The following is a 144,179-nucleotide window of genomic DNA, read 5'->3' as shown; positions in this document are numbered from 1 at the left end:
GTAGTAAGCGATGATATCAAATATGTCTGCCACACTAAGTTCCCGAAGAAAGTCCTTTTGGCGGACCTGGCCTCGGCCAGAAATCACTAGAGAAGATAGATCGATTGAAGATAAACGTTGTACCAAATACCGTTAGACCTATCAACTCCCCTTCTGCTACGACCGATAGAAAATTTCTGAGCGAACCTCAAACGAAGGACCTGTTCCAATAATTTTTTAACCAAAACGGAGAAGCAACTGACCACGAAGGCAACGAAAGAGAAAACTCCTAGTGTTCATTAGTGTGATCTACTCTACACAACATCAAGCATGTTTACTACTGGTTTACCGTGGATTCGTTTGCTGATCCCTTCTTCTTTTGCTTTGGAGTCGCCCTATGCAGCTCACTCCTTTTGAGGAGCGTTGCCAACTTCTTCAGCTCGATGAGCTTCAGTTTGGCTACGACGTCTTCGACACCATGACTGCTAAATAAATTTTAGTTACTTACTTACTTCTTACTTCTACCTGTAGAGAGCCGGGGTGGCTCTTGTCGTATCTAAAATTCCACTCCACTGTACTCGGTCCTGAGCTACTCGTCACTAATTCGTTAAGCGTCTCTACACTTTAACCTTGTCAATTTATCTAGTACGTTGGGCCCCTTTACTACTGGTCCTGGCGGGGTTTTGAAGAGAATGGACTTCACTGCACAGTCATCCGGCATCCTTGCGACGTGGCCGGCCTATGTTGTAGTGCCTACAACTAGTGGCCACTCTCCACTATCCGTTTGTACTCCATTAAAAAAGATATTTTAGTTGCTCGCACCGATTGTCCAGATACCGTCCACAAGCCCTAAAGAAGCTACGGACGATCCCCCGTTTTAATTGACATAACAAACAAACAGTCTATAGGGCTCCTCCGGGATTTCCTCTGCCGCTTTTTTCGTTAGTATCTATATAAAAGTTAAACTCAAATTCATATATGGAATCTCAGTTATTTAAAAGATGCAAATTATAATTGTATTGAAGGTTTTGTTAAATATAGCCTGATAGTTTGAAAATCTCCACTAAAGAACCATGCTCATCGACTTTTTTGCACCACAATTCACTGCTCTTACTATGGAATAGCTGTGATTTTAACAAGACGATGCGACATGCCATACCACGCGTGCTATTTTTTTTCCTGTATGGACTCATCACTGCGACCAATAACATTTGATCTATTATGATATCGCCCGGGTGTTTGCTGTATAACCCGCACTGCATTTATTTTTGATATAATCGCTATTGATTGAGCGATATGCTATTGAATTTTTTATGCGTGCTTGTGTGTAATTGGGTCTCATTTTTGTACTGTCAATAGGTCATATCGGGATAATATAGAATTCAGCATGAAGGAAGGGTGATGAGGAGTCTGAGAATAAACCCATGGTTGGTTGGTCACTTTGACATCGAATGGGCTGATTCTACCAAGATTCGAATCCATGACCATTCGCTTGTCAAAGCAGACTCGGTAACCTTGCGGCTACAGAGCCCCCTTACGAGCGTGCCCTTAACGCGTGCCATAGTTAATTAATAGAAATAAATGTTCAGCATACAAATAATTTCACGCAACGAATCCATGACTTTCCCCATGCACACCGTTGGACTATTTGCGTAGAGCTATGTGAAGTCTCCGGTCTACACCGATAAGCCGCAGGCTCGAAAATTGTATTTCCTCGGAGCCAGTCAGTTAGCACTTACTTAGAAAACCCAAATGTTTCCCATAGATCAGCGGTTCCCAAATGGGGGTTCGCCAAAACTTTAGTTCGCTGCAGAACAGTATAGGGAAATTCGTCAGGGGGTACGCGAACCGTAAAAAGGTTGGGAACCGCTGCCATAGATGGATCGATAATTCTCACATTCAACCCAAGTAATTAGAACGTTCAATAAACATTAGACTAAAATTAAAAAAGAAGAAAACTTAAACTTTCATATTCTACTAAGACGCTCCAAAAACTTCAGTCAACATTAGACTACCAAGAGGAAGGACGGTAACGACAGGAAGCCACGGTACAACAGACCCGGGGACTGCCAGTTTGGTAGTTATCGATTCAAGCGCAATTCAACATTTCGGGTCAAGATGCAAAAAAGAAACAGCTAAACCAAAAAGAAAACAGTCTAGTCCATGTCATACAATACATCCCATCTTCCACTAAGGAGAAACCTAATCTGGTTAATTCTAAAGTACGAAAATAAGTCTATCTATTCTTTTCATACCCCGCGCGTGCCAAAGTGACAGAGGAACGCTATACTGGTCGTCGGACCGCATCCGTTACTCCAGCCACCCAGAAGAACGCATGGGGCAAAGACCACTAAAGAGCTACGCTACCCAGGAACCGGAGCGGCGTCCATCGCGAGGTGTCCTGAACCAACGGGACTGGTGGACAAGGTGAGTCTGACCCATTCTGCGAACCGAGCCTCTACCTTTGCGGAAGGTGTGAAAGGTGGCCGAATACACCCATTAGGGGTGCGTTATTGGATGAACATAATTTCACCGATGCACCTGTTGTCTTGTTACAGCCCCCCTAACCTCATAGCTCTACCGACGCCGTTTTTTGTTAAACAAAAGAGGGGCGTTTTACAATAGACCCTGAAAAAAAACTTTCTGGTCTTAAACGTTGTTTTATTCCCGTAAGCGGGCCAATTCACAAAAAATCCAGTTACAACCGAACTTCCAAATGTTTCTTCCTATTGCTTCCGGCCTTGCGAGGTTCGCGTAAATTATTGATCTCTAAAACTGAATCACTAAAAATTATGCAATGCGACTTATAGCCACTTACCTTCCTCGTTCATTTCAATTCAGTTCACCCAGTAAACAGTTTTCTTGTGCAATAGCTGATCAAGTGCTTGTTTTCCGTATAGGGTAATTAGCTACTATTCAAATAAAACGTTTGTCAGGCAGTTTCGCTGGATCTAATCAATCACTGAATAGCGATCATTGATTTGCATAGCCAGTTAAGCTAATTTTTATTACCTGCAATAATTATCATTACGTTAGTACATAATTAGTCAACAAATGTTTTGGTTAGTAAACATTAATGCATTTCTTTGTTATCCTATTTAAGAGCGCTGTAAATGTAAACATTTCTTTTCGTAATTGCTCGCTTTCTTGCGAATTGCACCAACTGACTAATTAGTATTACGTTTACATAAAAAATATATTTCAACGAGAAAGTCAAAAAAAACTTTAATCGAATTAAACATTTTTATCACTTCCTCGTTGACTCGAGAATTTTAATAAGACACTGAAAAATATTTTTTTTATTTGTTCGGAAACAATATTTTGTTTTTCACTGGATTTTTAACTACCGACAAAAACTTCAAACAAACGTACTTTCTCTCAGTAACGTATTCTTAAAAGTTCGGACAAGCCTTAGTACACCAATCACGTATTAATAAATAACAATTAGCTAGGTGGGCATCCACACCAAATTAGCACTATTTACTGGTTAAGTGGAAACATCATCAACGATTTTCTTTCTGACGATGACCATTAATGAACTTACCGATGCAAATGATTGTTCAGGACCGTATTAAGGTTAATGTTTTTAGTGATTTCAATATGGAACTTGGAAATTGTTCAATAATTTACGCTCTTTTTCAATAAATTTCCAAAACAAGATGAAGAACGTTTCGTTCGCGTCACAAATGCTGATTCCTACAGATAATAAATTTAATAGAATCCCGTAAATTGTATATAATATATGACAAAATTATAATTATTTCAAGATAAATCTTTTTTATTTTTGAGAAAACCCAAGTGAGATATTATAAATATTATCGTTCGATATCTTGAAACTTTCTTTAAACATAACAAAATGTCTTACAAATTATTAGCTTCACAGAGCATCGGAATCAAAATTGTTCCTGCTGTCCCTGAGAGGCATTTAATTAAACCAGCTGATGCACAATTGCGCCTGCTCTTTGATCCGACCCTGGCGGACACCAGCCGGCCGTTCGTTGGGTGGTACCATGCAGAGAGTAAAGATCAACCACCACTGCACTGTGCACTCCATCGAAAAAAAGGTAATGGGCGGTGTAATTGAGGCCCCAGATAGAAAAAAACAGCGACGAATAGAAAAGAGGAAGAGAAAAGAGCGAATCAAATTGGACCCCAAACACGGCACACAGCACCGGCGACCACAAGAAGAAGACGTATGAGGCCAGCGAAATTAAAGTTTAAACTTTCCAGCAGTCGCAGACTCGGTTATTCGTCCGTCAGACCGCCGAAAGTGTGCATCGTTCCACGGATTGAAGCGGGCTTAGTCCAAAAAACTCGTGCTTTCGACCTAGTCTAGATCTAAGTAGGATTATCGTTTCAATTCCTGACGAAGACAGTTTGATTCGTGCCTAGGACAGCTATATTTTTCATGGTGTGGTTCTGACTAGTTTACAAACAATGAATGACAATGTTCTTTTTTGAATGCTTTCTTTGAACCTGTGCCATGGAACTTATACCGAGTGCAGGCATTTTTGAATAGCAAGGACACAGCTTATCTATCCAATGCAGTGTTCTTTCGTACATATAACTAGAGATCCGTTATGTGAATAGTGTAACAATTAGAGACTGTTTTATACAAGAGGAAAAACAAGTGCAAACCTTCAATTAGGAAGTTAAATCTAACCGCTTAATTTTTTTTTTTGTTACAGTACGAAAACCAGTGCGACAAAATTGTAAGACTATGGTGAATGAAGCAAACAGAAAATCACGGAAGTGAAACAACCATTTAAAGCTTTGAAGCAGATCGAAGATAGAATATATTCAGTTGCGCATAGGGCTTGCAGCAAGTGCATAGTGAAAAGTGGAAAAATCAGAAACAAAACAAAATTGTACACAAACCAAGTGACATTGTTTACCAGTTGAAGAAAGTTACAACTAGAAAGATCGACTGTTTATTAAAACTAAAAGATCAGAAGGATGTCGTCATTTTTGTTTGTAATTTTGTTAGCAGGTATGTACGGTTTTCTTGTTAGTTTAAGACAAACGTACTGTTGTATTTACCATGCCATGGACCGGAGTGTTTAACTGTTCTGCATTTAATATTAAATGACTATTGAATTTGTACCATCAAGAATTTTATCCTTAAACAAGTGACTGTTTTTAATATTCCACCTTATATGATGTATCCAGTTAGTTCGGAATTCGAATGTTTTAGTGATGTGCAGTAGTTTTTAATTTTATTTTCACTCCTTATTTTTACGATTTTGCTATGATAAAATTATATTATTATGACAATTTTCGATTTTCTTGGACATCGCTTATTGCAAAAGTGTATAACTTTTGAACCAATCATCGTAGAACAACATTTGTTTTATGAAAACACAACGAAATTTTCTAAACAATCTAGGGAATCCGTAGGAAGCGTTCCGAACCCGAACCGAACTGAGCATTCCTGTAAAAGTCCGGACCACTTTTGATAACAAAACAAACTACAGTAGAAACTATCACTAGGACTTGCTTTAAATGATAATTTCTTTTAATTTCCTCAGCTTTGAGGAAAGGTTACAATTTCGGTTTTAAGGCTTTTTAAGGGTTTATATTCAGCTTTGAGGAAAGGTTACAATTTCGGTTTTAAGGTTTTCAAGGGTTTATATTCAGTCCCTAAAAAGTCGCATTTCCTAGAATTTTTTCAAAGAAAACCTTTTAATTGAATGAAGTGAAAGTCGGTATATTTGTTACGGTAACTTTCGACTATATTTTAAACTATTTTTTTTGTAAAAATAGCTTTTGAAATAGCTGCTATAGTTAATCTCCAGGGATACTTCTAAAATAAGGCATCTTGCGGTGTGCACGACATCTAAGGACCGAACCGTCTAGAACCAAAACATAAAAAAAAATCGGTAATGCGATCTGTTATCTATAAATTGATCGAAGGAATTAACGACATAATACTTTTTGACAAAAACGCGGTTTGTCAAACAAACAAAATCAGTTTTTGTCATAAATTTTGCTCTAAAATTGACCATAAAATGGAAAATATTGATCGGTTAGGAAAAACCTTCGATCAATTTCTAGAAAATATTCTTAAAAAACTGGTGCCAGAATTTGAAGTGGACCAGTTCAGCTGTTTTCGAGAAATCTTGCTCACCAACTTGGAAAACACAGTTTTGAGAAACATGCGTTCAAAGGTTTGCGTTCCTTCTTCAATCGCTTTGACACGGTCTTACAAATAACTTTGTAAATATTTGACGGATTGGTATGAAAGTTTCTGTGTAGATACTTAAATAAAGTACACTACGATAATGAAATAAAAAGAAATTTGATTTTTCGAAAATTCCAGCTGTATGTAACCCCTTAAGGCTTCCAAACAAGTGATGCAACTCGAGCAGGAGCGAAGAGCAAAATAATATCAAAACTATATCAAACTAAGGTATAATACTATATCTTGTTATTAAATAGATATGGAGATACATTGATAACATATTTTGTTATTGAGTAGATATTTAAAACATTGTAAGATGAGTTTAATAACTGATTTTGTTATCATATCTTATTGTGATCTTAAAATAAAATTTTTTTTTATTGATTAAAGGAATTTTAAATTATAAATATTTTATAAAACAATTTTTTAGTATGTCATATGCTTCTACATTTGTTATTCAATACCTTAATAATACTAAAATATATTATTCCAAACTCTGAATACAGTCATGTTATTGCTTTGTTATTCAAATAACACAAGTAGTTATTCTTTTGGCCTTAAAGGAACAAAATTTTGGTGTTATTTTTTGTTATTTTACCAACTATGTCAGCGAAAACAAGAACAAATTTTGATATGAGTTATTCGACTTCTATAACACTTTTTGAAATTAATTTGATCTTCGCTCCTGCTCGGGAACCGATGCAAATATCTGTGTGTCTTACTTTAAAACAAGACTTAATCTTACTTTAAAACAAGACACTTCTCAGCTGGAGCATTTTGATCGTTTATTTTAAAGAGCTCACTTTGAAAGTTATGTAACCGATTTTTACGCTTATGATCTCATTTGAAAGATAGCATAGTCTCATTGGATTGGATTTTTCAAAGTTATCGAATGGGGTTGGACCGAATAGTCTACGAATTTCATTTAATTTATCATATGAGCATGAGGACTTCTTTATGAAAACAATATTTTGAAAACTCAAGGTTGACTTTTTTCCCAGAAAGCTATAAAATTTTTCAATTTTCGGAGGCATCGCTTATTTCAAAACATTAGAATAACATTTTTTAGACTGTCGCAGTGGTTTTTAATCCACTGTCCTTCTGGCATACAAAAAAAAACGTTTTTTTATAAAAACACAACGAAATTTTGTCAACAATCTAGGAAAAATATCAGTTGAAACTAGATTTTCACAAAAATTTTCACGACGCTGGAAACCAGTTCTAACTTTTCAGATATTTTCTCTTATTTCATAATTAATTATTTTTTAGTGATAATAATCTCACTACAGCGTTTTTGTTATTCTAGAGTAATTTTTCTGGATAGCTCAGACATGACAAGACAATGAATGAAATCAATTAGAAAATGGATGGAGAATGGATTAAAAAATGGGGTTTTCGACTTTAATTTAGAATTTATCACCGTCGTGGAAAATTTTGTGGAAAATCAGAGGCGTTGTGTACAAAACACGACTGCATCGATGACGTAGGACTACGTAAGTCTCTTAGGATGCAGCATGCGTTGTAATATTTATCATTTATCATTAGCATTTATCAAAGTAGTTTTATTTATACGTTCAATCCTAAAAAGATTTAAAAATTATTTTTATATGCTTTTGGAAACCATTTAACAAAATCAAGAACACAAACTATTGTCTTTCTATTCCCTTACAGAAATTAAAAAGTTTTTATTACCAATCGTTCCCCCACGTTGAAGGGATTTTACCAATTCGATCCCATTTTATCAACAACATATCTTTTCACTACCCTTCCAATGAAACGGATAACATGCGCATCCATACAGAATTATATTAAACCCAAACCAAACTTTTCCAGCACAGATATCAAATTCGCCTAGGTTAAATCGTTTCGTAGTAAAGAGTTTGCGATCAGTTGTGGTAACTTCTGTCATGTTTTCTGTCACGGTTCCCTAGCACAGACATTAAATAGGACTAGGTTCAATTCTGTTCGTATAAATTTTGTTGGAACTTGGAACGAGCGGGCTTTGTCATTCTTTCTGGCGTACTTCCCAAGCAAAAACATCAAATTGGTCTAGATTTAATCGAAATCTGGTTGAGATGAGGAGACTACCATTTGTTCTGGTTTACTTCCCAAGCACAGATATCAAAACGGTCTAGGTTCAATCGTCGCAAAGAATTTTCGACCTGTTGGGACGAGGAGATTTTGTTACTTTTTTTACATGTTGAAACTTTGATAGTATCTTTTCCAATCAATCACGAAGCGAGGATTTCTAAGTGGACAATACTCTATTATTTACATTTTTCAATAGTGTGCACTTAAAAATCAATAGTTTTCTTTACTCGTGTGGATGCGCAGAAGATTTTCCGATCGATTGGCACAAAATTTTTTAAAATCGATCTGGAAACTGCTGAGCTATTAACTAGTGTTCGACATCGGAACGAAAATTGAAGTCCGGATTCCGGTCTGGTCCTGGTTAAAAGGCGGCACGAACTTTGTTATTCCGACTATAAAGACTAATAATCCGGTCCGATTTGGCTCTGTTCAGGTTCCGGAACGGGAACAAAGCCAAATAGGACCGAAATAAAGTCGGAATAAGAAAATTCGAGCCGATTTTTACCGGACTGGACCGGAACCCGACCTCAATTTTCGTTCCGATGTCGAACACTACTATTAACGCTCAACATCATTCATTTTTTCGTGATGCTCGCATTTGTTGATTTTTTGGAATGACATCCTATCCCAAACCTTGCCGTAAGACGTAGTACTACGTCAAAATTATGTCCAACTGATATTTTTCCTACATTGCTGAGAAAAAGTTGTTCCATTTTTATAGAAAAAATTAGTTTTACAACGTTCATGAGTTCTAAACTTTTGAAATAAGTGATTCCTAGAATACCGAAAAATTTACTTCAAAGTTTTCTGGGATAATAGAAAACCGCAAATTTTTAAAATTTAGTTTCTTTAATAAACTCATAAACTTTACTCGTATGTGAAATTTCATCTAATCGTTCAAATCAAATTTCATGAAATGTTCCTTGATATAAGGGAATCATCACGGGGGGGTTAACAAAACGGGGGGGTGGGGGGTGGGGGGTGTCCATAATACGGGGAAGAAGGTCCAAAAAAGTAAAAGAGGTTGCGTTTCTCTTGAATTTAGACCTATCCCTGTTGCGAAAGTGGCTGAGAGACAAAAAGGCGGGGAGTTAATGTATTATGCTTTGTTTCTCTACTAGTGATGTCCGTTAATCTTTCGAATTCAACTAATCGAATAACACAAGAAATATTCGAATAATGTTTAATCGAATGCTGCCAGTACGAGTAGTTGAATTAATCGACTAGTCCAATGAGCACGAATAATACCCGAATAAAGCTCGTACATCGTTCATAATCGTTCGATTAATCAAATTAATCAAAGAAATATTCGAATATTTTTAATCGAACATCACTAGCACGAATAGTTGAATTAATCGATTAGTGCAGACAACGCTCACCGATTAATCGGTAATCGAATAATTGAAAATTTCGGACATCACTATTCTATGCCATTAAAGGGAGTGGGCAAATAAATGCATTATTGGCAATGTGACAGGAAGGGTGCCAAAAGGGGAAGGATGAGAGACGTGAGTATGTATGTATAGAATGTATGTGCCGCTATATTGTCACTACTCCGGAACATCTGGACGGTTCTTCAATACCACACATCCAAAAAGAATAAGCGCAGAGAAGTTCACAAAAAGGGAGCAGCATCTTACAAGAGGTGGTGGAAGGTTCAAAAAAGTAAAGGGATGCAGTTCTCTTGTATTTGTGGTAATTGTGCAGGGGGCTGGATGACAACAGGTGGTTTTCGAAAGGTGGGATAGGGTGGCCATATATAAATGGAACTGTAATGCGAGTAGCGGCAGTACAGGGTTTACTGAAATTACAACTACAGTCTTACAAGTGGCTAATGAATAACAAGATACTGACAAAGGCTGTATTTATTCAAATGAAGAAAAAGGGTTTTGTTTCTTGCATTATGAGAATTTTGTGTATTATGAGAAGTGGTTGAGAGACAAAGGGGACTCAAGTAGGATCGGGCTATCAGCTTGCTCAACCCCTCTACGGCCTATATCATTTTTATCATCACAAAATTCTCCAAAATGGCCGTAAATTTTTGTATGGTGAATGGCTGGGTAATGCGTAATACAGACACCATAGTGATCCATAGCCTGTTATCTCCTATCCCTATCTCCCCGTGCTACAGCGCGAGGTGATCGACAGGTGGAAGCAGTTCTTCAATGGACGCCTTAAAGGCAAAATAGCAAAAAGAGTTGAAGCGGAAATTAGCCTAGGAGTGCCCATGGAAGATAGTAATGTCCCACCACTCCAAGAAGTCAAGCAAGAAATCAGGTTGCTCAAGATGAACAAAGCCACTTATAAGAACCGTCTACCGACAGAGCTTTATAAATACGGCCGGGGAACGTTAGTTATGACTCTACACTCTACATTGGGTAATTTTCAAAATTTGGGAGGAGGAGAAGCTTCCGGAGAAATGGATGAAAGGAGCGGTTTGTCCCATCTACAGAAAAGGGATCGGGGCTCAACTGCTACAACTATCGCAGCAAAACGCTAGTAAACGCATCATATAAGGCACTCTCCTGGATCCTGTTACACTAGCTGTCTCCGATAGCACAATTTCGAGTCCCCTCGAGACGCGGAGAGACTTGAGACAAGGTGACGGCCTGACTTGCATGGTGTTCAACATCGCTGTAGAGTTGGTAATCCGAGAAGCAGGCTTCGTAACGAGAGACATGATTTTCATCAACGGTAGCCAAATCCGAAGCTTTGCAGATGATATCATTGCCGGGAACCTTGCGATGGCGGAGACTATCTACCGGAGTCTAGGAGGATTGAGTCAACAATAAAGGCGTCGAAGATCAAATGCATGAAAAGAAGAGACTCAAAGGAAACAAACGAATGCCTCCAACAAATGATAACCGTTGGCAATGACAAGCTAGAAGCGATAGATAAGTTTGTGTATTTGGAATCGCTGGTTAATGCGGACAAAAACACTCGTAAGCATATCCAGCGGCGCATCCAAGCTCAAATTTGAGCCTACTGTGCGCTTCGCAAAACGCTATGATCAAAAAGCATACCCCGCCGTGTGAAGCCAACGAGGTAAAAAACCCTTATTGGACCAGAAGTTCTTTATGGACTTGAATCCGTGTTGCTGCTCACGGAGGACATACGCCCCCTTGCCGTGTTCGAGCGGGAAGTGCTGCGGACGATATTTGGCCGAGTGCAAACTGAAAGCAGAGAGTGGCAGAGGCGTATGAATCACGAGCTACATGCATTGCTTGTATTCCCATCGTACATCTGGCGAAGTCAGTATGCTACGGTGGGCCAGGCATGTCGTAAGACTGCCGGTCAACAGTGCGCGAAAACAGTTCTCTTCAACAATCCTACCGGCACCAGGAACTGCGGGGCTCAACGTGCAAGATGGCTCGACCAGGTCGAAAGTGATTTGCAATTTCTGAAACGAAAATGGAAAATGCTAAATTGGCGATTGGTGGTCCAAGATCGAGTGGAATGGAAACAACATGAGCCACCCCGGCTGTAGGCTACTGACGACGATGACCCTATATCAAATGTTCCAAAGATCACCATTTCAATGTTTCCATGTTATATCGACTGTTTTAAGGTTAATTTGTTATTTACTTGGGTACTTCATCTGACTTAAATTGTCTACCGGTATAAAATTTGACGACAGATTTGATTAATAAATTACATCCTCTTATTTTCTGCGAGGATAAATGTGAAGGTACACCGGAGTCAAACAGTTCTTCAACTTTAAGAAATATTCTAATGCATTCTGTGATTGGTTCCAAACGCGGTCCGGTGAAACGGCATTTGCAGCAAACCAGTTGAACGGAATGTCCTCAGCGATACCCGGAAATTAAGAATAGACAGTAGTTTTAGAAAATCTATTTCGCCGTTGATGAGTTTAGCCACGCAGGGCACCGGTTATCATGATGCCGCCATGAAGGTGTCGTAAAGTTAGTTGAATAAATCTTCGCTGCACACGTTCAATACGTAGATTCCAAGAAAGATGACTGAGGAACCTAATTAAATAACAGTTCTCCACTAGTGGACGAACTAAATGATTTCAGGCAGTAAACATCTCTAAAGGCCAATCTTAGCAATAAATCCTGGGAAACGTGAAGCCTTAGAAATAATTGACTCACGGTGTAATTGAATGCCACTTTAGTGTCCAACAAGACATCAAGGGCGCTGACATGATCCACTCTACGTAGTTCAATGCCGTCGATAGTATAATTGAAGCAAGTTGGGTTTTTAACTCGATGAAAGCTCATAATTTGACACTTTGCTATGCTTGTAATAAGCCAATTCTGTCTACACCATTCAACAAATATATTAAGCAAATTTTGTAAGCACCGGCAAATTCATTAACTATCGTAGTAAATAGTTTCAGCTCATAGACGTAAACTAATGTAAATGTAAAATGCATAATTACGTTATATAACAGCCAAATGAACTCACATAAAACAACGTTTGTGGCCATCTTACAACTGCAAAGTAAAGGACTCGGCGGTTTTTCTTGCAGATTTAAGGTAGCATTCCGCCATGACAACGACACAACTAATGGGCATCATAATTTTCCAATTTTATGCAATCTCCCCTCATGGAGCACACCGCACCGTTTACAGCTGGTTGAACTTTCACTATTTTCACCTGCCAGAAATTTTAGTCCGCTAAGCCGTTGTCCTCACGTTTAAAACCCTTCGTGTGTCTGATACATCACGCTGCTGGAGCAAACCGCACCAGATTCCGAGTCCGGGGATTACCCAGCAAATAAATAGCCGGCATCCGGCGTAGCCGTCTTCATCATTTGCCGTCGTCATCCGAACCGACGAAGTGAAAATCTTGCGAGGTGAAAATCCTTGGTCAATGAACAAAACAAGAGCGAAACATCTGAGACCACTCTAGACAAATAAATTTTCATGATGCTATTCGGTTTGCTGGCAGATCCTCTAAGTGATTTGAATTATTCCAGCAATATAGTAGTTAGAGTCAGCCAAGCCGAATTAGTTTGTCACGAAGAATTGTGTTACACATCTCGTCAAACCTTCAATTAAATCAATTAAAAACATTCCATTAAAGTAAATAATAATCTAAAAAGCACAACGTTTTTCGCCTAAAACAGGTATCTGAACAATCACATGTTTTAAGAAATTGACCAACTTACAGGAAAAGTAAGGATTTCCGTAAGCGGAAATCGGTAAAATCCAATTAGATGTTAGAATTGCTCCGATTCGTGCACGTGTTTTCAATGCAGATCAATCACTTTATTTTCGATTCAGTTCAGTTGCATGAATATAAAATTTGTGCATTAAGCGGATGAAAAGCAAAAGCTTGGCGCTACGTTCAATAGAATCCGCAACCAACTGTTAGTGCACACTTGCACAGGACAATTATGATAAAGGAGTTAAAGACCGGTTAACTTCAAATTATCGCTCCACTCAAGATTCGAACATATCTTAAACTGTCCTTTCCAGATTGCTTTCTAACATTTAATGGTCATCTAGCAATATTAATAGGCGATAATTTTTACGAACTTCTCAACCATTTTCATGTTTGGAAGTATATTTTCTGGGTTTCTCCAATTTAGATTGAATGATCACTCCCTTTTATAGCCTAAACTGGTTTGCAAAGAGTGGCATTGATAATTGCTGAGATAATGGATAGTCAATTTGATGATTGAAGCGCCGCAGTTTTATTGGAATTCAACACCAATTGATCGATCGGTTTCCACTGCACATTGCATTTGCCTACGCTAATTTCGTGCCTTTGATTGAAGTATTGTCAGTATCATCTGTATCATTATCTCACATTGCGAGCAACACAGAAACACATAAAATTTGGAATATCAGAAATGCAATCACGTGCTTCGAAGGTATTGCATGTGGGGTCAGGTGGTATTTCCTGATGAGTTATGCATATAAAGCTCATTAAATGGAAATCAGTTTTGCTGATTGGCCAGTTTTCTTGCATGTTCGGTAACCTCTGCTGATGCTTCCTCTGCATTTACAGATATTTTTAAGTTGCAGTTATTTTGGGTTTTGAATGTATTTCTAATTAGGACTTCAATCAGCGTTATTAGTATTGTTCAACCAACGGACTCGGTAGAGCCCAACGATTATCATAGCTAGTCAAGTGAATAATATATTAAAATGTTAAAAGAAACGATTTGAAAACGAACCCACTTGCAGTTTACTACTCCTAAAAAACTGTCAAATCTTCTGCAAATTTTGCAGACGAAAATCGGATAACGAAAACACCTGATTAAAAATGCGCTTGTAGACCACCAAGCGTTGCACTACCATTCATACTGTAATTAGTGCGGTGAACTGGTAGTCTCAACATTGCACAATTCTACCGTATAGGCAATCCGCAATAAACAAAGTTCTGGGAAGATGAAACGGGTTTCTCCATGGTAGTTTTCGCAAAGCGAGGATATCGACGTTGCAAACTGAATCAGAACTTTCAGCCCTATTGTTGCAGTTGGGATTCCAAGTGAACGAGCAGTATTCCAGAACGGACCACACCCAAAATCAATACAGCGATTTAAGGCAGTGTTGGCATTTATTTGGCATTCTTGAAGGTGAAGCCTTAAAACGTTACGAGATATGCTGGTTGTACGTTGACTGCGAATCAAAGTTAAGTCCCAAATTCTTAATATGCACAACACGTTCAACGAATCATCGAGCTTATGATGAAACATTACGGTTTTTTTCGGGAACAAGTGTGCAATGTTGCGGTTTACCCTGCGTCAGTTACTAGACAATTTCCGGGAGTACAACTTGCGGACTCATCATCCGTTTGTGGACTTTAAGGCGACGCTTGATTCGGTGAAACGAAATGAGCTGTGGCACAGAATGCGAGAACATGATTTTACGACAAAATTAATTTTGCTGATTTGTGCGACGCTGGATGGCTCCAAATGATGCGCAGGAAAGCGGGTGAGACTTCAGCCGCTGACGTGAATTTCTGCGATCAATACTTGGTGGCAAAATGGAAAACGGAGTATGAAGCAGATGCATGAACCACGAGCCATATCACGTATAAGTTTGTTAAATCACTGGTAAAACCTAACCTAGAGCATAAAAATTACATCTGGAGTCGTTTTAGGCAGTTGTTTTGTTTACGTTTACATTTGGTAACACCTGTCAAAGTTAAGCCTAATTTTTTTTACGTTAATAATGGTGTAAGAAGATAACGAAGAAGTTGAGAATAATGTGAAAGCAGAGAAATTGGTACTTTCCGAGATAAAGCACCTGTCCATTTTACCCCAGGTGTCCAAATCACCACAAACGACTAATATGTAGACAGTTATTCTCTTATATCCGTTGTTTCTTATAATCCACGACGGACTGCTATCAGTACACCAGTAGATTTGCGATCATTTTTGTGGCTACGATCACAACGTAAAACGTCGTAATCGGCTCCAATAATTGGAATGGAAATCCTTCGAGAATTGTGTCATGTTCTACATAGGACAGTGGTGCCCAGGCATAGGCATGGTGCGGGCCAAATCAGATCGCCCATGCATGCCCAGGGCCGCAATAATCTCTGACCATTCCTGTGCATAACACAATGTAAAATATGCCACAACAAAAACCATTTTAAACCGGAAAGCATTCAGATTCACAACATGCACAAGACATTACAACTAAACTGAGTGACTACTATATAATCAAAAAATTTTCTCATTCTCAGTCCGCGGGCCGCACAAATCATCTCGAAGGGCCACATGCGGCCCGCGGGCCGCAGTTTCAAGTCATTCAATATGTCCTGCCGTCGGTCGTCGTCCACAGCATAACGTCGGGGTGGTTCGTACTGTTTTAAACAATCATCGCCATACAATTTGATCTTGAGTCTCTCGTCGCCAGTTTCCCAGGCGTCTTAGAAGTCTCAAACTGCTTTCGACCTGGTCGAGCTATCTGGCACGTATGTCCCCCTGTCGATGTCCCCACGTACGGCATGCTCGTAGACGACGTGTCAGGCTCATCGTAGCCTACCGACTTTCGTCAAATGTACGAACAATCCTTATCCTTTAGCAATAACTCATCATTTATACGCATCCGCCACTCTCCCCGCCACTCTCCGCTTTCACTTTGTACTCCACCAAATATTGTCCGCAGCACATGCCTCAAACACGGCAAGGGCGCGTAAGTCCTCCGTGAGCAGCATCACAGTTTTAAGTTCATGAAGAACTACTAGTCTTATAAAGGGTTTGTAACTCACTACCACTTCTAGTTCGACGCCATACCGAGCATGCGAGTCGCGAACTTGTCAGTTTGAGCCCTTTTTATGTATTTGCCCTTCGATGCATTTATTTTTAACCAAAAATCCTTGTTTTCAGTCCAGGGTAGATTACCTTTGCCGTCCCGCATTCGTTCAAAAAAATCTGGTCACTTTACCATAGTACCGTGGGGAGAATTCGACTCCGGGAAGGAATCAAGTCGTATCGAGCTAGCAAACAGCCAAACCGAACCATAAAACAGAATAGTGTGACCAAAATCCATGCACAAAATCTATACGACCGGATGCTAACCAAGTTCGACGGGTGTCGTCTGATGGACGATGAAACCTATGTCAAGGCTGACTTCGGGCAAATGCCAGGTCAAAAATTTTACTTGGCAACGGTTCGGGAGGATGTTGCAAACAAATTTAAATTGGTTTTTGCCGAGAAATTTGCACGGAAATCAATGATTTGGCAGGGCGTTTGTGTAGCTGTGGCAGAAAAACTAAAGTTTTCGTTTCAATTAAGACAATGACGTCGGAACTGCACCAAAAGGAGTGTCTCTAAAAACGAATTTTGCCGTTCATTCGTTCCCACCACCATCTCGTGTTTGGACAGCTGGACAAGCTGTCATTACAGCAAAGTCGTTCAAGAATGGTATGCAGAAAAAGGGGTCCAGTTCGTTCCGAAAGACCTTAACCCGCCCAATTGCCCCCAGTTCCGCTCTATTGAGAAATACTGGGCAATCATGGAGACAATCACGAGGAGACTCAAGGTAAAGGGAAAAGTTGTCATAGACATTAATCAGATGAAGACCTAGTGGAGTAAGATAGCCAGATCGATGGATCAAGAAAGTGTGCGCCGCCTAGTGAGCCATATTACAGGAAAAGTTCGATAATTCCTTCCAAACCGCGACGAATAATTTTATCCGTATTTTTCTTAAAAGTACGAAGAAAATGCTACCTTTGTATAAGAAAAGATCTTAAATTCAATGATAAATAACTGAAATACACGCAATTGTTTTTGTCCCAATACTATCTAAAGCAAGCTTTAGTCGGCACTATTCAACATCAGAACTCATGCCACTGGCATTGTGATATGATAGAAGATAATGACATTTGCATTTCGGCCTGGGATCGAACGACCATTTTCCTTAAAATTTACGTCAGATGGATACTGTCGATTTACGACTCTGAATAAAATGAAAAGACTGGTAAGGGACCATAGCAATCGAGAATTTTTAACAGTCAGTTTTCTGTTTAATTGGTTTTCTGTCCTGAGACAGAGTTCGACAAACGAAACTTGGGTTGCGGGCTGTCACTCTCCAATTCCTTCGACACTGTGTACTCGCTGCCAGATACCGCTCGTCCAAGTTTACCCATCTTGTTTGCTATTCTCGTCCTACTCGTGTTGTTCATACCGGATTTGAGACAAACACAATCTTCGCTACATAATCTTGACCTCCGGTATTAATTAATTTTTTTGACAGTAGTCTTCCCAATAGACGGGGGAAATGGTAGGAGAAAGTCATGAAATCGAGTAGTTTGTAGTATCCAAACAGAGCGCGATAAGACGTGAAGGAGAAAGAGCGAAAAATTAGATGAGGGAGAGTCACTAACCACTGGGGTATCCGCGGATTATAACCGGGCAAAAGCAACGGTAGGTCCGATTTCACGCTTGAACGCGACGCTGGATCTCCTATTTGGTGTTGTCGTCCGCGGTCTCCAGCGATTCCAAATACGCGAACTCATTTACCACCTCTAATTCGTCGCCGTCAACGGTTACTGTCCGTGGAAGGTACGCGTGTTTCCTTTGAACCTCTTCCTTCCTTGATTTGGTCTTCAACGCATTTATTTTAGCCCAATCCTAGATTTCGTAGGCTGCCTCAGCCGTCGCAAAATTTCTCTGAAATCATCTGAAAAGCTGGCTATCCTTGGTGAATCGTGCCTCTCGTTTCGGTACCCGCTCGTCGGATTACCCCCTCAATAGCGATGTTAAATAGCATGCAGGATAAACCCTCACCTTGTCTCAACTCTCGTCAAGTCTCAAAGAAACTCGAGAGTGTCCCGAGATGTGGCCGAAATACCTCACACGATCCAATGTAGCTCTGATCAGCCGCGTCAGTTTATCCGGAAGAACGTGTTCGTGCATTATGTGTCATAGCTGGTCACGATCGACTGTATCGTATGCTGCTTTGAAATCATTGAAAATGTGATGCTTGGGTACGTTGTATTCCCGATATTTCTGCAAGATCCGTCAGATGATAAAAATATGATTCGTAGTGGCAAGAGCTCTCATGAAGCCTGCTTGGCAAATCCCTACGAAGCCATTTGCTATCGGTGACAGCCAGCCGAACATGATCTGTGAGAATACCTTGTAGGCAGCGTTTATCAGCGTTATGCCGTGATAGTTGCAGCAGTCGACCCAATCACTCTTTCTGTAGATGGGACAAATGTACAAATCACTCCTTCCATTTCCGGAAGCTTCTCCTCTTCTCAAATCTTGGAAATAACCCAGTATAGAGCCGTTGTCAGCGTTTGTCGATTATGTTTATAAACCTTTGTCAGTAGGCGGTCCTTACCAGCTGCTTTGTTGGTCTTCAGCAATCCAATTTCTTGTTTGACTTCTTAGAGATCAGGCACTGGGACACTACTATCTTCCTTGGGTACTCCTAGGCTATCCGAGGGAATTAATCGAAGAACTTCTTCCACCTATCGAACCAACTCGCGCTCGTTTGTGATTAGATTCCCTCCTTCGTCCCTCACATCGTCAAACTTGCGCGTGACATTAGCTCGGAATATCTGTTCTAATTCTTCACCATCCCTGTCCTCTATTTGGCGCTCTTTACTTCTCAGGATCGTGGTCAACTGCTTCCTTGCTCGTGAGTATTTGGCCCTAGTGGCAACGCTCAGATAATTTTTCCAAGCAATTTCTTTCTCTCCATCGCTTGTTGGCATTCGCCATCAAACCGAACATTTTGTATATTTCGAAGCTGCGCACCTAATGTCTAGTGCGTTAGAGATCTCTCCGACAACCGAGCATATTCTTCCCCAATCGCCTTGTTCGAGCACTTAACGGTTTGAAGCACTTAACTCCTCGGAAGAAGGCAATGTCTATTCCAATATTTTCGCGTAATTCTCAGCAGATTGAAGATTAGCTAACTGCCTGATGCTCAGCCGAGAAGGACGACTTTGTCGTGTTTGGTATACGGTTGACAGTTTTGAGCGCGCATGTACTGCTACATGGTGATGGTCAGAGTCAATATCTGCACCACGTTGGGAACCTTTGTTCATGATATAAGGGAAGAACAGATCATCTATGAGAACTTGGAGTCAATCTGGTTCAATGTACGTTGGGGTTTGCATGGGAAAATGCTTCGATCGTCAGGCTATCGTTGGCCGTTATCGTTCGTGTCGGTGTGCAGGCTATCTGGTCGTATCACCGGTCTATACATTTCTTCCCACCGACCTGGGCGTGCATATCTCAAATGAAGACTTTGATGTCCCGTGACGAGTAGCTGTTGTACGTTGCCTCCAGTCTCACGTAGAACGCTTCCTGCTCATCATCGGTTCTACCTTTGTGGGGGCAGTACACATAGATGATACTGTAATTGAAGAAACGGCCCTTTATTCTCAATAGACACAATCTCTAGTTGAATGCCTTGCAATATATCACGCGATTCTGCATTCTGTCACTACACTACAACCCCCGTTCCCAGTTCATTAGTTGTACCACCGCTCTGGTAAAACCGGGCCTTTCCGTCGCGAATCTTCCAAACATTATCGTCTTTTATCGTGTTATCGTGTAGAGCTATGTTTATGGAGTTCAAGCTGTTTGAGCAACACCTAGTCACCACCTGCGAAATTTAGCTATCTATAGTTTCAAGTACCATTTGTCGTCCTTGTTTCGTCGCCTAGGTCGATGCCGAATGTTCCGATCCGAAATCGCTTGAATTTCCGTAGTAATTGATTTTGATAGGTTACCTTGCTAGGACCACACTACCATTTTAGGTGCCGAGGCAACACAGTGCCTCCTTCTCTAGCGATATACGATCTTGGTTTCCACCGGGGTTGGTTACCCGATCTCCGATCTCGTATTTCAGCTGGTACCACGAGGAGGTAGGAATAGGAGATGCAGGATAAGATGCTAAGGACTACTATGCAGTCCATGTTTGTATTATCCAGCCGACCAAACGTATAGGTGGTAGTGGGGCAAAAAAGGGTGCTGATAGCTTTGTTGCTTGCATTATGAGAATTCCCGAAAAGAAAACATGTGTGCAAATAACTGAAAGAAAAACGAGGAGTGGTGTCCAACAAGAGGGAAGATCCAAATCTTCTAAATATATAAAAGTGAACGTAACTCCAGGGCGATATACATCTGTGCAACAATATGCTTGAAACGAAAGTACAGGCATGCGAAAATCGGTATCTTCACGGACAGCTAAGCAGCACTATTGGCACTCAAGACCGTCAAATATGTGTCCAAATTAGTTTGGGAGTGCAGCACAGCTTCGAGGAAGCTCTCCCGCCAAAACAAAGTTTTATTACTTTGGGTACCCGGTCACTGCGGAATCGAGGGCAATGAATTTGCTGACAATCTAGCGAGACAAGGATCAGCTCAGCAATTTATTGGTCCTGAACCGTTTCTGGGCACCTCCACAACCGCCGTGAAGGGCGAATTGATGACATGCGAAAAGCTAGAAATAGAACCCCGTTGGAATCAAACATTGGGTTATAGACAAGCTAAACAATTTATCTACCCAATTCCTGCAGTAGCCAAACAACTACTCAATTTAAATCGTAGTGAACTACGCACAATCACGGCACAATCAAGTTTCCTTCTTACTTCTTTTTTTTGGCATAAGGGAATCAGCAGTAGGTTGTTAAAAGTAAATGACTCAGGTAGTTATCTCAGCGATAGATTCCAATCCGGTGGTCCCTAACAAGGGGGCGAAGGTTCAAGTAAAAAAGGGCTTTTTCTTGCATCATGCGGGTAAGAACGGGCACTTAGCTAGTTCCCTACTAAACTAGAAAGTTCGAAAAGATGTCTTTATACAATTCAAGTCTATCAAAGAAGGTTACAAGTCGTAACCGAAATATACGTATCTGTAAGATTGCATTTCCTGCCGCCTCCACAAAGTTTCTAGTAATAATCAGACGTCTGATTCGAAGTAATGACCACTCGGTACCGTTTTTCGAATTCTTTTGCTATAAGGGCTTCCTCCGATAGTTTGTCCACCTTGAAAAACCCTGAAAATTACCTAATGTACTGCTATTAGTGGTTTCTTACCATGATTATACAATTCTTCCGGAGACGGTTCTTTCCTTCAACTCTATTAATCTTCAGTTGCCCGATATTGGGTGCCGGAACACTACTTGCTGTAATTCTCTATGAGAAAATAATTATTAACTATATCTTTCTTTCTCTATCCCTTACAGCTCCCCAGCTACTGTTGGCAGAAACAAACACTGCCGTACATCCAACCAGTCAAACTTACATTTCTGACAGCATAGGTGAAGAGACAATTTTTCATAACTCTATTCTAGACCCCAACATGGGAAGCTCTCGCAAGCCTAAGCGAGCGACGGGTGAAATTCCATTACTAATCATTCGTCCTATCGATAAGAAAAAGAAGAAAAATTATTTCAAAGAACCAATGGTAAAGCTGCTGTCCGGTGGTGTAGCATCGTATGGAAACTACCCTGGTAAGCGATAGTAACTATATAAAGTGTACAAATTTCTTAGTCGATAAATATTGTATTTTTCCAGAAATCCATACAAATGACGGTGAAGTGTTTTCATTAGAACACATGTTGCCAATTCTCGGACTGGAAGGAATGGTCTTCAATGGAATTCCAAAAATTCCTCACTATTCGAACCATTTCACAACATCGCAGCTCAAACCATCGGAATCTCACTATTTCGCGCAAAAAATTCGAGAACAGTTGCTTCCTGCCCCGCTGACTATAAAGACCAGTGATACTCCAATTACGACTTTATCACACCCTTCTGCAGCTCCGCCAAACTATGTTCCAGCCATTAACACAGAAGAGCAACTGCTTAAATTAGGACAACAAAGCGTCACTAAGCTGGAAGCACCAGGATCGGCACCATCATCTACGTCATCATCGTCACCATCACCATCATCACCACCATCTGCTGATAGTCCAACTTTTTCTCCTCTGGTTCAGGAGAAGCCGGCATTTGTCAAACCAGAACTGTTGCCCACTAAATTTCACTTTAATAAACTTCAACCGGATACTATGATGATTAAGGCAATTCCAATCAATCCTAGCCCGAATTATGGACCGGTTACCTTTTTTGGAATGCATAATGATATGCTAAAACATTATAAACCATCATTTTCATTCGCACCTCAACCTCAATCGCACAAATGGTTGGACCTGCCGAAAAAACCTCAAATGGTTAGCCCCTTATCAATTAGTACTAATTTCTTCTCTGCAAAGCCTTCAAGTGACAACAATGACTACCAACAACAACAACAACAACCAAAAACTATTTACCACCTGCAGCAACCATCACAACACTATCAATCGATTCAGACGCCGCAGACTCACATAAATTATTATTTCCCAAAAGAAATTGAGGCACTACCGCAACCGCAACCGCTGATCCAGTCTCATCCACCAATCATCCAGCATCCCAGTGTTCCGGTAAATACAGTTCAAAACGGTGAACATGTCGATTTTGTGGTTGCGAAGCAACCTGTTCAGGAAGTGACCACCGAAAAATCTTACAAACCCTACAATGCTCATCTGAAGCATAAATTCCCAAAACCAAACTACGGCGATCAGTCCTCCAACCACCCTACATTCTATATCCACAAGGAATTCGAATTTTCCGGTAAACCGAACAGTAACGGCCAGCCCAACAAAGTGACCGAATATCACACGAATTCGCACAATCGATCAGTGGTAGAAACCCAACACCTTCCAGAACCGGTTCCGTACTCTGCACCGCAATATCTACCCTTGCCACAGGCACAGCCCCTGCAGCAGCCTGCTCCCGCCCAGACATTGCATCAGTCCCACTCAGTCGCATCCCCACAGCCATTCACCCACTACAATTCGATAGCCCCCAGCCAGAACCATTGGAAGCTGGGCCGAAGGAATCACGAGCAGGTGAAACCCGTCGTGGAAGTTGTCGGCAATTCCGAAGCGGACAGTTCCCATGCTTCGTCGATGTTGGTGCAAAAGGCGGTGAAACCGTCGGACACAAAGTCCACGACGGAAGTTCGAATCGAGGTTAAACACGTCCCATACGTACGAACCGCGGCTGATGGCAGACAGGAGACGAAGAAAGCCGTAGATGGTAGCAGCAGTAGCAGTACTAGCAACAGCAGTGGTAACAGCAGCAGCAGTAGTAGTAACGGTAATAGCTATAGTAACAGTAATGGTAGCAGCAGCAGCAGCAGCATCAGCAGCGGCGGCAATGGCAGTACCATTACAAATAACATCGTCACCAGCTCTGTTCGGCCTACGACACGATCAGCCCGACAAGGATGGTAAGCTTGATTTGCTTGATAAAGAGAATAGTATGATTTCGTTGATTACAGGTGTGAATTTTTACCGTTTTTACCCAAAATTTCCCTTTGAGTAAACTCTGGGACGTTTTGGGCAGTTAACCTCCTTTAATATAAAACCTTTAATTAGTTTTCTCCCATCTGAGACGGATAAAGCAAAGTAGTATGTTACCAAATCTGCCCAGCACAGTATAGGATCTTCGTGAGGGCTCAAGAAGAGCAGAAGTTACTTTAAGAGAAGTCCTTACAGGTTTGTTCATGAAAGACTGACCAATTTTGCCGCAGCCGCAGATCGTAGGCCACACTAGAAATTTCGATAGCTCTTTCTTACACGCATTATCAGGTACGACTAGCCTAGATGTGGCGTCGCAGTGTTTGTTTTCCAGCATTTATCAGGTTTTCCAAAATGCTTCCAAAAGTAATCCTAAACAAAATGTTGAGTTGACGCTTGAATCGTTGGCACTGCCGCAAACTTGACTTTGAACCTTATTAGTGCTTGCTTACGCTTCAGAAGTTTTAATATTTGCCACATTTTCCACGTGAATGAATTTGTTGATTATTTGTTTTCATATTTCTCAACTTTATCCATTTCCATCTCAGAAGGAATAAGACAAACAATTAAGTTATTCATTTGTTTATTTATTTGTACATCAAATCAAGTTATTCACTGGATGTAAAAAATACAGTTCAAAGAGAAACTATGTAAAATATGACTCATTTCTATACAGTATTAAAAAGTAATACTCAGTTTTAAATAAATGTTTCAATAATTTCGTGTTAATTGTTCGAAAGTAACGAACACATCTCCATTAATTTTGGTAACCATTATTAAACTTTAGAGCGAAATTTTAAAACCTTGACTATACAAGAAAAGATAGTTTGCTATATTCAGTTATTACGAAAATATACAAAAGAAGCATATTTTTGCTAACCAAAATTCGATCAAAAACCTGGGATACATATTGAATATCTACTATTAAATAACGACATTTCTTTTCGATAACATATGCGATTTTATATATCGTAGCGAATTTCTACTGGTCTAATTACCGTAGCCGGCAACATTGCCATAGTTTTGAGCCGACACTGAAAGAAAACTTATGCAATCGCGGCACAAGAAGGAACTAATTATGGCACTGCATGCCCCTGTATATTGAATAATCATCGACGCACTAATTGCTACCAAATCCACAGTTCCAATTTCTCTTTCAATAATCCATTTGATTTACACTTTCCATAAAACATATTAGCTCGAACTCGCAGCACAGAGACCCACTAATCGGCTAATCTATTTTTCTTTGTGTTGTAATTATTTCTCTTTTCACTACAGATTTTCCAAAACTACTCTTTCGCGAACGGTGGCCCGGGTGGGGCGAAGTTGGAGAAACAGGCGAACCCCTCATCGACAGATCATCGAATCGAATCGAACAGCGAACGACCTATAGAGATAGATTATGCAGCACACATTAGATCGATATGGATGATCAAACAACTCAAAGACGCCTGCTGTGGGAAACAATGACTATTTTTCGATTACAAAAACATATTCGATCAGTGCCGGTGTTTTTCGATTGCGGATCCATGCGGTTGAAGGCTTTTTTATTTGCTGCATTTTGTTAATGTCGACATAAGACCGTAATCAGCACCGGCACTCGATTAATCGTTATTTATTACTAGTAGACATTATTCGCTGTTATTGTTAAGATCCAAAGCTTCAAGCTATGTTATGTTAATTAATTCATTATTATTTTCTTGATTCGGATATTGGTTAAAATTGTGCGCGCGTGTGATGATCTTATAAAAGTATCAAATGATTGTGTGAGTATTTGTAGAAAATTAATAACTATGGATAAATTAAATGTAACATCGCAAATTGCATAATGTGAAAGTAACACCCGATAAAATGTGTGACCCTTTGGATGTGGCCTACCATTTGTAAAACCGTGTTTTTGGTAATCCCTCCAAAACCATTTTCCCGGAAAAGCTAAGAAGCACTCGTTGAATCTTGGCGCATTTATTTATTTTGGGCTCAACGGCTTGGGATTCTCACATGTTAGCTTAAAATTAGCAAAAATAAGTACCACTTACAAAATTGAGTTGCAAACTGCAACAATTGTTGATTGTATATGCTGATCGTAAAATAAAAGCGAAATAGCTATAATAACCTAGTAGTTTCACCTGATTCATCCGAAATAATTAGTCCACTTTGCTGATTTAATGTATCGTTGAACTGTTGGCGTACGTGTGCATCGTATCGATTTCTGTTATTACCACGTCCTTCCTGTAATCATAACACTCAATCAGCGAATGACTAACAGATTTTAAGAACAAATTCCTTAATTGTTGAGATACACGTGGCGTTTTTTGCGATATTTTTTGTATTAAAAAGTATGAAGGTCTGTACCTAGGGGCACGAAGGAGGGACTCACGTAGGACTACGAATGCAGGTTCAATTCGACAAAGCTGGACATTTTGCAAATGTTTGTCACGCAAACTTTTAATTTACTGTATTGTAATAATTGCTCTGAAAATATTCCTATAAATTTGAAACAAGAAGACAAGTTTAAATTTCCTAAGTGCCTGAGCTCTGTATACCTGTTTTATCCGTTTCTTTAAGTTTGTAGTTCCATCAAGAGTTTCATTGGGCCACAATCAGATTTCTTTCTGGTGATTGGCAACGATTCGCATGAAAATTTTATACGATTCGTAGCACTAGTCCACTCTAGGTAGCTGGCTTAAAACAAATGTTAACTGGTCTAAATATCTTGCCAAAAACCTAAAATATTCGTCATTGGACGCACAACTTATGGTTGAACGGAAAAAGAAAATAAATAATCTGGGTAAGCATTTACCATTGGTTCACATTCGTCAATTTCCTTGAAAATAAAGGTAAAGGTACAGATAAATATATGTTTATGAATTATTTTGCACTTCAGAGCAATTTAATCGACAATTTGTAAACAATTGGATGCAAACAATTCTAAAGCAACAAATTAAACGCCAAACACCTATTTTCGGGTCAGATAGTCGCTAATTGCTACAAAAATTGCTGCATCACGTCACATGCATGAATGTTCCATCAACCCCTTTTTCATATAAGACATCAGTTTTGTATAAATACCTGCAGTATGTGGATACAATCGGGCGAAACAAACGGTCGCTCACTTTTTATAACTATTCACTTTCAGGACATCAAATTCGAGTAGGCTTATCCCGGTCTTAAAAAATCATCGGGGTTGTGTACAAGACACGACCGCATATATAGGTGACGCAGGACTATGTAAGTCTCTTTGTAGTGATAGTAACATGTAGGGTAACCAACGTATTTTGGACCCCCTCAACAGCTGTACATAATTTGGACACTTACAGCAAAATCAAATGGAAGTGTCCAAATTATGTACAGCTGCTGAAGAGGTCCAAAATAGGTTGGTTACCCTATTCATGCTTGTAATCATTCGATTCTTCATGTATACATGCTATATGCAACATATATACATGCTACATGCGTTATATGTAACATTTATCAAAGTAGTAACATTGCATACGTTCAATTCTCAAAAGATTGTGCATTTGAAAACAATTTAACAAAATCAAGAACACAAACTATTGCTTTCCTGCTACCTTACTGAAATTAAAGATTGTTTTTATTATCCCTATTTCCCATGTTGAAGGGATTTTACCAATTCAATCTTATTTTATCAACAGCACATCTTTTCACTACACTTCTAATGAAACGGCAAGCATGCGCATTCATACAGACAGAGTCGTATTATAACAGAACAGTACAGCTGTAGCACATTTTTCCAACACAGAGGTTTAATCGTCGCCGAGGTTCGCCGAGGTTTAATCGTCTCGCAGTAAAGAATTTGCGATCTGTTGGGGCAACGAACTTATGTCATTTTTTCTGGCATACTTCCCTAACACAGACATCAAATTGGACTAGGTTTAATCGCGTTTGTAAGAAATTTATTGGCACGAGGGGGCCTTGTTACTCTCTCTGGCGTACTTCCCAAGCAAGGACATCAAAATGGTATAGGTTTAGATCATCGTAAAGAATCTTCCAACCAATCACGAAGCGAGAATTCTGGTAAAACATCGGTTCATTATTTTCAATTTTTCAATAGTTCAACATCAAGACTCCATACTTTTCTTCATTTGGGTCAATTCTTAGAAGATTTTCCGATCGATTGGTGTAAGAATATTGAAAATCGTTCGGTAAACCGCTGAGCTATTAGCGCTCAAAACCTTTCATTTTTCGTGACGCTCGCATTTTTCGATTTTTTGGAATGACACCCTATCTCAAAACTTGCCGTAAGACGTAGTCCTACGTTAAAACTATTCGGAACACCTGTTATGCCGATGTCCGGCATTTTTCAATTAAAGATCAAGGTTCTTCGATAGAGGGCTGTCAGAAGCCCTGATATTTGGAAAACAACTCCCAGCGCAGTACTGCACTTCATCCAAAGTGCAGCACCGGACTGGACAAATGCTATTTGTCAAACAATGACAATCGCTTCTGATAGTGGTGCGTTTGTATCCTTAATATATCAAAGATAAACACGTTATTGTTGAGAACCAGCATCAGCTGAGGAATGGGCTGATATTCATATGACTAAAAGGTTAACCAAAGAACAAGCGATATCAAACGTGAATGATGTCAAAGATTTTTTAGTTTTAGGGACCTAAATTGCCATTGTTACGAGAAGATTAGATTCCGATACTATTTCGTGGTTACCGAGTTCTGAACTAGTAAGTGACAGATTTGAATTATTCTAAAATACAAGGTAACTAACCGAGTGACATGCAAGTAAGAAACAAAATTCAAATGAAGGTCAAGTTACACGTTTATGGCTTTCTAAGGTGATCCTATAGCAATCCACTATTTTCAAGTTGATTCATCTACGCCAGAATACTTACTTTATGTGCTTGAATCAAAAATTTTGAACGTTGTTTTGGTTTGAACTAAAATTTAAGTACTGTACAACTTTTTTGTATTGAACTTTTATTAATCTGGAAAAGCGTGCACTGGTTTCTTCTCCTATGTTTGGTTATTGAAGGTTTGATGTTATTATTTTCTTCTTGCCCCCCCTTTGAACAATATTTCGAGACCAGGACATAAACTTTTTTCCAAATTTGTATAAGCCCAATTAGATTTAAAAATACAAAAAATATGACAATCGAATTGTTTGCTAATACCACTATTTCATTATTTTTCATAAAACATTCCTATTGGAAGCAGTGAGACACACTGGCAATGCTCACACCATGCAATTTTTTTCCAAATTTGTTTCTATTAAATTGTTAATCAATCCATATGAATTGACTTCAAATTAATTCTGAAGTGTTAGTTAAATGTCCAATTTACTAGGATTAGTCATTTATATGAATCTTACTATCCGGAAAATATAAATGTCTGTTCAGAATTCTGAAGACTGCGGATACATTCCATTGGCCACTGTTTGCGAAGATGTTTAATCTTTGTATTAGTTCTCTGAGTTCTTATATTGCATAATATAGCTCTAAGAAGTTGTACCTAAAAGAGTCATAGCCGGAAACTGAAACAAATAGTTTTACAGTCGTATTGGACTTTATTTAACTGAATAAAAACTTCTGGCTGTTAAATGCTGCTTAGAAAATTTTTGATCGTTTGCTATCATTAACTCATTTTTTAAAATTTTGCGACTTGGTTCGGCCTGATTTAACACCGACCATATGATATCGCGACAAGCAATCGAGTTAAGCAGTCGAATCAAGCAATCGAGTCAAGCAGTTGAGCAGAGTAGTCGAGTCGAACAGTCAAGTCGAGCTGTCAAATCGAGCAGTTAAATTGAGCAGTTCAGTCGAGCAGTTTAATCGACCAAATAAGTCGAGTAGTCGTTGTCGAGCACTTGACTCGAGCAGTCGAATCGAATAGTTTAGTCAAGCAGTCGGGTCAAGCGGTTAAGTTGAACAGTTAAGTCGAGCAGTTCGTTCGAGCAGTCGAGTCGAGCGGGTCATTCGAGCAGTCGATTCAAGCCGTTCATTCGAGCAGTCGAATCGTGCAGTCGAATCGAGCAGTTCATTCGAGCAGACGAATCGAGCGGTTGATTCGAGCAGTCGAGTCGAGCAGTTCATTCGAGCAGTCGAGTCGTGCAATTGAGTCGAGTAGTCCAGTCGATAGGTTTATTCGAGCAGTTGAGTCGAGTAGTCCAGTCGAACGGTTTATTCGAGCAGTTGAGTCGAGTAGTCCAGTCGAGCAGTCGAGCCGAGCAGTTGAGTCGAGCAGTTGAAACGAGTAGTGCTGTCGAGCACTTGAGTCGAGCAGTCGAATCGAATGGCTTAGTCAAGCGGTTAAGTTGAACAGTTCATTCAAGCAGTCGAGTCGAGCAGTCGAGTCAAGCAGTTCATTCGAGCAGTCAAATCGAGCAGTCAAATCGAGCAGTTCATTCGAGTCGAGCAGTTTATTCGAGCAGTCGAGTCGTGCCGTTGAGTCGAGCAGTCGACATGGCCAGTTAAACCGAGCAGTCGAGTCGAGCAGTTTAATCGAGCAGTCCAGTCAAGCAGTTTACTCGAGCAGTTAAGTCGAGTAGTCCCGTAGAGCAGTTGAATCGAATAGTCCCGTCGAGGAGTTGAATCGAGTAGTCTAGTCGAGAAGTTGAGTTGAACAGTTGAGTTGAGCAGTCTAGTGGAGTAGTTGGGTCAAGCGGTTCAGTCGAGCAGTTAAGTCGAACAGTTGAGTCGAGCAGTTCAGTTGAGTAGTTGAAGTAGTTCAAGCAGTTGAATCAAATAGTTAAGTCGAGCTATTCAGTCAAGCAGTCAAGTCGATCTGTCCAATCAAACAGTTGAGTCGAGAAGTCGAATCGAATAGTTCAGTCGAGCAGTTCAGTTGAGCAGTCCAGTCGTGCAATAAAATCGAGCAGTCTAATGGACCAGTCCAGTCGAGCAGTCTAGTCAACCAGTTGAGCAATCGAGCAGTCAACCAGTGAGTTGACTGAGAATACAACCCATTTCTACGAAAGCATGAAGTCCTGTCAGGGACCTGGTTTTAGTTACCGATAAGCCTCTTATGACATCCTGTCAGAGACCTGGTTTTCGGTACAGTAGTAGATTATATAAATAGATAGTTGTAACCCGCGCGCGTCGCCTCACGTCTAATTGAAAGCAAATTCGAGGTACGCTATGTAACGCTAACGCTATGTAACTCGATGAGGTGCAACTACGTTACTTTTGCTAGTCTTGAATGTAATCTGGTATGATTGGTTTGAGTCTTTGCTTAATGTGGGCGATTATTACCACGAAAATACATATCGCGCCCCTCATTTTGGCGACAGACATAAGCCTCTTATATAAATAGATATGGGTCATTCCACGCGAAGTGTCCGAGACCCGTGTAATCGACCTTCACGGATTTGAACCAAATTTTGCCAAATTGAGGCCAGGGACGTAGTCAACGCTAGCTGATGACCAGCAATTACTGGGAATTCATATGGTGGCTTAGTTGTAATCCTGTGCCCCAATTCGGTACTACATGGTTTATAAGCCAATGACCGTTCTGGGGTTTAGGCTCCATACCTGATATGGAGTAAGAAGGAAACTTGTGCCTTGATAATGCAAGAGCTCCGCAATGGCAGAGCAGATGCGCTGAACTTTCAGGTTCAGTTACAAAAGCGGCAGGTGTCGAATGATACCTTGCCGATATTCTTCAAATGATAAAGAGCGGGGCTGTATCCTTTTAGGAGTCCCGTGATCGTGCGTAGTTCACTACGAGTTAAATGGAGTAGTTTTTTTAGCTACTGCAGGGTTTTAGTTAGATAAACTGTTTAGTTTGTCTACAACCCTGTGTTTGATTCCAACGGGACTATTTCTAGCTTTTCCCATGTCATCAATTCGCCTTTTACGGCGGATGTGGAGGTGCCCAGAAACGGTTCAGGACCAATAAATTGCTAAGCTGATCCTTGTCTTGCTAGGTTGTCAGCAAATTCATTGCCTTCGATTCCGTAGTGACCGGGTACCCAAAGTAATAAAACTTTGTTTTGGCGGGAAAGTTCCCTCAAAGCTATGCTGCACTCCCAAACTAATTTGGACACGCATTTGGCGGACTTGAGTGCCAGTAGTGCTGCTTGGCTGTCCGTGAAGATACCGATTTTCGCATGCCTGTACTTTCGTTTCAAGCATATCGTTGCACAGATGTATATCGCATATAGTTCTGCTTGAAAAACTGTCCTAACTTTCCTAATGAGATAGTTTCCCTGATGCCGGGTCCGTAGACTCCGAAGCCTGTGCAGGCCCCCATTTTTCAACCATCTGTAAAAAAAATAGATAGTTCCAGATGGAAGATCGGGCCCTCCATTATTCCACAGTGAGCGATCTGTTTCCATCACCTCATATGGAACGTTCATATTGGGTCTGGCTTCCATGCAGTCAGAGACTGAAATCACTAACGGTGTCAGATTGAATTCCCGAAGTATGCGAAGATGACCGATTTGTATCACCTTCGAGTATAGTTTTACTCCTTTGCAACCGTAGTGCACCGAGCTCTGCTACCTTCTTCACATGAAGATGCAAAGGCAGTAAGCATAGCATTGCCTCCATGGCAGCAGTAGGTGTCGTACAAGCAAACTTCGGGCTTGCTAATAACTGCTTTTGAATCTGCAATGGAGCTTAATAGAGGCTTTTGCGCGTTTTTAAATAACCAATTTGCGCAAAGCTGAAAACAAGGCGCACTGAGGTTATATAAAGGGCGATATAATTGCTTAACAAGTGTTTTTTCTACCCCGTACGAAATAGGTTGTATAAGTTCTTCAATTTCGGCTGAGTAAGTTGTAGAATTGTTTACATAAATTTTATTCGACGCATATTCAGCCATGGCTGAATAATAATGGTTGCTAAAATGTTTAAACAGCGCATAAATGTTTCTTGGCAGGGTTTTTTCAATGAGATGACAAATCGTTTATTTAGCTAGTATAGCACAATTATTGAGAATGTTCACGGGTTGTGGGGAGGTTGAATATGCGCCTTGTCTGCTTGTGACACTATTATGTGGAGCAGCTGATTTACAGCGCATTCGTTGGTTGCTTAAACACTTATAGAACATAGAGGCCTTTGCTAAAATTTATTCAGTGTCTACCACCTGTATTCAGAGTTAAATTAGCTGTAACCAAATCAGTAACATTTCAGCTCAGTTTCAGTGTTTGTTGGAAGAGGCGTGTTTCTGAATAGACCCTAATAAAACAAAAGCTACTGGTCTTAAACGTTGGTTTATGGGAATAATTTAGTTAATTACTGCTAAATGGCATTTCACTTTCTTAATTTCGTGCAATAAAAAGGGGGCAAGTTCGGCAACAAGTTTGGTATCTTATGTTAAAATAGAATTTATGAATTACCTACTTCTTTGTCTGAAGCTTGTTTAAACAGGACTAATTCAGAAATTAAAAGACAATTTCTTACTTCGGTCTAGAATGGGTTTGCAGTTATATGGAATGAAATATTTCATGAAATGTTGCAACCAAATGCATCGCTAAGAAAACGAAAAGCAAGTTATGGCAAAAACGTCTTATTAATATCGCTATTTACCGCAATAGAATATTGGCGCTGCAAAACAAGTTTGGGATACGATGCAGGGTGTTCAGTAGTTTAGGACAGATATTTGAGATGATAGAGAACCACGAAAAAAATCCTACTACGCATATGGTCAAATCTCAATCATTACAGAGTTATTAAACATTTTTAGTTCTAGGTTCTGTTTGCCTTAAATTACCTTAAATTAAAATTTGTTATGACTTCGCTAATTCTGTAGCAACGATAGCCCAGCAAGAGTATGATTGTAGATTTTCTTATCATCGGGTACTTAATGGAAGTAGGTGAACACGAATTTAGAAGTGATTGTTTTGCTACACAATGATTTCCGTTCAGGGACGTTTACGACAATGCACCGTCGCTTTCGAGAAGGAACGTTGTTTTCAATGAGACTTCGAGGGGAGCATCATCAGCAAGTGTCGTTAGCGATTCACCATAAAATTTTACGAATCGTGAGAAATGATCTCAAGGCAAATTGCGCCACAGCCCAATGTCACCATGGAGGTGTGCAGTGTGCTGAACCAGGTGAAAATGTTGCCTTTCCACACTACAGGCTGTTGCCTGAAAATAAACCTAAGCGGCTTGAGTTTTATTAGGTTATGCAAACAAAAGTGGAACGCTCAATTTATTAAAAACATAATTGTTGCTGTTTTTGTTTATAATGCGTGTTAGATTATGTACATCGCATGCGGTAATCTAGTGTGCCATGCGTGATGTATGAATGTTTGCAGTTTTCAGATACTAATTCAACACTTAACACGAAACTAAAAGAGATACGCGTTTCACGTTAAAGAACGAACTGTAGAATGTTACCAGAGCTTTGAATTAGTCAATAAAAGCAACCAGTTCACACCTTTTTGGGAGAAATTTAATGAAATGCCTTGAAAAACACTTATTTCACTTATTTAACACTTAAACTTTTTGCTTATAATACGTTACTAAATTTCATTAAAACAGAGGTTTTAGACCAACTTTCAGTGCAAAATTTTCTCAGTTGTCGAATTACAGAATTAAGATAGCTAACATAGTTTTTGAACTAGAGCTAATTTTAAACAAGAACCGAAAACTAGAAATGTTTAATCATTCTGTAACGATTGAGATTTGACCATTTGCGTATAAGGACTAAACTACGCTTCCTTACACTATAGGACATTGTTTCACTAGCCTCGTAACTGCCCTGTACTCTATTAGCCGTCTGTGAAGTCTGTCGATAAAGTAGGATCTTATGGTATCGACAAAGAAGTCTTAGGGTGATAAAGAAGGGTCAGGTCTTATAAATCTTGCAACTTTACTTCTTATTTTAATTCTATGACATTTATATCATTGGTGCACCAAAATTGGTCCAATAAACCAGTCGTCATATGTTCGAATCTCGGCTGTCAAGTCTTATAGATGTTTATACCTGAAGATTTTAGGCTCTGTTAATACTGACTAAAGGTGCGTTTAAATTGGGCAATTTTTTAGCAACATGTGGCATGCAACATTCAGTATGCGACATGTTGCTAGTTGTTACTCAATGTTGCTTCTGTTGCCACCTGAACATTTGTTATACGCTACTATTTTGCTTGGAAACATCTGGCAACAGTTTGAAAAAAGTTGCATGCCACATATTGCCAATCTAAACGCACCTTAATGTTAGCTGGTTTTATTATAGTTTCATGCATTCACCTTTAAGGTAGATAGCTCAGAAGTTTAGTTGAATAGGTTATATTTTAATCGATTTAAATTGCTAAAGAGACTTATAGTCTGGCTGAAATTTCTCCCAAGATGATGATGCTATGATGAAAAATTATATTATCTGATGGAAGCCCGGCTTATACTAGTTTATTTTCAGTGAATTCTAATATTTATTCTTGAAAGCCTAGTTAGACAACACCTCCTGTTGTCCATCTGAAATGAAACCGTAAGTGTTACGATGCTTATGTTGAGTAAAGCTTAATACAACTTCCCTGTTGCAATTAGACTACTAATCAATACAGATAATTTACCTAATTTAACGAATAAAAATTTCTCGTCACGGTCAAAAGCAGTTTTTTAATTGAGGTTTAAAATATACGTAATTTTATAAAAAAATCTCAAGTAAACGATTGGTGAAAATATCCAAGGTTGAAATTATGCTTATACTACCTATCATGTTTGGCTAACGTATTATAGACTAACGAATCTTTTAACTTTCGACATTTGTTGATTATAATGACTGCAAAAAATCAAACTTACAATCAGATGATCCATACAAGTTAAGACAACTTCGTAATATAAGTATTTAAAGAGCTAAAGTGTGATTAAGAATACGAATAAGAAAATTTTGCATTGAAACATTTCGCCAAATCATTTTCGAAAAATGCTCAACGCGGCGTACGTGGAATCGATCCTAGCACTATCATCGCATTTAACATCGAACTTTCGAAGTCAAAGTGATATCGGTGCCTGCTCACACTTACACAAAATCCTATAATAAATTATTGCATGAGTGTCAAAGAAAGCAAAAATACTTCACTCCCTCTTTGTTTCGCACAAAAACCAAAACAACAGGTCCGTCGATGCGAATCAAAAACGTTCCTCTACGAATTTTAGTTCCGTCCTTTACCTGTCAAGTATTTGCTTCTAAAACGACAAAAAAATAAAATAATTTGCTCAAATGTTATCGACAGCAAGACTGAAACCAAATTTACTTACTATTTTTACATAAACACAACGTATTCGGAAACAACTCTCCATCAAGCTGTCTTGCAAAGAGCCAAATGGATCCGCATCGCCGTATCACATCAAGAGGCTGAACTGTCAAATTTCAGCCACTCTCCACTCTCGTCTTTATTTCGAACATTTTCCTCTCCACAGAGAGAATATAAACATATTCCTCACAGTGTGCAGAGGTTGTTTCGCTTTATTACGTGTGGCCTTCGAACACAGTTCTTCGTACTCAGCGCAGATAGAAAGTCGCACACAACAGGAAGGACACTATGGAACGGAATTCTGACAGTTCATTCATCCTTGCGTATTAAACCCGACAACACCAGTGCACACATATACATATCCGCGTCCATCAGTGGCACCCGCTCTCTGCTTCCTAGAGAACCGGAGAGATCGGAAGAGAGTTGTCCTTTGTACCTTTTGTGGCAATGATGTTGACGAACTGTGCGAGATCGACAGGAACATTATACTGTGATGATAGCCGTTGAGAGGCGGTGGTGAAAATTTTGCAAAAATGTTATCCTTTACTCGAGTGCACATCTAAGGATATAGAAGCATTTCCTAATCATGAAGGAAGTTATTTTCTCGATCCGGGACTGAAAAGAAGTTACTTGCCGTCCATTATTTTGGTGTAAACAGATAGTGCGATTCTGAAAAACGAGAATTGAAAACTAAATTTTTCAAGGATTCTCGGGTTACGAGGGTGGTTAAACGTGAAAAATACCTTTGAAAATGTCTACGGTCAGTGAACAGGTAATGAAAATTGCAGTACAGTGAATACAGAAATGTTTAGCACAGTGTCCAGTAATGGGAAAGGGTTAGCGCACAGGAGCAATTGTGTTGCGTGCTAACTATCTCATTGAAGCCTTGTGTGTTTCGGTACTAGTAGTGAAAATCGATTTTGCTGAAGTTTAACAGTTTAGAAAAGCAATTGAAAATTATCGGTAGCAAAAAATTTGCGTAATGGAAGATATATAGCAAGTGGTATATTGAAACTGGTATCAAAAACGAAAAACTGTATCACCAAGTGAAAAGTTTTTGTTTTACGTCGTATCAAGTTGACTGAAATGAATTTCGGTCGGCCCAAATATTGTTTTATCAGCCAAGGATTATTTACCAAAGTTTCTTTGAAAACCGAAGAGACGTAGCCGTAAGGTATACGATTGACAGACGTCTGTGGTTTTTCTCACGCCAGGCATTGACCCACCCTCTTGGGCTAACATCCTGGGTGAAAGAAACTTTTACTGCGGGCAAAAACGTAAACTTCAGAACTCTTCCGAGACACGGTCTTGCTTTAGGAGGATAGTGCTTGCAAAACACAAGAGAACTTAATTATTTATATTGTGTGTTTGCTCATTTCGGCATAAGTTTGTTTTGGATATTATAGCTATGCTAGGATGAAAAGAGAAATGGTTATATTAGTATGAAAACACTGGTACGAATATGAATCTGTATATTAGCTCAATTAGATATTGTTTAAAGAGACCGCTGAAACATTGAAGTTCGAACATTGCCAGAGAAAAATTTCTTTATTCTTTGTAGCAGTCAACATTTGGTAAAAAACACATCTTTTCTAGTGTTTTTCGTAGCATTGAAACCGGTTTGTTGTCAAAAATTTATAAATAATTAATAATATTAGGTATTCTTAAAAATTATTTTACATAATTCATTCAAAAAGTTTTAAAATTACGTAAAATCCTAACATGCTTCCGACTTTTAAAACAATCTGGTTATCCGACAAATGTTAAGTATTACGTCTCCATATTTAATATCTTTTCCGACCTTTACGAAACCGACAAACCATAATATTCACTGTTGCACTCTTCGCACGCTATAACAGTGATTTCAAATTTGGTTTTGGTTGAAAATGTCTCCGTACTTACCATAATAGCGCTTTCGAACAAAACAATAGGAGAGTCGTTTGCAAAAATATCTGACTTACTGAAGGGTACTCCTGTAACTCTTGTACTTTTGTTAATATTTGGGAACGTCGATCACAGATGATTCCATTGATTGTTATGTGTTTATTATTTTTTTGTCTTCCTCAAAGAGTTACGTGTCTTTTGTCTGTGCTATTACATAACATTTAACAGAATTATTTTAACTGTTTTAATAACTTATTTTACTTTAAACTGGGTGACACAATTGCAGCCGTACAAGGTGTGCAATAATAGCAATTAATGGCACACGCACAGAAAGATATCAATGAGTTTTGTGAGAAGAGAAGGGTTCTTTGTTGCAGTTGGGGTCTTTAAAACACAAAACTACAAACAGAAACGCCACTTGGATGAACGATGAAATGGAATAGCTGTATCGTTCTCGGGAAACGCCGCTTTGATATCGCCAAAATCGCACGTTATTTTAAAGAACTGTACCGTCTAAAAGCTCTCTATTGCTGTCTGGTTAGTCCATTACTGGAAAACTGCAATTTGGCCTGGTTTCCGTATCAATTGACTTGAAATTCGTCCGTTTTGCACTACGTGAGCTTTCTAGCCGCGACCCAGTTACCTGCCATCATATCCTGATCGTTGCCGTCTACTCGGTATTGATACACTTAAACGTCATCGGGAACTATGGACTTCAATTCATAGACTTTAGAGTCAGAGAGGGAGTTCCAGAGACTTGAGTATGGTATTAATTTCTTCCAGGAATCAAGAATCGTGGAACAGCAAAGTGTACAAAGTGCTGTAGAACGATTAAATGCGAAGGTTCTAGCACATACGGCATGGAAAAGCAATTCAAGAGTATTCACGATATCAACAGTATTCTGTCTGAGTTTCTCCACCTGTACGACGACGCTGGACTCTCTAGTGATAGTTTCCTGTTACTAGGATGATGCTGGTACGTGCATATATGTATGTCTGGTGACAGTTGTCAACGCTAAAAAACTCGCTTTTAACTAATAGAGTGTTACACGCGATATCAGTAATAAATAATATACATTTATCTATTAAAGACTTAAAGACGTGTCTCGCGTTCCTTTTGAGGGATAATTTATTTATATACCTGAACACCTCGTCAAATACAAAAGTGGCGACGATTGGGTCGGTTTTATTTTTTCGTTTCCGCGAGTGTCAGTGATCGTGAAAAAAACCCAACAATTCCGTCACCCTCACGCAAAAGACGCAGGGAAGCGATGGCATCCCCCCAGGAAAACGGCTAGCAGCAGCTCCAAGATTCAGACTTCCACCGGTTCCAGCAACATCCCGGACAGCATCGCACAACAGCAGCAACAACCAGCGGTCGTACATCCTCAACAACGCGGAACAACAACACAGTCCACAGATAACCTTTTCGCACAGCTGATACGCTTGATGTAGCAACAGTAGACACAGTTTCAGCAGCAGTTGACCCAGCTCCTTATCCGGCAATAGCAGGATGAACAGCGATCGGAAGAACGATTTTAACAGAGCGAAGAACGGCACCAGGAATTCCTTCGCACTATAATGTCATCAATAAACGTGCAAGTACCTCCCAACCCCGAATAAATTCCGCACTCTCTTGCGGGGAACATCAAAGAGTTTTATTGCGAGACGGAAAGCATTCTAACTTTCGCTAGTTGGGATTCGCGCTATGATTTTACTTTCGCCCAAACAGTGGAGAAAGTGCATGGGCTTTTTGATACGAAAAAGTCCGTCATCAGCCGTCGGTACAGATGGGTTCAAATTTCGAAAAATCCGTCGGAGGATCACATTGCCTTTGGCTGCCGGGTGCATAAATCCTGTGTCCAGTTCGAGCTAGAAAAGCTCACCGAAAAAGTTTAAATGTCTGATTTACATCTGTGGAATCAACTCTGAAAACGACGCGATGAACGCGGCTCCTCTCCAAAATCGGGAAAAACATGACGTCATTCTAGAACTAGAACATTCTAGATTCTAGTTAGCGGAAAAAAGTCAGTGATTAGACAACTTTCGACACGACAACGCAGTGATCGTGACTGCTTCTAGTTTCGGTCAAGTCAATGCAGTGAAACGTCATTTCAAGAAACAAGAAAATCTGGCAACCAAAACCGATACAAGTGATTACAAAAACAAACCCAAATCGTCGTGTTGTTTTTGTGACTCCTTTCACTACACTTGCTACTGTACGTTCAAAAGTCATAAGTGTTCTGATTGTGACGATATCGGGCATCGGGAAGGAGAAAGCACACAGTATCCAGCAAAATTATAACAGTGAATGCATACGGTGTGGAAACACACAGATTTGTTCCTGTATCATATCCTGGAGGTGAAACTTAGTTGAAACGTAATACAGCCTCCGACATAACAGAGATTTGACGAATTGGATTGGAAGTCTGGAAGATTGGATTGGAAGTCCAGTGTTAGTTTCTGTAACAGTGAAAGCGAAAACAGTCTCGGGAAGTGTTTTGTCTCTTGTGGGTGAATTTCAATACCCCAGTGTCTACTAATCTCCTAAAGAAAACCTTCCCGAAGATGTTCAGTAAAAAGACTAACGTAAACCTTGTACTGAGAGAACCATGCAAATCTATCCAAAACATTCGGTTGCGTATGCAGTGCTAGATGCCGTGAATCAACAGCTCGACCGTCTCGAGCAATTGAATACCATTTCGCCGATGGATTATACGGAGTGGGCCGCTCCGATTGTGGTAGTACGCAAGGCAAATTAGGATCTGCAAAGACTATTCGACAGAACTAAATGCCGCTATGCAGCCTCATCAAAATCCACTTCCCCTTCCGGAGGATATTTTCGGATTGCTAAGTAATGCGTAGAGATATTGGACCCGAAGTTGTCAGATCCAAAGATAATATGGGTCTCACAACTGATGGAGCACTGACTATGAAAAAAATGAGAAGTTGACTTCTGTAGATCATCAAGTTTGCCTGGCGCATGGAATTCAACTTACCGTAAAAAGTGTTCTGCACCATTAGCCGTCGTAAAATACAGTCCATCTTATCGACAATGATGAAGGTATATTTATACAGCTTTCCAATCTTCTTAGAACGTTGGTTAAGCTATTTGTTCAACTATTTAGCTCCAGATTACGATGCATCTTCTGACAGTAAAAATACTGATTCGATACTGATCATGGATCTTGTAGCGATATTGCGCAGCATTTCTCAACCGTGAAGAACGTTCGTGAATATGTCAAGATTTTTAAGAAATTACCCGTGAGAAACGATGAAACAACGATCAAACAAACAAATAAACAAACAAAAGGATAAAGCCATAAAGCTGAGTTTAATCTCTGACTGTAAGACAAAATGGCAAAGTTTGTTTGCAAAGCTTGAAAGATTTACGAGCTCGGTACTACAGTTCAAAAAGCGACGATAGACCTTAAAGAACAGGTGAAGGTGACCTCTTTAAAGGATCGACCTTGAAGGACAGATGACGAGATGGTATTGGTCGAAGAAATTATTGAAACTTTAGATCCTATAAATGTAGCTATTGAATAGCTATTGTGCAGAAAGCAATGCACGTGATACAAAGCAGGTATACTTCCTTCCATGACACCAATATTGCCAACGAACTTTTTGAAGCACCAAGGCGACATTAATTTAGTACGTCACGCAAATTTTGACTAAAATTTACCCTCCCCCCCCTTGTCATATTTCCTCACACATTCATGGCCCCACGCCATTACAGTGGGGCAGATTGACCCGGCGCTCGGACAAAATCTCATAACTTCTTTCATATGCTTCGTAGAGCTTTATTTTCTTCAGCAACATTATTTGTTATACAATTTTGCATCATTTTGTAAATCTTAAGTAATTATATTTTTATTCCCATAGAAGGCGTTGACGTCTAACTTTTTAAGTAATGATTTTAGAAATTTTGTGTCTTCAGAAAAGTCGTTTGTCCTGTAAAGTTACTGAACATACTAAAATTGTAGGGCTTATGCGAATCAAGTTATCTATACCTATAAAGAAGGATTTCTGTCTGTCTGTCTGTCTGTCTGTCTGTCTGTCTGTCTGTCTGTCTGTCTGTCTGTCTGTCTGTCTGTCTGTCTGTCTGTCTGTCTGTCTGTCTGTCTGTCTGTCTGTCTGTCTGTCTGTCTGTCTGTCTGTCTGTCTGTCTGTCTGTCTGTCTGTCTGTCTGTCTGTCTGTCTGTCTGTCTGTCTGTCTGTCTGTCTGTCTGTCTGTCTGTCTGTCTGTCTGTCTGTCTGTCTGTCTGTCTGTCTGTCTGTCTGTCTGTCTGTCTGTCTGTCTGTCTGTCTGTCTGTCTGTCTGTCTGTCTGTCTGTCTGTCTGTCTGTCTGTCTGTCTGTCTGTCTGTCTGTCTGTCTGTCTGTCTGTCTGTCTGTCTGTCTGTCTGTCTGTCTGTCTGTCTGTCTGTCTGTCTGTCTGTCTGTCTGTCTGTCTGTCTGTCTGTCTGTCTGTCTGTCTGTCTGTCTGTCTGTCTGTCTGTCTGTCTGTCTGTCTGTCTGTCTGTCTGTCTGTCTGTCTGTCTGTCTGTCTGTCTGTCTGTCTGTCTGTCTGTCTGTCTGTCTGTCTGTCTGTCTGTCTGTCTGTCTGTCTGTCTGTCTGTCTGTCTGTCTGTCTGTCTGTCTGTCTGTCTGTCTGTCTGTCTGTCTGTCTGTCTGTCTGTCTGTCTGTCTGTCTGTCTGTCTGTCTGTCTGTCTGTCTGTCTGTCTGTCTGTCTGTCTGTCTGTCTGTCTGTCTGTCTGTCTGTCTGTCTGTCTGTCTGTCTGTCTGTCTGTCTGTCTGTCTGTCTGTCTGTCTGTCTGTCTGTCTGTCTGTCTGTCTGTCTGTCTGTCTGTCTGTCTGTCTGTCTGTCTGTCTGTCTGTCTGTCTGTCTGTCTGTCTGTCTGTCTGTCTGTCTGTCTGTCTGTCTGTCTGTCTGTCTGTCTGTCTGTCTGTCTGTCTGTCTGTCTGTCTGTCTGTCTGTCTGTCTGTCTGTCTGTCTGTCTGTCTGTCTGTCTGTCTGTCTGTCTGTCTGTCTGTCTGTCTGTCTGTCTGTCTGTCTGTCTGTCTGTCTGTCTGTCTGTCTGTCTGTCTGTCTGTCTGTCTGTCTGTCTGTCTGTCTGTCTGTCTGTCTGTCTGTCTGTCTGTCTGTCTGTCTGTCTGTCTGTCTGTCTGTCTGTCTGTCTGTCTGTCTGTCTGTCTGTCTGTCTGTCTGTCTGTCTGTCTGTCTGTCTGTCTGTCTGTCTGTCTGTCTGTCTGTCTGTCTGTCTGTCTGTCTGTCTGTCTGTCTGTCTGTCTGTCTGTCTGTCTGTCTGTCTGTCTGTCTGTCTGTCTGTCTGTCTGTCTGTCTGTCTGTCTGTCTGTCTGTCTGTCTGTCTGTCTGTCTGTCTGTCTGTCTGTCTGTCTGTCTGTCTGTCTGTCTGTCTGTCTGTCTGTCTGTCTGTCTGTCTGTCTGTCTGTCTGTCTGTCTGTCTGTCTGTCTGTCTGTCTGTCTGTCTGTCTGTCTGTCTGTCTGTCTGTCTGTCTGTCTGTCTGTCTGTCTGTCTGTCTGTCTGTCTGTCTGTCTGTCTGTCTGTCTGTCTGTCTGTCTGTCTGTCTGTCTGTCTGTCTGTCTGTCTGTCTGTCTGTCTGTCTGTCTGTCTGTCTGTCTGTCTGTCTGTCTGTCTGTCTGTCTGTCTGTCTGTCTGTCTGTCTGTCTGTCTGTCTGTCTGTCTGTCTGTCTGTCTGTCTGTCTGTCTGTCTGTCTGTCTGTCTGTCTGTCTGTCTGTCTGTCTGTCTGTCTGTCTGTCTGTCTGTCTGTCTGTCTGTCTGTCTGTCTGTCTGTCTGTCTGTCTGTCTGTCTGTCTGTCTGTCTGTCTGTCTGTCTGTCTGTCTGTCTGTCTGTCTGTCTGTCTGTCTGTCTGTCTGTCTGTCTGTCTGTCTGTCTGTCTGTCTGTCTGTCTGTCTGTCTGTCTGTCTGTCTGTCTGTCTGTCTGTCTGTCTGTCTGTCTGTCTGTCTGTCTGTCTGTCTGTCTGTCTGTCTGTCTGTCTGTCTGTCTGTCTGTCTGTCTGTCTGTCTGTCTGTCTGTCTGTCTGTCTGTCTGTCTGTCTGTCTGTCTGTCTGTCTGTCTGTCTGTCTGTCTGTCTGTCTGTCTGTCTGTCTGTCTGTCTGTCTGTCTGTCTGTCTGTCTGTCTGTCTGTCTGTCTGTCTGTCTGTCTGTCTGTCTGTCTGTCTGTCTGTCTGTCTGTCTGTCTGTCTGTCTGTCTGTCTGTCTGTCTGTCTGTCTGTCTGTCTGTCTGTCTGTCTGTCTGTCTGTCTGTCTGTCTGTCTGTCTGTCTGTCTGTCTGTCTGTCTGTCTGTCTGTCTGTCTGTCTGTCTGTCTGTCTGTCTGTCTGTCTGTCTGTCTGTCTGTCTGTCTGTCTGTCTGTCTGTCTGTCTGTCTGTCTGTCTGTCTGTCTGTCTGTCTGTCTGTCTGTCTGTCTGTCTGTCTGTCTGTCTGTCTGTCTGTCTGTCTGTCTGTCTGTCTGTCTGTCTGTCTGTCTGTCTGTCTGTCTGTCTGTCTGTCTGTCTGTCTGTCTGTCTGTCTGTCTGTCTGTCTGTCTGTCTGTCTGTCTGTCTGTCTGTCTGTCTGTCTGTCTGTCTGTCTGTCTGTCTGTCTGTCTGTCTGTCTGTCTGTCTGTCTGTCTGTCTGTCTGTCTGTCTGTCTGTCTGTCTGTCTGTCTGTCTGTCTGTCTGTCTGTCTGTCTGTCTGTCTGTCTGTCTGTCTGTCTGTCTGTCTGTCTGTCTGTCTGTCTGTCTGTCTGTCTGTCTGTCTGTCTGTCTGTCTGTCTGTCTGTCTGTCTGTCTGTCTGTCTGTCTGTCTGTCTGTCTGTCTGTCTGTCTGTCTGTCTGTCTGTCTGTCTGTCTGTCTGTCTGTCTGTCTGTCTGTCTGTCTGTCTGTCTGTCTGTCTGTCTGTCTGTCTGTCTGTCTGTCTGTCTGTCTGTCTGTCTGTCTGTCTGTCTGTCTGTCTGTCTGTCTGTCTGTCTGTCTGTCTGTCTGTCTGTCTGTCTGTCTGTCTGTCTGTCTGTCTGTCTGTCTGTCTGTCTGTCTGTCTGTCTGTCTGTCTGTCTGTCTGTCTGTCTGTCTGTCTGTCTGTCTGTCTGTCTGTCTGTCTGTCTGTCTGTCTGTCTGTCTGTCTGTCTGTCTGTCTGTCTGTCTGTCTGTCTGTCTGTCTGTCTGTCTGTCTGTCTGTCTGTCTGTCTGTCTGTCTGTCTGTCTGTCTGTCTGTCTGTCTGTCTGTCTGTCTGTCTGTCTGTCTGTCTGTCTGTCTGTCTGTCTGTCTGTCTGTCTGTCTGTCTGTCTGTCTGTCTGTCTGTCTGTCTGTCTGTCTGTCTGTCTGTCTGTCTGTCTGTCTGTCTGTCTGTCTGTCTGTCTGTCTGTCTGTCTGTCTGTCTGTCTGTCTGTCTGTCTGTCTGTCTGTCTGTCTGTCTGTCTGTCTGTCTGTCTGTCTGTCTGTCTGTCTGTCTGTCTGTCTGTCTGTCTGTCTGTCTGTCTGTCTGTCTGTCTGTCTGTCTGTCTGTCTGTCTGTCTGTCTGTCTGTCTGTCTGTCTGTCTGTCTGTCTGTCTGTCTGTCTGTCTGTCTGTCTGTCTGTCTGTCTGTCTGTCTGTCTGTCTGTCTGTCTGTCTGTCTGTCTGTCTGTCTGTCTGTCTGTCTGTCTGTCTGTCTGTCTGTCTGTCTGTCTGTCTGTCTGTCTGTCTGTCTGTCTGTCTGTCTGTCTGTCTGTCTGTCTGTCTGTCTGTCTGTCTGTCTGTCTGTCTGTCTGTCTGTCTGTCTGTCTGTCTGTCTGTCTGTCTGTCTGTCTGTCTGTCTGTCTGTCTGTCTGTCTGTCTGTCTGTCTGTCTGTCTGTCTGTCTGTCTGTCTGTCTGTCTGTCTGTCTGTCTGTCTGTCTGTCTGTCTGTCTGTCTGTCTGTCTGTCTGTCTGTCTGTCTGTCTGTCTGTCTGTCTGTCTGTCTGTCTGTCTGTCTGTCTGTCTGTCTGTCTGTCTGTCTGTCTGTCTGTCTGTCTGTCTGTCTGTCTGTCTGTCTGTCTGTCTGTCTGTCTGTCTGTCTGTCTGTCTGTCTGTCTGTCTGTCTGTCTGTCTGTCTGTCTGTCTGTCTGTCTGTCTGTCTGTCTGTCTGTCTGTCTGTCTGTCTGTCTGTCTGTCTGTCTGTCTGTCTGTCTGTCTGTCTGTCTGTCTGTCTGTCTGTCTGTCTGTCTGTCTGTCTGTCTGTCTGTCTGTCTGTCTGTCTGTCTGTCTGTCTGTCTGTCTGTCTGTCTGTCTGTCTGTCTGTCTGTCTGTCTGTCTGTCTGTCTGTCTGTCTGTCTGTCTGTCTGTCTGTCTGTCTGTCTGTCTGTCTGTCTGTCTGTCTGTCTGTCTGTCTGTCTGTCTGTCTGTCTGTCTGTCTGTCTGTCTGTCTGTCTGTCTGTCTGTCTGTCTGTCTGTCTGTCTGTCTGTCTGTCTGTCTGTCTGTCTGTCTGTCTGTCTGTCTGTCTGTCTGTCTGTCTGTCTGTCTGTCTGTCTGTCTGTCTGTCTGTCTGTCTGTCTGTCTGTCTGTCTGTCTGTCTGTCTGTCTGTCTGTCTGTCTGTCTGTCTGTCTGTCTGTCTGTCTGTCTGTCTGTCTGTCTGTCTGTCTGTCTGTCTGTCTGTCTGTCTGTCTGTCTGTCTGTCTGTCTGTCTGTCTGTCTGTCTGTCTGTCTGTCTGTCTGTCTGTCTGTCTGTCTGTCTGTCTGTCTGTCTGTCTGTCTGTCTGTCTGTCTGTCTGTCTGTCTGTCTGTCTGTCTGTCTGTCTGTCTGTCTGTCTGTCTGTCTGTCTGTCTGTCTGTCTGTCTGTCTGTCTGTCTGTCTGTCTGTCTGTCTGTCTGTCTGTCTGTCTGTCTGTCTGTCTGTCTGTCTGTCTGTCTGTCTGTCTGTCTGTCTGTCTGTCTGTCTGTCTGTCTGTCTGTCTGTCTGTCTGTCTGTCTGTCTGTCTGTCTGTCTGTCTGTCTGTCTGTCTGTCTGTCTGTCTGTCTGTCTGTCTGTCTGTCTGTCTGTCTGTCTGTCTGTCTGTCTGTCTGTCTGTCTGTCTGTCTGTCTGTCTGTCTGTCTGTCTGTCTGTCTGTCTGTCTGTCTGTCTGTCTGTCTGTCTGTCTGTCTGTCTGTCTGTCTGTCTGTCTGTCTGTCTGTCTGTCTGTCTGTCTGTCTGTCTGTCTGTCTGTCTGTCTGTCTGTCTGTCTGTCTGTCTGTCTGTCTGTCTGTCTGTCTGTCTGTCTGTCTGTCTGTCTGTCTGTCTGTCTGTCTGTCTGTCTGTCTGTCTGTCTGTCTGTCTGTCTGTCTGTCTGTCTGTCTGTCTGTCTGTCTGTCTGTCTGTCTGTCTGTCTGTCTGTCTGTCTGTCTGTCTGTCTGTCTGTCTGTCTGTCTGTCTGTCTGTCTGTCTGTCTGTCTGTCTGTCTGTCTGTCTGTCTGTCTGTCTGTCTGTCTGTCTGTCTGTCTGTCTGTCTGTCTGTCTGTCTGTCTGTCTGTCTGTCTGTCTGTCTGTCTGTCTGTCTGTCTGTCTGTCTGTCTGTCTGTCTGTCTGTCTGTCTGTCTGTCTGTCTGTCTGTCTGTCTGTCTGTCTGTCTGTCTGTCTGTCTGTCTGTCTGTCTGTCTGTCTGTCTGTCTGTCTGTCTGTCTGTCTGTCTGTCTGTCTGTCTGTCTGTCTGTCTGTCTGTCTGTCTGTCTGTCTGTCTGTCTGTCTGTCTGTCTGTCTGTCTGTCTGTCTGTCTGTCTGTCTGTCTGTCTGTCTGTCTGTCTGTCTGTCTGTCTGTCTGTCTGTCTGTCTGTCTGTCTGTCTGTCTGTCTGTCTGTCTGTCTGTCTGTCTGTCTGTCTGTCTGTCTGTCTGTCTGTCTGTCTGTCTGTCTGTCTGTCTGTCTGTCTGTCTGTCTGTCTGTCTGTCTGTCTGTCTGTCTGTCTGTCTGTCTGTCTGTCTGTCTGTCTGTCTGTCTGTCTGTCTGTCTGTCTGTCTGTCTGTCTGTCTGTCTGTCTGTCTGTCTGTCTGTCTGTCTGTCTGTCTGTCTGTCTGTCTGTCTGTCTGTCTGTCTGTCTGTCTGTCTGTCTGTCTGTCTGTCTGTCTGTCTGTCTGTCTGTCTGTCTGTCTGTCTGTCTGTCTGTCTGTCTGTCTGTCTGTCTGTCTGTCTGTCTGTCTGTCTGTCTGTCTGTCTGTCTGTCTGTCTGTCTGTCTGTCTGTCTGTCTGTCTGTCTGTCTGTCTGTCTGTCTGTCTGTCTGTCTGTCTGTCTGTCTGTCTGTCTGTCTGTCTGTCTGTCTGTCTGTCTGTCTGTCTGTCTGTCTGTCTGTCTGTCTGTCTGTCTGTCTGTCTGTCTGTCTGTCTGTCTGTCTGTCTGTCTGTCTGTCTGTCTGTCTGTCTGTCTGTCTGTCTGTCTGTCTGTCTGTCTGTCTGTCTGTCTGTCTGTCTGTCTGTCTGTCTGTCTGTCTGTCTGTCTGTCTGTCTGTCTGTCTGTCTGTCTGTCTGTCTGTCTGTCTGTCTGTCTGTCTGTCTGTCTGTCTGTCTGTCTGTCTGTCTGTCTGTCTGTCTGTCTGTCTGTCTGTCTGTCTGTCTGTCTGTCTGTCTGTCTGTCTGTCTGTCTGTCTGTCTGTCTGTCTGTCTGTCTGTCTGTCTGTCTGTCTGTCTGTCTGTCTGTCTGTCTGTCTGTCTGTCTGTCTGTCTGTCTGTCTGTCTGTCTGTCTGTCTGTCTGTCTGTCTGTCTGTCTGTCTGTCTGTCTGTCTGTCTGTCTGTCTGTCTGTCTGTCTGTCTGTCTGTCTGTCTGTCTGTCTGTCTGTCTGTCTGTCTGTCTGTCTGTCTGTCTGTCTGTCTGTCTGTCTGTCTGTCTGTCTGTCTGTCTGTCTGTCTGTCTGTCTGTCTGTCTGTCTGTCTGTCTGTCTGTCTGTCTGTCTGTCTGTCTGTCTGTCCTGTGTTCCTTATAGAATCAAAAACTACTGAACCAATCGGCGTGAAAATTTGCATGTAGAGGTTTTTGGGACCAGGAAAGGTTTTAGTGATGGTTAGAGACCCCTCCCCCCACTAAGAGGGGGGGCTCCCATACAAATGAAACACAAATTTCTGCATAACTCGAGAACTAATCAAGCAAATAGAACCAAATTTGGCATGTGGGTGTTTTCGGTGACAAGAATTTATTCTAGGGTAATTTGAGACCCCTCCCCTCTTTATAAGGGGAATTGTAACTCCTCTCCCCTTTAAGAGGGGGGGTTTCCATACAAATTTCCTCATAACTCGAGAACTAATCAAGCAAATGGAACCAAATTTGGCATGTGAAAGTTTTCGAGGGCAAGAAAATTTTCTATGTTGAATTAGGACCCCTCCTCACTTTAAGAGGGGGGGCTCCTGTACAAACGAAATACAAATTTCCTTATAACTCGAGAGCTAATCCAGCAAATGGAACCAAATTTGGCATGTAGGTGTTTTTGGAGGCAAGAATTTATTCTATGATGAATAAGAACCTCTCCCCACTTTAGGAGGGGGGGCTCCTATACAAATGAAATACAAATTTCCTCATAACTCGAAAACTAATCAAGCAAATGGAACCAAATTTGGCATGTGAAGGTTTTCGAGGGCAAGAAAATTTTCTACGGTGAATTAGGACCCCTCCCCACTCTAAGAGGGGGGGCTCCTGTACAAATGAAATACAAATTTCCTCATAACTCGAGAACTAATCAAGCAAATAGAACAACATTTGGCATGTGGGTGTTTTTTTTGGTGACAAGAATTTATTCTATGGTGAATTGAGACCCCTCCCCTCTTTATAAGAGGAATTATAACTCCTCTCCCCTTTAAGAGGGGGGGCTTCCATACAAATTTCCTCATAACTCGAGAACTAATCAAGCAAATGCAACCAAATTTGGCATGTGAAGGTTTTCGAGAGCAAGAAAATTTTCTATGGTGAATTAGGACCCCTCCCCACTTTAAGAGGAGGGGCTCCTGTACAAATGAAATACAAATTTCCTCATAACTCGAGAACTAATCAAGCGAATTGAACCAAATTTGGCATATGTGTGTTTTTGGAGACAATTTTTTTTTCAATGATGAATTGGGACCCCTCCCCACTTTAGGAGGGGGGGGTCCTATACAAACGAAATACAAATTTCCTCATAACTCGAGAACTAATCCAGCAAATGGAACCAAATTTGGCGTGTAGGTGTTTTTGGAGGCAACCATTTTTTCTGTGATGAATTAGGACCTCTTCCCACATTAGGAGGGGGGGCTCCAATACAAATGAAATACAAATTTCCCCATAACTCGAGAACTAATCAAGCAAATAGAACCAAATTCGGCATGTGGAGGTTTTTGGAGGCAAAAATATTTTCTACGGTGAATTAGGATCCTTCCACACTTCAAGAGGGGGGGCTTCTACACAAATGAAATACAAATTTCCTCATAATTCGAGAACTAATCAAGCAAATGGAATCATATTTGGCATGTGGGTGTTTTTGGAGGCAACCATTTTTCCCATTATGAATTAGGACTTCTTACCTTTTTAGGAGGGGGGGGGGCTCCCATTCAAACGAAATACAAATTTGCTCATAACTTTAGAACTAATCAAGCAAATGGAACCAAATTTGGCATGTGAGAGTTTTAGATGGCAGAATTTTTTTTCTGTGGTGTATTACGACCCCTTTCCCTTTTAAGAGGGTGGGCCCCCATACAAATGAAATACAAATTTCCTTATAATTTGAGTACTAATCAAGCAAATGGAACCAAATTTAGCATGTAGGAGATTTTTGAGTCTTGAATTTATTTTATGATAGTTAGAGACCTCTCACCCCTGTGGTAGGGGGATATGGACTCTCATACAAATAAAACAGAAATTTTTGCGAAACTCAAAAACTAATCCAACTCGAGAAATTCGAGACTCTTCCATAAAACATTAATCAATAACAAGACCTCAAAAACTATCTATAGTAACACTAGATCATTCAGGACGAGCCGGTCGCGAGTGTTGCCGGTGACCCGCCGTCGGAAGCGCCGCCCACTGGGGGGCTTGCAAAACTCGAGATAGTGACAAAGATCATCCGAGACTCATGATTTATGTACAACACAGGTTAATTTGTGGCAATACGAAGTTTGTCGGGTCAGCTAGTAAATACTATAAATGCTGAAACACATTTTGACGTAGGACTACGTCTTTCAAGAAGGTTGCTGATATAAGGTGTCATTCCAAAAAATCTTTCTCTAAAAGTGGTCAGGTTTTGAACGCTAATAGCTTAGTGGTTTCTCGAACGATTTCCAATATTCTTACACCAATCGATTGGAAAATCTTCTAAGAATTGGCCCAAATGAAGAAAAGTTTGGATTCTTGATGTTAAACTATTGAAAAATTGGAAATGAACCTATGTTTTACCAGAATTCTCGCTTCGTGATTGGTTGGAAGATTTTTACGATGATCTAAACCTATACTAATTTGATATCTGTGCCTGGGAAGTATGCCAAAACCAGTGACCAAGTTACCTCCTTTCAACAAGATTTCTTAACACCACGTTTAAACTAGACCATTTTGATGTCCTTGCTTGGGAAGTACGCCAGAGAGAGTAACAAAGCCCCCTCGTGCCAACAGATTTCTTACGAACGCGATTAAACCTAGTCCAATTTGATGTCTGTGTTAGGGAAGTGTGCCAGAAAAAATGACACAAGTTCATTGTCCCAACAGATTGCAAATTCTTTACTGCGAGACGATTAAACCACGGCGAACTTGATATCTGTGTTGGAAAAATGTGCTACAGCTGTAGTGTTCGGTTATAATACGACTCTGTATGAATACGCATGCTTGCCGTTTCATTAGAAGTGTAGTGGAAAGATGTGCTGTAGATTAAATAGGACTGAATTGGTAAAATCCCTTCAACGTGGGAAACCATGGATAATAAAAACAATCTTTAATTTTAGTAAGGTAGCTGGAAAGCAATAGTTTGTGTTCTTGATTTTGTTAAATTGTTTTCAAATGCACAATCTTTTGAGAATTGAACGTATGCAATGTTTTTTTTTTTTTTTGTATGCCAGAAGGGCATACAATGTTACTACTTTGATAAATGTTACATACAACGCATGTAGCATGTATGTATGTTGCATATAGCATGTATACATGAAGAATCAAATGATTAAAAGCATGAATACATACCACTATCACTACAAAGAGACTCACGTAGTCCTGCGTCACCTATATATGCGGTCGTGTCTTGTACACAACCCCTTTGATTTTATTATCCATGGTTTCCCACGTTGAAGGGATTTTACCAATTCAGTCCTATTTAATCAACAGCACATCTTTTCACTACACTTCTAACGAAACGGCAAGCATGCATATTCATACATAGTCGTATTATAACCGAACACTACAGCTGTAGCACATTTTTCCAACACAGATATCAAATTCGCCGTGGTTTAATCGTCTCGCAGTAAAGAATTTGCGATCTGTTGGGACAATGAACTTTTGTCATTTTTTCTGGCACACTTCATTAACACAGACATCAGATTGGACTAGGTTTAATCGGTTCGTAACAAATCTGTTGGCACGAGGGGGCTTTGTCACTCTCTCTGGCATACTTCCCAAGCAAGGACATCAAAATGGTCTAGGTTTAACCGCGGTGTTAAGAAATCTTGTTGAAATGAGGAAACTTTGTCACTTGTTTTGGCCTACTTCCCAAGCACAGATATCAAATTGGTATAGGTTTAGATCATCGTAAAGAATCTTCCAACCAATCACGAAGCGAGAATTATGGTAAAACATACGTTCATTATTTTCAATTTTTCAATAGTTCAACATCAAGAATCCATACTTTTCTTCATTTGGGTCAATTCTTAGAAGATTTTCCGATCGATTGGTGTAAGAATGTTGAAAATCGATCGGAAAACCGCTGAGCTATTAGCGCTCAAAACCTATCATTTTTCGTGACGCTCGTATTTTTCGATTTTTTGGAATGACACCTTATCGCACAACTTACCGTAAGACGTAGTCCTACGTCAAAAGAAAAGTAAAGCCATTATCGTTTGGTTTTTTGATAGCTGCATAACATAACGCTGCAAACAGGCGACATGTGCAGTCACGAACTGGCTAATGTAAATCAATATTCGTGCCTTGACGATTGCAATCGCGGAATGAGAGAGTAGATAAGAGCGAATATGTTCAGATGGCAAAGAATGGAATTAAATGGCATCTGCACGGCAACTCGCAACTCGCAGGAAAGTCTGGATCGTGTTTACGTATGACGAAAAGGGTCCATAACCCTATCTGCTTCTGATATAGATTTAATCAGTTTTTGCTTCGAAGACTTCACCTGATCCCTCCGTTTTTGCTGTCTTTCCTGTTCGGAAATTTTCGACTTTAGATTCTTCTCCAACTTAACTTGCTTAGTCGTTAATCAGCGCAGTTCTGTGGATTCTTCTGTCGTTAGCAAGCCTGCTGAATCACATTCCTTTAGGCGTAGTAGTTGATGTGACACATCGTTCAACTCAAATTTCAACTTTTTTGTGCTGGAGCTGGACGCTTAAGACATCCGTATGTACTATGATGTGGTGAAACATCGGCGGCGGGGATATTCATATACTTAGGTGTATCTGTAGGTGACTCTGTATCAATAATAACAGTTTGTGGGGGTTTCGCTACAGTCTTGCTCCAAAACTGAGGCAGTTTACCTTTTCGACTCAAGGCAACTTCCTCTAGCTCACGAATTTTGCACCGCACCAATATTTCCTATTTGTCAGCTGATTTCTCATCTTTTGTTTCATTTCAAAACTTTACCTTTCCTTCTGAATGGAAAAAGTCAGTGATGTTTCCTGTCTTCAAAAAATGACTGACACAGTTGGTTGAAAACTAGCGTGGAATTACATCACTTTGTTCTGGATCTAAGCTTTTGGAGTTAATTGTCTGCGATGTCATTACGTTCAACTGCAGCATCTCTTTGCAGCAACATAAGTTCAAGCCTGGTCATACAGTGAAAACTAATTTAATGGAGTTTACTGCCCACTGCAGTGAAGCTATCAGTAACGGTCTTCAGGTAGATGCGATCTATACGGACCTAAAAGCTGCTTTTGATCGCATTGATCATGACATTACCACGCATTGATTATTAAAAAGCTTAGACATTTAGGTTTTTCCTGGCAGCTTTTTGCATGGCTGTAATCCTATCTTAAAAATAGAACCCTACAAGTCAAAGTTGGTACTGCCTTATCGCATGAATTTTCTAACTGCTCCGGAGTTCCACAAGGCAGCAACCTTGGACTTATCTTGTTTACCTAGTTCTTCAACGATGCAGCGAATTTATATAATGGTAAATGTAAACTAGTTTACGCTGATGATTTCAAAATTTACAACACCATCGAAAATCTCACTGACTGCCACGTTCTTTAAGCCCGTCTGCATCGTTTTGCTGAATGGTGTAAAGTAAACAGGATGACCCTTAGCGTAAAGAAGTGCGTCGTTATATCTTTTCATTGCAAAAGAAGCCGGAAAGTTTACAGCTTTGACTATTCAATTGGAAATCATACCATGGAGCGGACAGAAGTTGTAAAGGATTTAGGAGTGAACCTAGACTCGAAGCTTACGTTCAGACAGCAACAAGCATCAGTGGTCGATAAAGCTAATCGGCAACTCGGATTTATATTTAAGATAGCTCAGGAGTTGGATGACCCCCTCTGCCTCCGGTCGCTGTACTATGCTTTAGTTGAATCCCATCTTGAATCTTCCGCTATAATTTGGTCCTCGTATCATATGAATTGAAGCTGTCGCATCGAAAATATTCAGTGGAAGTTTGTGTTGCCCATAGAAACCTACGCTGGATCAACCCTGACCACTTGCTGCCGTATGAATCCCGCTGTCGGTTGCTTGGTATTACTTCGCTCGAAAATATGAGGAAAATCGCTAAAGCTGTTTTTGCTGCTGAAATTATCTCGTCCGAAATTGATTGTTCTAATCTTTTGGAACTACTTGGTGCTGAAGTTCAATCTAGACACTTAAGAGCTCGTGATGACTTCTTCAGCCTTCCTTTAGCTAGATCCGAGTTTCTACGTAACTCTCCGTTTTATTCTATGTGCACAGTATTTAATGAATTTTTTTACCTTTTTGAATTCGGAGTTAGTAACGCTAGTTTTCATCGTAGACTGTTAGATGTATTATCCTGATTGTCCTGACTATTGCATATTTGTTATTTTAACCTGTACACTTTTAAGCTTGACTGTTAGATCTTAAGTTTGCTTTGTTAAGTTTAATGCAACCTTCCCAAATTCCCAAATTCATTAAGACACAAGTCAGATGAATAAAATCAATAAATAAATAAATAAATAAATAAATTGTTTTAGTCTAAGATCAAGAATTTTAGTTCGTAAATTTTTCTTTTTTTCACATGTAACATCTACTCTTTCCGAATAAGTAAAGTAAATTAAAGTAAAGTAAAGTAAAGTAAAGTAAAGTAAAGTAAAGTAAAGTAAAGTAAAGTAAAGTAAAGTAAAGTAAAGTAAAGTAAAGTAAAGTAAAGTAAAGTAAAGTAAAGTAAAGTAAAGTAAAGTAAAGTAAAGTAAAGTAAAGTAAAGTAAAGTAAAGTAAAGTAAAGTAAAGTAAAGTAAAGTAAAGTAAAGTAAAGTAAAGTAAAGTAAAGTAAAGTAAAGTAAAGTAAAGTAAAGTAAAGTAAAGTAAAGTAAAGTAAAGTAAAGTAAAGTAAAGTAAAGTAAAGTAAAGTTAACTTAATTTTTTGCACTAACGTAAGAACTGACGACACTATTAACACAGTAAAGTTAAGTAGATATTTCTTCTTGACTGATAGCGAAACCTCTTGCATTTTTACTCAAACGGATTTAGCATAAAACTAAAACAACTTTTAGGCACAAAAAAGTTAAAAGGATCTTTTGGCTTCGTTTTACCGAATTCAATGAAGCTTACGTGGCTCTTTCCCCAATTCTATGGACCTAAGAGAACTATTCTATTCTATTCTATTCTATTATGGATCTATGTCCCATTATTGAATTCATGTCTATTATGTACCAAGTCAGTGAAAACGCTGCAGTTAGTTCATGTCAGCTGCAGCAGGATAATTAATAGTACTGGAAAGTTAAACCGACAGCTGTTTACCAAAAATCAATAAAAATATTCTGACAATCTTTGATCATGTATTAAAAGCAGGACCGCAAAGCAAAAACAAAAGCTCACTTCTTCGACAAGTAAAAGTAATTTGTTGTTCAAATGCCCGAGTTAGTGTCGTAAATTAAGGATCAGAAGTTCCCTTAAAAAAAGTAATCTTCTTTCCCACAAAGTAATTGCACCGAAGGCGGCTTAAATCGCTACCAAGGTACACATCACTGCGCTTCACAAACGTAATCATGTCAACGTCTTTTAAACGTTATTTATTGTAGTTTAATCTTGCATCTCTGTCTGCTTGCCGCAGAACCGCATGCTCTATGTAGGTATAGTCAAAGCTCCTGTTTCTTCCATCATTCAGTTCCGCGAGCAATTACCGTCGCATGCGTTCCCGGTACCTACCAGTCAATCCGCAATCCCCACCCTCCGGTGTACCGAGCTTTGTTCCGTGCAGTTCGGCTTTTACGCCTCGACCGGATCTCCTCCACCGGAATAACAATAAAAGCCACAGTGATAGTGCTTTCGCCCGGCTGTCTGCTGTAGGAATCCATTTTTACGGATGCGGTGAACCCGATTACAGTTGATGGCTACCATGGTAAATAAGCAGAGCGCTACTGTACGGAAAGAGCATCGGCATTGATTGTAAGCAGAGTGATGGTGCAATGTGTGGAGCACTTTTACTGGTTCCATCGCATCGCCGCCGCCGTCGTCGGTCGGTTCGGTATTTGTTGCTACCATGATGGTGCTCCGTTTGGTTTGCTTCAGATAAGAAACTTGCACGTCATGAGTGTTTCGTGAGAGTAGGAAACTTGGAATGAAAATATGTAGTACTCGGTTGCATGATAATGCCGGTCTCCGGTCGAATGCGGTCGGTGAATTTGGTTGCGAAACTATAGGAACCTAGTTTCGCAACTGTTTGCGCATAATCAATGTTTTTCCAATTCATTGTCCATCAAATCGGTTGCAAGGAATTATACCGCAAAGGGGATGTTTTACTGTAGAACAGGAAAATCACATCGAGATGAAAATTGATACTCTCAATTTATTTTTAATTAAACGACATGCTCTTGAAAACAGCAGCCGGGCTCAATAACGAGATTCGTTCTCAATTTCCACCGGAGCACGACAGTGAAGGAAGTATCATTCTTTTTTTTTTATTTTTAGTATTCCACTTTGCAGCTACGCGAATATTGTTAACAGTGGTCTACAAAATAATTTCTTTCAGTTGAATTTTATTTGAAGAAAGTCTTGAAACCTTCATTTTAAGCAGTCCCTTCGAGAGAAATATTTGCAGTTTGTAATGCACTTAGAAATTGAAACTGGAAAAATTCATAACAATATCTAAAAATTATAAAAAATTGCTGATTGCAGGAAAAATTATACTTTCTGAGTTGCGCAGTTGCTCATAAAACTGCTTTTTCCGATTGAACCGTTTCGGAGCCTTCAAAACACTTGTTGCTTGGAATATTTCGAAAAAGTTCGCCGAAGATACAGAAAAAAATACAATGTTTATGAATGACTGCACTTTTGAAGGTCAAATTTTCCTTGTAAACAACAATAATTAGGGATAACATGAAGTATGAGGCAAAAAAAACTGGTAAACAAATCATGAAGAAAATTAATTACATAAATCAGAGAAAAATTTCGAGCTGTTGGAAACACCACGTACTGAAGATAAGCTGTCAAGTGTAAAAAATACAGCAAAAAATTTGATAAATATAACTGTCGGTTATAAGATTTTTTGGTAAGAAAATTTGACATTCATCCATGACATAAATATAAAAATATTTATTAACGCAGTTTTCCCACGTAAATTTCGGAACATGCACGCTTTTTTACGCGAATTTTGCAATTTATATTTTCAAGTTAACAAAGTTGACTGATTTAACTTTTCACCAAAGCAATGCTTTATACATAGCTTTGTAAAACAAAGCGAAAAACTTCATTAAAGCATGGTGGTGGCTATCAGGTATCAAAAAGCATAATCGGTTTCATTTTTGATTGATTTCAGCAGAGCCTACTAAGACTACTTGATTCTTAAAGAGGTTATAGAAGCGTGAGTCGTTTGGTCGGAATGCAGTTTTATGAAAAGTTCTAGTGGGGCTCACAGTTTTATTACCGGTTTTATGAAATTGGTCATGAAAATCACTAGAAGAACGTAACAAAACTTAAATTGCTGCCCAGTGAATCGCCGAAATGAAAGAACATTTGTTAACTAGTGTTACGCTTTTTTTTGCTTCTATTCGTATTTATGTTACCATTTTCTGTTTCACCGCAGGAGAAAGCCTTCCTGCCGCGATATCCAATTATCAGCACGAAGTGGGAAGAATTAATTAAAAACATAAAATTAACATGATAGGTACTGATCACTGTTGTAGCCTAGTATCGAATCACAATCAACATGTCACTGTGTCGCTACGTTCGGTGTGTTACTTCGTGTATGTGCGATATTTCTGGATTTTACATAAACTCGAATGAGATTGAAAGCACTATCTCAGATTCAAAAGAAACTAGGTACCATTATGTAAAACACGTGCAAATTTCCAACTTTTATACTTTAAATCTAGATATTCTCTATTATAAATATGATGTATTATGATCATATTGTTAACTATCAAATGATGACTATATTCGCTGACACGTTCTGTATATGATTGTTTGCGGCTTTATTGACTCTTGAGTGTACTTGTTCATTGGTACAGTAAAAACTGGTTTTGTTATCAGCAACGCCAAATGTCAAGTAGTGATTTTTCACCACACCGCTAGTCTGATTATTTTCAGCTACCAAATAAATGAACATATAATCTCTAGAGTCCAATTCCAATTCAATGACTGCGGGATACTGCTTGATGGCAAACTGACCTTCAACTTACATCGCAACAGAGCAATGTCGAAAGCTTCTCGACACTTTGGCTGGTCGTCAGCATAGAGCCAAGAAGTCACCTCCATTCCACTCGAGTATGGGTACTAGTCGCCAATTTTCCAGGCGTCTCAGAAGTCAATCAGAAGTCGCTTTTGACCTTGTCGAGCCACCTTGCACGTTGGGCTCTCTGTTCCAGGTGCCGGTAAGGTTCTTGAAGATAACCGTTTTTATCGCACGTCCGGCATCTTTACGACATATCCGACCCATCGTAGCCTACCGTTGCCAGATGTACGGTAGGAATCTCTCCAAGCAGTACCTGGAACTTGTGATTCATACGCAATTTGAACTTCGCCAAACCTTGGTGGACTTGGGAAGCGGCGCAACTTACTCAAAGAACCTTGGCAACCCAGCCAATCTTTCCAAGTCAGAATTAGATCGAGCAACCCTACGCAAAGCTGAATCTATTTATCGAGACCGCTTAAAAACAACTTCCGCCAACTACATCTCAAGTGAAGAAGTCCAGCAGCGTGAATCAAAACACTGTACGTACAAGGCAGCTGAAAATGAGCAACTGCATTCCTAGTCCCACCTGGCGGCTCCACGCAGATCTAAGTCAAATGATAACGGTCGATGGCCTTACCCGTAAATGCTTCATGTACTTACTGAAGCAGCTAAGCTAGGAGGTGTGAACTAAAGCGCCTGTTCTCCAGGTGAGGGGCGGCTCACACAGCGTCTTTCTCGAAACGGGTGGCTGAATATGAAATGCTGTATCCCGCAAGCCCTACGGTTGTTACAAAGTTGTTGTGGTAACCGAAATATGACTAATTTTAGTCGTAATTCGATTGCTTCAACTAAATGGACCTAAAGAGTGCTACTTGGGAGCTGTACCTAAGATGGCAAACCCATCAGCGGGATGTAGGTATCGCGTCCCCGGTGAGGTAGTATACCGAAAACTCAATTACCATGAATAACGAAGAAAGAAATTCAAGACGGAACAGTCGGTATAGGACACGGCAATGGACAAGGAAACGATTAAGGGATAATGATTGGAAACTTGGTACCTGGAATGTCCGAACTCTCCATGAACCGGCACGGGTTGGCTTGCTTGCTCGAGAGCTGCATCAACTCGGAGTGAAGATCGCTGCTATTCAGGAAGTGGCCAAATTCCAGAGAAAGGGAGTTACGTGCAGTAGACCCTATTGCAGACACTTCTTTCAAGTACCACATCTACTACAGTGGCGGTAAACAAGCAGAACATGGAGTGAGGTCGTAGTGTTGGGAAAACAAAAGGTACGAGTTATCCGGTGTAGGCCCATAGATGACCGTATATGCGTGTTGAGAAGGGCAAATTCTTCAACTACAGCCTAATCAACTTATACGCACCGACAAATGATTAATCCGATGATGCTAAGAACAAGTTTTACGACAGGCTTGAGAGGATATATGGAGAATGCCCAAAACACGACGTGAAAATCATCATCTAAGATGCATCTGTAGCTCCTACTTTCCACTCATTCGGACACACCCCTGGAGGCATCCAAATGGAGACTCCAGCTCTCAGATCGATCATGTCTTGCTTGACGGTCGACACTTTTCGGATGTTATCGATGTACGGTACGTTATTTTCGGGGACCAAATATTAACTCTGACCACTATCTCGTAGTGAGTAAGAGTCGCGCAAGGCTGTCGAACACGGCGAAAGCTCGTACTGAGAGGACGCTGTATTTCAACATCCAGCGGTTAACGGCAGACGGCGTAGCAGTGGAGTACGCCAGGAAGCTTCCAACCAACGAATCGCAGAACTGCAGGTAGAAGGAGAAGATATAAATGGGCTGTGGAGGAACATCCATGGTACCATCGAAACAGCTGCGAGAGAGGTGCTAGACACGACGCGTGGAAGTCAGCGTAACAGCTGGTTTGATGCCGAATGCCAGAGAGTGACAGATGAAAAGAACCTGGCCAGGAGTCGCATGCTCACTGTGGCAACGCGTCAAAACAGAGAGGGGTACAAAGAGACTAGAGCTGCGGAAAAAAGAATCCATCGTCTAAAGAAACGCGAGTATGAGGAGTACGTGCTCGCCAGCGCAGAAGAGCGATACACCAGCAACGACACACGGAGTTTCCATGAAACGGTGAGATGCAGGAATTTTGCCTGTGATGTACAATGATTGTACTGGCAACCTGCTTACCGACAAAACGTCGGTAGCAGCCAGGTGGAAGGAGCACTTCCAGATACTGTTGAATGCAGAGGTAAATGCGGAGATCTGCAGGGACAGGATAGGAATTGTAAACGATGATCAAGCTGTGGAGCCACCAACACAGGAGGAGGTTAAAAAGGCAATCAGTGAGCTGAAAAACGGTAAGGTTGCTGGGAAGGACGGTATCCCGGCTGAACTTCTAAAAGCGGGGAGCGAGCGGCTGTACGAAGCAATCCACCGGATCATTCTCAGGATCTGGGAGGAAGAACAAATGCCGAAGGAGTGGTTGAATGGCCTCATTTGCCCAATTTTCAAAAAGGGACATCGACTGGAGTGTAAAAACTATCGAGGTATTACATTGCTTAATTCTGCCTACAAGGTGCTTTTCCTGTTCTGCAGACTGAGACCGTTAGTGCCCAAGTAACAATTTTAATTTTAAGGTGCACTTGAAGAGGTTTCCTGCATTTATTGCTTAAAACCGATCTCAAAACTTGTAATTCTACAAAACTGCGATAAAACAGCCATAAAACCCTTATAAGGCGAGGGAGGCCCACACTAAAGAAGGTTCTCAAGAAAATTTCCAAAGATCCTTTTAAAACTTATAATTCTTATCGATATCTATTTATAATGACTTCCAAGAGTCGCTTGAAACAAAAAGAAAACCGCCACAAGTGTTGATTATTTTATGGTTGTCTCTTCAAAGAACACTTGCAAGACATCATACACTTTTCACAGCCTTAAATGTTTTAAATTGAACAAGAGCTATAAGCTATAAGCATACACAGATATTGCTATTTCGGAATGGGTATAAATGAAAATTGAAAATAAAAATGGTGATAAAAGCAGCTGCTTTGTTGCTCATAAATGATAAATTTTTCATGCCACGCTCGGTTTGTCGATGTTTTGTGACATGAAAGTTAGAAAATTTCAACGCGCCAGTAATTTTTGCTAGATTATCGAAAAATTAAATTAATAAAAATAATTAATGATTTCATGAAGAAGTTGATAGCTACCAAATTTTTAACTAATTGTGTCAAAAAGGCTTTTATATGTCTAAACATTTATTTAAAAAGATAAGATCACTAATAGTATTGCATAATACCACATTTATAAGCGCCCATATGCAATTGACTACAATTACAAAAGTAATCAAAATAGCCCTGTTCGCCATTTTTTCAATGGTTTTATCCAAATCAATCCGAAAGCGCGTATTAGACTAACATTTCTTGCACAAGACAAAGAAAAATTTTCCAAGAGCGCGATAAGTTCATCAATACTTATTGTATTCTTAAAGAAGACAAGTTGGGCTTGAATAAGAATTGTTTGAATTACTTGAGGGCACCAAGTTTTTGCAAGATAACCATTCTAGTATAAACAAAGAAAACATCAACGAAGTATCGACGTAACGTGTTGTTTCTGCTGTTTGTGCTGTTTGGACTGCACGACAGTTCCAAACGTTTAATTTACAATTGGTATTGGTACAACTGTTTTTAAAAATTATGCTTCAACTGCTTCAGTGCCTTCAAACATTTTCCATACAAAGACATCTGACTTAGGAACTCTATATTTAGTTTAAAAAAATACGAAAAGCTCTAGAGGAAACCCGCACCGCCTCTGGCAAATGAATCATTACCGGCACTGCCCTTCCCCAGTTCAGCTAGTCCTGAGATCTTTATTGTTTTGTGACTTCGCTGATTGCTCATATGAAAGAGTTTTCAAAATATTACACAGACTTTCGCTCAATTTTCATTTAAAAGATCTGTATTCTTCAATTTTCTCCAGGTTCAGACGCCCATTTTGACAGGTTAGTTGTTTACGTCAGAATGTTCTTATTCAAGAGTATAATTTCTCTTTCAAGAATATCCGTTCTTAAGAGAGTTTTATGGCAGTATTGTTAAGATAAACGAATCTTGCAGAAGAATGTCATAAGTTTTTGTCAAAACTATTGTTAAGTTTTAAGGAGCGTCGTTTTTAAGCAAAAATGAAGTATCCTTTAAAACCCCTTATAAGGTGAATTACACTTATTGATAATTTAGTTTTATGGGTGATTCTTCAAGTCTCCTTCAGTCATACTTCAGAAATGTTAGTCAAATAAGATAAAATTCACTTGAGGAGAAACATTATAAAACCTAACAGACTTTGAAATGCTCTGATAAAACTACTATAAGAAATGAATAAGACCAATTTGCTATTGGATTGTTACTTGGGTGGAGTCCTTCGTCGGCGAGTACCAAGCTGGTTATCGTGGGGGGGTCGCTCCACGACGGATCAGATGTTCACCCTGCGTCAGTTGCTAGACAAGTTCCGGGAGTACAACTTGCAGTCACACCATCTGCTTGTGGACTTTCAAGCGGCGTATGATAATGCTAAAACATGGTTTTCCGACAAAGTTAGTTACGCTGATTCGTGCGACGCTGGACGGATACAAATCATACGTTAAAATAGCGGGTGAGACCTCAGCTGCTTTCGTGACGTTGGATGGACTGCTATTCAACATTGCCTTGGAAGGTGCATTACGAAGGGCAAATGTGGAAAGGAATGAAACTATCATCACGAAATCTCACATGCTTCTTGGTTTTGCGGATGACGTCGATGTCATCGGAATCAACCGTAGAGCAGTGGAAGAGGCCTTCAAGCCCTTTAAAAGGAAAGCGGCGAGATTGGGACTTACCATTAACACCGCCGAAATGAAATACATGGTTACTGGTAGGGAACGTGGGAGCGCAAGTGGTGTTGGTGCCGAGATAGAGTTAGATGGGGAACGATATGAAGTAGTGGAGGAATTTATATACCTTGGTACACTCGTGACATGTGACAACGATGTAAGCCGCGAAGTGAAACGACGAGTTGCAGCCGCAAATCGGGCTTGCAAATTCGCACAAAACTGGCGTTCTACAGAACACTAATGCTCCCGGTGGCCCTTTACGGACCCTTTTTTACGAGTAGGGAAATCTGCTAAGCACCTGAGAAGATACGGTGCTTTCAGACACCTGAGAAAACAACTCAGGGTGTGGGGTTGGGTATCCCGACCCCCCTAATGGGGCTGCGTAAAAATATAAAGAAAGGAATATGGCTTCCATTCCACTAGTGCTTCTAAAAAACTGTGCTGATAGTTTGGCGGAACTGATTGCTGTGTATTGTTCACTCTGTGAGAGGTCTTTTCCATCCGCTTGGAAATCGACCTTTATTGTTCCAGTGCACAAATCGGATAACCGCAGCTCCGGTTCTTCAATTACCTTGGTGTCTCACTGCTTTATTCCCGTAGCAGGGATGGTCGGATCACTTTGACCCAATTTTGATTCATTTGACAGTACCGTCTCAGCCGAGCAAAATTTGACAAAATTATGTAACCTTGTATCCTAAGTAGGTAAGAGGTCTCTCTGATGGCCGAGTGTATACTTCTCCTACCTTTAACGAGGCTTGAAGTTCCTAACTCCTCAGGAGCTGACAGTGCCTCATCCAGTATTCGCACCTAGATCTTCGTAGATTGCGGGTTTTCTAGGTACCTAATGTTTAACCAGGGAGAACGGCTTTAACGCGTACCGCACAGCTATCATACGTTGCCTCCAGTAGTCCGTAGTATGCTTTCTTCTTGTCATCGAGTCTACTGTTATGCGGGTAGATACCATAATTACGTCACGTATCTTTCAAACCTACTCTCTTTTGCGATCGATTTCCTGCAGATCTACTATGCCGAGTCAGCGGGGTACAAGCTGTTCGAGTAGCATTCGGTCGCCACTTACAACATTCAATGTTCTGCAGTTCCATTACTGAGTTCCCAATCGTCGTCCTTGTTTCGTCTCCTAGGTCAATGCCGAATATTCCTTACATGTTTACCTGAATGGCTACTCCGACAAATTCTCACAAAGTAGGTATACAACGCGTGGAAATGATCAAAAATTCAGAATCAATGGGGTAAAACCACCTTTTGCATGGCTATGGCCTTGAGAGATGGTCAGAAAACGAATCGCAAGCTGCCCGAATGTTACTTTTCGGTATTTTGCCCTATACACGGACAACGGGTTACTTTAGCGACACTGATGCATTTTTTTAATGCTCACCAAAATTTCCCAATTGCGTTTGGTAAATTCGTTCGCTCTTAGTGAAGTTCAAAACATTGTTTTTCAGTTATTCTTGGGTCACCAAGTCTTATTGAAACGAGCATGATCTGCCGAAACACTTTCATACCCACGACCTCAAAGCAGGCTCTAGAACACTACCGATAAAATGTCGCATTTACTCTAACGACATGTTCAATGAAAACCGTTCGAGATCACCTATCTGCGGCCTCAGCAGCCCAACCCATTATTCATAACAGGTACCAAGGATGGTTCGATCACTTTGACTCAATTTTGATTCATTTGACAGTACCGTCTCAGCAGAGCCAGATATGACAATGTTATGTATGGGACATTCGTAGAACTAGTTCTAATCTACAACTTTTCTGAACGTATTTTTGCTGTATCATTTGTAATTACGGTGCTACAACGCTAGTAACTCATCAGTGACTAAATGAACGTTCATTTAGTCACTAATAAGATACTAGCATTGCAGCGCCGTAACTACAAAAGATACAGCAAAACTTTATGCAGCAAAATTATAGATAATAACCTGTTCTACAAATGTCTCATATATAACTTTGTCATATTTGACCCCGTTAAGACGGTACTGTCAAATGAATCAAAATTGAGTCAAAGTGATCGAACCATCCCTGACAGGTACTGCTTCTTGATGATCAAACGATAGCACAAATTCTCGTATGAACGTTCGGTCGAATAATTCCTATCGTTATGAGAGTTAACGAATTGCTCAGTTGGGAAATTTTGCTCGTCAGAAAACATGATGTTCGGGTATTGATCGCTTTCGACCAAGTGAAGTAACTCTTTACCTCTCTCAAGTCTAGCTTGTTGCTGCTTCGGTGTAAGATCTTGCCTTTTAGAACTTATAAGGCTTAGCATTGAGGTCATTTTCAATGTGCGTCGGATGCTGCGTTTAAATATTTTCTGTTTTTTAGCCAAATTTTGGTTCGTATTTCGTTGGATTTCGCTCAAGTCACTTCTTCACTTTTCAAACCATCTTAGGCCACGTTACAGTCCTTTGATGACCACCTCCATGGCGTTTTGCTATGCTACTAGTATCATTATAACAAACTAGCTGTAACCCGCGTGCGTCGTCTCGTGCTTAATTGAGAGCAAATTGGAGGTAGCTATGTAACGCTAACGCTATGTAACTCAATGACAACTACTTTACTTTTGCTCGTCTTGAATGCAATCTGGTATGATTGGTTTGAGTCTTTACTTAATGTGGGAGTGTTACCACAAAAATATATGTCACCCCTCGTTTTGGCTACAGACAAGGCTCTTATATATATATAGATAGATTACGATACGATAAACAAAGACTATATTCTCATCGAGATATTTGAGCTGACTCAAACACTCCTTTGTAATTAATTTGCTAAGATAAATGAACTAAAACTGTTTGAAACAACAGCCATCACTTAATTTACAATCTTATTTATAGTAGTACAAAATATGATATCATTCATGTAAGGGTTGTTGCCGTTAACCTTGCGTTTTAGAAAGGGGAGAATAGTCGCCAGACCTCCATTATATCACCGCAATCACCATGTTCAATCGAATAGATAACAAGTCTACACACGGTCAAACCGGACTTTTTTCCTTCTAATGCTATATTTTGGTTTTGCAGAATTGTGATGGGCAGCTTCAAGCCGAAATTGAGGTACTGAAGAACGCATTGGCTGATAAGCATTCGCAGCTGTTGGCCATGGAAAACGTGTGTCTGCAGGAAAGTGATCGGCAGGTCGAGCTGGAGGACAGCATCATTGCCTGGCAGGACAAGTACGAGCGGCTGTACGAGTCACACAAACGCGTCCAGAAGGTTAATCAGAACCTGGAGGATAAACTGCTAAAGTTGGTCGATCGGAACTCTGGCGAACGGGCGCAGCTGACCAGTGATGTTGCCACGCTGAGCGTCCGCCTGGCACAGGCAAACTATAATATTCAAAGTCTGAAACGGGAAATCGTAAGTACATGTAGCTATTTGTGTTGTTTTTAATTACTACTTGTAAATACATGCAACTATTTGTTTGTTAATGTATCAATTATTCATAGAGCATTTGCCGTTTGAAGTAATCATCTTTTAGAAATCGCAACCTGAATTCAAACAAAATGTTTGAAGCAAAAAATTAATCTGAAGTAGCTTGCTTAACATTTCAAAATATTTTTGTACTGAGATAATGATGCTGAAATAGCACTTAACGTAGCAAACTCTTGAAAATTTGAACCAAAGTCCGCCTTTAGAATCCTTATTCAATGCAATCTCTTTGATCAAAGAAACGTTGCTGACATTAGTTATTCTTCTCCGTTATCTGTGTCACGCATAGCTCATTTTCCGGCGGGCTGGCTGGTATGGTTCATTGTTGTGCAAATGAACTTGCTTTCCGCCTGAGTGAGAGATATCCTTGCAAAAGCTGCGGCAGACCACGGCCGGCGTCATCGAGCATCGTTTGGAGTACTCTAGCATCCCAAACTATGGCTCTACTTATGTTTATATTCGCCAGAGTAGTTCATGGTTACACTCGTATTAAGGCCAATAACTGAAAGCGACGATAGAGAAAGATATCTCCATCGAGTGTTTATTCAATCGATTGTGATACGGTTTGGCATCTGCTTTCCAGCAGATATATAAGATGTAAATATTGTTTATCCTGGTTCGTTCTTTATTGACTCACTTGAGCTAGATATTCAGCATAAATTTCATAAAGCACGTTGGTACGTTAAAGTATGTCAGTCATTTCATTCGAAAAAAATCTGTATTTCCAATTTTAAAAAATACATAATATATAGGTATCTGAATTAAATTTCAGATATTCATAAATTTCAACAAGCTGTACATTCAAATGTACTGAAAAATATATTTTCCATGATAACCTACCGAAATGACAAGCTGTAATCTTTAGTTAGCAATTAGCATAATAACTATCGACAAATTCTCAATTCGTTTGCCTATTATACTAGCTAGCTCTCTTTTCGTTTTGAATAGTTTAGTAGAAACAAATGCTGAAAATGTAAATATATTTCAGTTGCCTTTTACGTGGTTTGTTTTTTCGATTACCCAAAAACTGGGAAGCTTCTGGACGTAATTTATTTGCATTTCCGCTTTAGACAAAAAGCTATCATGTACCAATTTTTCTAAAATTTCCATTGAATTCGTTGAAATCACGCAGTTTCATAGGGCACATGGATTGTTTAACCCGCGCAAAAAGCAATTCTGTACCGTACGTACTGTACTGAAAATCATATGCTCGCAAACGTTTTATATTCAGCTCAAATCAACCAAAACGGGCAACCATTCGGAAAACATAGACGACCCACATTTTCCCATCCTTCGGTTTCGCTGTTAGCTTTTCGCGAAATTCGCTTCCATCATTATGCCGCCCGCCGCCGTCGTATGTGCATAACAGAAAAGCCCAGGGCAATGTGGTCACGGGATCAAAATAAATCTTCCGGTCCATAAACACAGGGGCACATCAATCAACCTGTTGTATCGGGTGTGTTTTCTTCCTTTTCTTCTGCGGGCTGCTTGCAGAAATTACTCGCTGGTCACCAGTCGTTCTAACGAGTGTTACGATTTTGTTTTCTTTGCTATGACGGATCCTTTTTCTCGTTTTCTGCTTTAACATAGTAGGCACCTATATAAAGCCTGCGTTTGGCCAGGTGTTTCGATCAAGTCATGTTTCGCTCCTAAATACCATAGAAAAAGAAAGCACTGTTTTTGTTTCCAGTGAAGGATAACAATTCTCGATACGAGAGTAAATTTTACTGCCTTGGGTAAAAATACATCTATATCGCCGATGTAGGTTCCGATATGTCAAAAAATACTATTTGTAAACAACAATTTATCACAAATTTTAATTAAACATCAAAAACCTTGTGTTATAGAGCTGCATATAGGACATATTGGCAAAAGCAAATGCCTTTACTACCCGTAAAATATTTTTATTTAAACAGTAGTTTATTCCACTATTAAAAGGATAATATCCACAAAGAAAACGCTTGGTAAATTGTTATACCAAACATATGTTTGTTAGGTAGGAGCGTCCATGGAAGATAGTAATGTCCTAGCACCTGATCTCCAAGAAGTCAAACGAGAAATCAGGCTGCTGAAGACCAATAAAGCCGCTGGGAAGGACCGCCTACCGGCAGAGCTTTATAAACATGGCGGAGAAACGCTAGCAAAGGCTCTACACTGGGTTATTTCGAGGATTTGGGAGGAGGAAAAGCTACCGGAGGAATGGATGGAAGGAGTGGTTTGTCCCATCTACAAAAAGGGTGATCGGCTAGACTGCTGCAACTATCGTGGTATTACGCTGGTAAACGCCGCCTACAAAGTACTCTCCCAGATCCTGTTACGCCGGCTGTCACCGATAGCACAAGGTTTCGTAGGGAATTATCAAGCGGGTTTCATGGGGGCTCGCGCAACTACGGACCAAATTTTTACTATCCGACAGATCTTGCAGAAATGTCAGGAGTACAACGTGCCCACGCATCACATCTTTATTGAGTTCAAAGCAGCATACGATAGAGTCGATCGAGACAAGCTATGGCAGATAATGCACGAACACGGTTTTCCGGACAAACTGACGCGACTGATCAGAGTTACATTGGATCGAGTGATGTGTTTCGTACGCATCTCTGGGACACTCTCGAGTCCCATCGAGACGCGGCGAGGGTTGAGACAAGGTGGCGGCTTATCCTGCATGCTGTTCAACATCGCTCTTGAGGGGGTGATCCGACGAGCGGGCATCGAAACGAGAGGCACGATTATTACCAAGGGTAGCCAACTTCTAGGCTTTGAAGATGACTTCGATATCATTGCCAGGAACTTTGCGGCGGCGGAGGCAATCTACGCCAGACTGAAAGCGGAGTCTAGGAGAATTGTGCTAAAAATAAATGCGTCGAAGACCAAATACATGAAAGGAAGAGGCTCAAAGGAAACAAACGCGCGCCTCCCACGGACGGTAACCGTTGACGGCGACGAACTAGAAGTGGTAGAGGAGTTCGTGTATTTGGGATCGTTGGTGACCGCGGACAACAAGACTAGTAAGGAGACCCAGCGGCGCATCCATGCGGGAAATCGGGTCTACTTTGCCCTTCGTAAAACGCTACGATCTGGAAGCATACGCCGCCGCATGAAGCTAACAATGTACAAAACCATTATTAGACCGGTAGTTCTTTATGGACTTGAAGCCGTGACACTGCTTACGGAAGACATACGCGCCCTTGCCGTGTTTGAGCGGAAAGTGCTGCGGACGATATTTGGCGAAGCACAAACTGAAAGCGGAGAGTGGCGGAGGCGTATGAATCACGAGCTACAGGCACTGCTTGGGGAGACTTCCATCGTACATCTAGCGAAAGTTAGCAGGCTACGGTAAGCCGGACACGTCGTAAGGATGCCGGACGACAGTGCGACGAAAATAGTCCTCTTCAATAACCTCACCGGCGCCAGGAATAAGGGGGCCCAATGTGCACGATGGCTCGACCAGGTCGAAAACGGTTTGCGACTTTTGAGACGACTAGGATATTGGCGACGAGTGGCCCAAGACCGAGTTGAACGGACGCGAGAGCTTGAAACAACACGAGCCACCCCGGCTCTATGTTGCTGAAGAAGAAGAAGAAGATGTTTGTTAGGTATAGATAAGCTGACTAGACGTCCCGGATTATGCGGGACTGTCCCAGGTTTGGATGGCTTGTACGGATTACTAAGCGTCCCGCGTTGTGTAATTTTTTAATCGAAACAGTTTCTAAGGATGAATCATAGAATAGTATACATTACATAGTTACATTGAATAGTTACATTGCATGAAAAAACCTACTGCTGACACCGCTCGTCAGCTGGTGTACAATTATCGTTAAAAATCATGATAAAAGCTAATTAAATAATATAGATTTTTTTTGCCGCCCGTAAAATAAACTCAAGTAGCTTCTAAATGGTGTCAGTAAATACTGAATGACTTTGGAGAACAGTTTAAGGCAATAAAAAAGTGAATGTAAAGTGAATGTCTATTGGGCAAAATTGATTTTCAAGTGTCATTTTTAATCAAATTGTTATATCTCACAACTAATAAAAGATATATAGTTACTATATTCAGCAAAGCTGCCCCCTTTTGTGTGTTCCACAATTTTTCTGAACAAAAAAAATTTTTTTTGACGTATTCAAAAAAACAAAAGTTTGTATCACCCTGGTAGATGTGATTCTTATAATGCTTTGACAACATTTGGAAGCTGTTTGAGTTCATTTCACGAGCGGCAAACAAGTTTTTATAGTGTTTAATTAGCGTTCACCATGATTTTTGAGGATAACGTTTGCATTAAAAAAAAATTTAATGAACTTTTTGCGGATGGTGATAAAAAAACTAAGACAGTTAATTGAGTGTTCCGGTATCTACAACATCTTGGCGCTATTGGACAACAATCAGAGCATCGAAAGAAAGTCCGGTTCCGGACGGCCGACGACCCTGAGTGACAAGAAGCTCCAAAGAATGCTGAAGAGGAAGACCGAGGGAAAACTGGCTACATCGCTGCGTGCACTTGGCGGAGAGGTCGAAGCAACAGGCCGAACAGTGAAAAAGTACCTGGCGAACATGGACATACATGTCAGGAAGCGGCAGTCCTGTCCACTGATCTCAGAGCTGCAGGTAATGGCACAGGCGGTGGCGGTGGTAATGAACGACGCGACCTATCTCACGCTCGACGGCAACGACTGGCAGGGCACTTCATTTTTTACTTCCCCCACGAAGGAAGTGAGCTCTGTGGTGAAGATCATTTTACACACCAAGTTCCCCAAGAAGGTGCTGCTGTGGCTGACAATCAACGAGAAGGGAATGTCAAAGCCGTTCTTTTTTCGCTCCGGACTAGAGATGCCAATACCGAGGGGGTATTTCGAAAACCGGTTTTTCGGTATTGATAAATTCAATACCGGTAAAACCGGTAAAAAACCGATAAAAGCCAATACTAGAAAAATAAATTAAAAAATTGTAAAATTTGTAGAAAATGTTTCCATTAATCAATGGTACTCAATTTTTTGGAACAGCTAATTGACAAGCTCTCTTAAAAAGTAATAAGTACGGAAAAAGTGTTTATCGTGTCAACTATAAAACTAGACAGGCTTTACTGGGAAACTGCATACAATTTGAGTAATACCAAAATATATGGTCTTGTGGTCCAAATTGACAGCTTATTTTCCTCTAATTTTATTAAAGCCCTGTTCTTGCGGAAACATCTGTGATACGTGGCGCCGGGTAATTGAAATATTTACAGGTTTTTCGAATTATTTTGAGTGACATAGAGCATTAGTGAATTTTGAGACACGCATTTTAAGGCGGAGAATAAATAATTGATCAGGAACTGAACATGGTCGGAAAAAAACTGCATTACATAGCTCGTTTCACGCGGCTCGCAGTATGAATGGTTCTTACAAGTCAGTCTACGCTCACAGCGATGCAATCTTTGATTGTGGTTTCAGAAAACAGTCATACTGTCTATCCGTTGAGGATTGCCAACAACGAGTCAATAAACGAACTCCTCTTCCGTGATATGCTATAACATTTTTTAAAGCAATCCGTAATTTTTCACTGAAGATTTTATGAAGAGCTACAATGTGTATTGCACATTTTTACTGTTGCGCAATATTCTTAATTGTATTCTTAATTCTTAAAGTCACTATCTTTAGATTTAGATAAATATTTTCCGTTTGTTAAAATTATATAATTGAGCTGTTATTTTCAGAACCTCGAATCTTTGAAATGAATTCGCGCTATACGTTAACAATCTGAACGGCAATGGAAGCTTCTTGAGTTATTTTTTCATTAAATTTACCATGTAAAAAAATACCGAAAATACCGGTTTTTGATCACGTAAAAACCGGTATTTCGGTATTGAAAAATAACACGGTAATACCGGTAAAACCGGTTTCGGTAAAACCGGTAAAGCATCCCTACTCCGGACTCGCCGTAAACGGGAAAATTAATAGTACGAAGTGCTTGCCGAAAGCTGCGTCATTCATCAAGAAATACCATAAGGGCGAAGACGCGGTGTTCTGGCCGGATCTGGCGTCGGCCCACTACTCGAAGCGATCTTTGGATGAAATGGAGTGGTTGGTATTCAAGACGGCGAGCCCGCCTAACGTCCTCCACCAGAAGCGTCCCAACGAAAATTTCTGGGCAAACCTGAAGCTTGACAAAACTCGTGTTTTAGTCTTTGACCTTGAAATGCGGGCAGGCATTAATATTAATATTTCTTTAAACGATGGTTTTACAATTGATGGAGGGACGGTAGAGGAAAGTAATGAATTTTTTTTGGGAAAGGAGGGGAAAGAGTGGAAAGGAATGGGGGGGACTTGATGAGATTATGACTGAAATTAGTCAGAAATCGGTTACAACAACTACTTTGTAACAACCGTGCTAGTAGGGTAATAGGTAACTTCGCTTAACAAGTTGTCGCTGTGACTCCTATCTTTTGTCCGATGCTGAAAGATGCATGGGACAAACCAAGCTATAAGATTATAACCGGATTTAAACCCACAACACCTGCCAGGGCGTGTGGCTCGCTGGTACCCGTGTACCTCTGAACCATAGAGGCGCTGGACAAAACAAGACTGCGCAACCCCCCTTATTAATGTAGCGACCCATCTGGTTTTTGGGGTATTTTTAGACACACAGATTGTGCCTCTTCCTCCATCAACTGTAGAAACCACCGACCGAGAAGTTTTGATCTACCTTGTTTTTATTTTCTGCACGACGACACTATGTAGGCCCTTACGACTTGCAAGGCAGTGATGCTGGATCTACGGATTTATCCGTAGTTCTACGGATTTAGGAGTTTTCTACGGACCTACGGATCAACTGCTCAAATCTACGGATTTTCATAAATTTTGCGGAAAAGATTAAAAGCTTCATTTAGTGACAAAAAGTACGAGTGCGCTACATGCAGTGAAATGCGTAACTTTATTATTTCTCAGAGAAAGAAGTGAACAGAATAATTTACTTTAATGTATTAAACATGAAAGATTTGCTTTAATGATGCCATACTGTCAATAAGAACTAGCGTTTTCAGTTTGACGGCAAATAGAAATTTTCATCATTATAATAGGTCAATTATATAGGACATTCTTCACTTCTCTGGTTTTGCTTTCTGATAGTAGTGATATTTGCATTTATAGTATTAATTCTACATGTATTAATGCTCAATATGCTCTTTTTACGCTATAAATGAAAACTCTTGGACATTCAAACCTTCAGAAAGCGATGAAAAGACAACAAAGCGAAAGACAGCGGAATGTTGGCGAAAATGTGATTCAAAGTCAATGAGCAGTGATAAAAAGATGGCAAAAATACGATAAAAAGGGGATGAAAAGACAGCCAAAACTGCGATAAAAACACGACAAAAAATGGGAAAGAGAAATTTAAAAAGTGTCAATCAGGCGATAAACCATGCAAAAACGACTACGAAAAGATGGCGAATAAACGCTGTCAAAAAGACGACGAAAGAACAACGAAAAGACAAGAAAAAGATAACATTTATGTTGTCTTGGCAACAAACATGACAAAAGATGATGAAAACATGACAATGAAAAATGGAGAAAAGGTAGCAAAATGTAGAAAAAAACAAAAATACTATGGAAAGATGGCAACAGGACCATCAAAAGACAATAAATATACAACAGAGAAATGACAATGAGGTGACGAATATGTAGAAAAGGCAGCAAAGAGATGATAAAAAGACGGTTCCGAAAAAGCAACGATAATATGACGAACAGACAGCGATAAGGTGACGAAAAGATGATGAAAGAACGATAAAACGACAGCAAGTAAACGACAAATAGGCAGTGAAATGCCAGCGAAAAGATATAACAAAGAAGTAAAGACAAGTAGGCGAAAAGACGAAAGACGGCAAAAAAGACTTTAAATAGATGTAGCCTTTGGCTGAAGGTTTTGGGAAGACAATTAAAAGTCAGTAAAACAGTGCAAGCTATGCTGAAAAAAATACTAATGATGACCGCATCAGACAAAACACGCTACAAAAAGCAATAAAAAATGACAAAAAATCGCTGAAAAGAGACAAAAAGACGGTGACGTTATACTAGATGTTAAACATAACGAAAAACAACCAAAAAACGTTAAGAAGACAACAAAAAACAAGAGGTTGACACGGTATAGTGGTATTCACGCCTGTCACACCGAAGACTCGGGTTCAAATTTTAGTTCCGCAGAAATCACGAATGATCCAAGCTGTTAAAGTGGCCATAATCAAATTAAAACAAAAAAAACGGCATGAAGAAAAGGCGACACTTAGCAAAACAAAAAACGAAAAATACAGACAAAACTCGAAATTACCTAACGACGAAAAATGAAAGATGAAATACGGAAAAATATAGACAAAAAACGGACGACGAAAGTCAAGAACTGGTTTGATTCAAAAAAGTATTAAGGTGAAATTAGTCGTCATCGATTCTGCCAATATCAAAAGCAGATTTTTTATTTGAAACAAAAATTCTGTTCATTGGCAAGAAAAATGTAGTATTTACATTTTTATAAACAGAATCCCACTTTTAGGCCCAAAAACTGCTTCCGAAATTGGGCTCTCTGAAGAGAAGTTAATGACTGTTAATTTCCCGTCAATTACCTTCAAATACAATCAAGAACAATACCTTTGCGGTAAAAATTTAACTTTTTTCACAAAACTGACAAACACTTTATACGAACAAACCTTTGAATGAAGAACAAATATTGGTCAAAGTTTCATTTAAATCAAAAGTTTGATTTAAAATTTGATTAAATTTTATCATTTATAACCGTTTTCTCTGTGTCAGATAGTCAGATAGTAAAAATACGGATTTCTCTTCAGCAAAACCTGGTATCACTGTTGCAAGGTTTGCAAAGATGATATCAACTAAATTATCAGAAGCGAAAAATACTAATTTGCTCTTCATCAAGCGCATGTTTGTCTGTAGCTGTACTGACAATGGTCAAACTAATGTTTGTGTGTAGAAAAACATTTCTTTTTTTGGCGAATGTATTTTTCTGTAAATAACAAAAACAAGACAAATTTTCAATAAAACACACATAAAAATCAATAGATTTCTTTGTTGGACTCGATGTGACCGTTTAATGCAAAAATCTTTAAAACCGATTGGGAAATTGCAAAGTTATAAGCGCCCAAAATTTGTACGACTTTTCGCCGTTTTAGATTGTTTTGATCGATGCCCTAGCTAGTTCTACGACGAAAATGAAAAGTGCTCTGATTTTGTTCAAATCAAAGTTCCCTATTTTCCAAGACCACCCCAAGGGAATTTTTCCGACACCGAACACAGCTTATTTAGTTCGAATAACTCTTGACCTAAACGTGATTGTACAATTTTTTTTGCATGAAAAGACAAGACATTTTTTTCAGCAATCTAGGAAAAACATCAGTTGGAAAAGTGCACACCACTGTATTCAATTTGAAAAGATTGAAGGTTTTGTGCCTGTCGGAGAGTAGGCTTAAGAGGAGTTTCACTCCAACGGGCTTTCCTTCACCAGCGAAAATAAAATTAAAATTAAAAAAAAAAAAGTTTGTCACAAAATTTTCCACGACGGCAGAAAATTTTAAAGAAAACGATTCTATTCGTTTTTTATTCTGACAGACCTTTCAACTTCCATATTTCGTCGACTCGCAACAGTCTTTCATAGTACATATTTGCAATATATTCCTCTGTTGAAACGTCGATTTACAGCTTAGCTTAAATTGAAAGTAAACACGATAATATTTTTTGTAAGTTTAACGTTATATGAATCGAAATTGTTAGAATGTAAATAGCATTGCATGATAGTGGAATTCCGTTTTCTTTTTGGTTTATTGGGCACGGGTTCTAGCGCCTGCACGGAGAAACCTTGAGCTCCGGGTGATTTTGCAAAGAAGTTAACAAAGAAGAGAGCAAACCAAACGGCGAGGGTACCATAAATATCTTATGTCAATTTCCTCCAGTTTAGTGTGCTTCAAACGAAGTTTATTCGTTGGATTTTCCTCGATAGGTTATGATGTACCGGCTCAGACGTGGACGGTATCAAAGTGGAACTGAAAGGATGGTACCTACATACAACATAGTGTTCGTTTGGTGCCTTACTGCAGAGCATCACGATTGAATGTCAACGCGCTAGGGATATACTGACGGCAGCAGCGTCTAATGAAATGTACTTCTAGCAGCAGCTGCAGCACTGATTCCGTAAATCAGCAGGCGGTAAAACATTTGCTTCAGTGAGTCGGAAAATCGAAACTAATCGAAACGGAAGTGAGTGCAAACAATTGGCTTTATCTTGAAATTAAAAAGTTGGCTCTTTTCCAAACGTCTCCCACAAACAAAACTAGAGCTGTTTAAGTGTTTTTGTCCGTAATCGCACGATAATGGAAAATGTTTCAAGTAGCGAAACAAACAAAAGTATTAAAGAAACGTTCCGCATTTCAATATCAAGCCAACTATTATTCGAATGATAGTTCCGATTTTGAAAACTTGAACCGTGAGGTCAATATAAATAGATTTAACCTCTTGACATTCAGAATGGGCGAAACCGCAAATTCCCCAGCTAAACACTTTCCCCCATTAATCAAACTGTCGATAAGATGAATAGACTTGTGCAACCTTATTTTGTGCCAAAAACGAATTGGACAGACACAGAACGACAAATCAGCGCTCTCGGTCCCATTTGTATCAGGCAGCCTTTTGGCGAAATTTGAATTCCACGCTTTCGGGCTGTGTGACTGCGGATGATTTACTACCCTCAGGCCCTTTCGTGGCGAATACTCGTGGTCTGGTCATGACCTCGTTTCATTTCCTTGCGAGCAGGTGATAAGAGTCAATGAATGGTTTAGTAGATTAAGTCTCAACGGTATAGATAGCGCCAATAAAAGAAGCGGCTATTTAGCCGCTTGTGCATAAAGTTCATGAATGAAAATCTAAGAATTATTCAACATCGGAGTTCTGCGACAAAGTGACTACGGCTCACACTGCTGGCGCCAAAACGAAAGTCAGCAGGCTAAGGATATGCTTTAATTTTAGTCTTATGCTGTTATCTTTTGCATTCGTCTCATTACGTAGAAGAAAGTCAACGACGAGAGCTCAGTCCAGCGATCAAAATTTTCTTGGCAGCTCTTCCATAATTTGCTTCAGTGTGCGGAAAGTTAACGAACGAAAACGTGGATGAGATTATTGTTGGATTTTTTGCTTGCGTCATTCTACAGCTAAGTATCGAGAAAAGAGTTGTATTCTATGAAAAATTCATAGAGGCAGTCAGGCAGTTAAAATAATTGACAGTTTAGTATCGACATTTTAACAATGATAATTTTTTTACTGTTTAAAAAACACCTAATAAAAAATTTATCTGAATTGTATAAATTTTTGAACACTAAACAAAAATAGTCTAGAATTCCGCTTTGAGCTGGTGTAAATTTTTAAGGTCTTCACAGGAACATAATAGGACCTGTTAATTCATTTCAATTGAAAATCGAAAGGCGACGATGACTCATTGATTCAACTGAAATAACTTACCTAAAAACTTGCTTTAATTGAAGCTTGCTAGAAAGCTTCGGTTCAAACACGAAACAAGTCGCATCTTCACATATGAATATGGATATATCTTTTGTTCAAGAATATAAAATACATGCTCAAACTAGTTTGTAAGACATCTTATGGAAGTCTTTAGTTTTTTGACAGTGTCAACATGGAAAAAATATTGGTATAATTCGATTATTATTATCGTGCATCCCGTTAGAAAGTTGTGCGAGCCATTGTACTAGTCCTATTGAACTTTCTGGTAGGTGTTGGCGGAGCCATATTCTATGAAAATATTGGCAAAGAAACAAAAGCTGAGACGAAACTTGGAATTCTGTCGTCTTACGGATATAGCTATTGGTAATTGAATCGACATTGCAGCCAATTAGCCAAATGAACGACGGTTGTAATTCCTGTAGGATTCATGGTGATCATAATATTGTGAGATTTACCACAACGTTCGCAGTCTAGCTGCAGGTAGGTTTTTGGGACTAATTGCGGATAGCAGATGACTTCTAGATATAGGCATAAGCATCTGAAACAATTAACAGTAGCTGGCTGGTTAAAAAAAAACCTCCAAACACTAGAGATTCTACAAAATGAGTTGGCGCCACCATAAGCGTGTTATCCCAAAAACCATGGTTGCAAATCGAATAAGAAGCAAACTATGCCTACTCTTATGCGAGCGTGTATGACAAGTATAGCATCCAACGCTTATGCCTCTGACGCAAGCGTGCGATAAACAGTCGCCGTTGCTGTGTGCAGACATTCTGCTACCTACAACTCGCGAACGCACAACGCGTCTTTCTACAAGCCCGCACACGAAGTAAACAACTCTGAGCGGTAAACAACTGAGGGCTAGCGGGACACTGGGATGCAGATTTTGCATTACTTTTTCTTTTATTCATCTTACGCCCTCGATTTTACACGCGAGTGGGAGTGTGAACCCATGCGAGTGGTCGGTACCTGTTGCTCGCACCGCAATGACGAGCGAGAGCGACGACCGTGGCCGTTAGCTAAATACACGCTCGCAAAAACTCTTGCCATCTTTAGCTAAGATGGTAGCCATGTCTCGAGACTAATCATAGCTAGTAGGGCAACATATTTGAAAAAAAATTGCTTCAAGCGATCAAGAAAATAATTCGTTTCAGTAGAATCGAAAATGATCTTGGCAATGAATTGAGGACAACGACTGGAACCTCGATACCTACTTACAGACCGCTAAGTATTCCGGATGGCAACGTAATTCAGTGAAACCCGTTACTTCGGAATCGTAATTTTCCAAAATCGAGAAGATAAACGAAGTATGCACTGCCACAGTATCCAGTGCTATCAAAGCGGAGATAAGACAAATTATTAATTAGTTGGCGATTTTATTGTGATCAAGTGGCGGTCAATTAGCACTAAAATAAGTGCACACTCTATACTGGCGGAGTCGGCCTCCCGGCCAAACATCCAAAGTAACGTGGGTGACGGCGGTTTAGAGGTCGGGGAGGAAGCAACGGTTACGAACGAGGAACTCATTGAGACGACAGATATCAGCTATTGCGCGGTTGTCACGCTCGACTCGCTTCGGAACGTCCAAGTGCCGGTATTGGGTCCAGTGTTGTAGAACGTCATGTAGTTGAAGCTAAAGTTCCCGGTAGGGGTTGTGATTGTCGGCTTTGAGGACAACATCACCTTGGAAGTCTATGGTGAATCTATCAGAGAGGTTGCGTTGACGGTCGCCCACTCTATGAGCATTGTTGAAGATTGGATGCGCTCCAGAAAACTGGAGCTAGCACATCATAAAACGGAGATTATCGTGGTGAACAACCGCAAGTCGGTGCAGCAAGCAAATACCAGCGTCGGGGACTGCACTATTTCATCAACGCATTCCATAAAACTTCCGGGAGTCATGGTCGACGACAAGATCAAGTTTAGGAGTCGCGTCGACTATGCCTGCAAAAAGGCTTCCAAAGCTATTTCGGCATTATCTGGTATGATGTCTAATAGCTCTGCGGTATATGGCAGTAAGCGAAGGCTATTAGCTAATGTGGTCCAGTCCATACTCAGGTATGGCGGGTCGGTGTGGTCATCGTCGTTAGCTACCAAAAGCTATCTAGCAATACTGAAAATCACCTATCGTCCCATGTGCTTGAGAGTGACGAGTGCGTATCGCACAGTTTCACATGACGCAATCTGCGTCTTAGCGGGCATGATGCCTATTGGCATCATCATCAGCGAGGACGTAATGTGCTTCAACCAACGTGGAACTAGAGGCATACGGAGTACCAGAAGATCGTCCTCGATGAATACATGGCAGCGGGCATGGTCTAATTCCACAAAAGGCCGATGGACCCATCGACTTATACCGGAAATATTCGGGTGGGTCGACAGGCGCCACGGCGAAGTTAACTTCCACCTGACACAGATTATGTCAGGGCATGGATGTTTTAGACAGTATCTGCACAAATTCGGACATGCGGAGTCCGCCGCGTGTCCCTAATACGTGGATGTAGAGGAAACTGCAGAACATGCTTTCTTCATATGCTCTCGTTTCGTGGGCGCGAGAAGCAACATGATAAGATCCATAAGATGTGTTCTAGCTCGGACGTCTGGAAAACAGTCAATGCGGCTGCTTCCCAGATTGTACTTGAGCTACAAAACCGCTGGAGAGCCGATCAACGTCGATTAAGCAGCTTAACTACCATAGTCCAATAATTATCGAAGAAAGTGCGTTCAGCACAATAGCCCTTCCCTGAAGTGAACCCGATAAGGTGATACCAGGGAGGATTGACGCTGGAAACTCGAGTAGGATTTAGTGGGTCGGTGTCCTCACGCTTCATTAGGGAGGTCGGGATCGCCAACCCCACAGTACCTGATTTGTCTTCGCAGGTATCTGATAGTACCATATCTTCTCAGGTGCTCAGTAGATTTTCCTACTCGTAAAAAAACCCTCTGTCCTTCGAAACAAACGACAACGGTCAATGATACCCAGAAGGCTAGTTGTCCGAAGTACCTTCCCGAGGAACATCCAAGATACCCCGTGAAAACCTTCTGTCTAACAAACAGCAAAGCAAATTGATCATGTTCCTACCCACGGACGGTTATTTAGACATTACCAGCCAGTAACCGGTCGTTTAGACAGCACCTGCTACCGGATGAACATCGGCTCGCACCAGGGGTAATCATGGACGACGACGAGTTTGAGATGACCGGCGAGTTCATATATATTCGGTATTACATGCGATTTTCGACAATTGGACCGGTAGGGAGCAGAAACGCACTAAATCTGGAAACCATACCTTCTTTTCAGTTTGAAATACTCTGCCAGTAAACTGCGGTGGGCTGAACACATCACACCGCTCTATCTGGTTCACCATTCAACAATACATCGAAATATTGTTTTCAATGCTTAGCCACCTCCGATCGCTCAATAATCAGGTTCCTCTCCTTGTCGCTGCACATAACAGGAGTTGGTTTCTGACTTCTGACCCGGTTCTTCTCGTCAGTCAACCGTTGACACTTTGCGGCGGAACAACCCACGGGAAGTGATTGTAGCAATAGTACCCAACACTTTTCGCGTTGTAGTATTGATCGCGCCGTCGATATACCTCCACTGCTCTCTACAGGTTCTCTACAAGTTGTTCACCGATCCGGCAATTAATCTTTCGAGAGTTTTCTATTGCACCTCCTTCCAGTAATAACCGCCCAATGTTCAGTCGTATCTTCCTCGTTGGTTTCGATTTGAATACGTTAAACAACCGGGTGCGAATCTTGCTTACTACGAGATAGTGGTCCGAGTTGACGTTTGCTCCCCTCTCGTTTTGATACTCGATGCTCTCCCTCAAAAGCGGTTGCCCGGTTGCTTCTCATCCACCAAAATTTTCGAAACACATTGTAGAGCCGTTACCTGCGTTTCTCGGCCATGTTGAAAAAACTGTGCTTTGTTTCAACTTCAGCACTTAAGATTGGTTCCTGATGTTCTAACTCTTTACGATCTCTGTCCTCCAGCTCCGCTTTCATCTCCTCAAAATCGTGATCAGCTTGTTCCTTGCTCGTCGGATTCCCAAAAAATCCTTCTTCATTATTTTCCCTTTCCGTTCCTTCCTCAATTGTAGAACCATCGTTTCAAAAAATATTACCGCATTTCAAGGTCATGACTAAAATCACGAGGTTTGGTCAATTTTTCATGTATTTGCTCTTTGACGCAATTAAAGTTAGCCTAATACTCCTAGACTCCACTTTCAGCCTGGCGTAGATTAGGCAAAGCTCCTGGCTATAATATAAAAGTCACCTGTGAGGCAACTTTTTTTATCATTTTTGATATTGACTATACTGGTCAAGTTAATTTGTGCTTCTTACTTGGGAGTAAGAAGTGGTGTAATGGTATCGCACTCGACGCGAGATTGAGAGTTGTGGGTTCAAGTCCCACCTGGACAGTTTATTATTTTTCAGTTTGTATATCATTTTGCACAGTTCTTCGAATGTTCGTTCTTCACAAAAAAAACACATTTACTTTTTACTGGAAGTACATCTGTGAGGTCTTTGATGAAAATCATGGCTTTCGTCTCGATACGCACAAGTCGAATCACTGATCTCAATCGACTGAATCGTATGCTGCTTTCAAGTCAATAAAGATGTGATGAATGGGCACGTTGTACTTTCGACATTTGACATCCGAGACATCTCAGATAGTAAACATTTGGTCCATAATTGCGCAAGCCTCCCTTAAACCAACTTGATAATTCCCTACGAAACTCTATGCTATCTGTGACAGCCAGCGTAACAGGATCTGGGGGAGTATCTTGTAGGCTTGGTTTACAAACGTTATGCTGCGATAGTTTCATCGCTCTTGTTGTATGTGGGGCACAGAGCTCCTTCCATCAATTATTCTGGTAGCTTCCTCACCTCCCAAATCATCGAATTAACACAGTGTATAGCCGTTACCTGCGATTCTCGTTGGACGGTCGTTATCGGCTGCTTTGTTAGTCTTTAGTTCCCCGATTTCTCGGTTGACCTTATGAAGATCAGGCGCTGGACATTACATTTTTCCATGGGCACTTTAAGGAACATTCTGTTCTACCATTGCGGTGTTCAGCGAAACATACAGGGTGCTCAATAAGTTCAAATACACTTTAAAAAGGTGTTTAAAAAATGAAAATACAAGATATTCTTTTCTGAGTCAATTTTTATTGAAGCAGTGTTTATTGAGAACCTGTATGACATATTTGGTGACAGCAGCCCCCCCCCCCCCCTCCCCCGCTCCCTTTGTGATTTATGACCGAGCTTGAGACGTTTCTCATAAAAATCACACGCGGCACGCCCCTGGTCCATGGGCATCTCGTCCCAGATCTTGGAAATGAGCTTCTCAAATTGGTCTTCTTAAATTGGACTATACATAAAAGTCCAGGGGATTAAGATCCGAGAAGTTGGGAGGCCAGAAAGTCTTATCGAGGAAATCAGTCAAATTTTCCCGACACTACGCTTGGACGATATTCGCCGTGTAGGCCGGCGCGCCGTCCTGTTGAAAGACATAATGATCTTTCCCGTAGAGGTCACGAAGTGCCGGGGCCACAACCTTCTCCAGAACCTCGGTCTTATAGTACGCGGCGTTGATTTTCACATTTTTCTCGACATACACCAGTAAAAGCTTCCCACGCTTGGATACTGTAGGATGCCCAACTGCATGAGCGTTTTATACCAGACGCCATTTCATATTACTCTGTAGAATCACTCGGCACGGAAAACTACTGCGCGCACAAAGTACGTCTTACCTGTCCAAGAGTCTGCTGAGAAAGGGGGAGATGCATAAGCAAGGCTGTCAATAATAATCGCACACTATGACATGACAACGTCGCCTGACAGCGTTGCCGATACTCACATCGTAAGGAGGGAAGGAATGCTAAAATACAGAGTGCGGTATGCACCTCACATATGTGTATCTCACAGATACGGCCCCCCAAACCATCACCGACGCGGCGCTCTGGAACCGCGGGATGTTTACGTGGGACAGGGGGGATGCTGGGCAACGTCGGCGCCCACAGCCGATCATTTTGGACATTGTGCGGCTGTTGCAAGATGAAGAGCTTCTCATCAGAAAACACGAACTCCTGACCAGCGTGTTGCGAAAGTATCAGTTTTGCTCTGCCCAGCCTCTTCTTCGTTGTAGCCTCAGTTACCCCGTGAACCATGCGTTTTTTGTACGGCTTGCATCCCAGGTCCTTCGCCATGATGGTGTGGGCAGTCCCGATCGACACATCCAGGTCAACAGCGGTCTTCCGGATCGGGCGGTTCGTTTTTCGACGAACCCACTCGCTCACCACCTTAACGGCTGCCGGCGTCCTCGCCGCATGCGTCCGCCCGGATTTAGCACGGTCTTTGGCCGGGCCCGCCTTCCGGTACCGACGGATAGTGTTATATATGAAATTCCGCTTCACCCCGTGGGATTTCAACCGCCGAAATACACTCAAGTCACTTTTAACGCGAAGGATACATCCCGCGTAATCAAAACCGCGTAAATTCCGAAATTCGCGTAAAAAAACCGCGTAAATTCGCATAAAACAACTTTGTGGACTTCAACACTACGCGAAAAAATAGACGTTTTGAGCACATCCGCGTAAATTCCGGAAATTGCGTAAAAAAACCGAGTAAATTTCGAAATTCGCGTAAAAAAAACCGCGTAAATTCCGAAATTCGCGTATAAAACATACCGCGCAAAAAACCGCGTAAAAAGCGACTTTAGTGTATGTCGCCGGGTCGCTCACCTCTCGCAAACAACTTTACTACGACGTTGCCATACTCCTTCATCACGCACGGTAAACAAGTAACAAATGACTTCAAGTCGACACCTTGCGCGTCGGTTGGCCTATATAAGGCTAAAGCTGACACCAATACTAATACACAGAATGCACATGATGCGCACTTACACAACGATGAAAAGTTGTATTCGAACTTATTGAACACCCTGTAAACAAACATAAACATTTAAACAAAGTTTTGCCATATTTGTTGTTTTATCCTAGATGCGTGAGAATTATAGAAAGCAAAATAAACATAACGGGTGACAACTAAAGTTTTGGAATTTTTTTGAGGCCACTATACTCAACAACAAACGAGCTCAGAGAGAAATAAAAGTATGTATGTGTTAGCTCTTTCTCTCATCTTTTTGTCAATATTTTTTGTTTTGTTTAGCTTGGCCAGTTTTGCTAAAAGTGGCGTTGAAACAAAAAGCATTTCGGGAGCGCGTTTTACACTTCTATGAACTGCAACAGAAATCTCGACAAAAAGTATACGGCATAACATTTGAAGAGCAAATATGTTGTGGCTTCGACTGTTTACCATATCCTAAGACGCCCAACAACTATTCGCAAGCAAGGTAGTGGAAGACCAGCCAAAATTATAGATGCAGAAGGACAACGTTCTCATTCTCGTTTCTTTAAGAACAAGCCCTCTGGTTTGGCTATCAATTAAGCTGTGCCAGACGAAGGTTTGAAGAAAATTTTGATCCCGTTTATACAAAAACATCATGCAGATGGACAATACGTGTTTTGGCCGGATAGAGCATCATCGCACTACGCCAAAAAACACAATCGTTCCTGAATACCCATTCGATCCCATTTTTACTCAAAAACTACGACCCGACAAATCTGTCTCAGTTCGCACAATCGAAGATTTCCTTGAGTTCCTTGGTGTACAAAAATGACTGGAGAACCACGAATTGCAAACAGTTGATTGCTAGAATCAAGAGATGCATTCGCAAAGTTGACATGACAGCCGTACAACGCTCCTGTTCGGACATCAAACGGAAGCTTCGCCGAACAGCCGATTATGGACCGTTTTCGAATGCACACCAATTTTTTTCAACAATGAATAATGTATCTTTTTCGGTAAATCGAATCTTCTTCATGTACCTTTGTCTTTTTTGACAGCTTGAGAAAAAAATTCCAAAATTTTAGTTGTCACCCGTTAGACAAGTGGTTGCAGTTATCGCAAAACTGATACTGCACGGTCTTTCACTGAATTTTTTGCGGGATAAATGCGGGACATATTATATAATAAAAAAAACTCGCTCTATAGCTGGTACATGAAAAATTTATTTAATGAAATATTCAAAACTACGAGTATTATATAATGTACTTATTTTACCAATTCCTCGTAAACAGTGATTTTTGAAAAATTTAGAAATATTTTTAAAATAAACAAGTAAGGCATGCAAGCCTCGGTAGCAAAAATAAATTTGACACTATTTACTTCAAAACATAATCTGTAAAATCCAGTGTCTCGTTAGTTTCCTAACAATATCTAATAGAGTTCTTTTATTCTTATTACAGGAACGGTACAAGACAGATATGAGCGTTGCGATCCAGCTATTGCAGTGCAAACCAGACAGTTTCGTATCACCAAAGCTCTCTTCGGTAAGTTATTCCGACCGGCAACCAGTGTCAAAGATAAAGATTGCCCCTCTCTAGTTGGGGGCGGCAATAAGTGATAAGCAAAAAACGGTATTTCCAATCTATCATTCTCAATCTCACTTTTCAGCTTCCAATTGAAATTCAATCGAAGGTCGCCACATACATGCGTCTCGATACCAATTCCCATTCCGACTCGGAGGGCAGCACAAGCGGAGTGGGAGTAGCGACTGCCAGCTCATACCACGTGCTACCGGCTTCCGACAGCCCCCCACCGATGTGTCCATTCCCGCCCACTGCCATGGTCTATTCGATGCGCGGACTTGGTAAGTGTTAGTTGCCGGAAAAGTGTAGCTGCTGCATAGTACTGCTGCTGTTTTCTCTTTACCTTCGTTTATTCAATATGCTAGCAGCTGGTTTTAAAGGATTTCAGTTGCTTTTGGGTTTTCTTCCTGACTTTCCTGGTTGCCTGGCTTGCCCTCACCAATACTGCGACGGAGAAATGCTATATCCTTAACTGGAACAGCCATTCCCTCTGTATATAGTTTCAATAGAAGTGGATTTGATAGGGTTGGTTTAAAATAATGTTTGCCTACATTTCATATTTGAAATGAGAAAAAAAATACGCGAAAGAAGTTATGCAACATGAAAAGAGTACAAAAACATAACTTGCTGAAAATATTTCACACCTCTCTAACCACCCTACAAAGAATCTTAACCAATAATGCGCTACGAAGCCATCACTCCTAATCCATGCACTAAATCCCACTTGCTACTTCTCCGATGCACTCTAGCCTCACCGGCACACAAACTGCGGCATGTTTAAGTTTTCCAAGTTTTAATTTTCATCATTTTCCCCTTCGGGGCAATCGGTTCTGTGTATTCTATTCTTGCGCTTTGGCTGGTTTTCTCTGTTGCAACTTTAGTGTATACTACTAGTGCTGTAAATAGAACAACTTTCCGTGGGAGCGGCACCTCTTCCGCATAAGCTCGGAACTATTATTGGCCCGTGGATGAAAGTGCACCGGCGGTGGGATCGCAGGAGTAAATAGTTCCAGGTGAAAGAGACGACTTCCGGGAGTGAATTAAAAACGAACCCTTTCGTGGCGATATGCATAACTTACACTTTCCTACTTTTAGTAATACTATGCTCTTCGTTTACTTTCTTGCATGAAGCAAAAATTGTATTAACATCAGTTAACTCTAACGCAATTTTACGTGAATTTCATTGGCTATTTACGACAAGTTTTATGTTTTCATCTGCATACTCTAATACATTGTGTAATTCAGTTTGCGGGGTTCAGTCATGGTCGACTTGCTAGCTTGATAAAATTGTGACTAATAATACTAATAACGTATCTGAGCTTTATATAACATAACATTAAACTACTATATATTCTCTAGTTTGTCAAGTTGCGCTTGAACCATGTTAAACAATGAAATCATTGTAATTTATAGCATTACGTTGTATCATGCTTTCTTCAAACTTTTCTATTTTATTATTCTCACTATCAAACGATGGGTTTCAAGAATTGTAACTGTGTACAAAATATAAGAGCTTAACATATAAAAATAGAAAAAAGACTAAATAAGGAAAAATTCAACTTTATCAATTCGGAATTATTACAAATCAAATATATTCTTAAACTACACATCACATCTTTCTTTCGTATAAGATGGATTAAGTAATGCTGACTGTACTCTAAATACTTCTCGATTGACCGATTCTGGTGTAAGAAGTGTATTGTTAAATGTTTTCAGAAATAAAACTTCGAGAGCTTAAAAGTATTGATAAGTAAATGACCGTTAAGTTGGTGAAACTTATGGAATAACCCTATTGTTATTTGATTACTATTTTTATACCAGTTTACGCGATTTACACTGTTATTTTAAAATTTAAATCAAAATTTTAAAAGTACCGTTCTGATTCAAACTTCGAACACTTAAGCTATGCTGAAACTTTGTTCAAAGAAAAATGTTCGAAAACAACTTTATTCTACTCCCATAAATGGTTTAATAGCATGGCAATTTGATTATTTTCGTGTTAAAATTTTAAAAATGCGGATAAAATGTTAATTTACATTGAAAAACACTAAAAACCTGCTGTTCGGTTTTGATTCAAACTTCGAACACTTTCATGGTCGACATTCAAAGCTCAAATATTTTAGTCTCAGACATCGATCACTTGTATTACTTTGAAAAGTATTAATGCTTTTAGTGTTATTCAACTTAAATAAGTGAAATTGCATCTTTTTTCTAAACACTGTCTTTTTAAATCCACCTAACAGTATGATTTAAATTTTTCATACAATAATTAGTTTCAATCCGTACTTCTTTAGTCGATTGCTAATATTTTCAAACTATATGTACCACAACTAAAGCAAGTTAACTTTGTACAGCTTTACAATGCAGATAATTCATTTTCCCGAAGGAAAATCCGGAAAAAACGGATATTATTTGTGGGTGTTCGAAGTTTGAATCACACCTCAAAACGTGATTCAAACTTCGAACACTTTTTATTTAACTAATATCTTTGAAATAATGCATGAAATATTGTATTTTAACTATGCTTTAGTACATATATATCTGGCACTTACCTAATAATCGCGAAGTTGGAAGGTAAATGTTCTAAAATTAGTAAAAAAATGCAAACGAAAAAACAGCTACTTTTGCACGAAACGCTAAGAGTATGCGAACGAAGTTAAAATCTGAGTTCTCACTTTTTTCCAACGCCTGCTGATTTCTTACAAGGAGTCCTACAGTTCAATGTCATACCTCACCGGATAAAGGATATTCTAACGAACACGGTGGTGTATAATAAGCATAATATTTTATCATATTAGCGATACTACGAGCATTTTATTCTGAAGTGTTCGAAGTTTGAGACTGTTCTAAGTTTGAATCAGAACGGTATAAATCTCGGGTACTTTTTCATTTCGACGTATCTGACAATGAAAGATTCACTTCGTGTCCCCTCTCTTCCGCTTTTTACGGCGATACTAATGCATTTTAGAGCATCAGTTTTGCACGAATCGGTTGCCGGAGTCACTAGCAACCTAATGTTTTGAAAGTTTCACCGTAAAAAGCGGAAGAGAGGAGACACGAAGAGAATCTCTCATTGTCAGATATGTCGAAATGAAAAAGTACCCGAGAAATATGTAATGCAAATTTCACTGCCCTATTTAAATGGAGTAAGTCGACCGATATGTATATTCCCTTCTGCGGGCTAACAGAGTAGCAAAGGAATTACGCTGGAAGGATGCACGCACGAATAATTTTCTAACAAAATATCAAGATAGGTACAGTGTTCACTGTATCGTAGAACGGTGTTTGAAACATACTCTTTATATCGTCCCTTCAAAGAAACCTCGGCTTTCCATCATCCGAGCCCTGCTCTCAGTACAAAATTTGCTACGTACGTAGAACGTACACCACGCCACGTATTCAGCTTCACACACCGTTGTGCGGTGGAGCAACATTCTGTAGCGTTTCTCCCACACTCATTATTCTGGATGCATGCACTTTGGCCTCATTTACCAATCAGCCCAGGCATACATAATGAAACACACCATCAGCCTTACCGGTACCGGCACAACACAGGCACAAGAGGGTAAATTGGTTTTTCTTTATGCTGCCTGTTTCACAGAGCCATATGAGCTTTCCGCAATAATAGGTAGCGCCTTCCCAGTTTCCATAGGGAAATCCAGAAGCAGTAACGACTAGTTGCTCGTATCCGATCTTGTGTTCCCGTCGTCAATTGACACGTTAACATAGTCTACCATTCAATGGGAAAAGTTCTAATTTTCCTAAAGCTATATCTAGGTTGTATAAACATAACAGTCAAACCCATATTGATTACGTTACGTATAAATAGATCTGAATTGAAACAGCAGGTTATAATTGTTTTGCCTTATACTCTTATCTAATACGTAGAAAATTGAACATTATAAGCACTTTCGGGTTAGATAACTAATTTTCAAAGAGCTTAGTGAAGTCATAAAAATTTAGCACTTGGGTAAACTGTGGAAGTCACTTCAACGAAATATTTTCTCGCTGGATTTCATTGTGAGTTCAGCACTACGATCGACGCCAAATATCCATATTTCAACATTAACAAGCTTCGCTGCACCGCTTTAAAGTTATTGAGCAATAGTACCAACGCTTTGTGATGATGAATCTATAGTTAATTCTAGCTTCATTTCTAGCCGTTAGAATGACGTTGTCACGAAGTTTATTACATCCAAACATATAAGTGAACTATTGTAGGTACATCACGATCAACAGTGTTGGCTCTTAAAAGGAGCCTTACTGAACTCCCCAGGTAACCAATAAGCATTACATATGCCATTTAAATGCAAATCAAGAAGCATTTAAGTCGCCTTAAATGCTACTTAAAAACTACTTTGGCAAAATATACAGCTACTTTACTGCAAATCCCCTGATCTTGCTGTCAATGCTATTATTTGCAACTGATTACCGACAAGAAGAATTTGAATAAAATTTTGGATGCCAAATTTATGCGAATCGGCTGTCAAAAAGCTAACAAACAACAACGTGCAGTATAAAATGCAGATATGCTAATACATAGCTGATTTACTACTATGTTAATGCTTATTGGTTACCTGGGTCCAGCTATCGATCTCTTTCCTGGGTCTGTTTCAAAAATTAAGATGTCAGCCCCATCACGAGACTCGATCGCGTGGCCCTAGTAAGGCAACCTATCTAAATCCATCGTACTACGAACAATCAATGAAATTCAACTCAGAACATTCAGCATGGACAAAGGCGACGAAATATTGGAGTGGAAACTTGGTACCTGGAACTGCAGATCACTTAATTTCGGGGGTTTCCCTTTCTTCAACTACTCCATCACAAACGTGCAATTTTCACACGTAGACCCGACGACGTGAAAGAAGCGTTCTATGCGCTTACTTACTTACTTATGTGTCCATGTCCGCCGGTCCGGCAGAACAAAGGGATGAAATCAGAGCTCTCCACTGCTGACGGTTACCCGCCATGGCTTTTACCTGTCGCCAAGACAGGTTCTCGTATACAGTCCGGATGTCGTTGGCTACGCTCCGTCGCCATGAGCCTCTGGGTCTGTCTCTTCTACGCTGTCCTTGTGTTCAGTCGAGTGCTTCTCTGCAAACCTCGTTCGCTCCTTTCCTCAAGGTGTGTCCGATCCACTTCCACCTACGTTCACGAATTTCTGTGGCTATCGACCATTGATGACACCGACGATGGAGTTCCTCATTGGATATCCAGTTATCTGGCCACCAGGTACGAATGATGTATCGCAGACACCGGTTAATAAATACCTGCAGTTTTTGCGTTGTCTCCGCTGAGACGCACCACGTTTCGCAGGCATACAGCAGTACGGATTTAACGTTTGAATTAAAGATTAGGGTTTTCGTACGTAGAGTGATCTGGTTTGAGCACCAAATGTTTCGCAGACCTGCAAAGGCACCCCTGGCCTTCCTGATCCATGTGGCTATATCAGCCTTGGTACCACCATCCGGCGCTGTCTGGCTACCATGATATTGAAAGGCGTCTACCTGCTCAACTTGTTGTCCCGCTACTGTGAAGTTGGTGGAATTGTCAGTGTTCACTACCATAGACTTAGTTTTCGCTACATTGACTGTGAGACCTGCTGCCTGGGAGCTCTCGGAGAGATCGTCTAACTTGCTCTGCATATCGTTTCGGCGTTATGCGAGCAAGATAATGTCGTCGGTTAGGTCGAGGTCATTTAGCTGCTCCATCGTTAGAAGATTCCAAGGCAATCCTTGATTTGGTCTACTGTCAATTGCTCCAACTAATATCTCATCTATAACGATGAGAAACAGAAGCGGTGATAAAATGCAGCCCTGACTCACGCAAGCAGTAACTCTTATGGGATCGGACAAGACGCCGTCGTGCAAAACCTTGCACGAAAACGCCTCTTACTGAGCCTCGATGAGATAGACTAGCATATCTGGAACTCCTTTACGCCTAAGTACGTTTCGTGGTTGAGTCGGTCGAACGCCTTTTCGAAGTCAACGAACACCAGCAGAAGAGAGTCCTGGAATTCGTTGATCTGCTCCAATATAATGCGGAGCCTTGTGATATAGTCTACACATGATCGGCCAGCACGGAATCCAGCTTGCTGCCGCCGGAGAGAAGCGTGGATCTTCTCCTGGATCCGGATGAGGATTACCTTACAGAGTACTTTGTGAGTAATACAGAGCAACGTGATGCCACGCCAGTTACCGCATTCAATTAGGTCTGCTTTCTTAGGGACTTTGACCAATATGCCCTGCATCCAGTCCACCGGAAAAGTTGCGGTTTCCCACATATTGCTGAAAAGCTGATGCATCATCTGGGCTGACAAAGATGGGTCAGCTTTGAGCATTTCGGCTGAAATACAGTCTATCCCGTGCGCTCTATTGGATTTCATACCAATAGATCAATCCATCAATTCTTGATGGCTGCTACAATTTCATCCAGCGATGGCGCCTCCGAGTTGACGCAATTAATTCGACGAACTGTAGGCGTCATACGCTGCTGGTTTTGTTGGTCTCTGACATTTGAATCTCGGAAGAGTTGTTCAAAATGTTCAGTCCATCGCTTAAGCTGTTCTATATGGTAGTCAATAACTGACCAGCTCTGTCCTTTAGCGGCATCTTTGTATTCATCCTGGCACCACTAAGGCGGCGAGAAATATCGTACAACAAACGGATATCACCATTGGCGGCGGCGGTTTCTCCTTGTTCGGCTAAGGAGTTAGTCCAGGCTCTCTTGTCCCGCCTACAAGCACGTTTAACAGCCCTCTCCAGTTCGGCGTATCGTTGACGGGCAGCTGTCTTAGCCGATCTGGTCCGCGCTCGCTCAATGCCGGCTTTCGCCTCTCTCGGCTCGTCGATCTTCCTCCAAGTTTCATCCGAAATCCACTCCCTCCGCCCGCTGCGCGCTTTGGTCGGATGAAATATCAGCGCTGCATTTGTCGCGTACATCAAGAAGGCTTCTTCGCCATTTCCGGCTGATACAGATGTGGTCGATTTGATTTTCTGTTCGGCCGTCGCGGGAAACCTACGTGACTTTATGTACTGATCTATGGGGGAAGAGCGATCCACCAATGACCATGTTGTTATTACCACAGAATTCTGTAAACAGCTCCCCGTTTTCGTTCACCTCTCCTAGGCCATGGCGTCCCATGATGTGTTCAAGGTCCGCGTTGTTTGAGCCAATCTTCGCATTTAAGTCGCCCATGTGGAGTTGGATATCCCCTTTCGTGATTTTCTCAACCACGCTGTTCAGCTGGCTGTAAGAACTATCTTTCTCCTGCAGGTCGGCAGCATTTGTTGGCGCATAGCACTGGATTGCTGTAAGGTTCCTAACGCGTGTTCTGAATCTGGCAACGATTATTCGCTCATTTGTCGGTTCCCGCTTCAGGAGGGCCGCATGTGCCCCTGGGCTCAGTAGGAATCCAACTCCTCTTTCTCGAGTAGCATTTTCACCTCGTATGCCAGAGTAGAGCAAGTCTTGCCCGAATGATGTCCTGTGTTCGCCAGTACCCGGCCAGCGGACCTCGCTCTGCCCCAGGATATCAAGCTTCAGGCGGCTAGATTCCCTTGCAAGTTGAGCCAGCTTGCCCTGCTGGGCAAGGGTCAGTATATTCCATGTTCCGATTCATGTCCGTGTTTTCATGCTAAAGGTCGTCGCCAATAATCCAGAGATATTTCTTCTTTCATTTTCGGTAACTTTTTTATGTTCTGGTACAATATGCTGTTAACCTAAGGTCCTTATCCCGCTGATGGGGCTGCTATCTGAATGTGGGCGGGAGCCACTGTGCCCCCTTTCCTGTTAGCATACGACAACCGAAGTTGCGTACCCCAGCCGGTACCTCGTGGAGGTAGGAATAGAAGTTAATGAACAGAGGTTATGGAATGCACATGTTCACCATTTGCCAGCCAGTTCTATGCGCAGCTGGAGGTAATTTACGACAGTTGCTTACCACGGGACCCACTCAGGTCGGCAGGGAAGCAATGTATAGACCGGTATTCGGGCCCCATAGTCTGCACGATAACGGCCAGCGATGCATCAACTTTGCAGTTTGTCGAGACTTGGTGATCAGAAGCACTTTCTTTCCCCGCAAAGATATCCATAAAGCCACCTGGAAATCACCTGACCAACGTACAAAATCGACCATATTGTCATCAAGGGCTGGTTCTTCTCGAACATCACCAACGTATGCTCCCTACGGGGTCAGAGTATCGACTCGGACCATTACCTAGTAGCAGTACATGTGTGCTCAAAACTATCGATGGTTTATACCCCGCAACAAAACCGTACTTCTCGATTAAACGTTCGGCAATTAGACAATCCGCGAGTTGCCGAGAAATACGTGGGCGTACTGGATGAACCTCTATCTTCCTCTATGGGGCTAGATGCTTCGACCCTCGAAGAAGAATGGATAGTGTTAGGCGCGAAAACCTCGAGCGCACGAAACGAGTGGTTTAACGGCGAATGCCAACAAGCGATGGAGAAGCATGGAAAAACTACCTAAGCATTGTCAAGAAGGAGAAATTGACCAAGTATCAACTAGCGCGGAGAACGATCCTGAGGAGAAAAAAGCGTCAAAAGGAGGATAGAGATCGTGAGCAGCTGGAATACCTGAAGGGGAGGGGTTCTGATCTAAGAGCTACACATCTAAACCTGACAAGTGTAAGGACGAAGGAGGGTATCTAATCACAAACGAACGCGAGGTGGTCGACATGTGGAAGCAGCTCTTCAATGAGCATCTCAACGGCGATATAACACAAGAAGATGCATCGGAAGTTAATCTAGAAGAGCCTATAAACGATAACAGCGTGCCGGCTCCCGATCTCGAAGAAATCCGGCGAGAAACCGGTCAGCTGGAGAATAATAGAGCCGCTAGAAAGAACCGTCCCACTGCCGAACTTTATAAAAATGACCAAAAACCGCCAACAGCGGCACTTCGCTGGATAAGTTCAAGGATTTGGGAGAAGGAGAAACAACTGCAGGAGTGAATCGAGTGGTTTGTCCCATCTACAACAACGGCGAGCGGCTAGATTACTGTAATTACCGCGCCATTACGTTGGTCAACGCCGCCTACAAGGTACTCTCGCAAATTTTGTTGCGCTGTCTATCGTCAATAGTATGAGAATTCGTAGGGCAGTATCAGGCGGGCTTTATGGGGGACTACGGCAAATCCTCCAGAAATGTCGGGAGTACAACGTGCCCACGTATCATATTTTCGTGGATTTCAGGGTAGCATACGATACAGTTTAACGAAACGAGCTGTGGCAGAGTATGCTTGAACATGGTTTTCCAACAAAACTGATTAGGCTGATTCGTGCTACCCTTGATGATTCAAAATCAAGCGTCAGGATAGCGGGTGAGAGATCGGACTCGTTTGAGACGTTAGATGGTTTGAAGCAAGGTGACGGACTATCGAACTTGCTGGTCAACATTGCATTGGAAGGTACTATTCGAAGAGCCGGCGTGCAGAGAAGCGGTACCATCATCACGAAATCTTATATGCTCCTAGGGTTCGCGGACGACATCGATATCATCGGTGTTAACCGTAGAGCTGTGGAAGAAGCGTACACGCATCTTAAGGAGGAAGCTGCGAGGATAGGGCTTATCATAAATTCTACCAAAACAAAGTAGGGAAGATGTACCAGTTATGGCGATATCACCAGTTGCAGTTATAGTGTAACGAAAATCGAAAATATAAGAGAATAAAACACTTTTTGGTTGCAAAAATGTTCAAATTATGAAAAATAATAGCAAATTCACTGCTTAAAATAGTTTTAGTAGGTTATTGTAAGTGATTTAATACGCAAAAAATGTTTTTTTGAACTTCATTATCGTATCGTTCAAATTTCTATCATTTAGCTAAAGTACATATCACTTTAAAATACTTACATATAACAGAATGATAGCAATATCAACTTATGGATATCACCTAAGGCATTATATAGATGTGATTTTTTACATAAACTGTGAAATTCTTCATTACTTTATCAAATTGCCTAATTTATTACTATTGCCGTAACTGGTACAAAAATGTTCATGGTTCCTTACTTGGTGTCATGCGAAATGGAACATAGCGCGCAAAGAAGTTTCCAACACCGGTTGTCGCCATAGTGAATATAAACAAACAACCTTGTGGGAAGCCATCGTTGTCTTTAGTGTTTTCGGCCGGTTTTCGTCGATTCAATGCAATATTCTGCTACATTATTGATTCAGGTACGTCAAATATATTATCAATCGTGAACAACAGCAATAATTTTATGTTATAGGAAGAAAAAAGTGTCTAAAGAACGCTGCGTCTAAATGCTTCGCCCGGATTAGAGGAGTAAAGGACCACTTGCTGGAGAAGATCGAAAAGTTCACTCTCGATTTGGTCAAGCAGAACAACGAAATGTTTTCGCCGGTCGCACTTAAACTGTTTATATCTATCACTGTCCTGCAAAGCTGCAAAGCATATGTCACAGTACAGCCCAACAGCTGGTGAAAACCAAACGCTGCAACGGGATCGTACAGAATGAGCCGGGAGTCATTATCCAGAACAATGAGAAAATCATAATGATGTTTGCCAAAATTCGCACAACCACTCCGATCGGTACCAAAATCTTCGGCGATGTGCTGTGTCAGTTTTTTCAAGACCCACCCAATTACTGACTAAAGTTTCCAAGGAACTCATACTGAACCAGTCGAACTCTGATGGCATGACGAATGTAGTACATCAGGTTTTCTGATCAGCTCCGATATAATTCACATCTACCACTAATTCAGGAATAGTTGTTCTGCTCCCTGCTAAATTTCCTCTAGCTGTCGCAAGTTCACAAATCCGTGTTGTGCCTAACGGTGATGTATCTAGCCGTATCCCTCAATCAGCACCTGTTGAAGCTATTTCCGGAGGTTTTTTTTAACCATTTTACCAGCAGCTGAATGGGAACTAACCAATTTTATCCTTTCGGCCAAAGATATCTACTATTAGCTGCAAACAAAACAAAAAGCTAGATTCAGGCAAATCTTTCAGATGAATCTTCAGAGCTTCGTCTATCAGATTCTACTGCGATGTCCATAAAGCCACAATACAAGCGATTGTTAAAATAAGTTTTTAGCATACCCCCTAAAATCCGAAACATCTCCAGTGTCCACTGACCACCATAAATCCCGATATTTTAGAAAAACTGAAAAAATTGTCCGACAACTCGTCTTAGTTTTGTCAAAATTTAGCCCGATCCGATCATTATGTTTATCCCCTCTATGTGCCCCGTCGAAAGTGGCAATTACAACCAGTATCAAATCAGTGCGATATGTCAGACTTCATGTTTTCGATATATATTCCTTTGAAGATAATTTCAAGTGTTTATTTCCACGATTGAGTTCGTCCGGATGATGCAGGTGCCAACGTTAACTAAAAAAGCCAAGTCCATATCTTTAGGAGGATTCAATTATGATTCTTCACACTAAATATTCATCATCAATGAGTAGTACTTCACCTAATGGATAAAAAACTGGCTTTTACATGTAATTTCAGTATAACCATAACTGGTACACTTTTATGACGAACAAAAGAACACTCTAGTCATAATTGGTACGCTAAAATGAAGTTTTAGAATCGCATTTAAACGATAAATTTAGTCCAAATCATAGGTTTTTCAATACATAACGGCTAAAAAATGTTCAAATTTCACTTTGAAAGTGTTAAGAAGCAAATATCAGAATCTTATCAAGTCAAAATATCATAAAGAATGAAATATCGTGCTAACTATAACCATAACTGGTGCGTTTACCCTATATGGTGGCTTTATTCATGATAATGAGACTATAAGGCTTCGTCAACATCTGGGTGTACAGTCTCCGGGCTCGTGACTTTCCCATGATATTGAAACTATAAGGCTTCGTCAACATCTGGGTGTACAGTCTCCGGGCTCGTGACTTTCCCACCGTATTTTGCCGTTCGTCACGATTTAAAACCTTCTGCATTTGGTACATATGCAGTCCCTCTCGGTCCTTGGCTCTCTGAACGAAAGACTTGGACAGGTTCAACTTTTTGGTCACATCCCTGACCGGAGCATTAGGATTCCGAACGTTTTCACGACACGCTTGTGATTCTGATTACTAATAAAACATCCATTCTGACCGCAGTTTTTCTTCCGTTCGATGCTTAGAGCTTCGTGGTTGAAGTGTCACCACGCTCAACGATCGCTGTGGTTAATTGGTTCCTTTTCGGTTCCACTGGTAAGGAAGTTTTGCTTGGGTTGACACAATTCTTCACGAAATACTGTGGTTAATGCCAAATCTGCGAACGTTAGGAACGTTTCAATTGAGCCTACAAACATGACGAATTTATAACATACCGTGTTGTTAATTATGGGTTAATGAGACAGCCATAGCTGTCACATGCATGGCTTTCTTTATCAGCATCCACATCCACATCGTCATATGCATGACCAAAAATGGCTATACAAATATTAGGTAAATTTATGGTGGGTTACAGAATGAAAAAATCCACCAAAGAAAGATGACATTCATAAGCAAATCCAAATCCCAATCCGATTGATTTTTATTTTACACTGTAACAGATATACATCTTGCTGTTGTGTTCATCCTCCATGCCGCTTTATGCATGACTGATACTGATCGAATCAGTTACCAATCAATCGAAAAATTGCTGCTTGAACGGATGGACGGATATCATTTTCCTATTACAATAATTTTATTTTAATCGAATAAAGGGTCGGGATTTGTGCGGCTGGTTGAAGCTGCATCCATGATGATACTACTGTCGTTGGAATATCGACATGGCTAGCGGGCACGAGTTGCGGTAATTAGGTTGTTTAAAAATTTGAACATGATTGACTTTAAGGAAGTTCAAACTCATTGCTATCTGCACAGCAGTAATTAAAGTCGCAGCAATGAAAAGGCATATAAAGCAAAACCAGGGATGGTTCGATCACTTTGACTAAATTTTGATTCATTTGACAGTACCGTCGCAGCCGAGCAAAATTTGACAAAGTCATATATGTGACATTTGTAGAACTAGTTATTATCTAAAATTTTTCTGAATATTTCTACCTTTTGTATTTACGGTGCTTGTAACTCAATAGTAGCTAAGTGAGCGTTCATTTAGTCACTAATGAACTACTAGTTTTGTAACACCGTAACTTAAAAGATACAGAAAAACTTTTTCAGAAAAATTTTAGATTATAACTAGTTCTATATATGTCCCGTATATAACTTTGTCAAATTTTGCTCGGCTGAGACGGTACTGTCAAGTGAATTAACATTGAGTCAAATAGAGCGAAGTATCCCTGAGCAAAACAAAGCTACTAGATGCTAGATGCCACATTCCGATTTCGATATCGAAACTTTACCTTCAGTTTTTATTAGAAGGAATCCGCAGTCAGCTACAAGAATACAGTACATATACAAGAAAACAATTCTCGCGCAACATGTGAAAAGGGCCTATCTGCAAGTGAAGGATTCTCTTTGTGTCTCCTCTCTTGCGTTTACCACGGCGACATGAACGCATTCCACTGCAATTTTTCTATTTTTTATGGGGCTAGTGCTATATGCGACACCAGGCTTGTTAGACCAGTGTCGTACCTCGAGGCCATCTGGGATGTCATACTTATATTGGACCAATGTTTTAGATGAGCTCGCACCTAAAAATGCGTGCAATAGGCAAAAAAGCTGAACTTACAATAACATGCAACTTCGTTAAAGAAAATACAATTATGTAAATACAAGAAATTAGTAAGTATTTGATTGATGGGGATAGCTACGTCTATAATTCTGCCTGTATTTTATGCGTAGAACCGAATGTTTCAGTTTAACATTAATCAGTACTGTACAAATGACATTGTTCATGTAGATAACATTATATGCACATCAAACTTGAAATCAGATATAACCAGCAAATTTTACTAAACAATTTCAAAAGCAACAAAAAATTTCAAACTTGATGTGTCTTGATTGAAAAGCGTAAATATCTTTCTGGTTTTTGATATGATTCTACACAAGTCATTCGACATCAGCTTTTACTGATACAACTTCAGAACATCAGCCACATATGTCATAACTTATAACAGCCTTTTATCACACGGTAACCTATAAGATATCTTTGCAGCACGCTATTTTTCTATTTTGGTATCGTTTATTGGGTGATAAACCAGTGAACCACGCTAGTTATTTGAATATTGATCCTGTTTATGTCTACTACAGTATAAAGTACGGTATACGAACGATTTCTCGAAACGGCAATTTTGATGTACAAGCGTGATATTAAAATGACAATGAATTCTTCCATGATGCAGGAAAATCGTAACTTTCGCCATCATTAAGAATCAAATGAATAAGTCGAGTTTGACTGTGCAACGTATCAGTTTTGATTGGTGCACTTAGTGTTGAGAATATTTTCTGTAATTCGTCACGCATTATATTATAGCAGCGAGTTGCAATTATGCAAGCTTTAAACAAAATAGTTTACTTTGTAAAGTTACCGTTACCAGCACCTGCTGTTTATTTAACCCATCCGTTTGACACGCAACAACTGTTTAAGAACAGATTTTTCTCCATCAGAAACGCAAACAGAAGTAAAAGTATATAATGCCTGTCAACTGACGCGATAAAGTTAATCGCTACTTATTCCGGGATGAAGTCACCGTTACGGTTAGTAGAACACTACTACTACGCGTCACACTATATGAGTATCTTCCAATAGAGATACGCAATTGTATTATTACCACACGTACAATTTCAAACTTGACCTTAAATAATTTTAACACCTCCTTGGGCTGTAATATGTTTATACATTTGTTAGTTTTACGCTAAAAACATTCATTTCGATAGGTGCTTTGCAATACAACCTCGAAGGAAAGTGGCTTTCCTTTTCCACGCAAAAGATCCCCACTTGGATGAAACGTATGTCAAAGTGAGGACACTAAAGAAATGATGTCGTTACATGCCCATAAAATCCATTATCAACTCGCCACAGCTAGATTCTTCTAGTACAATGTTTAAAGTCTATATAACTGTTAGTAAAGTAAATAGTAGTAGTAGTAGTAAGGGGGAAATCCACCATCATTTCAAGGACTTGCCAGTGTATGTGGGTAGACTTACAGTAGATCCAAATTTGATTATCAAATGAATATCACACTAATGCTGTTATAGAAGGACCAAAAGGGGTTTGGCAGACCCACAAGCAGAAACACTTGTGCGCATTCCGGGGTTTTAAGATTTTCCTTCCAACATTAGGATCCTTCCATGTAATAATCAATTTCGCTGCACCAGCTTTAACCCACATGTTGGCTTGTTTGTGAGAAGAAGAACTTGGCATAACTGTTTCAGACCTTAAGGACTCCGGTTGGCAATCCACTCCATCATCCAGCCTTCCACAATTATGCTGTTTATGAACAGAGATAATTATAATATGATATATAGTAAGGTTATAATAATATTCTGGTAAAAGTTCTATGTCATACCTTCATGTTTGAGTTTTACCTACATCCCGTTAAGTAATTTCCCGTTTTGTAGTCCTCTCATCCTTCCTGTCCTCGCCATATTTCTCTCCTCTCCACTTGAGCTAGCACTAATCTACAAAAAAAGGTTTTCGTCTGGCTTGTTGTTGCAGTATGCAGATGTTATTATGTTCTCGTTTGTACCGATATTATCAATATTTAGTATGTATTTGGTATTTTTCAGTAATATAAAAACATATACTTGTGATGGAAGGTGAAATAATCTGCTTGTACCGATATTATCAATATTTAGTATGTATTTGGTAATTTGGTAATTTTCAATAATATAAAAAATTTACATGTGATGGAAGGTGAATTTAATATGGATATTTTGCTCACCAGTACCGCTGCTCCAATATGGTTATTAAATATTATTAGAATAAATGAATCGTTTGTTTGAGAAACCCCACAAGTCCACTCGACACTATTGTTGGAAAACAACAAAAAACTGATTTTCTCAAAATTTTGAACCAATCCTTATATTTTTTGGTATGAGGTTCTATGATAATATCTAAAATACATTATGTAGACTTATCTTTTGATCAAAATAATGATTCTAGCTGAAATTACGAGGCTTTAAAGTTGATGGATATTTGGGGTTTCTCAAACAAACGAGAAATTGACGGTGCACTTAAGTAGTTTTAGGTCGTTTCTATTCAAACTTGTGATCTTTCCATACTCATAGCATGTAATTTGCTACCATATATCACTGAGGATGTTAAAAAAGTACGCACCGCTAAAAAAAAGGAGAGGGGACGGGCGCAAAATATTATTTATTAAAAATTTTGAAGTAAAATAAGACAAGTTTTAGAAAAAGTTTTGTATTTTTTGACGTAGGACTACGTTTTACGGTAAGTTTTGAGATAGGGTGTCATTCCAAAAAATCGAAAAATGCGAGCGTCACGAAAAATGAAAGGTTTTGAGCGCTAATAGCTCAGCGGTTTTCCGATCGATTTTCAATATTCTTACACCAATCGATCGGAAAATCTTCTAAGAATTGGCCCAAATGAAGAAAAGTATGGATTCTTGATGTTGAACTATTGAAAAATTGAAAATAATGAACCTATGTTTTACCAGAATTCTCACTTCGTGGTTGGTTGGAAGATTCTTTACGATGATCTAAACCTATACCAATTTGATATCTGTGCTTAGGAAGTAAGCCAAAACAAGTGACAAAGTTTTCTCATTTCAACAAGATTTCTTAACACCGCGGTTCAACCTAGACCATTTTGATGTCCTTGCTTGGGAAGTACGCCAGAGAGAGAAACAAAGCCCCCTCGTGCCAACAGATTTCTTACGAACGCGATTAAACCTAGTCCAATTTGATGTCTGTGTTAGGGAAGTGTGCCAGAAAAAACGACACAAGTTCGTTGTCCCAATAGATCGCAAATTCTTTACTGCGAGACGACTAAACCTCGGCGAACTTGATATCTGTGTTGGAAAAATGTGCTACAGCTGTAGTGTTCGGTTATAATACGATTCTGTATGAATACGCATGCTTGCCGTTTCATTAGAAGTGTAGTGGAAAGATGTGCTGTTGATAAAATAGGATTGAATTGGTAAAATCCCTTCAACGTGGAAACCATGGATAATAAAAACAATCTAGCTTCAGTAAGGCAGCAGGAAAGCAATAGCTTGTGTTCTTGATTTTGTTAAATTGTTTTCAAATGCACAATCTTTTGAGAATTGAACGTATGCAATATTACTACTTTGATAAATGTTACATACACCGCAAGTAGCATGTATATATGTTGCATATAGCATGTATACATGAAGAATCGAATGATTACAAGCATGAATACATGCCGCTATCACTACAAAGAGACTTACGTAGTCCTGCGTCACCTATATATGTGGTCGTGTCTTGTACGCAACCCCTCTGATTTTTATTCGTAATTTTTATCATGGTTTGCATTTACCTATTAAAAAATAAAAGGTAAATGGAATAACGGCGGTTTTTGAATTGCATTAATGGACTAGAGTAACACGAATTCACATCGAATAGAATACCTTGATACTTTGCCAGTAGTAATTAAAGATATTATGACCAGAAAATAAATATTTTAAATCTTGGATAATAACCGTGCTATGAGTATGGAACAGAATCTGAGAATAAGAGTCTGTTCTCAAATTACGTTATACCAAAAGGAAATTGAGATACGTGAACAGCACTTTAAATACTTCGAACGGATAAACTATTGATTTTACAGTTACTCGGGATTACTCACATTAGGAAAAGCAACGAGTTTACAAAAAAGATAAATAGAATATTAAACCTTTTATTTATATATTGTGCTATTATTAACATTGTATAGTAAATGGTGGATTACTGCTTATGTTAGAAACGCATGGATAGTTTAGCCTATCGATTTCTGGAACGAGATTGCTACAGTTTTTACTGTAACTAGATTACAAGAACGGTTTATTTACGTTTATCTTGTCGACCAACTAATCCAAGCTTATCTGCATTTGCAATCAGCTCTAACTTTTTCAACTAAAACATCCTTTTCTTTTCGATTTTATACGCCGTTCTTTTACTTTTAATAACTTTCGCCTTGTATTCTGTAGTCCGCCGAACACTATGTTTCTTATTTTTGACTGTGTTCAAGTCTTAATTTTTCGATTCCGAAAACGTTTTTATACTATTGAATTGTGTTGCGAATACTGCTTACAACATTGCACGTAAATATTGAATGATAATTTTGTACCTATCGCAGCGCCGCTCTAGGTGATTATCGGAAGCATGGATATTTGGGGTTTCTCAAACAAACGGATATTTGCAACCTCAATTAAAAGGGGTTCGTGGAACTAACTTTGTCTGAAATTTTGAGGGAAGGTGTAGATATCCTCAAGGATTCGAAAACTGTTAAAAAGTCAATTTTCATAAAAATGGCGTTTGTGGGGTTTCTCAAACAAACGATTCAAATACCTGTATGGAACGTTTCAACGATACTGGCAACACTCACCCGCCTTGCTATGCTAGTTACCAATACTTAAATATACTTCCTCACCACTCCGCTATTTAGCGCCGTCTTAGCTGTCGTTGCCGCGCTCTTTCGTTTCAACGCCTACTGTGCGAACGTAATCAACGAAATCGGGAGCCGATCCGATACATACGTGATTTATTTGCAGTTTTCCTTTGCATATATAAACCAGCCTCTGCGCCGGTTATGCCACCGCACTTCGGTGTGTGCGCACAGCCAGTATTCTCTTCACTCTCCCCCTCTCACTATCGCTCAACCAGCGACAAAATTTTCAACTACGCCGCACTAATACTAGCACCTATATAGACGCAATTACGCTATTACGCAATTACGGCTTGTATCGCTTATATATTGCGCACTGCTATATACCCCCACTCTTTCACTTCGGCTTTTTAACGGTTATTTTTTTTAACCGCCAAAAGCCTCCGTATCTAAAGTACTAATTTGTTATACATTCACTAGGTACTTCATTTTTGCACTTTCTTCTTTAATATATATTTGTACCCCCCGCACGCTGCTCCTCCTTATATGCTTGCTTCCTTCAAGATAGGAGGCAAATTTTTCTGTTTCGCGTCCGAAAACGCTCAGAAATGCACTCCTGTGACACTTTTCTGCACAACTTTTTCAATAACCCCGGTCTTCCGGGTACCTCCGTCACCTTTTAGCACTGTATCACTCGCCACTTTCAAGCCTTTGGTGTGGCACTTTCGTGCACTTCCTCTGCTAATTCGAATTAACTACCGCTAAGCACACAACGACTACTTCTGCGACTGAACCGTTCGGTTGCTCGACTGCGTATGTATAACTGTTAGTAAAGTAAATGGCCACAAAAATAAGACGCTCACACAAATTTTGATTGTGAGTAAATACACTGTAAAGTGTAAAGTATATCCATAACATAACCCACTGCTGTGCAGTCGACGTAGGTGAGTGCGGGTTTCGCCCTTTGGAACATTCAATCGCGACTGTCACTGTGACAGCGCAGCGTCTCAGAGGTAAACAAGGAAGGAAAGAAAGTTTGACAGCAGGAAAAAATGAAAAGTCATTACTAATAGCGAATTCATAAATTAACCTGGGTTCGTGCTAACTCGAACCCGAAATTTATGAACGATACGGGCAGTTTGACAGATCGACCCGTAAACCGTAATGCTAGACAGTTTTAACCTGCGCTTCAAACTGAATGCTGTCAGTTTAACCGAAATGCAATCTCGGTTAATTTATGAACGCTTTGACAGCACTTCGATTAAAACTGAGTGCTAATCGGCCTGAGCCAGGTTAATTTATGAATTCGCTATAAGTTGAAGTTGAAAAGTTAATAGTTCGAAGTAAAAGCTAAAGAAGTTTACATTCAAAATAAACAATAAAACTAAAGATTTGTGAAAAGAGAGATCTTTTCTCGCTCCACCTGGTCTAACCATCTTGTTCGATGCGCCCCTGGTCGTCTGGTTCCTATCGCATCTTTGCAGGGTAGTTATCCGGCATTCTAGCAACATACCCTGTCCATCGTTAGCTTCGGGAAACGATGCTGGCATAACAAGCCAGTCGTCGTATGTTCGAATCTCAGCTGGGAGGTGCTATAGAGTCAGTAGGATCGTTGCACTAGCCCCGTAATTGTCCTGAAATCCAGTAGCCGGCTGCGAAGTCTGTCGATATAGAAGGGTCAAGTTCTCAACAGGACGTTTATACCCATGGCTTTGCTTTCCATCTCCATCGTATTCATCCAGCTTTAGCAACCTTTTGAATACTGGGTTCGCCACAGAGCAGTGGGAGTTCATGGTTCATCCTTCGCCTCCATACTTCGTTCTCTGGAATGCCGCCGAAGATCATTCTTAGCATTCGTCCTTCTTAAACTCCGAGCACTCCCAGGTTCTGCGTTGTCCACGTTTCATGCCCGCAAAGAGCTACCGGTCTAATACCGTCTTACACAGGGTACACTTCATACGGGGGCTTAGTCTGCTCAACCGCAATTACTTATGAAGTCCATAGTAAGCAGGACTTTCGCTGATAACACGCCTCTGAATCTCACGGCTGGTATCATTGTCCGTCGTTACCAGTGAGCTAAGATAGACAAATTTATCGACTACTACAAACTCATCGCCGTCGAACGTTACATTATTGCCCAAACGGCGTTGGTCGGCCTAGGTTCCACCACATACCTTAAACCCAACCTTTTCTGCTTTGTACTTTATCAGGTGTACTGTTCAGCCACCGCCACAGATGTTCTGCCGAAAATATCTTTGTCATCGGCAAAGTAGATTACCCTGCTTGTTGGTATCCAGTTGGGTCATAACCTTCCCAAGCAGCACCATTTCAGCACTTTTAGTTGCATAAACTTATTTATGACTAGTTTTAGTCATATATCAGTTTCACAACTACTTTGTAACAAATCTGTTTGTAGGGTTGTAGAGCTATGTTGAACAACAGGCATGATCATCACCTTGATGAGGCCCGAAGAACTCGACAATCCACCCGAAATCCAAACACAGGACTGAGTACCATAAAACGTCGATTGAAACAGTTTGATAAGCTGCCTGGGGAAGCTGTTCTCGTCCATGACTTGCCATAGAAGTTTCGGATCGATAGTATCATATGCGGCTTTGAAGTCAACAAACAAATGGTATTTGGGAACTCTGCATTCACGACTATATTAGAGGATCTGCCGCAGTATAAATATTTGATCCGTTGTAAACCGACCTTCGACGAATCCAGCTTTATAAGTTCTCACAAATCTGTTCACAATTGATGATAGTCGGCGGAAAAAGATTCGGGACAGCACTTCGTATGCGGTATCGAGAACGACGATCGCTTGATAGTTCTCACAGTCCAACTTGTCGCCCTTCTTGTAGATCGGTCAGATAACCCCATCTTTCCACTCTTCCAGTTGCTGTTCTGTCTCCCAAATCCTATCAACTAGCCAGTGCAGACAAGGAGCCAGATTTTCGGTCCCATTTTAATAAGCTATTCTCCGATGCAATCTTTCCCAGCCAATTTATTGTTATTTAGCTGCATGATGACCTCCTTAACTTCGCTTATTGTTGGGGCTGGCATCTCTTCTTCGTTTGTCGTACCGTTGAAATTACTTTCCCTGCCGTCATCGTTCTCTGCCTGAGCACCATTCACGTGTTCATCAAAGTGGCCGCTTCCACCTTATGGTCACCTCACGATCGTCCGTCAAAATATTTACATCCTTATCCCAACATATTTCGGCTGATGGCCCAAAACTATTGCAAGATCGGTTCAGTTTCTGGTAGAACTTTCTAGAAATTGAGAACGATGAGGCCGCTCCAACTAGGCATACTCCTACTCTTTCAGGTGGCGCTTTTCTCCCGGAAAATTTGGTTTCATCGCATTTTCTTCTGTTTGCGTCTTTTCACGTTCAGACGTATGAAACAGCGCATCTTGGCCGCCCGCGTTGCGTTCTTCATCCATCCATCCATCACATCCTTCATCCATCACACTCTTACATTCATTGTAACATCAATCGTTCCGTTGATTCCCTGCCACGTGCCCGATGGAGCTCTCCGCTACACTGCTAATGGCTGTTTTGATGAGCTCTTCTTCTTCTGGCAGCGCAGTCTCGAGTAAGTGCACGTAGTTTGCGGCGACGTATAGCGGATTCGGCCGCGCGAGATTTAACCGAGGCTGGCGTCGTCGGTACCGAATGTTGTTCAAGACGGAGAGTTTTTGGCACATCTTAACCATCACTACACGGAGAATAAAAATGTAGTTTCAACCATATTTATGGTTGTTTTACGCACAAACAAAAATTTCGTTTTGTTTCAAACTGAAATATATGATTGAAATGAAAATATTTATTGTTATATCAATCTTAACTTCAAATTTGAAAATACTTTACTTTTAATTCAAAACTGTTATTTTCTTGATTCAAACAGAATTGCGTTTTGAAACAACAATATTTTCAGGTTGTTATAAAAATATTTTTTTGAGGCTTAAAGCAACAATAATTTTGTTTGAAACAAACTGGAGCTTTTTCGCTCCGTGTAGGTAGTGGTCCGAGTCCACGTTAGCGCATCGATAGGATCTGACGTCAATGAAATCTAAGAAGTGCCTACAGTCGATCAAAACGTGGTCGATCTGTAAGTCTGTCTGATTGGTGACCTCCAGGTGTACTTGTGTAAGAGTCTCTGCTGGAAAAATGGTCTACGTACGGCCATGTTCTTGAAGCTAATTAGTGCCAGATATCAACCGAAGCGGGGCTTTTTCAGTTGAAACCAAAGCTACTTCATTATTAAGTGAAAATATGCAATTGAAGGTGAAGTTGTCGGGTCCTTGTCATAACTCTTATATGAGTAGACAGTCCGGCTTGGTTATAAGCTCGATGCATGATTGTAGATGACACTCACAGCTTGTTTGACACCTCCGGCCGAGAGGTTGAGTTCCGCTTGAAAACACTGGTCACTCTTTTTATCATCAGTACTGCTTCTGACTTCCGATTTCTCCCCGATTCAGGCTTTGCGGCTTTCTCTAAACGTTCCCCTAACACTTTTATTGTGTTAGTGACAGTTGATTTGGCCGCTTTTAACAGTTTCGCAAATCAAGAGCAAGATGTGAAAAGGGTCTATGCGGAAAAGAGAGATTCTTTTCGTGTCTCCTCTCTTTCGAAAATCACGGCGATGCAAATGCACTTGAACGAATTAATTATGCATGCAACGGTTGCTGGAGTTATTTACTAGCTATTGGCAACGAAAAATTGCATTGGAATGTATTCATGTAGCCGTGGCAAACGCAAGAGAGGAGACACAAAGAGAATCACTCATTTGCACAAAGGCCCTTTTCTGATGTTGCTCTTCAAATGTTAAAATCAAAATAGATGCACTAACATACGTCTACAAAATGCGGATTTTACATGCATTAGTAAAAGAAATGTGTGAAGTCTAAATCGACTCAATTTTGATCGTAACACTCTTTAATCCCAATTCCTTAAAATTATTTAAAAACCAACTGAGTGCGTGACGACTAATAAATAAATAAATAATTTATTATATAAGGGGTAGCCTAAAAGTCAGTATTGTTATTATCTTCAGGAATTATCCATCTTTTATTTCAATCTGCAATCCAAAATTAAGTTGAATAGACGAAAGTCAAAGTACATTGTTATTATTATATTCATAACTATGCAAATAAGAAACATATCAAAAGTTTAAATAACTGGTTTGACTTCGAATAACGAGTCCTGGATGTTGAAGCCGTTAATTCCGCACACGTCAAAAAATATACAACATATATAATTTTCAATCTAGACACTTGAAGTTATTCTGTAAAAAGCAAATATTTTGTTCAATGTTTTACAGAAAAAAATCAGAGGGGTTGTGTACAAGACACGACCGCATATATAGGTGACGCAGGACTACGTAAGTCTCTTTGTAGTGATAGTAGCATGTATTCATGCTTGTAATCATTCGATTCTTCATGTATACATGCTATATGCAACATATAAACATGCTACATGCGTTGTATGTAACATTTATCAAAGTAGTAACATTGCATACGTTCAATTCTCAAAAGATTGTGCATTTGAAAACCACTTAACAAAATTAAGAACACAAACTATTGCTTTCCTGCTACCTTACTGAAATTAAAAATTGTTTTTATTACCCATGGTTCCCTACGTTGAAGGGACTTTACCAATTCAATCCTATTTTATCAACAGCACATCTTTTCACTACACTTCTAATGAAACGGCAAGCATGCGTATTCATACAGAGTCGTAATGTAACCGTACACTACAGTTGTAGCACAATTTTTCCAAGATATCAAATTCGCCTAGGTTTAATCGTCTCGCAGTAAATAATTTGCAATCTGTTGGTACGACGAACTTGTGTCATTTTTTCTGGCATACTTCCCTAACACAGGCATCAAATTGGACTAGGTTTAATCGCGTTCGTACGAAATCTGTTGGCACAAGGGGGCTTTAACACTCTCTCTGGCGTACTTCCCAAGCAAGGACATCAAAATGGTCTAGGTTTAGATCATCGTAAAGAATCTTCCAACCAATCACGAAGTGAGTATTCTGGTAAAACATACACCCCTATTCTGTATTTCGAACGGGTTTATGTTTCGTTCGAAACTGACATTTCGTTCGAAAAAACAGCGGCTCGAACGAAAGATCTTCATATGAAAAAACAACTCGAACGAAATATTTGCCAAGTCGATCGAAATATTTCAACTCGTTCGAAATACAGAATATGGGTGATAGGTTCATTATTTTCAATTTTTCAATAGTTCAACAGCAAGAATCCATACATTTGGATCAATTCTTAGAAGATTTTCCGATCGATTGGTGTAAGAATATTGAAAATCGATCGGAAAACCGCTGAGATATTAGCGCTCAAAACCTTTCATTTTTCGTGACGCTCGCATTTTTCGATTTTTTGGAATGACACTCTATCTCAAAACTTACCGTAAGACGTAGTCCTACGTCAAAAGCAAAGATAAAGTTTCAGTCATTGCATTTATGATAAATTTAATGTCTATAAAAATGATAACAATTCATTTCAATAGTGTTGTACGCATCGTGCTGCTTTATGTTTTCACGAAATAACTATTCCCATATTACCTCAATTCTATTAATAATACACTAACAAGGATATAACAGCAACCCCAAAGCAAAACGCTAGATGAAAGTCTAATATATTTTATTTTTCCTTCCATATTGTTCTATAAATCTATTTCACGCCATCACAACTGGAAAACGTGTGCTGTGCATGCTTGTTTCGCAACATGCCACTTTAAACTACATTTCTTCATTCCTGAAATTTAATTCGCACACCAAAAGACGCGAACCAGTCTTCGTCACAGGATGGTGGAGGCACTGGAGGTGGTGGTGGTGGTGGTGGAGGAGGAGGAACAGGAGTAGGAGGAAGCGGCGGAGCAGTAGTTGGAAAGCATCAGTCTCAGCAGGACTCGTTGTCGCTAGCCAACATGAACAGCGCCGACAGTCTGCTTGGCGGCACCGGCAGAGGCATTCGTGGCGACAGTAATGCCTTGTCCCCATCGATGATGGCAAAGTTCCTCGAAGACGAGCTGAAATCCAGTGATGCATTGTTAAACTCTCCGGCCAAACATTGTGAAACTTGTGTGTGCACCAGAAGTAGCGCCTCGCTGACCAGTGGGGCACTGATTTTAGCCGACCTACTGGGAGACGGTCAGAAGCAGTACAGCGTCGGAACACAAACCGTCATTAAGGGAGAGACCAACAATTCATTGTGCTTGCGATGTAACAATAACCTGAATTCGCCGTCCCACAATAATAGTCCATACATTATGAAATTGATCAAATCTAGCGACAGTGTTATATCGGAAACCAAGAGTAGTGTGTCGGATTTCCTCACAACACCGGATAAAACTTCACCAAATAACGGTAGCAGTGGTGGTCAAATACCTCTACAGCCCACCAAAAAGGACGATTTGATGGTGAATCCGATTCTCGGTCATCACAGAATCAGTGACCGAACAAACGGAAATTACAACAGCACTTCTCCAAACTCAGAGCAACCGGTGCCATCATCGACGACCCTTTTAGGTTTATCCAAAAGCAATACCATGCCCATCGCTGGCAGCGGAAAACAAGCCCCTGGAGGCGTAAGCAAAAAACCTCTGGATGTTTCGAAGAATAAAATCCAAAACTCCGTTGCAAACTCGCTGGTCGGAAACAAATACAGTAATGATTCTCCCTCGTACATCATCAAGGATATGGATCAGATGAGTGGAAGTCTGCAGACGCCTAAATCTGGCGTTGATGGCAGTGCAGGTCTGGAACATATCGGTGGATCCAATAAAATTACGAGCAGTGGAAGAGGTAGCGGTATGTATCACGCGGTTGGCAGCACAAACAGCTTGTGGAGTAGAACCAGCAGCAGAGATCCGGAGCGAGACGGGGCCAGAATATTCGAAAATTTCAATCGGAATCTCATCAAAACTATTAAGGTAATGGTACTTTTTGGTAGTGTTTTTATTTTATCATAGTGATTTTGATTCTAATTTTAGGCCGAGAATCCCAAGATGTCTGGGCCAAGAATATGTGCACTGAGAATTCAAAATGGTTCGAGTAACATATTGCTCGACAGCTTGCAGGATGACGATGCTGCCGATAGTACGGAACACTTACTGGATACTAAATTGACAGCACCGGTAATATACACTCGGAGAGCCAAGTTTCTCGATGAAGAATTATTGCTGGACGACGATCCGTCGATTGGCTTGAATGGTGCAATCAAGACGACCAGCCTTCCGACGGCAAGCTCTAACAGTGTAACCAATGTAGGTACTATAGGGGAGAGCAAAGCTGTCACATCCACTGGCAATGGAACATCGGGTGAAGGTGTAGGAACAGAAGGAAAAAATTACAGCGAGAAGATGACAGGCAATGATAATACTTCAAAAGATATTTGCAATATGAGCACGACGACGTCTCCGCATTCATCTGACCGACTGTGCACAATAGGTGAGGAAGTGAACAATCTCCTACTGAACACGAAAATAAGCTCGAACGTAATTGCCAACAAAACAAGATTGGATATTAATGTGAATAAGCTAGATGGAATAGACATTACTTCGAAGAAATCCTGCACTCAGTCGAGCTCCATTTCCAGCGAAATCGACATCCAAGAAAGCGCGATGCTCAGACGGCAGCAGCTGTCACGCGTCGCGGAATGGGTACAAAATAATTCCAAACTCAGTAATCCAGAGAATCTCAGTAATACAGAGTCCGATAGTGAAAATCTAGCACTTGCATCAAGCACATCGCTCATAATAGCTGATAGTTTGAACAATAATGGGCCCAGCAAAGGAATGCAAATCGTGGATACAAAAGGCGTTCATAATAATGACTCAAAACTAGTAACTGCTAAAATTAGCCATAGTACCAATAGTATCAATTTAGCACAGCCTGCACCCATCGATATCATTGTTAGTCATAGCAATTCCTACAATAATAATTATATCCTCACCGGCAACAACAGCAACAGCAACATCACTACCGCTAGCATCAACAATACATTTGCTCAAGCCAACAGTATTAATATAACCGAAGCTGCAAGCATCAGAGGACGCAGTCTCGCTAGTTTCAAACCAGCAGCTGCCAGTGCCGCTTATTTGGATTACAACAGTAATAATCAACTGCTAGATAGTAAGCTTTCGCTACTCGATTGCTCTAGACAACAGCAACAGCAGCAGCATCATGAAGAGGCATTATTTGAACAGAATCGGGACGAGTGTCAGGACGACAGCAGTAGTGTAGATTTGGCTCAAATGGAATACAACGTCAAACAGTTTTTGCTAAAGCAGAACGAATGGTCGTCTATCACGAGGAGACTGTCGTCCTCTGGCGTTGCGGGAAACACCGATCAACAGCAGCAGCCTCACGCGGCGCCGATAGTTGACGAACCGCTGAAGAAACCGAACGTAACCGCGATACAGGCGAGACATCAGTTAACCAGCACCAGTAATGGCGTCTCGAAGGGAAACTTTCCCGGCACTGCCGTGGCACAAACAGCTCAGTTCCATTTGAATAAGTACACGATAAACCCGCACAGGACCGAAACTAACTTGTAAACGCTGAGTCCGTAGGACTAGGATAAGTAGATAAAAATGGTGTTCCTGGCAGGGCAGTGCCGGTGCTGAGTGTAACAGTGAAAAACTTGGAAGGGATGCGAAGTTAATTAAGTTATTTGGTACTTGAGTGAAGTTTTATTACGTAAATTTTCGAATATGCAAAGCAGAACGTTAATTCTTTATGTTGTTTCATGATCAATTCCAAGTTTTGACGATAAAATTTATTTGTAAGCAATATTTTCGTAAATTTAGTTTACAGAATTTTGACATTATACAACATTTAGTATAGTTTTCGGATGCATGTACTCCAACAAAAGAATATTATCCACGAAAAGAGAACGATAACTATCATTTTCCAATGGACCCTACCAGAGGTAACGTCAGTAGGTCAACAACCTTACTTACTTAGATGCCTATGTTGGTCGATTCAGCAGAACAATTGGATGAAATCAAGTTGTCGCCACGAGAGTTTCGCATTAACAGTCTGGATCTGCCTATTTTACACTATCCCTGCGGATTCCTGTCGAGTGCCTCCGTGTAGATTTCGTTTGCTGCTTCCCTCACTTAACTACTTAGTGTCTTGCCGTCCTAAGACAAAACCTGTTGAACAAAGTTTCTCCAGTTAAGTTGATTGTGGGCTACCGCTCTCCAATTCCTTGGACACCGAGTACTCTCCGCCAGGTCTCGCTCCATCTGGTCTAACCATCTTGCTCGCCGCGCTCCTGGTCATCTTCTACCGGATTTGAGGTAAACACCATCTTTGCAGGGTAGTTGTCCGGCATTCTTGTAACATGCCCTGCCCGTCGTATCCGTCCAGCTTTAACTACCTTTTGGATACGGGGTTCGCCGTAGAACTAAACCATGAACTCGGTTCTTCCTTCACCTCCTTACTCCGTTCTCCTGTACGCCGCCGCAGATCGTTTTTAGTACTCGTCTTCCAAACACTCCGAGCACTCGCAGGTCCTCCTCAAGCATTGTCCATGAAACATGGACATGGCCCGTAGAGAACAACCGATCTAATTAGCGTCTTATACAGATTACACTTTGTACGGGGGCTTGCTTACTTACTTAGGTGGCTTGCCGTCCTAAGACAAAGCCTGTTGAACAAAGTTTCTCCATGTAACTCGGTTGAGGGCTACTGCTCTCCAATTCCTCGGACACCGAGTGCTCTCCGCCAGATCTCGCTCCACCTGGTCTAACCATCTTGCTCGCTGCGCTCCTGGTCGTCTTGTTCCTACCGGATTTGAGGCGAACATCATCTTTGCAGAGTAGTTGTCCGGCATTCTTGCAACATGCCCTGCCCATGGTATCCGTCCAGCTTTAGCCACCTTCTGGATACTGGGTTCGCCATAGAGCTGTGCGAGTTCATGGTTCATCCTCCGCCTCCATACTCCGTTTTCCTGTACGCCGCCGAAGATCGTTCTTAGCACTCGTCATTCGAAAACTCCGAGCACTCACAGGTCCTCCTCGAGCATTGTCCATGTTTCATGCCCGTAGAGAACAACCAGTCTAATAAGCGTCTTGTACAGGGTGCACTTTGTACGGGACTTCCGCTAATAATACGCCTCCGAATCTCACGGCTGGTATCAATGTCCGCCGTTACCAGTAAGCCAAGGTAGCCAAATTCGTCGGCTACCTCGAACTCGTCGCCGTCGATCATTCTACTATTGCCCAAGCGGCGTCGGTCGGTCTCGATTCCGCTCACCAGCATGTAGGACTTTTGTTTTAGACGTATTTACCTTTAACCCAATCTTTTCTGTTCCGCGCTTTAGTCTGGTATATTGTTCAGCCACCGCCACCGATGTTCTGCCGATAATATCCATGTCATCGGAAAAGCCGACGAATTGCCTAGATTGGTTGAAAATCGTGCCCGCGTATTTATATCCTCTCGATTCTTAACACCTTGTAGAGCTTTGTTGAACAACAACAGGCAAGAAAGACCATCACCTTGACGAAGCCTTCTGTGTGATTCAAATGAACTTGACAATCCACCCGAGATCCAAAACACAGCACTGTGCACCATCCATCGAAGATCGAATCAGTTTGATGAGATTCCTGGGGAAGCTGTTCTCGTCCATGATTTTCCATAGCTCTTTCCGATCGATGGTATCAAATGCGCCTTTGAGGTGAACGAACAAATAGTGCGTGAGAGCTCTGTATTCACGGCTCTTTTGGAGGATCTGCCGCAGTGTAAATATTTGATCCGTTATACACCGATCTTCGATGAAGTCAGCTTGAGAAATTCCCACAAATCTGTTTGCAATTGGTGATAATCGGAGGAAAACGATTTGAAACAGCACTTTGTAGGCGGCATTGAGAACGATGCAGCCGTTCCAACTCTGTATATTCCTGCTCTTTCAGGTAGCGCTTTTTCTCCTGGACGATTTGGTTTCACTGTATCTTCTTCTGTTTGTGTCTTTCCACGTTCTGACATGTGGCACTGCTCATCTTGGCCGCCCGCGCAGCTTTCTCCTCATTCATCTTCCTCCTACATTCATCGTCCAACCAATCGTTCAGCTGCGTTCGTGCCACATGCCCGGTGGAACTCTCCGCTACACTACTGATGGCTATTTTGATGGTGGCCTCGAGAGGGACTTCGTCCAACTCATTCACTTCCAGCAGCGCAGCTTCGAGTGAGTGCGCGTGGTTTGCGGGGACGTCAGGCTGCTTCAGCCGCGCGAGATCTAACCGAGGTTGCCAGCGATGCCGAATGTTGTTAACAACGGAGAGTTTTCGGCGCATCCTAACCAACACTAGGTAGTAGCCCGAGTCAATATTAGTGCTTCGATGGGATCTGGCGTCGTGATCGATCTGTGATTCTGTCTGATTTGGTGACCTCTAGGTGTACTTGTAAAGGAGTCTCTGCCGGAAGGAGGTATTACGTACGGCCATGTTCCTGAAGGCGGCAAAGTCGACAAGTCTTAGGCCTATTTCACTGGTCAGCTGTTGTGCACTGAATCCTCCAATCATGAGTTTGTGTTCCTCCTGCTGGCCTACCTGAGCATTGAAATCCCCGATGACGATCTTGATATCATGTTTTGGGGAGCGGTCGAATTCTTGCTTCAACTGTGCGGAGAATTCATGAGGGTTGCGCACGTTGATGATGCTTATGTTGAAGAACTGGCTCTTGATTGTCAACCTGCATATTCGACGATTGATTGGCCACCACCCACCCTACTAGCACGGTTGTTACAAAGTTGTTGTGGTAACCGAAATATGACTAATTTCTGTCGTAACCCGGTTGCTACAACTAAATGGGCCAAAAGTGTGGTACCTGGGCAATCACATGTCTCCGCATCTCGCCTATCACTATGAAAGCTGTATCCAGCTCGAGTGTACCCAGATCTAGTAAATGGTATCCCAAGCACAATGTAAGTTTTATTGTACTCTTATGACGGTCTTCATGACTAATTTTGGTCTTAAATGCCATCATAAGAGTGTAATAAAACCCAAAATGTTACGTACCGTTGAGTTCTTCAAGCACGTCTTCTGCAGCGCTACGACGTCGAACTCACGGCTCACGGCTCTACGTCGGAAAGCACTCGAGAGCTCCCTTAAAAGGTCAGAGATCGGCAGTTCCACGTCTCGTGTTTCCAATCCATAGTCCTGTTTCGTCGCGTGGGTCTATTCCGATTGTTCTTGTTTTAATTTCCTTGTTCTTCTTTCACTGCTTTAGTTTTTTCGTGGTGGCGGCTGGCAAAACCTGCTGCACCAACCCCCTGTTTCGCCGGAGGACCAACGAAACCCTAAAGAGTCCTTCCTCGTTGTCAGCATACGATCCACCGGGATGTCTATCAAGGTTCCTCGTATTCCGGCTGGTACCAATAGGAGATAGCGATAGGAATTATTGAATTAAAGGTTATGAACCACTGTAGGGTCCATTTCATGCTTACAGGTGCACAAGACACCGACGGTACGCATTATTGAGCCGTTTGCTATGCTATAGTGCAGGCAGCGATTAGTAAATACCTATAGTTTTAGCATTGTTTCCGCTGAGATGAATCAGGTTTCGCAGGCGTACAGCAGTATGGACTTAACATTGGAGTTGAAAACTCGGGTATTGGTATGTAGTAATCTGGTTTGATCACCAAATGTTTCGTAGACCTGCCAAGACACCCCGGGCCTTTCTGATCCATGTAGCTATATCAATCTCGGTACCACCATCTGGCAACTAAGACATTCGATATTGGTGTCCATCTGCTCAATCAGTTGTCCCGCTACTATAAACTTGGTGGGATTGTCATCGTTCACTTAGACTCAATTTTTGCTACATTGACTGTGAGACCTGCTTCTTGAGAGCTCTCGGAGAGGCTATCTAACTTGCTTTGAATGTCATTTCGGCATGCGAGCGAGACAATGTCGTCGTCTAGGTCGAGGTTATTTCTGCACCATCGTTAGAGGCTTCCGAAGCAATCCTCGATTTGGTCTACTGTCAATTCCTCCAACATGTATCTCGTTCATACTGGTGAGAAACAGCAGGGTGGATATGCAGCCCTGTCTAACGCTAGCAATAACCATTATAGTGTCGGACAAGACCCGTTGACCCCTTGCACAAGAATGCCTCATACTGTCCTTCGATGAGATGTACTAACCTATCTGGAGCTTCTCTACGCCTAACTGTGCCCCGGGATGTTTTCGTGTTTGAGGAGAGTCCTACAACTCGTTGATCTACTCCAATTTAATGCGGAGCGTTGTGATATACTTTGCACATGATCAGCCAGCACGGAATCTAGCTTACTGTCTCCGATGATTAGTGTCGACCTTCTCTTGGAGTCGGTTAAGGATTGTCTTACAGATTTGATTACTGGTTCAATTATAGCTAATGGCCGTTAAGCGCTGCTTGTTTACTTGGGTCTCCATTGACGGCGGTCTTTTATCCCCCCTTAGCTAGGGAGCTCTCCAACTCAGCATAGCGTAGACGAGTTGCCATCTTAGCTCCGAACGAGTTGCCCGTTCAACGCTCAACGCTACGGAATGAAAATCATTCCTTCCAGCCTCTGCACACTTTACCGAGGGTTCCATCTTGTGATGAAAGCGCTCTTAATACCGGTTCATTGTCGTTCAATAGTACCGCCAGTTGGTAGTTCTGAGGCTCGGGATGCTGGTTTTTCGAGCTCAGGATTTTCCAGTCTGCAAATTTCTTAATGGCATTTGATTTTTTCCTGTTTTTGGAAATGAGCGACGACCATGGCATCTCAGGACGCGTTTAAGAACCGATCTTCACGATGATATGTAAGTCATTTTTTGGAACTTTTTGTGCCACACTGTTCAGCTGGCTGTGAAAGTTCTCTCTTTCTGCTGCAAGTCAGCAGCATCCATTGACTGAATTATGGTAAGATTTCTCACCCATGTTCGGTATCTAACAAACGATCATTCTATCGTTTATCGATTCTCATCCCATGGTGGCCGCGTAAGCACCAGGTTCAGCAAGAAACCAACTCCTCGTTCCTAGTCGTATTGTTACCTCGTATACGAAGAAAATTTCTCGAAAATCCTCTGACAGGAATTAAATTCCTAACGCGTAAGCCTTTTCATTCGAGAGCATAGTTTTATCATTAGCTTTAATAAAAAGAAAAATCAGCCAGTAAAAAGTACTGCTCTTTCCTTATCAAACCATGATTTTGGAATTGTTACACCCAGCATGGTTTTGTCAGCCAGTTTTAACTGAAATTCAAAACGGATACAAAATGGAATTCTTAGGTTCTACCAGCAGTCCAAAGTACGCACTTGCCTGTCATTTGAATTTTGTTAAGCACTAGAAACACACTGAGAATTATTTCTTTACTTATTATATATAATACACGTACCCTTATTTGAACTGTGTTATTAAAAAGCCAAAAATGAAGAGCTCCATTTTACAAATAAAAAAAAGCAGAACCGCTAGCTAGTTAATATTAATGTGAAATTCAATTTGATCTGATAGGTATCGTTTCCAGGTGTAATGTGAGTGGAAAAGAAGTCCACTGAGCCAAAAATGCATTATCAATCGCATGCATGCAAAATATCCGATAGTAAAACTAGTATATATACTGCTGTTCAGTTTGACCGATCTTCAGATTCAATGAATCTTACTTGTTAGGAAGTGACAAATTTCATTTCCACTTCCAAACAATTGATGGTTATACTCTCGTAAATCTACTTTACGCTAAACTGATCAACCTCACGGTAAAGAAGCATGGCATCAACGGATCGGAAACCAAAACTCAGTGAATGCCTTTTCTGCATTAAGCATGATGCATAGTAAATATATCGCAGAAAGCATTCCAACCAACCGATAAGCTGTACCAAATAAAATATCTTAATATGTACCCAACAGAATCAATCTATTTAATGGACTACATATTAGTATCTAAGAGCTGCAAATATATACATATAATCGAAGCGCCTTTCGACGCCCAGCCAGCGTAGACTGTAGTGTGATGAGTCTTAGTAGGATAACGTTTTAGTTTTTGCTGCCGATCTAATTGAAAGTAGAGAAAATGCATCGCCTTTACAATAAATATCCTGCAAATAAAAAACCGACCAGCAGCGCTAAGAGATTGTTAATGGGATAATATACATACATAAGTATGAGTAAATGGTGAGCTTCACAGAAGAAAAGATAAAAAGCAGCATTTATGAGACTTGAGTAGCCTATGGCAATAGGTTGTAAGGCAGGATACTAGCCTGAGTTCGTCGCTATCTGTATTGGATCCATAGTAAACTTATTTCCAAATTATGCAATTTTCTCGTACTGTATGGAAACCAATACCTATCTACGTGAAATAGATTAATCTCAATACAACCAACTATACAATCCAATACTCTTTGGCTATCGCTAGTTGACCTATTGATAAGTAAAGCTTATTTTGGATGGAAATTTTTTATTTACAATCGAAGAATGACCAGGCAGGGGTTGTAGAGGTGTTATGAATGCGATATCGGAATTTACCACACGAGACGTACCTTGGAGGTAGATAATGCTTCTCATACTCATATAGGGGGACTAGGGCCAAGCCGACCACCTGGGGCAAAAGTGCCACGCAGTTTTCCATGAAAACGATGAAGAATTTTAAAATGGTTATTTTTTATGGCTTCTAAAGTGTCTTACAATATACCATTAGAAAATTCATTGATTATAAATATGAACTCAGACATATAAACGATTCTGGACTTTTACTAAAATTGCACAAAATGATAATGGTTATGGTGAAATAAGCGTACTGAAATATTATTCGCCTTTATGTGTATTATTTTTAGTATAAGACATTAATTAGACCTTATTTCTATAGATAGAAGTGTAAAATTCCATATTTCTCCACTTGTGGTCATTTTCCCCACTTTACACCATTTCCCTCCTCCCCGCCCTTTTGTCCCGTACCTATTAATATCGAGCGTAAAAACATCTGAAACGAAAACGTTATTTTTTCGATATTTGTATTATTTTGATATTGAACTCACTGAAATGGTTTAGACTATACCCTCATGTAAGTTTTAGGTCTCTTCAGGTTGAATTTAATTGGTTCTATTTACCCGTAATTAATGGAAAACAGTAGAAGGTGTCCTTAATGCCTCGGTTCCCCCTATTTGTCTTCTATTCAAAGTTTATGGTAATTTCAACACCATCATACCGATATTTTTAACAGAATCTTTTATGTAACGAGTAAGGATCTTAGTAAGAATTGCCATTCGAATATCGCCGAATTAATTTAATTACTTGAATTGACACAGTGACCGATGAATTATTCATCCCGAGATGAAATAAATCTCAAATCTGACAATTGTCTACCTTCACGATACGTACTCTTTGGACCTCCTTTTCTATCAACTTGCTGTTAGAAAGTGTTTGGTTTTTTGATAGCTTCAGCCAATAATGCATTCACCTATTTATAAGAATGCCCAGTGCTATAAAGTATCAACATATGTAAAATCGCATTAGCCAATCTACGACTATTCATTTGAAAGGCTTGTGTTCAGACCAATCGTTGCTTTGAACTATCTTTCAGCTAAAACTCTCAAAAATACATATAAACACACACTCTCACAAACTGTATACTAATCTCATCTCGTCACGTCAGTGCTACGCTTCAGTGTAACATTACAATCGTTGTAATATTTGTAATACAGACATGCAAAACTAAACTCGTATGTTCCAATGCATTGAATGATGACACCTTTTGGCTTTCTTCCGTATCTTACCTCATCACACCTTATACTTTTTTACTATAACGGCATCATACGTTTTGACAGATCATAACAGTGGCAGCCGATGTTGAGAGCAGTTTGATGGAAATACGGACTCGAAGCGGAATGTAGGATATACGGATATACAGAGAGTTAACTGGCCCAACTTGCAAGACAACAAGCCCCCTGGAGGTTTACATTCGTGGATTAGACGAAGGCGAAGTATTTTGGTCGAACACTACTCGGAAACGAGGAGTTGGATTTCTGCCAAATCTACGCGGTCTTGATGAAGTGGGAATCATTAAATGGAAGAGTAATGGCTGACATATTTAGACGACGGATTAGAAACTTTTCAGTAATCCGTTGCTACGCTCTTAAGGTTGCTGTCGATCTGTAGGATACTACCTACAGCCAGCCGTACAGTACGAGATCCGGTGATCAGAAGCAATTTCTTTCCTTGCAAAAATATCTACAGAGCCACCTGAAGATCACCCGACCAATGAACATTATTCGTACAACATCACCATCATACGCTCCTTACGGGTTTCTGATATTCACCCTTATTCTGCGAGTCACGTGATTCAATACGACAATTATCACTCGCCGTGACTCGCCACGACGAGTCGAGTCACCTAGGTGACAACCGTGTCACCTAGGTAACAAACCCCTGTCACCAAAGTGACAAACCCTGTCACCTAGGTGACAAATTGAGTCACCTAGGTGACAATTGTCACCTGATTCGCGGCGAATCCAAAATAGTCACGTCACTCGCCTCGCAGAATAAGGGTGATTGTGTCGGATCAGTACCTAGTAGCAGTACACGTGCGCTGGAAACTATCAGCAGTATCTCTCGCAGTCCGCAATCGCAGTCCCATTTCGCGACTAAACCACCCTGCTCTGCTAAACATTCGGTAATAGCTCGCAAGCTGTCGAGTATTATGTGCACCTACAGAATGAGGCTCTTTCTTTTCCTGTAGAGCTAAATGGTTCGACCCTGAGGGCCCATATTACAACGGATCAAATTTCACACGCCGAAAAAATCTCCAGGCTGGTAAAGGGTGAATATATGCATTCCATAACCTCTGTTCACTAACTCCTATTCCTACCTCCACGTAGTGCGGCTGGAGTACGCAACCTCGGTTGACGTACGCTAAAAGGAAAGGGGGCACAGTAGCTCCCGCCCACATTAAGATAGCAGCCCCGTCACCGGGATAAGGACCTTAGGTTAACAGCCTACTGTACCGGAACACAAAAAGTTAATGAAAATGAAAGAAGAAGTCTCTCTGGATTATTGGCAAGGACCTTTAGCAAACACGGACACGAATCGGGACATGGAATATCCTGACCCTTGACCACCAGGGCAAGCTGGCTCAACTTTCAAGGGAAGCTGGCCGCCTGAAGCTTGAAATCCTAGGGCTGAGCAAGGTCCGCTGGCCGGATACTGGCGAACACAAGACATCATCCGGGCAAGTCTTGCTCTACTCTGGCATACGAGGTGAAAATGCTACTCGAGAAAGAGGAGTTGGATTCCTATTGAGCCCAGGGGCACAAGCGGCCCTGATGAAGTGGGAACCGATAAATGAGCGCATAATTGTTGCCAGATTCAGAACACGGGTTAGGAACCTTACGGCAATCCAGTGCTACGCACCAATAGATGCTGCCGACCTGCAGGAGAAAGAGAGTTTTTACAGCCAGCTGAACAGCGTAGTTGAGAGAATCCCGAAGGGAGACATCTAAATCCACTTGGGCGACTTCAACGCGAAGATTGGCTCAAACAACGCGGACCTTGAACGCATCATGGGACGCCATGACCTAGGAGAGATGAGCGAAAACGTGGAGCTGTTTACAGAATTCTGTGGTAATAACAACATGGTCATTGGTGGATCGCTCTTCCCCCATAGACCAGTACATAAATTCACGTGGATTTCCCGCCACGGCCGAACAGAAAACCAAATCGACCATATCTGCATCAACCTAAAATGGCGAAGGAACGTTCTTGATGTACGCAACAAACGCAGCACTGATATCGCATCCGACCATAATTTTGTTATCGCTGGAATACGTTTGCGCGTCGCACATGTCCAACGACGGGACGAGAAAGTTGGGTGCCGCTACGACGTCCGCCGATTGGAGAATCCTGAGGTGAAAAGGCCTTTGTCGAACAACTTGAATCCCGAATCTCGGAGTTGCTACCCGGTGGAACCGTCGAAGAGCAATGGACCGGCATCAATAACGCCTTCATCATGACCAGTGATGCCGGCATTGAACGAGCGCGACCAGATTGGCTAAGACAGCTGCCCGTCAACGCTACGTCGAACTGGAGAGGGCTGTTAAACGTACAAGCACGCGGCGGTACAAGAGAGGCTGGAACAAGGAGAAACCACCGCCTTAATGGTGCCAGGATGAATACAAAGATGCCGCTAAAGGACCGAGCTGGTCAGCTATTGACTGACCGTACAGAACAGCTTAAGCGATGGACTGAGCATTTTGAACAACTCTTCCGAGTTTGAAATGTCAGAGACCAACAAAACCAGCAGCGTATGACGCCTACAGTTCGTCGAATTAATCGCGTTAACTCGGAGGCGCCATCGCTGGATGAAATTGTAGCAGCCATCAAGAGTATGAAATCCAGTAGAGCTCCAGGGATAGATCGTATTTCAGCCGAAATGCTCAAAGCTGACCCATCTTTGTCAGCCCAGATGATGCATCAGCTTTTGAGCAATATATGAAAAACCGCAACTTTTCCGGTGGACTGGATGCAGGGCATATTGGTCAAAATCCCTAAGAAAGGAGACTTAACTGAATGCGGTAACTTGCGTGGCATCGCGTTGCTCTGTATTACTCTCAAAGTACTCTGTAACGTAATCCTCAGTCGGAGAGCAGGAGAAAATTGACGCTACTTTCCAGCGTCAGCAAGCTGGATTCCGTGCTGGCCGGTCATGTGTAGATCATATCACTACGCTCCGCATTATAGATGAGATATTAGTTGGAGCAATTGACAGTAGACCAAATCGAGGATTGCCTAGGAATCCTCTAACGATGGAGCAGCTAAATGACCTGGACCTAGCCGACGACATTGTCTTGCTCGCACAACGCCGAAACGGTATGCAGAGCAAGTTAGATGACCTCTCCGAGAGCTCCCAGGCAGCAGTTCTCAAAGTCAATGTAACAAAAACTAAGTCTATGGTAGTGAACACTGGCAATTCCACCAACATCACAGTAGCGGGACAACAAGTTGAGCAAGTAGACGCCTTTCAATATCTTGGTAGCCAGACAACGCCCGATGGTGGTACCAAGACTGATATAGCCACACGGATCAGAAAGACCAGGGGTGCCTTTGCAGATCTACGAAATATTTGGCACTCAAACCAGATCACTCTACGTACGAAAACCCGAATCTTTAATTGAAACGTTAAAGCCGTACTGCTGTATGCCTGTGAAACGTGGTGCGTCTCAACGGAGACAACGCAAAAACTGCGGGTGTACATTAACCGGTACCTGCGATATATCATTCGTGCCTGGTGACCTCATAACTGGATATCCAATGAGGAACTTATTTGTGCCTGGTGGCCTCATAACTGGATATCCAATGAGGAACTTCATCGTCAGTGTCATCAACGGCCGATAGCCACAGAAATTCGTGAACGTAGGTGGAAGTGGATCGGACACACCTTGAGGAAAGGAGCGGACGAGGTTTGCAGAGAAGCACTCGATTGAAATCAACAAGAACAGCGTAGGAGAGGCAGACCCAGAGGCTCATGGCGATGCAACTTAGCCAACGACATCCGACCTGTAGACGAGAACCTATTCATTTAATACCAAATATATATCAGGAAGAAGCTTCAGAAAAAACGACACTCGACTCTCACCGCGCTCCACCCTGACTTTAAGCTGCTAGAGGAGGAGGAACAAGAACATGGTGACCGGTGATAAGATGACAATGTGAATGTGCTATGGCCGCAAAAACAAGCTGTTTCTCGAGTAACATGCCAAAAGGTCTAGTCTAGGTCTACTGACATGAAAAGAAACTTCGTCATACGAGTTGAATCCCAAACCTTAAAGTTGCCGTTTGGAGAGATTCCAAGGCTCCAGTAACCAGTATGAGAGTTGCAGAGAGAGTAGCTTTCAGTCGATCAACGAGTGAAGAGAAGCGAAGCCCGACTTTAAACGACCGTAAATCGCAGCGATATAGACGGTATACAGTACAGAGACTATAGGTTACAGAGGCGACGAGGTACTCAAAAACCGCAAAATTTTGAATCAAATCGGAGAGCACCATCACAAATAAAGGTAACTTTCCGTTTTCATTTAAAACTTAGCGGATGTTGAGTGCCTCGTCACCTCTGTAACCTATAGCCTCTGTAGTACACTCAAGTCGCTTTTTACGCGAACGATATGTTCCGCGTAAATCAAAATCGCGTAAAAAACCGCGTCAATTCCAAAATTCGTGTAACAAAAACTATTCCACTAAGACGCTCAAATAAACAATAGTTAATTTGATTAGAATGATTAACTGATAATGGTCAAATTCACGCACTGAAATACCGGGTAAGGTCGTTTACGCTTCCGTGAGGTTCAATGGACTGTCACTAGAGCGAAAGCAAATTCACCATTCACCATTCTACAAAAAGCCCATTGTTACAAAGTCTCACATGCTTTTTGATTTTGTGAATGACTTGGGATTCATCGTCATCTTATCGATTGAGCGACAGTATGTGGGCATAAGGCACCGATAATGCCTGAACTAAATATAACGGAGTCTAATTATAACCATTGGAAAGCTACATTTAGAACATGATTCACCGTCCATTAAGGTGACATATTCGGTACAAGCAAAAGTATAATAGTGATTCATTTTACGTTGCCGGAATAATGAACTGAAGAACAGAAAAAAAAACAAACAAACAACTGGAATGGAGAGTGGAATGTCCTGCGTTTGTACAATGTAAGATAACAGCAACGAAAACACGTTCCGCCTCATTCTTTTGCTAATCTGCCGTTGCACTGCAGGTGATTTGTTTTGCTAGCAAGTTTAGTTTCTCTATGATCAATTTCTCTATGATCATTATCTATTTTGTTTGAAGATTTTCAAACTGCTTTTACAGTTGTGAAGAATTTCGTGAAGAATTTAAAAAGCAAGTACTCTAACGTGAATTGGTTATCATTAAAACCACAATTATTTCTAAAACCCAGGGGCGTAGCCAGAAATTTTTCTTAGGGGGGGGGGGGGTTTACAAAAAAAATTGACATTGAGCCTAACCTTAAGGAGTTTATTCAGGCAATGGGAAATTATTTTCAATTTCAATAAGCTATTTTGGCAAAAAAAATCAAATTGATATAAAAGAAAGTAAATGTTGAAATTGCGTCTCTCAGTTGACATCGTGGTACCCAGCTAGCACCAACTCGTATATCAATCAATGTACGAAAACTATCGTAAATATCTCCTAACAAACTCGAAATCGTAACTAAAGCTGAATAAAGTCGGATCAAGTTGATTTTTTGTCGTATATAATGATAAAGACTGACATACATACGATTCAGCAAAATCGTAGAATAGTACGGAGCGACTCGCGCTTAATCGGATATTATCGTATATAAATCTCGTAACGCTCAAAATTATTCGTAATCACGTATATCGCCTCCAAAATAGTACGGATATCTGTACGTAATACTGATTTTTGACTTTTTCATACATATAAAAATGCTAGCTGGGTTCGTTGTATATTAAAATCTTGGCTAGGAGAGACTATTAGAGTCAAAAGGACCGAGTCCCTTCCAGGCGCGGCAAAAGTCGAGACAAGTTGACAGCTTAACCTGCATGCTTTTCAACATCGCCCTTGAGAAGAGGATACGACGAGCAAAATCGAAACGAGAGACTCAATTTTCAGTAAAGGTAGCAAACTTCTTGACTACGCAGATGACTTTGATATTGTAGGCTGAAACTTCGCAACTATGGAGGCCATCTGCGCGAGACTGAAAACGGAGGCTAGTAGGATTGGGGTAAAAGTAAATGCGTCGCAGTCCATACAAGATTGGTAGATGCTCAAAGAGGCGAACATGTGTTTTTCGTGGACGATAATCGTTGGGATCGCTGGTGGCCGCGGTTAACACAAATAAGAAGATTTTGCGGCGCATTTAAGCAGAAAATCGAGTCTACTTTGCCCGTCGCAAAACGCTTCCATCCGCTAGCAAACGATAGCCACCGTACGAGGCTGACAAAGTACATAGCCCTTATTAGACCGGTAGTTTTTGTGGATCTGACGATACTCACGGAGGACATGCCCGCACTTGCGAACGATATTTGACGGAGCAAAAGCTAGAAGCGGAGAGCGGCAGAGGTACGAATCTCTTTTCACGTCCATTTATTTTTCGTGATTTTCTTTTGCGTCAATATTTTAACGTACGGAATTTGAATTAATGTCGTCTCATTTTACGTCTAAAATTTGAATTAACGACCACCCTTTTGACGACCGATTGTTCTTACACTCCATAATAGTAGACGTTAAATGAGATTTGCAGACACAACTTGGGGAGATTACCATCGGACATCTGATGAAGCATACGGTAAACTACGGTGGCCGGACAGTCATAAGGAAAATGGTTCTATTTCACAACCCCACGGGCACCCAGAACAGAGGGACCCTACGTGCGAGATGGCTCAACTTAGTCTTGCGATTTGCGCCTTCTGAAAAGCCTGGGCGACGAGTAACCCAAAATCTATGCTACAGACGACGACAACGAGCATCGTACAACTAGTCCCGTAAATTTTCCTGTGCTCTAAGCAATTGGTAGCAGAAATATCAAGCTTGAAAGTGTAGAACAAATTTTCGTCTGAGAGGGGGGGGGGGTTTAAACCCCCAAACCCCGTCGCTACGCCCATGCTAAAAACGCATTCTGTTTGCAGTTAATTCATAAAAATTATGCATCATCATGCATTTTTCGCCGATTAGATGATTTCTAGATGATACTAGACCATGTAAAGCAAACGTGAATACGTTTAGAGATCTCGTATCAACCTAAAAACCATCTTTTCTTAGATACACGATACATACGTAATAGCTGTTATTATACTTGACCTCGTCGAAAAGCGCATAAGCGAAAGATTTAAAAATGCAATCTGACTGGCTACTAACGGTGGATGTTGACCGTTATTGTTAATGCAGCTTAATTGCACTCTTCGCAGACTGGCGATGATTTTGACATTTAGTTTTAACGATTTACATCTCGCTTTAAATTACAATTGCCACACGCTGTAAAGGGATAACATTGCTATACGTTATCTGATTTGCGTAGGTTTCATTGCACCGCCCCGTAGCGACTGTCCCAACAGGAAATGATTATTTGTTGCACTGATAATCGTGCGTCGATCGCGAGATTAATTAGTAAGAATTTATTACCCGGAACATTTCGAAAGATTAATTTGCAATCATTGTAATACATTGCCCAATGCGTTAATTGGATTTTAATTTTATTTTTCTAGCTACATTCTTGTCTTTGTCATAAAGTATCAGAACATTTTTAGCGCTGGCTCTGGGGACATTATTGTACAGTATCTTTTATTTTTAATTATCAACAATGTATACCGCATATATGTATTCAAACTATATACATATCGTCGTTAACAACCTGTCACCCATTTTCTTCCTCCTGTTCCTTTAGCGCCTTTAGAGCCTTTAGAGCCTGAGTGGATCGTACAATATCAAGAACTTTTATTCATAATACTTGGTCCGGAGCTACTCGTCGTGGAAAATGGCGACACTGGAGTAGCCTGATTACCCTATCGGAAGATTCTAACAAAAATGTTACAAAATTATAGCTCCAGTGGATATTTGCTTCAAAGTTTGTTATAAATGTAACACAAAAACGTGCGGCAAAAAAATGTTTTACAAAGATTCTATCTCATTCTGTTACTTATAACACGTTGTTTTACAGTTTAGTTATAAATCAGGCTAGAATGTTAGTTTTTGTAATTCATCTTGATATAAACTAGATCAAATTATATCATAATTTGATATATTTGTGATGTGCCTAGAGCGGATTTTGCTTCAATGTTTGTTATTTTAACTGCTAACGGAACCAGGTTTATAACAAAGCGCAGAGAAAATTTTGTTACGAAAAATTTGTTATTTAAAACTCATCCTGTTATGCATTTGTTTTTTTTTCTTTTTTTTTTTCATTTGATCGGGTACCGAAAGATTAGAAGTAAATATTGTAAAGAACATTTAGTTGTGATGCTCAATGGTGAACAAGATGGAACTGTGGACAGGAATAGGGTAATGGGTAAACATACAACTATTTAGTCATGAAAATGTCCGGAAGCTTCAGGTAGACGTGGTTAAATGTTCTTTCACTAACAATTCAGATAGAATTACGCATGCCACAGATATTCAAAACGCCATATCTCCCAAACTACCAGTATTGTTTTTTCTAGTTAAGTGATTCTTATGTAGAATTTTCTGGCGAACATTTTGAATGTAAAAAATTTTGAATTTTTTGAGCATTTTGAAAATAAAATTGGAGGTGTTTTGAGGTATACGCATTTTCATTTTAAATTGCAAATAAAAGAATGATGTTAACAATTTAAATAAAAACTCATTCGATAACATTATTCGATTTCGGCCAAAAACCCATAGAAAAAGTATATTGGCATGTCTTCACATCAAACTATTTCAGAGATATTTAAATCAGAAAAATGACTTTGTTTGAAAATCTGTAAAAAAGGAAGTAGCGCCACTGCTAGGGGGATTGATCAATCGGCATAATACTTTGGGAAATTAGTTGTGGGGTCGGAATGAACAATTATGCCGACTTTGGTTGAAATCGCTGATGGGCGAATCCAAACCTTGTGTACGTTTGAGATGGAATGACCCATATTATAGTATATTATAATCTTTGTAACAGATTTGTTAAATTTTGTGTATCAAACATATTAAAATTTTTCCGCTCGTAGGTCCTAAGCAGCCGTTCTCCAAACCCCTCGAACACCAGCTGTCTTTGCATTGTCCTCGTTAGCGGACATTGATCGGGTGCGGGGTCTACCCCGAAATCTACGGCCTTTTCCGGGTTCTCTGCTGAAAATGGTTTTGGCTACGTCAGACATTCTGGCCACGTGCCCAGCCCACCGAAGCCTACCACATACTTTCACTTACAGATACCAGCATATTTATATAATTGATGCTGCTTGTGGTTCATGCGTCTGCGTCATACTCCGTTTTTCATTTTGCCGTCAAGTATTGATAGCAAATAATCAAGCACTCGTCGGTCAACTACCTTTATCGTCCATGATTTATGTCCGTACAGGGCCTCCGAGAGGATTAGTGTTCATTAAGGGGAAACCGAAAATGGCTCAAAAATGGCTGGATAAATGGCTACCGTTTGATGCATGTATTGTTTTGTGCCTTAAAAATGCATCTGTATTGACAGAGCACGCTTTCGCCACGTAATCAGTGCTTCCAGTGCTGTTCTAATTTCCTAAAACTTGTCATTTCATTTATCGATCCGCTATATATCAACAAACGCTCAGCAAAACATAATTGCTAATGGAAAATAAATTTAACTGATCATATAGATCATTACGTCTTCATAAAACGTATAATCTGGAATTAGTAAATAGATATTTGGTTGCGCACATATTTCTTTGCACTAGCGATTTCCGAAAAAACTGCACCACGGTCTCAAAGTTTCGCCACAACAATAAGCTTTTAAAGAGCTTTCAGCTTTTGACGCATAGAAAAGCTTAGAGTAAAGTAAACACACGGAACTGGCCTTCAATGCAAACGGATTAATTAACTATCCTATTGATCCTATGCATTATTCAGTTGCTGCTGGAAATCTTTAATGAATTGGACTGTCTGGATAAAGAAAACAAACCATATTTCGGGAATTTGGAGTCGGTGCGGTTGGCTGCGGATCAGCTGTGTTTACATTTGCAAGCCCTGCTATTTGACATATATTACTAATACTAAAGCAACATTCAAATAAACGTTTAGGTTTTCAACGAACACATGAGATGTACAGTACAGTGTTTGTCGCTCTAATACAATAACGTGAGCCACTTTTGGTTTCTGCGGTTTCTGCTTGCAGGGTTTTATGCTGTAGGGTTTTAACATTTGTAAGGTTTTATACTGAAAACTCAAAGCAACACTCGCGCGCTGCGGTGTGGTAATGTTGCGAAACATGCTTTTTTGAAAAATGAGGGTTTTTTATTGGACGATGGAATTAACTCGATTGTCTCGTCTATTTGTCTGTGGTACTACTTTCGAAATGTATAGTTCAAGCACAGAACAGAAGTGGAAGTAGAAATCCAAACACGTACATGCTACTTTCTACAGATACTAGCAAACCTGGCGGTAGCGAGTCACTTTTTTCCACGAAAACACACGAACGCATACGAATGCACACGAAAGCATGTGAAAGCTGCTATGCGATTGGCAGCGAGCGTTCTACTTATATTGCTGTTATTCGCTTCTATGCGAAAACCTTCCCAAAGAAAAATAAAAACAAAAAAGACTCGGTTACCAGTTTTGATCGCCAAATCGTTCGGACTTCCACTTCTGTTCTGTGGTTCAAGTCTAACTGCAAGTAACTAAAACCTACTGTAGCTAAAACCAGTTGACACTTTTAAATTACGAATGTGAAAAAAAATTATCGCACAAAGCTAAACAAAACACCGAAAATGCGAATACTGCAAGTTCCCCTGTACTTTCAAAACTGTTCCGACTTTTTTCTTTTTTATGAATATAAGTTTTATTTTAAATCCTCAAACGGTTATTTTAGACATTTTAGTGTGTAATTAGTAGTATTAGCGATACTGGAGGCATATTTTGCTTCCCAATATTACTTCCTGAGGTCACGTTGGTCATATCTGAACATATACGGAGGACTCCGAGAACCCTCCAGGATTAGTGATTGGTTTCAAACATTAACAAAAACTCACGTAACGTTAAATCACACTAAATCCGCAGACAAACAGACGAGACACTCACGTTAATTCCATCGTCCAGTCAAAAACCACTCATTTTTAAAAAAAAGCATGTTTCGCAATATGGCCACACCGCGGCGCGCAAGTGTTGCCTCGATTTTTCAGTATAAAACCATACAAATGTAAAAACCCTACAGCAATAAACCCTGCAAATGCAAGCTGCTTCACAACATACATAACAAAGGGTGCTAGTGCGCTAGCGAAATGTGTAGGACGATGGTTTTTAAAGGTATTTCTTCTATGTGTCATGTCAGTTCGTCAGTGCTAAATCTATAAAATAGAAATGTCAGCCAAATTAAGTCCCCGGGGGCAACGATGGCCAATTTCGGCCATGGTTTTATTATAAAAAAATATACCATATTGTGATATTGTACTTGCCTGGGATTTCCCGTAGTCCCCCGAACATGTGTAAATATGACCAACGTAACACTAGATGGCAACTTTGACTATGATTGATCTAATTTTTAAATTTTTGTGCGATTTCACTATCGCTACTCGCATAACAGTCCCATTTTTTTGGAGTTTCCTCTATAAATGGGACTGTTATGGGAGTAGCGGCAGTTAAGTTTTCGCATGATAAGCTTTTATTCATGCTCGTAACTGACCAGTTGTTCAGGGGTTCTCGAGGGTCCCTGGAACATGTCCAGACTTAGCCACCGAGGCCCGAAGCAGTTGATTTTGCTTTCATTGAGTTAGTTTTTGAGCTTTAGCGTGATTTGAGGTCTCGCATGATGTGTTTTGGTTCATATTGCGAAGTGGCTATTTCTCCCGGCGGCAACTTAATCCAAAACACCTCCGGATAGTCGCAATACAGCTCGAAACTTTTTAAATGGTCGCACAATATGTTACAAAAAAAAAAATAAATACCAATTGCATTTTATGTTCATTTTGAAAGTGTTATTGAAGATTTTCGTTTAATTATATGAGCAATTTTCCCTTTAATCATTAAAAAGACGTAACTCACACATTTGTCCAGCGATATTTAAAAAATGTGGCTCAGAGATGCAGGATAGTGACACAAACCAACTGGTATTTACCGTTTTGATGGCTTATTTTATTTTTTAATAGCGGGAGAGGAGCACCGCGCATATAGATATTTTAATCAGTTCCATTATAATCATGTCAAGTTCAATTCTTGATCTTCTCAAGCGCTTTATACAATTGTAAATTTACTCGATAGATTGACATATGAGTGTTAAATTACTGCTGAGTTTATCTTGCATCATTTATCTGAGTTTAATGTTCAAACTCATTATATCGTAGTATATCGTAGTAAACTTCATCAGAAGAAACTGTAACAAAAACCAAATGAGCTAACCATGAATTGGCATGAAAAATGACCAAAGCTGGCGCCAACTTTTATCTGATGAAATTTTACAAAACAAACAACAAAGAGTAAAGTAAAAATATGAAGTTAAATGTCACCGACGTGGTTGATGATAGATATTACTGTATATTGACGCTGCTGTTCTTACTTGGCCCATATGCTAAAACAAAACGTCAGTCAACCACAATACAGTGGCGACAAATTTCAGGTTTGTTTTCGTTTGCTCTCTTTTGATTTGTTGCAAGATTTACCCCAGCTAGCAACAGTCCCTATGAAATGGCCAGATATTCAACGCTTTTATCGGTGTAACGAACAAATCTCGAAACTGCTTAATGCCTATCGTCACGGAATGATCGTCGTTTCTTACCTGGTCAAGCAACGCAACTGCAGCGCTGCTGGAGTCATTTAACTCAAGTTTAAACCCATCATAGAAGCGTCTGCCGGTTAGAATTGCGAACAACATTCGTTCGCCAAACAGGGCGTGAAACGCTGTAGGACTGTGGCAATTTTATGCGACTCAAATGAAATGCAGCGTCATAATGACCGCAGCCTGGAGCCAAACCGGGGCTCGTTCGGTCCTATTGGCGATCGACAGTGACAAAGTGGACTCGGTGGTGATGGGAAACAGGCAGGAAAAAATGTTTTATTTTTATCTTCTGATTTTACCCCTTTTCTGATATTTCTCCTTTCTTCCATTCCAATAATTTATGTCGACTTCTTCGCGCATAAAAACGACAAGCCTTAGCTAAGTCCGATCTTGGACTTGAACTCTAAGAAAATGCACATAACCTGCTATAAGAGCTATCTTGTTTTCTGCCTCCGTTGTCAAGCTTCACTTCCCCAGATCGGAGCCCTTGTAAGTTCAGCGAAGCATGCACCGCCGGAGGACCGCTTCTTGCCGGCCGTGGAAGTGGAAACCACAATCTCGGCAACATCGGAACCTCTCGTGATGCTCTCTTGCATCAGCAGCCACAACAACGGCAGAAAGAACTGGAAAATCTCATCTTATGTATGTTATTATGCAATTTTGTACATCTCCCCTGTTGTCTGCGAGGAGGGGTTTTACTGTAGCCACCATGGAAAGTGTTGTAGTTAATGTGCATGACTAAGCTGCTAGAACGGCACTGACGGAAACATTGTATGTAATATACCTACATGCAACGCACAGCAAGGTAAGATACAACTGTACAAGAGCTTGAACAACACCCATCAAAGTTTTCTAGGAAATTTTTGGTGAGCTGATTGGTTCAAACTGCATATATTTAGGAAGAAGCTTGACAGAAAAAATCAATAATTGATTCATTTCGTACACTTCTTAAGAACGGAATGTTTCAAAATATGTTTGGTATTTGAAGAAGCGTTAATTAAGATGCTACATGTACTCCAAATGATAGATGGAATAGATAGATAAGATAAGATAAGATAAGATAAGATACGATAAGATAAGATAAGATAAGATAAGATAAGATAAGATAAGATAAGATAAGATAAGATAAGATAAGATAAGATAAGATAAGATAAGATAAGATAAGATAAGATAAGATAAGATAAGATAAGATAAGATAAGATAAGACAAGACAATACAAGACAAGATAAGACAAGATAAGACAAGATAAGATAAGATAATATAAGATAAGATAAGATAAGATAAGATAAGATAAGATAAGATAAGTTAAGATAAGATAAGATTAGATTAGATTAGATTAGATTAGATTAGATTAGATAAGATAAGATAAGATAAGATAAGATAAGATAAGATAAGATAAGATAAGATAAGATAATACAAAATAAGATATGTTACTTTGCTGGATGCAGAACTGGTCGATGTATGACGCCAAACAACGGACTCGTAGGCTTCAGGAAAGAGCTGCGGAAAAAGCCAGACGTAGCAGAAAACGCAGTAAACAACAGCGCATCAAAACTAAGAACAATATAAATAGCAATCATAGAATCGGTAACCAAACCCGTACGAATGCTTCGGACAAACAGCTACTGGCCACAGCGAAAGTACAATTTGCTGGTCCACCATCAAATACGGACCACCCAATTGCAGGACTTTCAGTGCCAAAGTTTATTGACTTCCAAAAGGGTGAAATTCTAAACCCCTACCACACGGGCCACCAGACAAAACACAATAGAATTGAATCACCACCAGCGGGAAATAGCACTGCGTCAACACCGTCAACGTCATCATCGCACTCAACATCTACCTGGACACCCGACCCGATGCGTCCACCTATCGTCAGCTTAACGCAGCAATCAGCTGGCGGAGACGGACGTTTCCTGAAAGCGCGACTGCGAGATCCGAAAATTATGTATCTCATTCGTCTTTACCTGGCATACATGCACGACAAGGAACCGACGTTCTGCTACGAAGGTATGACGAACACCAGCATAAAAGTGAATTTGGCTTCAGAAGGACTACCGGTCTCTGCGCAGGACCTGCAGAAAATCTTTTTCGAGGTACATGAGGAATTTGGTGTACCGAAACAGGCAGCATCTGACGACTTGGAAGGTTATCGACGGCATCTCAACAATCAGAGAATCCAGTACCTGCAACGTGCGAGGGAAAGCGCCGGTAAATTTAGCCATCCGGTCCGAAGCACCAACCAGAATTTTCGGAAGTAACGACTCCTTTCGATGAGAAAGAGGTAACTAATTTAAGTATTTCTTCAACCGACCCTCTTCCGTCAATTTCTTCACTAAAACAGAATGTGACTGAAATATTGATTTATTGTCAAAATTTCAATCGCATGAAAAGTCCAGCCAAAATGAAGGAAATTTATAAAAATTTACATAGCTCATCCTTTTCTGTTATTCTGGCAACTGAGACAAGCTGGAATGAAAGCGTAAAAAGTGAAGAAATTTTTGGAAGTGCCTTTAACGTATTCAGAGACGACAGAAATTTTCTTGAGTCTCAAAAGAAGTCGGGTGGCGGAGTCCTCATAGCTTTGTCGTCTAATTTCAATTCCGAAATTATAACGACAACAAAATTTAAAGAATTCGAGCATGTCTGGGTAAAATCACATTTAGCAGGAGAAACACATGTATTCGCCTCGGTGTATTTTCCTCCAGACCAAGCTCATAAAACAACTTACGAAGCATTTTTCCAAATTGCCGAACACATTCTATCACAACTGCCTCCCGAGGTTAAAGTTCACATTTATGGAGACTTCAATCAACGCCATGCTGACTTCATTCCAGACTCTGAAAATGAATGCATCTTACTCCCAATCGTTGGGGAGAATGAAACACTGCAGTTTATTTTCGACAAAACTGCCAATTTGGGGCTGAACCAAATTAACCATATTAAAAACCAACAAAATTGCTATCTAGATTTTTTGCTTACGAACATTTATGAAGACTTCTGTGTGACTGAATCATTAAATCCACTATGGAAAAATGAGGCGTTTCACACAGCAATTGAATATTCTTTATTTATACACAAATACCTTAGACCCAACGATTGCGAGTTCGAAGAAGTTTTTGAATACGAAAAGGCAAACTATGAAAACATTAGACGTAGATTAAACTGTGTTAATTGGCAACTTATTCTCAAGAATGAAGAAAATGTCGAAGTTGCTGTAGACACATTCTATAAAATTTTATTAGAAGTAATGATACAGAACATACCGTTAAAGAAAAGAAGACGTCACAAAAATACAAAAAGTCCAGTCTGGTATAACAGTAAGATTAAGAACTTGAAAAATCGCAAACAAAAGGCCCATAAAAATTATAAAAAACATGCCAGTACTGAAAATTTAGCAAGATATTTGGACGTATGCAACCAGCTAAATTTTGCAATCAGCAATGCGTTTGAAGAGTACAATTCAAAAATTGAACTTGAAATAAAGTCCAGTCCTAAAAACTTCTTTAATTACGTGAAAACTAAACTAAAATCTGACAATTTTCCATCCATAATGCATCTTGATGAAAATGTTGGGGATAGCTCGGAAAATATTTGTAAGCTTTTTGCAAAATTTTTTCAAGAAATCTATACAACATTTTCTGAAGAAGATCGCGATCGCGACTATTTTGCATTTTTTCCGGATTCTTCAATGGATATTGGCGTTAACCAACTTCAGGCTCAGGATATTTTGCAGGCTTTGAAAAATGTGGATGCCTCAAAAGGTCCTGGGCCTGACGGAATCCCTCCAGTATTCATAAAAAATCTTGCAATAGAGTTCACTGCTCCTCTGTTTTGGCTTTTTAACTTATCACTAAAATCCGGAATCTTTCCAAAAATATGGAAAAGCTCATTTCTGGTGCCTATCTTTAAATCGGGCCGGAAATCTGACGTACGTAATTATCGTGGTATTGCCATTATCTCTTGCATTCCAAAACTTTTTGAAGCTATTATCAATGAAAAACTATTCCTTCAAATTAAAAACAGAATTACAGAAATGCAACACGGTTTCTTCAAAGGACGTTCGACTACGACAAATTTACTGGAATTCATAGACCACTCACTGAATGCAATGGATAATGGAAACCATGTAGAAGCACTCTATACGGACTTTAGCAAGGCATTTGATCGCATTGACATACCAATGCTGCTTTTCAAATTGCAAAAAATTGGAATTGAGCCAGGGCTCCTGAAATGGCTTGAATCGTATTTAACTAATCGCCAACAAATAATTAAATTTAACGGAAAGACCTCGAATCCAATTCAAGTCACTTCTGGTGTTCCTCAAGGCTCTCATTTGGGACCTCTTCTTTTTATCTTGTATGTAAACGACATTTCCTTCATTCTCAAGGAACTTAAAATGCTAATATATGCCGACGATATGAAGCTCTTTTTGGAAATAAGAAATGAAGAAGACATCAATGTATTCCAGAACGAAATACACATATTCTACATATGGTGTAAAAAAAGCTTATTAGAACTTAATGTAAAAAAGTGCAACCTTATATCATTTAGCAGGAAAAGAATTACACCGGAAATATCAATCATATTAGGAAATCAAATAGTAGAAAAATGTGAAAAAGTTAGGGATTTAGGAATTATCTTAGACTCCAAACTAACTTTCATCGACCATTATAACACAATAATACACAGAGCAAACAACATGCTAGGTTTTATTAAACGCTTTAGCTATAATTTTTCAGATCCATACACCATCAAAACACTATATATTGCTTATGTGAGGTCAATACTGGAATACTGCAGTATTGTATGGTCTCCTTTTTCAATCACGCACGAAGAAAGAATAGAATCAGTACAAAAACAATTTCTCTTATATGCTCTTCGTAAATTAGGTTGGACAGCATTTCCTCTTCCATCATACGAAGCACGCTGCATGCTTATAAATATACAATCATTAAAAGAGCGTCGTATTTATGCAATGGTCTCATTTGTAAACGATATCGTTTCGCACCGTATTGACTCAGCAACACTTTTATCAAAACTGAACTTTTATACACCTACCCGGCAACTTCGTAATCGAAATTTATTTGCCATAAGCCATTATCGTACTAATTATGCAAAATTCGGTCCACTAAATCGTATGATGGCAGCGTACAATCAATACTGCGAAACCATTGACTTTACAATGTCTCGGCATAGACTTAAACATCACTTTAATTCAATACGTAATCATAACGCGTAGATAACGAAACAAAGGAATAAGAACACTTTTTAATCACCATCTAATTATAAGACTTCTATATAAGAAACTGTATATGCATTATACTAGTCTACATCGGTTGACGAAATAAATAAAAAAAATTTTTTAGTTTTACTTTACTCATCCATTGCCCAGTAGGGTAAGATTAATATCTTCATCATATCCGGTGCTAATATTGTTAGATACATTATTATAATTTAACCTTCCGTTACTCGCGCCAAGTTTTGTAACACGGATACTCGTGCGTTGTATTTTGTACAACACTTTTTATCTCAGAATATCTCGGAATCCTGGCTATATAGAACACTACTGTCGTCAGCAAAGTTAATCAGTAGGTCAATACCTTTCCTTTGGGGGATAATATTTTATAAGTTTGTTACCAGATGGTGCTCAAATGTGCTGTAAATTGTACATCCTACAATTGCAGCCATATACAGGTTGTTGCATTAGGAAAGATCATTTTATCATTCCTAAATGATGTAATATTCTATTAAATAGATTTTTTTCTAGTAGTTATCATGTTTCCTTGATGTTTTGCAGATAAAATATAGTATGAAATCATTTCTGCTGTTGGCAGCTTAGAAAGTAGAACTGATGGGATGTTTTGATTCGCTTGTGCAGCAATGTTTAGAGAGTTTTTTGCACAGTAATAATACATAGTGATTATTTAAAAGTGAAAATTTAAAACTTCCGTTCAGCTGCCTAGCGTTTTAGGTCCACTAAAACATTTTCTAAAAGTAAGACCTTAACCGAATAAACAGATTCCGTAGATACAACACATTCAGAAAGCTGACACATACACTAGCGCCGTGCAGTAGCGAAATTGCGAACTTTTGCACACCTTCGGAATGATCATTAACTACTGAATAATTTTGCTGCATACAGAAACTATTTTCCCTTATGAAGAAACGAGAGAAAATTCCAGTAGGGACCATTTGCGGCACCCCTCACACGCCGTTTGCATCGTTTCTGCGATTTCGGTTTATGCTGATCTATTTTTCTGAATATTTAAAGCATTAATGTATTAAATAATTATGTCATTTGGTTCATAATAAGTTTATTGAAAAATACACATTGGTTTAACATCGATCTGTTACTTTGAAACAAAATGGCATCCAAAAATCTACAAGTGTTGTACAAAATACAACAGCGCGAGTAACGGACGGTTAAATAACTTACTAACACTAATTATTAACTATCATTGTCTGGTTCCAAAAGTTTACTCTTGAACATTACTTTCAACGATGAACGTTTTACTTCAGACGGTAGCGGGTTCCAGTTTATCGTACCTCGAATGAAATGATGCAGCATAACATACAGTGTTGGTAGGCTGGTTGGAAGTTTCTGATGAAGGAGTTTACGTTTTTGGGCAACGGACTTGTAGCTTATACCTTAATAAGAGTACTGGGGGACTACTTGTATGTAAAAACGAGCTAAAAAGCTTTAATTTCTCAGATTCCGCAGAAAAACACACGATATAAAGGATGTCCACGGTAAAATTGCAACACACTCAAATTGCTCTAACTTTTGAACAGTTAAGTAAAATTAATTGATATTTTAAATGGAATTGTGTGTGCATTGTGAGTCTTGTGAGATGCGTAAAAAATTGAACAATGGCGTACACTAAAATCTCTTTTTACGTCCAAATTTGAATTAACGTCCTCTTTTTATACGCCCGTTTTTTTTACGTCTCCCTAATAGTGGACGTAAAACGAGATACAGTCAACCAAAAAAGTATTCGGACAGCAGCGCATAAAATTTTCTTTTAGAAATTTTGCACAGTATTTTTGCAAAGAATGGTAACACATATTTTTTAAAACAATATTTAACTAAAGCATATTTATATGCACAACAAAAATTCGGGGAAAAGCTTTCCGTTTTGAAGATAGGGTGCATACAGTTTGAATTCCTCAAAAATGCAGCCAAAAAAGTATTCGGACAGTAGACTATTAGTTGAAACAAATGTCCTTTCTCGCTCAACTACTACCTTGTAGGACCATTTACATTCTTGATGACCTGTTTTAATCTGTTTGGGATAAAATTAACAATTTTTCGAATATCCCTCTGTGAATTGCTGACCATATTTTTACAAGAGCTCGGTTTAAGTCATTGTGATAAGAAATCGAATGATTTCTCATTTAGAAATGAGATTATCTAAAAAGATGTTCAAAAGGGTTCAAATCTAGATTGAATGCTGATGTTTCGATAGCTCTAGGACAATTATATGGTGCCTACCGCTTACAATTATCGACAGTATGTTTAGATTCAACATCCCGGTACAATATGTATGTACCACACAATTACAATTTTGCTTTAATTTCACCTAAAATTATTCAGATAGTTGAGTTTACATTTAGTACTACGTACGTTCAATGTTTAGAAGGCCCCGGCATAATACGGTCACGAAAGCTATACGATCAAAACGAAATCACACTGCTGCGCGACGGACGACAAAACCTACATGAAAGCGGACTTCAACCAGATTCCGGGGAACCAGTATTTCACTGAAAAAGATAAGGTTGATGTTCCAGAGCACCTTCGAAAACAGCAAAGGTCGAAGTCTGCCAAAAAATTCTGGATTTGGCAAGCAATTTGCTCATGTGGAAACACCTTTCGGAGTACACCTTTCGTGACCGCAGATATCATGAATGGAACGGTGTATTTGAAAGAGTGTCTCCAAAACAGGGACGTAAAATGTACTGGTTGGCAGTGCTGTTAATATTCATCAGCATCAAGGTTAGTC

The 144,179-nt window shown here is 40.7% G+C and overlaps 2 protein-coding genes across 2 annotated transcripts; both read left to right on the top strand.

The window, feature by feature from the left end:
• Window positions 1-21,996: 21,996 nt before the first annotated feature.
• On the top strand, window positions 21,997-23,971 carry LOC128736099 (ecdysone-induced protein 75B, isoforms C/D-like). Its single transcript, XM_053830580.1, has 2 exons — window positions 21,997-22,147; window positions 22,212-23,971. The coding sequence occupies exons 1-2, from the start codon at window positions 21,997-21,999 to the stop codon at window positions 23,969-23,971; spliced, it is 1,911 nt and encodes a 636-aa protein (XP_053686555.1).
• Window positions 23,972-36,517: 12,546 nt separating this feature from the next.
• Window positions 36,518-116,675, top strand: LOC128733537 (putative uncharacterized protein DDB_G0277255). Its single transcript, XM_053827189.1, has 6 exons — window positions 36,518-36,984; window positions 66,955-67,290; window positions 87,168-87,251; window positions 87,376-87,571; window positions 112,562-113,712; window positions 113,773-116,675. Exons 1-6 carry the CDS (start codon window positions 36,964-36,966, stop codon window positions 115,336-115,338), a joined length of 3,354 nt encoding a protein of 1,117 aa, XP_053683164.1. The 5' UTR covers window positions 36,518-36,963; the 3' UTR covers window positions 115,339-116,675.
• The last annotated feature ends 27,504 nt before the right edge of the window (window positions 116,676-144,179 follow it).

Source organism: Sabethes cyaneus, chromosome 2 (assembly GCF_943734655.1).
Source record: "Sabethes cyaneus chromosome 2, idSabCyanKW18_F2, whole genome shotgun sequence".
In the NCBI taxonomy this organism is placed as follows: domain Eukaryota; kingdom Metazoa; phylum Arthropoda; class Insecta; order Diptera; family Culicidae; genus Sabethes; species Sabethes cyaneus.
Note: the sequence above shows the minus strand (reverse complement) of the source record. Positions and strands in the feature narration are given on the sequence as shown.

Coding starts and splice junctions, on each gene's coding strand:
- LOC128736099 (XM_053830580.1), top strand. CDS start 21,997: ATGGGAAGCTCTCGCAAGCCTAAGCGAGCGACGGGTGAAATTCCATTA. Junction 22,148..22,211: donor ATCGTATGGAAACTACCCTG/GTAAGCGATAGT, acceptor GTATTTTTCCAG/AAATCCATACAAATGACGGT.
- LOC128733537 (XM_053827189.1), top strand. CDS start 36,964: ATGTCTACGGTCAGTGAACAG. Junction 67,291..87,167: donor AAAGTCTGAAACGGGAAATC/GTAAGTACATGT, acceptor TTCTTATTACAG/GAACGGTACAAGACAGATAT. Junction 87,252..87,375: donor TATCACCAAAGCTCTCTTCG/GTAAGTTATTCC, acceptor CTCACTTTTCAG/CTTCCAATTGAAATTCAATC.